The sequence below is a fragment of the Melanostigma gelatinosum genome (assembly GCF_949748355.1).
Source record: "Melanostigma gelatinosum genome assembly, chromosome: 4".
Classification (NCBI taxonomy): Eukaryota; Metazoa; Chordata; class Actinopteri; order Perciformes; family Zoarcidae; genus Melanostigma; species Melanostigma gelatinosum.
Window position 1 is genome coordinate 25,527,446 of NC_136637.1, and position 143,504 is coordinate 25,670,949.

A 143,504-nucleotide genomic window follows, 5' to 3' on the forward strand; every position below is an offset into this window, starting at 1 on the left:
TCTCCACCTTTGACCACGGTGGAACGCCATGACGCACACACACACACACACACACACACACACACGTACACACACACCATCTTGGTTTCTCACAGGAACGTACTCACTAAATCCCTGCTTTCCTAAAGGAAGTTGACATCTGCAAAACGCTACTTTAGTGTAACATACACTATATGTCCAAAAGCTACAGGTATCAATAACATGCTGCTGCTGGCTCAGTGATGGGGGTTCACAAAGTGATTCATCAGCTCGACAATGAATCAAATAATTACACAGCCTCGGGTTCTTCATGAACTCGACGGTGAATCGTTTTGAAGGATTACGTGCAGTGATTACACTCTGACATGTTTTATGTGTGGCTATTCTGCAGCAAACGATTCAAAAAAAAACTCAGGCCAGTGACAAAAAAAACTTGCACCGATATGTTTACTTCCCACCAAGTAAATGATAACAGCGATTTAGTGCCGATGTGTGTTCTTTATAAAGTGTGCACATTATCTACCCCGATGTTGACATTCGACTCGTATAACCTCAAGTTCACACAGGAGAAAGGATTTGCTGTGTTTCAATGTTTGGCAACCCTTAAATCAGCTCTGCATCGCTCTGTAAATGACACACCATGTGGCTTCTCATCTTGATTACGCGGCTCCAGTGGCCGAACCTTCGCCGTTTGACGCTTGTCTCAAGGAGATCTGAAGCGATATGCTCTTACAAACTACCGGTACTTGTTATCACGGCCATGGCCGCAGAGAAGAACACCGCCTTCTTCTCCAGCGGACTTACTTCAAACATTTTAGCCTGTTGCACATGTCACACAAATGTAAAAGCTGTCTATGGGCTGCTTTTTTTCTTTTCTTACAACAGTCAGTGAGAAAGGAGGTGATAATCAACGCTAAATATATCCTTTAGCTTCCTGTCCCCCAGATCCGCTTACCCAGTAAAGACGATATTAGACAGCCGATGCTTCTGTCTGGCGAGGGCACGGGGGGGGGGGGGGGGGGGAATAACCCAATGCTCGACGTTCATGAATGCTCTTCTCATGCAAAGCCAGTGCAAAATGCCTTCTGGTCAACACTTGTGTTAACTAAACCTGATCTCAGTGTAGCATAGCTGCTTTCAAAGGTTTGCAAAATGCTCTGGTGCAAAAAAAAAAGAAGCTTAATATTCAGTATTAAGTGACTCTGAAGCGCATAGAAGCATCCAGAACCAAGAACCAGACCTGCCTCGGTTATGTTTATGCTGGCAAATTAGTTGTCACAGCTGGGAAAATCAGTCCCTGCCGCTACTAATTATAGAAAGGCATCGTATACACACTTCATGCTGCTGCTCCTGCCTGCCATCTCAGAACGTAAAGGCCGGGTGACTTCTCCTTGAATTACAGGCCCTGATTTGGTTTCCCATGGCTATCAAGTTGGGGGAAGATGGCGTGTTTATGGTTAAGGAGAGTGCACAAGCACACACACATACACACACACACACACACACACACACACTCATGCCCTCTCTAGTGTAATCAGTCATTACTATCTGCCCTTTACATCCACGCCGTGAACGCTATGTTCTGCAGTATAAATCTGCAGGCTTGACAGCTGGAGTCACCCTGACTGATGAACTCCGAATCAGTGTGAAGAGCTCCAACGTGGATGAAAGCAGCTCTCTAACCGGCGCGGCGGAGGCCGGCGGCTCAGATCCAGGCCAAGTTTTAACACTTCTCTGTGAAGCAAAGCCTGAAATAACAAGAAAAGAAACAAACAACTAATGCTCATGAAGCGGATGCAAAATGTGCTGTGTTAAAAGCTGAAGTTCTGATAACGCACCCTTTGATTCCTGACAGTATTCACTGCGAACACATTTTGAATGTGTTTTGTAAATGTTTTCAATACAAACAAAACTGTAATTCTGTAATCTGCTTTTTTTCTCTAACAAGAGATTGAAGTTGAGGCTGTTGATGTATTTATTACAAAGGTGGTTCAAAGGGATTTAAAGCACCAGTGAGTCTGAGACTTCCCAACACTTTGTTTGTTTTTTCCTCTTTGAAACGGTGTCAGGCCTCTGTGGTGGACGCCTTTTATCAGCGCAATGGCAAGGAGGAACTAATCAGCGTTTTCTGCTCACGAGGTAGATCCACACCCTTCCTCACCCCGTCTTCCCCCAAACTATAGAGGCCCACATCTGGAGTGACATCATTCGGAAAACAGTGCTGCAGACACAAAAAAGTGATCCTCTGATGTGATTTATATGACGTTATCAGAGGGCTCACATGACCGACGGCTTTACCGTGAAATAAGAGAAGTATCAAAGTGTATTATTCTGAATTTAATTCAGGACGAAAAACACGACTCAGAAGGCGACGCTTTTGTGGCAGTGGATTTAAATGTTTTAGTGAAAGATAAGAAGAATAAGCAAGCGCGACACGTGGTTTAGCCACAGAAAACAGCATCTGACCAAATGCCTGAACAACGTTTGTTGTGGTGCCAGCACCTGACACCCAACCACGCATTGGAGAGCAAGAGCTTGACATTGGCCACAGCAACAAAAGCATTGTCAGTCCGGACCCCTGAGGAGATCAATTTGCTCCCCTCCGGTTCCTGGCCTTTCAGCAGGGTTGAATAGGGGACAGAGGGCCGGTCTCAGCGGCAGGAGGCTCTGCAATGTTTCTCTAACGGGGTGTAAAGACAAACAAATCACTGGGATGAGACGTGGCCTTGTTATTGTGATGAGCCAGTGATTTACACCTGGATCATTCAGGCTGATAAGGGATAATTAGTTTGGGATTACCGTGGTCACTAACAGTTTAGAAAGCCAGTGTGAGTGTGTGTCTTTTGCATGAGTGAGGGAGTTTAAAGGGCAGCGCTGAGCTTCACTCGTGTTTTAGATTTTGGTACTAAAGTCGAACCTTGCTCTCCAGAAATCATGTGATTAAAAAACTTCTGCTCCTGGTGAACAAGGACAATGTTTCATTGTCGGCAACTGAAAACCTAACCTGTATGAACCAACTGTTTTCATTAATCAGATGATTATTCTCCCTGCTAATCAAGATAATGTAATATCTAGAGTTATGGTAAAGTTTTTATTTTTGAAAAAAGAATCGATATAGATTATTGTTGTTTTGTCTATTTAAATTTTATGATTTAACATTCTTCTTACACATTATATATAATGTTATTATATGAAAGATCTCCCCACCAAAATAGTCCGACAACAACATTTAACTTGAGGACTGGAACTATATCTGCACCTGAGTAAATGCTGACTAACAAACCTGCAGGTAAACGGCAAAGATGATCATTCCTTTGATGTCATGAGTCACAGTACCAAAATCACGGTGTATGGAGCCTCAAGCACATCTCGTGGAATTAATCGGAGTTCACTGGAAGTCGTTGTTTACCCACCTTTTGTTTCTGTTTCTGCAAAGTCTGTCACAGTCCAGATTCTCATAACCTGTTTTAGGTGAAAACGCTGCAGAACTGAACCCTGGCACTAACAGTTGTGATAACGAAAAAAAGTAAATGAAGAGTGGGTGTTCAAAGACATATCGCGGAAAAAACGTGCAGTTCATGGGAGGAAAAAATAAGAAGAAGAAAAAAAAATCATTGAATGGGTTAATTTTGAGTCATACCAGGCTCCGAGAAGTAGAGAAATTAGAAGAAAAACAAATTCCTCCGCCGCGGCGACACAGTGAAAGCATACTTCAACTTCTGTTGTGTTTTTTTTATGTTGTGTCCATGATAACAATGAAGGATAATATCGAGTAATGGGAATTTGCTAAAGCGGTGACAAAACTCTCTTATTTAGACACAAGCGTGTACGTTTTCACCATCTTTTAAGCCGTCGATAGATCCCCCTCTGACTTCAGCGGAAGGATATGTGTTTTCGTGTCTTCACTCTCAGTGATTCCAGTGACTGGTGAGCGCAGAGAGGTGGAAGACTTTTTTTTTGGGTGCCGTGTGTGACTACTACGAGTTTAATTTGTGTATTTTAAACGTTTTTTCTTTCCGTAACGACTCGTAGAATACATGTGATGAATACTAACATGTTGTAATTTTGGCGCTACGAGTCGTTTTTTGCCTCATCTTAATTGTGTGAGAGCTCGTTTCCAACGAGACTTTTTTGGAGAACTATAACCGTCCCGCGGGAGACAGCTCAACTTTGGGCTCGCGACCTTATGTGGATTTTAAAGACAATATGGAGCAGATCCCCGGTTTCTCCTCGGGCAAATCACTAGTCTTCGTCTTCTGCTTCATTCGCCTCTCTTTGGGTAAGTTGTTGATGATGATAAAAGCTGCGATAATACTTCACAACTTGTCATGATCACGTTTTTTGTTGCCTCTTCATCTCTACGCACACACACACTGCGCCCACACTGGTGTCTGATTTAGCTACTTTGTTGCTCTTACTTTGAAAAATAAAGTTACTTTTGGGAAAAGCAAAACAAAGCTGCTCCTGAAAGTAACTACGTATAGAAAGTATTTTACCGGTATTTTGTTGTGAGTGTTTTCACATAACGTTAGTTCATAAGGCGGTAATTGGCAGTACATCTCCATACGTCGCCCTGTGTCACACTTCAAAGGGTTAAAGTCTGGTTATAATACTCGCGACTAACTGAGTGTTCAGTCTGAGTCGCACCGCTGCCCAGATGTTGAACAGCGAAGAGAGAAATCATTCAAAATGGACACTTAACCATGTTTAGACTGCCCTGCTGAATTAAGAGAGCTTGACAGTGATGAAGGAGAGGACACGAGCTGATTTTTTTAGGGCAAATATCCGCTGTTGTCATTATGTTTGAGTCGGTGTGGTTAGGTCACGAGGCGAGGAAGGGATGTGTGTGGAGAAGTTGGGACACGAGATGCACTTGGAAATGATATTAATCTCTCAATGCCAGCAATGTCTCTATGTATTTAACACAGCATATTCAGGGTTACTGTCGTTCTAGTGCAGTCTTTAATTAAGCACTCATTAGTTTCCATTGATAGCAGGTCCTCAAGTACTCAGGCCTTGGGTCAGTTCACTGTGGATGAGGAATGACTCAAATGAATGAAAGTTTATTCTGCATTGACATTGCAAAAAACAAATATATGGTAAAATATATGAAAGCACTCATAAAAAGAAAACACAGTGACTCACAGTGTGCATGTTTGTTTTCTCCATAACTCGCAGTGAAATGCATTTTATTCTGAGATCATTGTAAAGCTGTGCTTCTAATACAAAGGTGCATAAACATTGTAAGATGTTTCTGATTAAGATAAAATAACACATGCTTTATTTGGAGTGTGCCTTACTAATTTAGATATTTTTTATGACTTTATTTTTCTCATCATTCCCAATAATATACAGTGATGCTTTTTACAACCGGTGTGAAGTTCTGTTTGCTCTGAGAAATGTGCAAGAAGACTTTAGCCTTTTAAGCCTTTATGTAAGGGTGCCGAGGCAGGGAAACTGATTTCATCTCCCGTGTTTTTCTTTTTTAGCTCAGAGTTGATACAGCCTTGCTATTCTTTCTCACGTTTTTATTTTTTTTTTCACGGACTATAAGTGACTTGTGAACAAAGTTACACAAAAGAAGAAAATACAATGAAAAAGTGCTGCAGGCAGTGCAAGGAGAGGCAGTGGAATGTTGTTGGTGTTTGACATTCCTCCCTCCCATACTGTTCAGCCTCTCACACACACACACGCACGCACGCTCGCACGCACACACACACACACACACACACACACACACACACTTTGTGCACCATGATTTTCTTTCCCATTCCCTCTCCATCTTCATTAATCCTTTGTTCCACTCATGCTTGGTTTATGGATGCCGTTGTGACGCCGGCGTAAGGTGAGCGCACCAGAAAATGACGTTATAACGACTTTCGTGTTGAGCGCGAAGGCTAACCGAGTTGTTGCGTCGCTTTGAAGTGCACCTCTTCATTTTTGTCACTAGGTGCCCGCTGCAGGCACAGGGCCTTTCAGAAATAGTTTAATGATTAAAGCATTGCTAACATGTTGACTAATTGTTTTTTAAACGCTTTAGATACAGGAAGTCTTCAAAATCTATGTTTGAGTAAATATTTTGCAAGCCAAATCAATTTTGTTACAGAACATTCGACCTTCCAACCTTTGTTCCATTTTAATTCTTGACTTCTTTCTAGAAAGGGATTATGTATATGAGTCAACAGTTATTGGCAACGCCCTCCTTGTTTAGTTTATGGCGTTTTGCCGGTAGCCTTAGTTGACTGCTTGCTTCTTCACAGTGTATTGTCTTTGCACAGCCTCTGGCGTCGTGGAGAATACTGCGACGACCAGCGCATGAGCGTAAACGCCATTTTTTTGCGCGTCACCTGACGAGGCCCGCGCCATCTGTGGAGGCCCGGCGCCACGTGCCTCGCGTGACTGTAAACAGATCTTGAAGCTGAACAAATAGTTGTCCAAATAGTTGGAACACTGCGCCGTATGAGCGGCTGTGATCACAGCTTGTGGTGCGTGTCAGGCGCGAGTGGTTTATTATGACAGGATGGCATGGAATAAGGTGCTGTTTACCTTGATGGCATGAAGGTGGTTTGAGGTTTACCCATTCTGCAATAAGCGCCTGTAGCCTGCAGCGTTTTATTCTACCAGTTCACTGTTTTTTTGTTTTACCATTTCTGGTTTTCAATATTGAAAATGATTCGCCAACAAAACCATTGTGTCAAGAGTTCGCCGTCCGTTGCTAACCGCTGTGACAAATACAGCTGCACTTCCTCTCGTTTTTTCACAATAAAAGCCGACCAGTTGTTACACTGCTCAGGATCAGCTAAAGCATGTTGTTCAAAAAAGAATAGATGCTCATTTGCTGTTCAATCATAATTCTGGGCCTGTAGAGGCCAACGGAGCCCCTCTGTGGTGATGCAGAGAGAAGGTTGATAGTACCGTGCTAGTGTTGTAGCGGACCGTACATCTGATCTTGAGGAAGCATAGGTGCCATCTTGGTGGCACACGACATAGCGTTGCCTCTGTGATGTGGGCATGCGGGATCATTGCACATATTTGCCCGGTGCAAACAGCAGACAGCTGACACGAGTGTGCGTATCTATTCGCGTGTGTGTGCTGCATTGTGGATATGAACCAACAAAGGCCATCAATTGTGCCGCCCCTGGTTTACTTGCATCGGTCCCGAGCTGGAGCCTGGTGTGAAATGCGATTTATCTTTGCCATGCTTCGCCCTCTGCTTCGCCGTGTGCTACGAAGACAAAGATATTTATTGCGTGGCCCACAGTGCAGCGTTATTTACTGACCACCAGCTCTTCCCACTGCCTGGTGGCTGTTTTATTAATGTGGTTTCGAACGTCTTCTCCTTGACACCCTAGCTTTCCCGGTGGCTTCGTTCTCATCCCTCAGCAACTACGAGCATTTTTGCTGTAAGCTTCTGTGCTCACGTTTCAGGTTATAGTCAGTGCCGTCTTCTCCACCCTTTTGATTAGTAGTGTAGTTAAAAAAGCCAGGCCTCCACATGTGTTTCGGTCCCGTACTTGTTGGTTGCGTAGTGGGAGTAAGTAGTAAATAATGAGTCGAACTGAATGAGTCAGTGCATGAACGTCTGTGGTGCTGTGCTCCAGATGCATGCGTGTCTGTATTTCTATACATGGCTCAGAATAGACTTCAACTTGAAGACCGACTGCTTACGGCAGGGCTGTCAAACTCATTTCCACTCTGGGCCACATCAGCATCACGGTCGCCCTCAAAGGGCCGGTTGTAAATGTAAGACTGTAAAACTAACTTCTCCCTAACATATTGTTAAATAACTCCCTCTGCATTTGATTATTGTTTATTCAAGTGTAAACATATTGTACATGCAGTTATATAAATGTAAAATGATATTTAAACACATTTCTGTTATTATAACATAAATCATTTTAATTGAGGGTTAAGAAACCCACATGACTCTATCAAAGATCAAACACAAGTTATTACATTCACTTTGTTCAAAGCTGTTTGTGTCACCTCTCTGCATCACTAATGTTCCTCCCTGTCGTCGTCCTGCATGGCAGCTACATCCAAGAGCTGCTCACTGAGAGTCAGGTCTGATGAACATGGATATATGATGTATCCGTGTTGTCTGTGCTTTCATCAACAGTTAATTAAAAACACGAGTACCTGCTCGTCTCTTAGCTAGCTGTGTTGTTAGATTGCTGCTAGTTCATGAACTCGGTCTGCGATGGTGTTTCTTCACAAACTGACATTTGTAAAAGTCTGTATCTGGTCGGAGCTCTGCTCACACACCTTCAGCATGCACTGGGCTGTAGCTGTGTAAATATATTCTGCTGTGATTGCAGTCTGCCTTTTAATTCTTGGACAGTTTGATGTTTTTCTCGGAGGCTAAATTTAGCTCCGTGTTTGGTGTCAAAATGCCGACGTGAATTGTATCCTTCATCACCGACACGCCTCATAACACAGAAGACAGACCCGTTTCTCTCCTTGAAGCACAAACATGTACTCGCTTTCCCATCTTTCATTACATTTGCTTCCCTCTGCATCAATTTTTATCTTCGTGGACATTTTGGGATTATTTGTCGATCTTTTTCAATCGTTGGAAAACCTCTTTTCGGGCTGTTGCCTCTCCTGTCCACCTGTTGTGATGGTTTTAATGTCGGTACACAGACAACATGCTGTCACATAATTTCAACTTTCTATCTCATAATTTCGACCATGGGGATACTTTTATTTTCAAGTCTAACTTTTAATTATTTTTCAAAAAAAATATATATATATTTAAAAAAAAATTTTGCTGGCGGATTCGCGGGCCACATAAAATGACGTGGCGGGCCGGATTCGGCCCGCGGGCCTTGAGTTTGACACATGTGGCTTACGGTCTTGAAGTTGAAATGCATGTCGGTCAAGTTGGAAGTCACAGTCAGTGGCCTGTCACCATTTTGGTTCGCAGTGCTAATACGGCGGCAGCGCCTGCTTGACCAGTTTTGCTCTTAGTGGCTTTGATCCTCCCGCATTAAATAAGTACCGCTCAAAATGTGAATGAAGTTAGGTGCGCGAACCACCGGCACTGTTTCTACAGGAGGTGGTGTTTGTGACTGCGAAGGTCGAGGGGATTACAGAGCATTGTGTCTGCACTGTTGAACAGGTTAGCAAATCAACAGGGAATTACTGCGGCCCGCATTCCTCGGCCAACGCAGCCCCGTAATCCTGGAGACAGGCAGGCAGGGCGAGCCGAGCAGGGCACATCAGCTCGGAGACGGAAATACTTCGTAAAGGCTCGCAGTATTAGTTTAGTCCCCTGTAGGAACCAGTTCATACAGTAAGTCAGAAGTCAGAAGAAAGAAACGCGAGGGGAGAGGTGAGAGAGAAGACTTCATGTTATGTAAACCAATAGTTGACCAACCATGTATCTGGGAAAATAATCCTCATATTGAGATATAGTTTGTCACCGCTGACATTATACTGTCATGGATACTGGTGGTTCAATTCTGATTCCTAAATGAATTATAACAAATAATATTTTACCGGAATCTGTCACAGCCTGAGATCTGAAATACACGTTGACTTCACAGCATGAAGGGGAGTTTGACTTTGTACTATGTGCTTCTGAATTCATAATAACACAACAATGTAAAAAAAGTGATGAAACTGAACACGTCCGCACAATAAGTATTTTCGTTATTATCAAAAAAGTTTTTGACTGAGCAAAGGGAAAGTCCCGACATTGGCCTTGTCTGGTCTGCTCTCCCTGTTTCTGTCTGTCTGTCTCTTTCGACACACACGCACGCACGCACACACACACACACACACACACACACACACACACACACACACACACACACACACACACACACACACACACACACACACACACACACACACACACTGAGCCAGCAGGCCCGCACTTTTAGATGAGACTCTCCCAACTTTTCCCAGTGATTACAACAGCAAGGCGACCGTCTCGTCTCATTTGAGAGGTTGGGAGGGTAATTACTGGGGCTGTCCCAGTGAGGATGTTTTGCCCCCCCAACTTAATTTCACTTTCAGACTGTACCGGCTCAGCTTTGTATCTATTCAGCTTTGCCTGTGGTTCACGTTTGAATTTCTGTTTCTAAAAGGAGAATAGCTGGTCCAACTTAAAGGTCAGTCCACCTAAAGTGAGCCTGGGCTGAATTTCTTTGCTGACTTTCGGGGCTAACCCGCTTCAGCAGGTGGCAAGCAAGGCATGCAAATGTGGCTTGAGTCTTGAGGAGTTGTAGCATTTAAACCCAGACAAAAAGCCTAAACCGGTCATGGTATTTTCTTCTATCTAAGCATGTTTGCTGAGATTTCTGGCAGACAGGGCTCTCTGGAAACCGTCTCCCATGTTCCACACACAACCTGCGCACTGAGTAGTTATTCCCTAAGGGAGTTTTCTACTTGTAACACCTTTTAGTTTAAAAACCACCCTACCCTAAAATTACCCTGCTTTTGACAGCCGATTTACCCAGATTGCAGTGGGTTACATTGAACAAAGGATCGGAAATGGATCAGGTTTAATGCGGATACTGTTCCATTTAATAAGTGTCTTGATTTGCCCTGATAAAGATCTCGGGGATTTACTTGAGACAGTCTTTGTAATCGCACACCTTTGCTGTGTGTGTCGACACGTATCTGTTTCTTACAGTACTTACAGTATGCTACCGTCTTCTTCTTCTAAACCGAAGCTGATCCACTAGACTAAAAGCCTTGGTTGGTTGGTTGGTTGGTCTGCTGTTTGTGTGGGCCAGTAAAGCTCCCCTCGGGGTAACAGTGTTTAGTTTGAGCATCATCTCCCTCCCTCCACGCTGAGCTACGGGGTATTTTATTGCAAGTTGCCACAACTACTGCTTGGCCTACTGGATATAGAGGCCTGTGCAGCAATTCCAGGAAATGGGGTTACTTCCTCACTCGGCGCGAACAACTTCCTGCCCTCCGCTGTGTGGATGTGTGCCAGGGCTCAGGAACACCCATTCGTGTGTAGTCTTTGTCTGCGCGCTCGTAATTACTTCCCCGTCTCAATCCTCAGCTATTAGCTCTAAAGCCCGTCTATTCCTCTCCTTCCATCACGCCTCCTCTATCGACCACAGTCTTTTTTTTCTTCTCATGACATGGCCCGACCCCTCCAGGGACACGCTGTGGTGTCGGTGACAAAGCAGTGGCGAGTGCTGAGGGAGGATCCGGCGTGATGCCAGCTGAGCACAACAACCTGACTCTCGCTCTCTCTCTCTCGCTGCCTTTTTCTTCTATCTAGGCCGTTAAGGGCTGTGATTTCTGCCTTCTCTTTATTCAGACTTTATTCGGCATTTTCAGTTTGAAGAGATTCTCACAGAAAAATACAGTGTTTAAAAAAGAAAAGAGGAGAATGGTTTAAACTTATTTTTTACTTAGAATTTATTTCACCATGTGTCCAAAAGTAGTTGTGGTTGCTGCCGGTCACTGCAGTTTATAGAAACCGCAGCTCAATAAATGCTTCTCGAAATAGAAAGTGAAAAGTTAAATGAAGAGGAAAACAATGATTATCCGCACTAGATTAGGCTTAAGAGTCTACAGCCTCGCTAACGGCTCTGTGAGGAACAACAGTGCTTTGAGCAAGATGCTACCTTCAGCATGCTAACATGGTCACAATAATAATGTTAGCATGTTGATGTTTAGCAGGTAAAATGTTACCGTCTTAGTTTGTCGTGTTAGAATCTAGGCTGTCAAAATTGGCCAAAAATGACGGTTGGGCAATCAGAAATTTTGCCCTAATAATAGTTATAGTTGATAGATCCAAGTTTCGCCATTGACCGCAAATGTCTGTTCCAAATTTCACATAACTTTGATCATCCAGAGTGCCAAGACGAACGAGCCACTGTTGTCTTTCTGTGTCACATTTTCACTTTGTTTGTAACGGGGCTCATCATGGCCAAGTTCACACTACACGACTTTCAAAGTGGTCAGATCGCTGTACTGTTCACACTCCACAACCTGCTGTGTTGTAATCGGGACTCTTTCAGTCCTTGTGGTTTTCACACTGCATGATGGGGGGGGGGGGGGGGGGCACACAAAGGTCTTTCCCTGGCACGAGTCCACGGTGAATCCTCCAAACTGAGTCACCAAAACGTGCGAGAAGTGTCACCGGTGTTGTCATGCTTGTTGATGATGTCGCACACATGATACCCTGTTTCCCTGTAGATCGGTCACTGCGCTACCTGTCTGTTTTATTCATGCCAACGCTTTAGGCACAACAACAACTTTGGACCGTGTTGCAACTGCAACGAGTGGGGCAACGGATCATAAATGTCAGCGTAAAGGATCGTAGTTGCCGATCATTGTTGATCCATATTGTTGTTTGATTATAACAGCTGGCCGACAAGGCTCCAGACTATTTTCTTTTATAGTCACCTATAGTTTTTTTTCCTCATAAAAACACACAATTCAAATGATAAGGAACTAAAAGATTGTATTTTTATTGATTAAAACAAATCTTGTCATCAGTAGTTTTACCGATGTATTATGAACTGCTTAGTAGTATTTTAAACAGGTCATAATTCATCTGTAATATCTATTTATGTTGTGAAAACGTCTCCTTCAAACAAATGGATTTATTCAAGTTTCTCACCAAACCTGACATCGGCATAAGATGGCATCTTTCCATTCTTGAAGAAGTCTCCTCTGATCCTGGTGTCGCCTGCGGGGGCCATTGTCTGCCAGTGTGATGATAGCGAGTGGGCTGACGTACAACGAGGGCCCCCTCGTCATCTGGAATCAAAACTGGGGACTTTGTGGTTACGCACCTGCTATTTTGTGCTCTGGGGCTTTCTGCTTTTGTTAAGCTGTTGACTGAGAAATGTTCCTAAAAACGGGTGAATGGAAACATATCGCTACACACGATCCCCGACATCCCCTCTAATCACGCTTCACCCTCCTCTCCATCACGCCACAGACACAGACAACTACTCAGCAAAAAAAAGTAACCTCAGCCATCACTGCCTTTAACAGCCTGGCCACACTGTAGTGTAATAGAAAGTGTCCTCTATAGAAGGCCATACAACAGGATCACTTTGTAGCTATCTTTGAAAAAGAGCAAAATGAATAATGTTAATGTTATAATGTTGAGGTCATTGAGGAAAGTTTGAGAAAAGCACTTGGACATCTGTGTTTAAATTGTTCACACTGTGCACAATGGCATCTTTACAGATACAGCTTCCACCAGCAGGAAACTCACGCACACGCACACACACACACACACACACACCCACCCACCCAAATCTTGTCATCAGTAGTTTTACCGATGCATTATAAACTGCTTAGTAGTATTTTAAACAGGTCATAATTCATCTGTAATATTCATCTGTAAAACACACACACACACACACACACACACACACACACACACACACACACACACACACACACACACACACACACACACACACACACACACACACACAGCTCTCCTCCCAGTCCCACCAGACTGCAGACATTGTAAATCTCCTGCTTTTGTTCCCCCCCCCCCCCTATCGCCTTGACACACACATAAACAAATGCAACAAGCAGGAAGATGCGGTGGTGGTAAGTGAGAAAAGCAAAGTGGGCATTTGATCAGGAATGATCTAAAGAATAGTTATCTTTGGGTCAGGTATCCGTGTGTTTCTCAGCTCGCACCATCTGCCTGCAGTTTCACTGTTGACTTTGTCGATTGGGCTTTATCAAGGCTCTCATTCCTGGGAAATGCTCTTGTCCGCGATTTGTTGACAGTGAAGTGTGAGAACAGCCAGGGAGAGAGGACACAATGCGGTTGATATGAGCCGAATGTGTCAGGGAATGTGTGTGAATCATTTCGCTTGTTTGACTTTAGAGAGCGAGACGGATGGCTGAAACCGTTTCCAAAAGTTTCAGTCGGAGAATTTGTGACCCGTATATACACAGTGTGTGTGTGTGTTACAATTGCACAATAGCAGACAGTCCCAAATCTGGTAGGATCATTGTGTCCGGCGTGACGACAGCGTGCAAGGGAAGCTCGTCAAACCAGTCGGGGGATGAGAGTATCTTTTTCCGGTCTGTGCCGTCTTCCATTATTTCTCTTCTCAGCACTTCCTCCTCCCCCTCACCATCACTCCTTTCTTTTCTTTTTTTGCTGATTTTGCTGTTGCCTGTTTTTTTTTTTTTTGAGTTGGTTATTTATTTTGCACAATTCAAACAACAAAATTTTAAATCATCAAACATAACAGAAATAAATGAATATCACAGTGCAGGAAGAGACAGAAAGCCAACTTGGCTTATTTGAAGCCTCCACCTATATAATGTTAAAATTTTACAAAATTACAAAGAAAAAATAAAATATGCATAAGACATGACATTACAACAAAACAAAGAAAGAAAGAAAAGAAAAAGAAAAAAAATAATGTAATTGTGTCGAGTGTGAGTGAGCGTGTGTGTGTGCATGTGTAATATAACAGATAAAACAAGAAAGACATGAAAACTAATACATAAACAAACTGTTATAAAACAGCAATCAGATTTTCTTTTAGGCATCTTTTAAAACATTTTACAGAGGGACATTCTTTTGTCAGGTGGGAAAAGTCATTCCAGCGTTTGGTTCCCCTAAATCTTATTGAAAATTGACCTCTGCTAGTCAGTAACGTAGGAGGATGAAGATTGACGAGTTGAGTAAGAGTGAACCTGTGAATTGAATTTATAGTAGGTCTTGAAATGATCAGGAATATTCCCTTCACCTGAAAGTATCTTATAAATGAAAACACAAGTTTGTGAAATATTTATGTCATAAATGTGTCTTGCCAGAATGCTGGTATCATGCCACACCCTATGGCATGTTGCCCAGATTTACTGCAATAATATTATATGGCCTTTTTTGTGATTTATTCAAAAGCAGAGTAAACATGATCTTGAATATGATTTTTGGCTTAAACGTGACCAAAAGTGAAAGTTCCACTGTGTCACAAGTCTTAACCGCATCTGAGTGGATCTTCTGCTCTCTGCGTTTTCATATTATGTGTGCATGATTTTTTTTGGTGTGTTGACTCGTAGCAAGCGTGCACGCAGCATGTCTGCTCAGTACAGAAATAGTCCCGAAATAGCACCGTGTTTTCTTTGGTATCGTGTGCTGCAGCAGTAGCCTGATATCAACTCATACTTTATTACAGTGGATGACTGTGCAGTTCTGCACATAGAGTGCACGAGCCTGTGTGCGTGCTTGTTGGAATAATGAATTTCACAGTGGTTTATGTACGGTATCCCCGTGTCTAATGGACTATGCCTGTCAGCCTGACTCCAGGGCAATAGTCTGCCCTCGCTCTCTTACTGTACCAGCTCAGTCTGTACTATGAATGTGCAGCACTTAAAAACAAACTATGTGGCGCTAAAAACACCACAAACACGGGTTAAGTGTCAGTGTCTTCACAAAGGCTCGAGTTTGAGTGACACTGTGATTAATCCAGGCGCAGGAAGTAACACCATCGCTCTGTGCACTTCCTGTAATGCAATGACTGTTTTGTGAACATTGTTGGCGTTTCTTTGAAATCAGCTGACCTACCCTCGCACACAGAGTCCCGTTCAGCAGAGTGGGGATTCTTCGACATGCGAGGCTATAAATGAAACAAAAATGATCATATTGCAACATTTTTACAATCCGTGCTCAAGATTTATAGTTGTTCCTAATTAATCGCACACAGACAAACAAACACTTAACACAACAGTGGCTTCCTTCATTTGGGACTGAGAACACCACACTTGACGTTGGGACCGGCATGGTGTGCCCGAAGACTACCGAGCCATGTGTTTCTGGTGGGCCACACAATAGCTGATGTGTCTGGCTGTAAGTGTTGCTCTGGCGAGGAGATAGTCGGGCTTTGTTGTCGCCGGTCAAGGCTGATTTCTGTCGGCCTGCCCATCTGGCCGCCCTCTGACCACAGGCTGATTTCAGGCAGGCTCTGCATAGTTTGTTAGATAGGTGGCGAATCTTCTGCATGATCTCTGTAAGAAGGAGGGGAAACGTGTGGCCTATGTGGAGGGGGGGACACTTACCAATATTCTGGGGGGGAAAACCCTCAATTGGTTTTGAGCAGTGGCAGCAGGACTGAATCACTGCAAGCAAGGCCAGAGATACCCAGCAGGGTTTTTATTAGATACACATGAATCATATTTGTTTCTTTTAACACAGGATACAAGAGGGCATCATCATAGTGGTTTCTCTGTATGCCTGTCTAGACACAATAAGACAAGAACGAGACATGATGAAAAGTGCATTAAACATTGTGGATAACTGAAACGCACTTCTTACTGTTTGAAGGGTGAAGATGATTTTAACACAGCCCCATGTGGTACAGCATTCCACAACACTGAAATAACAACATAAACCTGTGTTAATGAATGATTTGATTAATAATTGACGTATGTATCAAATTAAAATGTTGCCAATATTGGAAGTGTTGAGCAGATGAAGGGCCCCTCTCGATCGTCCTCTCTCTAACTCGTGCTCTCGTCTCTCTTGCAGCTCTGCAATGTATGGACGACAAGGCGCCGTGCGTCAACAATGCCACGTGTCTCACCTTCAACAATGGCACTGAGTACTGCAGGTGAGATCCACGCGCTGGTACAACACTGTGACAGCAATGTGAACACAGCGGTAGAAGCGACCTCATGAGGGGATTGGATGTGACAGAAATAGGATTTTTAGATCAACCCCCCCCCCCCCCCCCCCCCCAGGCCGTCCACAGGACCATGAGGCTTCGCTCAGGCACGGAAGGGGGAATAGAAGACGGATCTGTCTCTGACTAAGTACACCAGCACTGGGAACAATACCAATACACACATTTCCACCTCCAAGATGTTATTTAGGACATTTCGGAAAGTTCTGTTACTTACTCTCCTGTTGCTATAGAATTGAAGCCAACACATTTTACTGCCCACTGATTTGTTGTTCCTGGGAGACGTCGAGACGATGACGAGACGTTTCTATTACATGAGAAAGTCTATTCAGTCCAACAGATGAGAACAAAACCAATCTGAAACTTGGTCAGTCGATTCAAAATGACACGTAGGCTAACCGTTGCTACCACACAAGTAAGTCTCTTCTGCTACCGGTGGTGCAATCGGATCATTGAGGGGAAAGTGCTGCAGCGTGAAGGAGGGCAGTGGCCTGTTAGATCTATGCCTTCCACTCTCTTGACAGCTTAGCCTGGTTTGTAATTAAGACTCTGCTATCTTTATAATTGCGTTGCCACTCCCGAGCCAAACTCCCAACGAAAACACACCAAAGCTGGTTCATGAACCTGCTCATATTTCATCAAATGTGATGTGAATCGCGCTGTGTGTCTGTTCCCAGCGCTTTTGGAATTTCAACACTCTGCTTCTTCTGTAAAAAAGGAAAGCGACATTCCTCAATCAGTGTTTGACATTCCTCCGTCAGGTCAGATAGGCGTTGTTCTGCAGGTGTTTTTGTGCATTTGGCTGATATTGCAATTTTCGATATTAGATGGGATGATAGCTTTCACATTATCCTCATTTTCATTGTAAAACACTTTTAAATGAGTTGTAACCGCCGTGTATAAGAGCAGTGCAGAGCGGTGGCCGTGAGCTAATCAGTGGAGCGCGCTCGCATGCACTAACATGCACTAACATGCACTGAAAGCACGCAAGGTCGGCCCGGCTGTGTCAACAAAAAGCGGAGAAGCTCTGATAACAACACGCACAGAGGGAGAGTGACTTCATTCTCTGCTCACGTAGACATTACCGTACTTTTCGGACTATAAGCCGCTACTTTTTACCTCACGCTTTGAGGCGTCGGCTTATAGTCCGGTGCGCTTTATATACGGATTTTTCCGTAGCTTTTCTCCGCCACAACAACTAACACAACATTTACTAGCTCCCGACACAGAACAGTTGCTACCAGCAACCCCTCTGCTACTGACAGGGTCGCTACAATATGGATGAAGCACCTTTGACCTACCTCTCACTAGGACTGTTAACAAAAAAGGTTGAACGGCAAGATGCTTTTAACAGTACATGTCCGACTCGCTAGCTTCTAAGCTAATTTTAACATTTCGGCCAATGGGGGAATGCTAACCGCGATTAGCATTAGCGAATATATAATATATCTTTGTACATCTTTTCATGCAGACATGCTTGCATTACAGACTGAGGTTTCTCACGGCTACCAAACGAAAAGCAATGAGGCAATAACTGTTGTTGCTCATAGCTCTGAATAGCTGTTGTGCTAGCAGCAACTGGCCAAGCCAGTTAGCCGTAAATGCTATTCAGAGCTATGAGCAGAGAAGATCAGCTTTTTCTGAAGTCTGCCAGTGGATCCTAACAGCGCGGAACAGTGTGAAAGAATCCATTTATCTTTATATGAATGAAATGATGATAATGCTGATTAAAAACAGGCAGAGAGGCCTTTTTCCCCTGAAGACACACAGAGAGGGGTCTCTCAGTTCCAGTCAGCTGACAGAGCGCAGGCCCACTGTTAGACCGATTAACTAGTCAGTTCACAAGTAAACATGAACTACACACACACACACACACACACACACACACACTTGTGGACTCCAATGCACGCACTTGCCTCTGTCTGGCCCCGTCTGCACTGTGCTGCTGATGAAAAGACTCATTGTGTGGAAATTAAATGTTGTGTTTATTAGTCTCCTCAGTGTGTTAAAGGCAGCCGGTTGTAAGTCAACAGTTACTTTGGCCCTTTTGGCTCGGACCAGCCTAATTATCACACCTGGTGTCACACTGGGAGTAACTGTATAGTGAAACAGTTCATGAGTTTCAACTGATGGACAGTTCAATTCCTTTTGCGAGACATTTTACGACATTCCGAGTGTAAAAGCGCTTTTGATGCCGAGAGTAAAATAGTGTTGTTCCATTAATCCAGTTGTTATTGTTTGATAAATGTAATGAAAACCGCTGCAGAATGAGCTTCTGTGCAACTTCTGCAGAGTTCCCATACATTCTGGAAACTCTGGAAAACATAGAACCACTCTATACGTGTGTGTGTGTGTCTTTTTTTCCATTTAAGACAGATAAGGAGAAGGGAAAAGAGACGATAAGGAAGATCCTCCTCCTCAAGCCAATGACTATAATGACAATGACATTGGAAAATGTTACGTTTGCAAGTGAAGCTCAGGTGTCTCATTTTGGACGTGAAGAATACTGTGAGGGAGTATTAGTGCATGGGAGAGGTCGACTAGCTGACTAGCAGGATGCAGGGAAGCCGTCTAACCGGTGGCACTGAGAAAAAAAGGTGTGTGAGTGTGTGTCTCGGTGTAGATCTGTGCATGTTACAAGTTTGATTGCTCAGCATTTGTAACCAGAGGGATACATAACTCTTTTCTGACGAGGTATTGACGAAGTGCACAGAAACAGTGGTCCGGTTTGTTGGCCAAGGATTCCTGACACTAACGCTGCGTTCACATGAAATCATGTTGGTGGCGGACGACAGCAGGAAAATATAACCCAAAAACATTGGGTGAGGCCGGGAGAGAATACCGGTAACGGCAGACGGCATTGACGTCCAAATGTTATGGTTATTGTTGGAATGCTGATTCAGCATTCCGAGTATTGTTCTTTTAATTTAACTTTTTGTCGTCCTGTTACGTAGCTCCCTCGCACCAGAGAAAGTCGTTACATTTTGCAATAGAATATGAAGAGAAAGCTGCATTTCATAGCCACGTATATTACTAATAATTACATAATTCCTGTTTAATTTAGAGTGAATGCAGCCCAACATGGAGTCTGACTCATTGACTTAATACCTGAGCAGTACGAGTACGGGTGAGGCGACACACATTACGTTGTCGAAAGCCTATTTTCCTCCAGAACAAGATCTCTTTGTCTGCCGTTGGGCCACGGTGCAAACTGATTAACTCTCCCTCCCTCGCAATGCCACCCCCCCCCCCCCCCCCCCCCCCTTCTTCCTCACTCTCTCACTCTCCGGCAGTCACTGTCATGCCTTTATGTTTGTTAAAAAAAGGTTTTCTTGAAAGAGGGTTGAGAGTTACTGTGTTGTGTAGACCTGCTGCCTGTTTGATCTGACAGGTAGAATCTGCCTGCCGGGCAGACAGAGGAAGAGAAAGGGGCCAAAAGAAAAGAGGATGTCTTTTTTCAGGTAATTTGAGGAGGAATGCCTCGGAGCACAACTCCTTACTAATGATGAGAGAGCAGCCAAGGGTGGGGGGGGGGGGGGGAGAAGCGGAGCAGAGAGAGGAGTGTAATCTCCCTCTTGCTACGCCTCCTTCATCAAACTGTCACTCATCCGTCCATGCTTCTGTCCCTCCCTTTGCTTCAGGGATTTAGATGCCTCTGGACACGACTCACCGGGCTTCTTAGTCCTTCTCCCACTACCCCCCCACGTTACTGTTTAGACCTTCACCCTCTCGCCCTTATTACATCCGTACCTGCTTTATCTCTCATTCACATCTGTGTGTCTTCAGAGCTTTGTTGAGGATCTTTTTCCCCTCCGGCTGTTGTTGACCCAGTCATTTTGTGTCACCTCGTTACCTCACAGAAAGAATGCAAAGCAGAGAAGATAGTTGGCAGGAAATGGTTTTTGAACAGTCACTTCTCCTCTCTGCTCCACACCTCCACAGCACTCACTCTCCCAGGCACACACACTCACACACACACACACCCACACACACACACACACCCACACACTCAGATTTTAAGTGGGTAAGGCATATGAACCGAACTAAAGTCAACAAAAGCCAGAGTAGGAGACTGGAACCCACGGCAGTGATTTCCCGCTCTTACTCTCCAAAGACGTATCTCCTTCCCACAGTTCTGCTCACAGCGCTGCAGATGTGGTTTAGGCTGGAACCACAATGATAAGAGTTTCTTTGTGCGTATGTTTTCGTATGTGGCATGTCTGTCTGTCTGTGTGTGTGTGTGTGTGTGTGTGTGTGTGTGTGTGTGTGTGTCTCCGGGGCACCTTGAGCCTAGGGCAAGTTCACGTGATGGCACAGAGAGGTCTGAAGTTCAGTTAAAGGGATAGATTATTAGTTAGTTAGTAGTTAGTTTTTGATGTTGGGTTGTTTGAGGTTCTCATCCATAGTCGTGCATGAACCACTTTCTTCAGTTCGCCATCTAAATACCTGGCAATACATTTTGCTGCTGCCCTCGTCCACAGCAGTACATTACTACCTCATGCAACCCGACCTAACAAAGATCTATTACCCCTTCAATCACACCAGGTTCAGTGTTTGGATGGTGGACATGTAGTAGTTCTCTTGAGTGCATGTTTCAATCAATTGTTTAATTTGTGAAAAATGGTGCGCACAATTTCTCAGAGCCCGAGGTGACCGACAGCCCCAAAACCCCCCCAAAAACAAACAAAGAGCCCCGTAAAAACCTACAAACATGCGGATGAGCACGAGGCTGCTCGGAGTTCTAGAGATGCAAACCCTGCTCTCAGAAAGAGGAAGCCTTACAAACCAGTGGGGAATGTAGCAACCAGACCATAAACCCACACACAGTGAGGTGACAAGTGGCTCTCTGTCACACAGCGACGATGACACCGTGGGGTCAAAAGCACCTGAGTTTTGTCATACGGTCACACGTTCTCCATACCTGCACCGTGATGTAAAGGCTGTGTGAGCTTCAGTGCACCATCACTCAGTTAATTACAAAAAAGCAGCTGTTACTACTTATATTTAATTACATTTGAGCCAACTTTTAGCATCTGAAGAATCTCTTGAGTAAGCTGCAGAAATAGCCATTCAGTTACTAACAATGAGCTAAAGTAGAGAGGACAAACACTTCCTTCTACATTTTTAATGAAAGAAAAAAGACTTTACAGGCCGACAGACCTATTATTGGAGGTTCCACATTAAACAACCGCAGAAACGGGATAATGACAGAACAACGTAGAGCGGCAGGCTTAGAGAGAAAATGGTTCCCGTGCTGCGTACCACAGCCACTCAGATGAGTCTTTTTGATCACAGCCTGAGATTTGACCACATGTCCCTCGTCTGGACTCCACCCTGCTCTGCACTCCTTTATTCTGTCTGCTCTGATGCTTCTCAGTGCGACTGCCCGCCCGGCTTCCTTTGCTCTCCGTATGTCTCGCTCTCTCATTGCTTTTATGGTCACTTCATTGCGCCCTCTTCACTTCATCCACCTTCCTCTTCCTCTTCCTCTCTCTTGTGTCTTTCTCTTCTCCACAACTTGGACATCATTCTCAGACCAGTCCCGCCCGCCCCCGATGTGATTTCTACTGCCTCTGCTGTATGAAAAGTGGAGTGTGCCAACAATACAAACCACTAAAACGACATAGCTACTAACGATTGTCGAAGTAGTAGATTCATAGTTTCCATCCCCCTAAAAAGAACCCATACATCTAAGTGTTTTTGTTATTTACCCACAGACTGTGGCACTGGCTGATATTACACTGCTCCCATTCCAGACCGATATTATCCACACACTGCATTTACACTGAGACAGATCTGTGATCGGACAAATAATGTCTGAATTTCAGGTGCTCTTCCTCAACTGAAGCTGCCATCTGTCCAGTGTACAGTAGCAGCAGCAGCAATTGACTGTGAAGAAATGGTGTCAAAGCATTCTTTGCTGAGTGGAGGTAGAGCAGATAAGGTCACATGCTGGTGCACCTCCCTTTTGAGATATACTCCACCACACGGGAGCTCCCGGGTCAGGCCGCCCCGTTCACCTTTGAGGTCAAGAAAGTGCATCGGTGTTTGTGTCACTTCCGGCTCTGATATGACTGTGAACGTTCATCTCAATCGTCCAGCTGATTAACGCATACAGGAGGAGTCTGCTCTCATGTCATGACTAACACGGCCCATTGCTTTGAACATCACTTTGATTATTTATAGCAATATCTGAGATAATAATCATGATTTCACCCGGCCCTAGGCTGCAGTTTAAAAACTTCAATCCTGTGATCTGGATTAACATTTCTGCAGACTCTCTGGGTCTGATAGAGCGGCAGCATCTGAATATAAGTGAACTACTCGTGAGCTTTTTTCTTTCCAAACTATAATCTACCAGGCATCTTGCAGCATAGCCATGCATTGAAGCAACAGCAAAGCCAGCAGTAACGTGTTCACACACACACACACACACACACACAGGACGACAGTACAGTGAATAGACCACCTATGCTCTAGCCAAGCCAGGGAGTGATCCAGGGATTGAAATGTGAGCTGGCTTATGCTCTCCCACAACTCTCACACTGTGTCTCTGGGATGGCCGCAGGGGGAGAGCATGATGAAGTTATTAAGCGTTGCTGTGGAGGAGGTGGTGGGATCGTAGTTGAGGAGAGGAAGGTGGAGAGATTTAGCACAAAAGAAAAGGGGAATTAGAGATTTGAGATGAGGAGAGTCAGAGAGGAGCTTGAGACATAGGAATTAGAAATGAAAGACGTGGGAGACATTACACGAGTGAGTGAGATTCAAGTCACTCAATTCTGCTCATTGAAACCCCCCCCCCCCCCCCCCCCCCCCCCACGGCCGGCCAGCCAGGACAGGCAGAGGTCAGCATGAGGTAGAGGAGGAGGAGGCGGGAGAGAGGACGAAGGAGAGAAGGGGTGCATAGAGAGAGAGGGAGGGAGGGAGGGAGGGAGGGAGGGGTGTGCGTGAGATGGGGGCGCTAATGTGAACCAGCTGTAGAAACCTGACACCTCCAGAGTGGGTTAGAAATGAGAGGTGGAGGAGTGAGAAAGGGAGGGAAAAGAAGGGCTGCAGGAAATTGCACGGGGTAAGAGAAGGATGGGGAAAAGAGGAAAAAAAAGCTCTCATGGAGCAAAACAAAGAATCCCATAGATGACTTTGGCTGCAGAAAACCCTCTCCGCTCCCTTTTCTTTTCATGAAAGTAGAGCGGCGCATTTATCCGTGTGCAACTTCTTGCCCTTGTTCTGTTGAAAAGCGTGTCTGAAGAATCACACTTACACCCCCGTGTTGCGTTCAGCGACAGACTAGTGGGCCAGCAGTGAGACACCACCACTCCCTGACAATAATGTGAATCGTGCTCAGCCTTGTCTGCTGGCCTCCGGCTCTATAGCGATACAGCCGGAGGCTTAGAATGAGTGCACTATCTGGGAGTGAAACCTGAAGGCCGGGGTGGTATCACTTCCTGACGCCATGGCATTTGGTTCTGTCAGCGATTGAATTTAATAGAGATTGCTGCGCATCTTTCCTGTCAGCGCTTTGGAATTTTCTCAAAAAATTCTCAAAGCTGCAAATGATTCTTGTAGGGTGGTGTAGAGTTGCATGACCACCAATCTCTCTCTCTCTCTCTCTCTCTCTCTCTCTCTCTCTCTCTCTCTCTCTCTCTCTCTGTCTCTGTCTCTCTCTCTCTCTCTCTCTCTCTCTCTCTCTCTCTCTCTCTCCCCCCCCCCTTGACTTTGTTGAAAATACCTCTCGTATTCCCCATAGTTTTAAACAGTGAAAAATGTGTGAAATGATCCCAGTGAAACGTAAACCTGGTATTAACCTGGACACGGTGTTCATCGCATGACAGTGTGCTAATGTGATGTATGTCCCAGGGCAGAAGGCCATGTCATTCCTCCCTGAGAGGGGGCGGAGGAGAAGAAAGCAGTCCTAATTCCCACGACGGCCGTCTTGTTGTGATATCATGACCAAGCTGTGTTTGCCTTCGGAGTGGGGAGGGACGTCTCTGTGTTTGTGTGTTTATGTGCGCGCGTGTGTGTGTGTGTGTGTGTGTATTGGCATGTGTGTCGGGGGTTGCACTGCAGACGTGCTGATACAGGGACGGAGACAGGAAAGAGGGAGGGTGGCCATGTCTAATCTGACCGAGTGGAAGTGAAGAGGCATGAAGTCCGTCTCTTCTTTGAAGATCCTGCGTCACTAACCTGCCAACTTGTTTATTTGTTTACCAGCACCATGAGGACATGCACATGGCAGAGTTATAGAGAATATGTTCGGGAGACAAAATATATATTTAGAATGTTATTCTATGTTGTGTTGCTGTCAAAAATTCCACGAAATCAGACAAAAACCAACAATGAGTTAGGGCCTTGTCAGAGTTTTTCTGTCATCATTTTTGATCTATGGAATAAGAACGAAACTAAACTTGAAAATAGTAAAAGAGTTGTCTGTCATATCTAGTTTAAACAAATAGAAAACTCTCAAAACATATTGCTCAACATGATGGTGTTGATTCCATTCGTTTTGGGGTTGGTTTGTGTACACGTCAGTGCGTTTGATATACTGTAGCCTGATGTGTGTTTGGTGTCAGCTTGTTGTTTGTCGTGTTTGAGGAGACATTGGCTGACTCGCACATCATATACCGAGAAGTATCCTCACAGATGTGATTGATCACTGAGTCGACTTCCCCCCTCTTTCCCATGCGCTCATCACCTAATATCTTCAGGCTGCTTCGGGGCGGAGTGGCCCATAATAAATAAAAGTTAATAAGCGTGAGACTGGATTTCAGATAATTCCCACCTCCAATGTTTCGTCTCTGTTTTATATGGCTCATAACACCGATCTCTGATACTTCTGATACCCTTTATATTTACATCCTAGAGGTGCGGTTATTTGTGAAAAAAAGCATATGTATCCATTTGGAAAGGTTATGAAAGAAGGTATTCATTTCTCTGTGCCTGCGTATGTGTGTGGTAGTTACTCTGTGGTGCATCTCCGCTGTTATGTTACCTGAGCCCCTCTAGGGAGGCCGGTTTAGAGGCCCGTGTAAGAGGCAGCCGGCCGCTCCGTCGCCCACGGTCCCTAGACAGCGTGTCAGCCATGTGCCGCACAATGCAACAGACGGCTGATCAAAAATAGCATTACACAGGAAATTACCTGACTAATAACGTATTTTTTGCTCAAAATAACACCCCTGACCAAATGGCGTCGCACGCACACACAGAGGAGAAGTGGTGCGTGAAAGTGGGAGGGACTGAGAACAAACAGAGGAATAGAAAGTGACGAAAGGAATCTCTGTTTTTGATGATGTCCTCGTGGACATTGTGTAATATTGTAATATCCTCCCCGCTGCTCGACGTGTCGCTGAATCACAGAGAAGAAGAAAGAGAAATGGAAAGAAAGGGGCTGATGAATAAGCCGAGGAAAAAACAGACCAAATGTGGTCACAACACGATAGAGTGCTGCTTTTCTTTTCGTCGTACACCATACAGCTTGTTGTGAACAACTTGCAAATGCCTTTACCTTCACTGTGGACACATTTCTGTGGACATTATGACATTACTTATCTGTTGCCATGGACATGGTTCATCTTCTACATTGCCCTCAGACGTGCTGGTGCTTTCCACTAGCTTTAGTTTGCTGCCAGTCAACAACTTCCAGATAACTCCACCTCACATCCTTCTACTTTCTGACTTCTTCTTTTCCGTCACTGACCCCGGTTTAACCCTTTTCAGCGACCGGGGTCGGTGGGGCAACAGCTCAGGGTTCTGAGTATCTCATATCAGTAATCATAATCATAGGGTTAGCGATTCACATCTTAACAGCATTTCAAAATGGCCTTCAGCAAGACACAATGCTCCAACTTCTTCTGTCAAGCAGCTCATGGCCACATGAACTCTGTGTGTGTGTGTGTACCTTGCACTGTAAATACTTCATATTTCTTTTAAAAGCTCATAAACGCAGTTCATGAACCCTTTATTAGTAACTGAACAATGCACAACCACACATTCTGCTTGTACTCCTGCTCAGGGATGTGGGTCCCCGCATGCTGTTGTTTACGTCAAAGTATAGACAGTGCGTTAGACACCAGTGTTTACCTGTGCTGAGTTCATTTCTTTCCTTTGATCTGTGTGTGCTGCAGGACTCCAGTGCAGACGCTACGCTCTGGTATCAATGCTGCTGTCTGATGTGGTGCACCTGACTGAAACTCACGCTTTTGTTTTGTTTCTTTACGTCTCTGTCAAACACACGCAATTGTTTAATTCATCTTTCAACTGTAGTGTCTGTATTGAGGGGTGATTAGGTTTAAACCCTTGTGTGTGCCTCTGCGTGCTCCATCATTGATTTCTGTGTGTGTGTCTGTGTGTGTGTGTGTGTGTGTTTAGGTGTGCACCAGGCTTCCTGGGTGAGTACTGCCACCACAAGGACCCTTGTGACCCGGGCTTCTGCCTGAACGGAGGGAACTGCTCTGTGTCCATGTTAGCGGGCGTACCCGTGCCAGGCAGCGCCGCCTGCACCTGCCCTCTCGGCTACACCGGACAGCACTGCCAAACTCCCCAGAACTCCACGTGTTACCCCAACAACCCCTGTGCCAACAAGGGTGTCTGCGCCCTGCTGTCCCTCGACAAATACAAGTGCGAGTGCGCCAGAGGATGGACAGGTGAGATGCTGTTTAATCGCCTCTCAGGAGTTTGCCAGTAGGGCAGTGATATCTGACTTTTGTTCACACTTGCTAGCTGTAAAGACTGCTATACCTTATATCCTCATAACATGTACAGCAAAAGTAAAAATGAAGCCCTGAAGCAAGGAACAAGTCGCTTCTTGGTGTGAATCCAGATGTGGGGCCCAGCAGCTAGCAACAATACAGGACACGTGTTGCAACATTGCTGCTAGATTTTGGCGACATTTAATTATAATTCTAAAAAACGACTTGCGGCAAGCTTATAGGGAACCTGTTTAAACACAGATGCTGCCATTATTCTATAGCCATTACATTGTGCAGTCAACATTAACTTCTTAATGATGCTGAAAAATCTTTAAGCAATTTTCTCTCACTGCACTGATGAAGTGAAAACAAATCTGGCATCCCATGATTGTCTCTTGATGCATTAATGGATCCAGAAGGTGATTAAAAAGTATTTTACTTGTAAGTGTCATTGGATAAAATACAACATGCGATATATCAAGTCTTTCAGATAACCACAAAAATATATCCGTCATTGCATATCGCTGTCCTCTATTATCTGAGCCGTCGTTTTCCAGAGGTGGAGGACACATTGACAGCTGAAGCACGAACGCTCTGCTCTTCTCCTTCCTCTTCACTCCCAGGACCGCAGTGTGAGCATGAGGACAGCTGTCTTTCTAGCCCCTGTGCCAACGGTGGGACGTGCAGCTCTCCGTCTGCCGGCAGCTACACGTGCTCCTGTCCTCCTGGCTACACAGGTCCTCGCTGCCTGAATGACACGAATGAATGCGCTGCCACGCCCGCTATATGCCAGAACGAAGGCCTATGCGTCAACACCCCTGGCTCCTACAAGTGAGAATCTAGTTTGTAATAATCAAATGTGAAATATGCCACCCTCTGGAAATACGACTGAGTTAAATGAAATGTGCTCTGTCCTTACAGGTGTACCTGTGACCCAGGGTTTACGGGCAGACACTGTGAAAGCGTGTACATCCCTTGCTCACCCTCACCATGCCTTAATGGAGGCACCTGCCACCAGAACTCTGAAATCAGCTACTCTTGCCACTGCCTCCCAGGTAGGGGGATTCAGATTGTGAAATACTTTTGTTCCAGCTGAATGTGAACTAAAAATACCACCTTTAAAAAGTTGAACCACCGCACACCAACAGAGCTATTAACAACTTTGTTGCCTGGTGAGAGAGAGAGAGAGCGTTTAAGAGAACACAATAACTGGTATTTATCCATCTATGAATGCAGCTTTGAGTTTCTGTATTGTTGCATTATGTTGTCTGAGGTGCAAACAGTCTGATCCTGTTTGCTGTGTTGTGTTGGAAACACTGTGCTGTCAGTCTGCTACAGTTAGCAAGTAGACACAACAAACACACACACAAGTGATGTTTATACACTACCAGGACATGTGATAACACTAATGCACACTAGAGAATATCATATACAAGTTAGGTGTTTGAGTTCATGTCTTCCCCGATCATGTGTGCCAGGTTTCAACGGGACTAACTGTGAGAGCAACATTGACGACTGCCCCGGTCATCAGTGTGCCAATGGAGGAACCTGTATGGACGGAGTCAACACCTACAACTGCCAGTGCCCACCAGAGTGGACTGGTAAGGGATTTGTGTGTTCAATTGTTTGTTTATATGTTCTTGCGACGACTTGCGACGTCAAGTCTTTAATATTTTCGAAATGAAATCGACGGCACATTGTTTGTGTCCTTACCGCTTCATTTTCTAGATATTCTAGCCACATCATTTTGAAATATCTTTTCGAATATATTGGATCCTTTCATGTTGTCTGCTTTGATATCTCACTTCCTACCAGTCTTCTGTATTTTTCTTCTTCATGCTACAGAGCCTCGTACTTCACACAAGGTGTGTCTGTGCTAACACGCTTGTACTGCATACGCAAGCTTTCCGTTGACAAAGCAAACATGAAAAACATCAGCTTCCTTGGGCCTGTCTGAGTTTATGTCGCACTAATCCAGCCAGAGAAAGCAAAGCCAATGTGAGCAGGGTATTCAAGAACGGCCACTGTGGATGAATAGTATTCTCATACTGTATATTTTTCATCTCTGCAAAAAATAGAGCTTTCTAAATAAGGCGGTGAGCATCTGAAATATCTTAAAAAATGGGTCAATATTTACCATGCGGTTACACCTTAAGTGATGTTGTAGTACAACATGGAGTATTGACTCAACGATTTAACTAAATATGTTTACATTTCCTACAGGTCAGCACTGTACCGAAGATGTGGACGAGTGTCGTCTGCAGCCAAACACTTGCCAGAATGGCGGTACCTGCAGCAACCTGTTCGGCAGCTACGTCTGCGTGTGCGTTAACGGCTGGAGTGGACCCGACTGCTCTATAAACATCGACGACTGTGCGACAGCTGCGTGCAGCCCAGGCTCCACATGCATCGACCGCGTGGCGTCTTTCGTCTGCCTCTGCCCCTACGGAAAGACAGGTAGGCCAGCAGTGCAACCTTTGTTCAATTACTCCAAACCACTACTGCAGTTTGGACATTTCCTGCATTTGGATCTGTTATTCAAATAGCTGAACGCATGTCTGTGCCCGACTGAGCGAGTGATGAAGTTACACCGTCGGTCGCTTGAGTGTTGGATTTTTCGAATTCTCAAAACTAGTTTCAGCAAAGTGCATTAGTTGACATGTTGGGGATTAACTGTGGAACTCAATACCGTGTCTAGTTTAGTCATTCCTTGTCAACACAATGTTCCTTTCAGGCCTGCTCTGCCATAGAGATGACGCCTGTATCAGTAACCCCTGCAGAGAGGGTTCTCAGTGTGACACCAACCCCATCAGTGGCATGTTTAACTGTAACTGTGCACCTGGGTATGTAGGCAGCACCTGCAACATCGACAGAGACGAATGCAGCATTGGTGAGAAAGAGAAAGTTCGAACCACACACAACACGTACCTCTGCCAGTCTGTTCTGCTTTCAAGCGTGCCTATTTCCCCTTCATCATCAGGTACCAACCCTTGCGAGCACGGCGGTCAGTGTGTGAACACCGACGGCTCCTTCACGTGTAACTGTGTGAGGGGTTACGCTGGGCCGCGCTGTGAACAAGACGTCAACGAGTGCGCTTCGAACCCCTGCCAGAACGACGGCACATGTCTGGATCGCATCGGGGACTACACCTGCATCTGCATGCCTGGTACATTCCTTGAGAAATGATGAATTGCCTTACATTTTAAGCAGTTTTATCAGACAATCTGTTCCAAATGAGCTTCAAAGAAGTGCAACATTTGAAAGGGTTACATTTTATCATCTAAATCTGAAAGATCCAGAGTGATAAACACTATTATGATACATGTGCCACATTGTATAATCCGAACAAGTGCTGGGAATTCAGAAGAAAATTATTATAAAATGTTGAAAAATATGTCTTACCTTTTTTAATCTCATTCAGATCTGTTACCATTTTTTATCAAACAGACAATGTTGAGCAAAAACGTGACTTCCTTGGTGGAGTTGACACCACAAGGTTCAAATGAAATTATTTAAACACATAAAGTCCGGAGCGAAATCATAAAAACGTGTTTCTCGTCCATGCAGGATTTGAGGGGACTCATTGTGAGGTGGAGATAAACGAGTGCATCAGCTCGCCCTGTCTGAACCAGGGGAAATGTCTGGACCAGGTCAGCCGCTTCGTCTGCGAATGCCCAGCGGGTTAGTACACACGTAGCTATATTTTTCAGGTTTCTGCACAATCAGAGCGAAAATGAGTTGGCTTATGAAGTCCGTCCTGTCTTTTAACGCGTGCGTTTGTTATCATGCTCATCGTGTTGTTCTGTTTTCAGGCTTCAGCGGTGAAATGTGCCAGATCGACATCGATGAGTGTTCCAGCACGCCCTGTTTAAACGGGGCCAAGTGTATCGACCGACCCAACGGATATGATTGTGAATGCGCTGAAGGTAAAAGGGAATAAACACACGTTGAACCCTTGTTCTAATGTGTCGGGCCTGCTCTGCTATTGTGCTATAAAGTAGTAAATGGTAGACTGCATCACTTCATCTGAAATAGTCACTTGATCCGTGACGCAATAGCCTAAGAGAAAATGTCCTTCCGCAGGCTTCACCGGTCTACTTTGTGAGGACAACATCAACGACTGCGTACCAGAGCCGTGCCACCACGGTGTGTGTAAAGACGGCATCGCCACCTTCTCCTGCGAGTGCCAGCCTGGATACACGGGCTCCATCTGTAATATCCAGGTCCAGGAGTGCCACAGCAACCCGTGTCAGAACCGAGGACGCTGCATTGACCTGGTCAATGCCTACCAGTGTAACTGCCCACCAGGAACCACAGGTAGAAACTTGGTGTGCTACAAAAAAATCATTGCCTGTATAGTGAGACAAGTTCATTCGAATTCATTCTTCAAAGAAAGAAAGTGTCATTCGACATAATGGTACGTAAGTGATGCAGCTGTACGACTCTCTCACCTGACAAGCCAGTAGCCTCCTTGTATCTTCCATGGCACTAGTGCGAGAGGAGTTTCAGACACTTTCTCCTCAACAATACTGCCACTGGGTTTTAAACACAGCTCTTTGTGACATCTGGTTGCTACAGTAACCATACAGACTGAACTATAAACGCAAAACATTGTTTGAGTTCTAGATCATCCGGCACTTTAGACCGAAGGATAAATTAACTCCGAATCTTATTTGAAAGAGCCTGAGCCAGATCACTTGAAGGTGCTCCTGAATGTAAAGACCCCCATCCCCCACGCCGAGAGCTTCCTGTGTAACCTTCGATGTATAAACTGGAGAGCGCTTGTGTGTACAGCAGTCACAAGTCGGGGTCCAGTGGTGCTACCCACGTTGCTCTGTGGATTAATAGGCTCAGTTCAGTACGCTGTACCACCCTGAGACCTGGTACTGAAGTCTGCACTGTCCTCACTTAACCAAAACGGCCTCAGCTCAGCCTGTCAGCTCTCATTTTCTGGTTTCATGCCCTCACTTCCCCTCTTTAAATGTTCCTTTTTCCCTCTCTCTGTCTAGTTTTCTCTTCCGTCTTTCTGTCACTCATCCTTTTCCTCTCTCTTCTTCTCTCCCACTTTCCTCTAATGTTATCCTTGATAGATGTGTAACTATGCCATACTCTCGTTGTAGTAGGCCATTAAAGCTTTTTGTGAACATTTCTCACTTCTTGCGGAACTACATTCTTATGGAGTCTCACTCCCCCCGGTGGTAAGTGACTTAACAGTCACATTTTGTAACAGCCGCTCGATCTGCTTCTCCTCTCATGCAACTGCTCACTCTGTGTTTTTGGTGTGCTACTTTTAAACGCACGGTCAATTAAAAATGATTAAGCACATAACCTGGCTATTGTTGCCCTTTATGAATTTATGTTTTTTTCTACTCAGGGGTGAACTGCGAGATCAATGAAGATGACTGTGCCAGCAACCCCTGTGAGAAGGGAGAGTGCCACGATGGCATTAACGAGTACAAATGTGTGTGCGCCGCAGGATATACAGGTACGTTTTGCTACATCCAGTAAAGTCAATGTGATAACAGTCTAAAACGTTTCAGAATTGAGGCAGGATAAAAAAACAACAACAATATACTTGTAGCACTGCCGGATGATATTTGGATGCTGTTACTGAAATCAACAGGATAATCAAGGATGAATTCCCTCTGAATTGCTCTCTGACAGGACTTAAATGTGAAGTGGAGATCGACGAGTGTAACTCCAACCCGTGTATGAGTGGAGGAAGCTGCTACGACAAGGTCAACGGGTTCTACTGCCTGTGCCCGCCCAGCACCCACGGCCCTCTGTGCCTCTCTGGGACCGACCACTGTGCTCCTAAGCCTTGTGTGCACGGAGACTGTATTGAACAGCAACACGGGTACGTCGACCTCGTACTGCCACTCTGAAACGTTATGTTCTGAGATCCAACTGTCCTTACATTAAGGTTTGTGTGTTTGACGCATCAAACACACCAACAGTGGAGCCCCGGTAGCAAAACCCGGCAATAGGTTTGGCCCAAAAAGCAGCTGCTGTTATTATTATTATTATTTTGTGGCTAATTTCTCCTCTTTAAACTCGTGCTGGCCTTTCTTTTGGGTAAAGGTATCATTGTGAGTGTGAAGCTGGCTGGGTGGGACAAAAGTGTGAGCAGGAAAAGGACGAGTGCCAGCCCAGTCCGTGCCAAAATGGCGGCACCTGTGTGGACCGACACAATGGCTACACCTGTCAGTGTCAACCTGGATTCAGAGGTAACGATGTCAATTCACATATTTTAGCACTGCATTTTTTTAAGACTTGGCAATCAACAGAGTAAACGGCACTGAATTTTAAATGAAACATATTTCAATCACCCCTCCTCTCGTTGTAGGTGTGAACTGTGAGAAGAACACAGATGAATGTGCATCCGGGCCCTGTCTGAACCAAGGCATTTGTATAGACGGAGTCAACACTTACTCCTGCCAATGCAGTCCGCCATTCACAGGTTAGTGACATCACACTTCCACCACATCAACATCCACTTGTAAGCATGCAACCGCATGTCTTTGCAGCAGCCAACTGAGTCAATTTCTTGCTCGTTTTATCATTCATAAAATGTGTTCCTGTGTTGAAATAGGTAAATTCTGTGAGGTGGAACAGGTTCCCTGTGCCTCTCATCCGTGTGAGAGGGGAGGAGTGTGCCGTCCGTCTTCAGACTACACCTCCTACACCTGCCGATGTCCTGCTGGTTGGCAAGGTATGTGCGTGTCTGTGAGATACGTGTCCGTCTGACTGAGTTTGTGTGGCTGTGAGTCGAGATAGAGGGAAACTATGAGACAGTGTGCCTGAGAGCAAAGTCATACCTAATAGTAGGTATTTCTGCTAGATTGATGCCGTGCTAATGCGTTGTTGTTTGGTCACGCTCGTGTAGGTCCACGCTGCAGCGAGGATGTCGACGAATGCAGGAAGAGCCCTTGCAAAAATGCTGGTCGCTGCATGAACAGCCCGGGCAGCTACACGTGTAAATGTCAACCTGGATACAGCGGACACAACTGTCAGACAGACATTGACGACTGCTCGCCAAGTGAGTTTCACTTTCAACTAATTCACCTCACTCGTGCCTGGATGCACCCAGTGGTAGCCTCACCTCTGCATTCATGGACTATGGCGACGAGTCAACTGCTGGTGGATTGTTCGTTGATAACCTGGAGGATTTGTTCAATCAGTAAATCAAGTTTTTGTTCTTTCCCCCTCTCTCTCCTCCCCTCTGTAGGCCCATGCCTGAACGGAGGCTCTTGTGTGGACGACGTCTGGAGTTTCTCCTGTGACTGCCGCCCCGGTTTTGAAGGGGAGCGCTGTGAGGCCGAGGTCGACGAGTGTGCCAGCCAGCCCTGCAGGAACGGCGCCGTCTGCCGGGACTACGTCAACAGCTTTGTGTGCGAGTGCCGACCAGGCTTTGATGGAATCAAGTGTGAACGCAACATCCTCGAATGTACCGAGAGGTGAGTCGTCCGTTCGAAGCAGGAACCATAAACGCTCAATGGTTCTGTTCTTCTGCAATGGATTCCTCCTGGATGATTTCTACTGCATCTCCTGCAATTATCTGACGGACTATTTGCCTGATATGAGGGTGAATCAGCCATTGGTGCTGGCAGATTGTGTATCTCATTAAGATGTATGCCATTAATAGGTTTTTTTGTTTCCTATATTCAGTTTTTCCTTTTATTAAAGTGAACTCAGCACCCTGGACAGCCTGTCGTCACCACTTTGTTTTCCCTCCTTCCTTCCAGCTCCTGTCTGAATAATGGGACTTGCATTGACGACATCAACACCTTCTCTTGCCGTTGCCGTCCCGGTTTCTACGGGACATTCTGCGAGTACGAGCAGAATGAGTGCGACTCTCAGCCCTGTAAGAATGGAGGCACCTGCACCGATGGCCTGGGCACCTACCGCTGCACCTGCCCTGTGGGATACAATGGACAGAACTGCCAGGTATAGTGTTTGTGCGTCACTGCAAGTGAACGGTGTGGGTCTGCAGGTAGTGTGCCTGTGCTGGGTCCTGCAGTATGCGTTCTTAGCCATTTCATATTTATACATCTAATATAATAATCTAGAACATAATATGGAGGGTACGCTTTTGATATAATCTTTCCAAATCATTAATTTGCTCGGTTTGCCTTTAAGTTATAAATATGATGTCTACATATTTTGTCTGTCAATGTTCACTGATTACTGTTAATGATTCCTCACAATCATTATTCGTGTTTTTAACACGTGATCATAGGAAAACAGAGAAATCATTAAACTTATATATATTTAAACATGCACGATTTTTCTGTTCCTCAAACAATGTCACATCTGTCACATTTTTTGCACAAAATTGTATGTCCACCACAGCATTTTTCCCAGCTTAAAAAACGCACACAAAAAACACAGCTCGGAGCGCTTGAGAAGCTTTGTTTGCGCCTGATATTCCCACTATTATTGGGAATATTGAATAAGAAAGTTGGTTAGGTTAGATGCACCAAGCTGAAAGTATGTAACTCAAGAAAGGTGGCTGGATGTGGTGCAGCTCCTTCTGTCTGTGTAACATTTACAACCAACTGCAACTCTCTCTCCTTTTGTTTCTTTTTTTTGCAGAATTTCGTGAACCTCTGCAGCCAGGTGCGCTGTCACAACGGCGGCTCCTGCTCTCAGACGTCGACCTTCTGGACCTGCCACTGTCAAATAGGATGGACGGGACATTACTGTGACGTCCCTAACATGTCCTGCCAGGACTTTGCCGCCAGGAAGGGTGAGGCCCTACAACACAATATTTAGTATTTACAATGAAAATGTAGTTTCCTGCCTACGGTTTTATCAGACAAACTCTTACCGTATGCACCTATCTTTGCATTCTTCATTCACTTTATGTGCCTCCTTTACCAAATGACTGTAGGTCTGGAGGTTGAAAACGTGTGCAAGAACGCCGGGCGGTGCGTGAATGTGGGCAATTCCCACCGGTGTCAGTGCCAGCCAGGATACACGGGCAGCTACTGTGACGAGATGGTGGATGAGTGCCAGTCAAACCCTTGTCGCAACGGAGCTACATGCAAAGACTATCAGGGCACATACGAGTGCATAGTAAGTACATTCTCAGCGGTTTGTGTATGTGTGTGTGTGTTGGTGGTTTGTAGGTTTTGAAGCTTTTACGTTAATACGAAGCCCCCAAGGCACGCGATGAGCTGACCTCTGTCTCTCGCTCCAGTGTAAACCAGGCTACCAGGGGGTGAACTGTGAGTATGATGTTGATGAATGCCACTCGAGGCCCTGCCTCCATGGAGGAACCTGTATCAACCTCATCAACCGCTTCACCTGCGCCTGCCCACCTGGAGCCCACGGTACGTCTGCATGTCACACACGTACACACACACACACACAGGTTGATGAAGTATTCAGAGAGCAGATTATACGCTTTATGCGATACCTCGAGTGACATCCGTCTGTCCACTGCTCTGCAGGGCTCCAGTGTGAAGTCAACGAGGATGACTGTGCCCCCAAGCACGGCTCCTTTGAACCTCGCTGCCTGAATGGAGGACAGTGTGTGGACGGCGTGGGCCGTTACACATGCTCCTGCCCGCCAGGATTCGTTGGGGAACACTGTGAGGGGGATCTCAATGAGTGCCTGTCTGGGCCCTGCCACGCCCCCGGCAGCCTCGACTGTGTGCAGCTGGTCAACGACTACCAGTGCCGCTGTCGCCTCGGATACACCGGTATGTTCGTGTTACCCGCTCCAAGGGGCATAACAGCACCATATTTAGTCGTTTTGTATGTTCGAAAAACAGCAAGGCATCCGTGCTTTTGTGTTAATTGTTTCAATAATAAAAGATGTTTTGGATAATCCTGCAAAGGATTTGAGTTGTTAATTGTTATTTCTTTCACAGGTCGTCATTGTGAGTCCATGGTGGATCTGTGTCTGTCTAAGCCGTGCCACAAAGGTGGCATCTGCTCTATGAACATGAGCTCAGTCCATGGCTACACCTGCTCCTGTGTTCCTGTAAGTTGATTCAACGTCACTCTATCATAAGATAAAGTGGTTTCAATCGATTTTTCCTTTTTTTTTTTATGCTTGCTTGCTTTCTGAATACCACCTTTTCTATTCTTTTCTCTTTGCAAACAGGCCTCACGGTCGTTGTTTTCCCGTGCACTCTAATTTATTCATAATCAGCGTGATGCTATACTTTTAAATGAAGGTCTTGATTGACAGTCCTGTGCTTGTGAATCTTCAAATAACTATTTAAAGAGACAAATAACACATGCATCATTTTGCCTTTTGTTCTGTGTTTGGATTTTGGCGCGTATGCCACAAAGTTCACAATGTAGAAGAAGCGCCATAGATGGCTGTGGTGCGAGGAAAAAAACACTTCTCTTGTAGGACGATCAGAGATTGTGTTTCAATTTCTCTGCACAAAAAAAAACAATCAATACCAGTTGCTCCATTTTCTTGATATGTTCACATTGGTGACTACTGCACATCCCTCCAGACTTGATTATCAAACAGCGAATGTTGAAAGTGAAACAATCCCCCAAATTCCATATAGTATTCAGCAGAACACATCTTTAGTGTGTTTTTGATGCTTAATCACTTCAGTCTCAGAGGGTATTGGATCTCTTTCATGAATCTGTCTGCTTATAGTGAAGATTAATTGTTAATAGATGTACTGATCTACTTCAGACGATTATAGAAGTGGACAGGTGGCTGACGTTACTCCCGAGGTGTTTTCTTACTAGAACATGAATCTCTTCACACTAAATTCTTGTTTTTCTCTCCACTAACTTCTTGCTCCCTCTCTTATTCTCACGCTTGCTTCAGAGGGCCACACCATGGCTCAGGTATAGTAGACGAGCAGTAGACCCCAGATGTATATTAGTTATAGCAGTTTGTTTCTTTAAAAGTCAGCTGCAACGTTGTATTGGCCTATTACAAATGTGTAGCCATGCCTTACTTTTTGACTATATTACTGTCCCACTCAAACGAGGTGTTGTGTTTTATAGGGCTTTACTGGGTTCAACTGTGGCGAAATAGAGGGCTACAGTTGTGCAAAGCTACGTTGCCAGAATGGCGGTCGCTGCGTGGAGTCACCTGGCCACCTGTACTGCCAGTGCCAGTCAGGCTTCAGCGGCCCACACTGTGAGAATGAACAGAGATGTCCATGGAACTGCCAAAATGGAGGAACCTGCATCAAAGACCCATCCAACCCGTACCAGTACAGCTGCCGCTGCCCGATGCGCTTCTCGGGACCATACTGCGACAACAAACTAATCACGCCACGCACTCCTACGTGCCCCTATCTGCAGTGTGAGCAGCATTCGGGGGACAAGGTGTGCGACGATCAGTGTAACAACCACGAATGTCAGTGGGATGGAGGCGACTGCTCGCTCAACTGGCAGCAGCCCTGGGTTAACTGCGACGCCAGTGTTCCCTGCTGGGACCTCTTTAAGAATGGCCAATGTAATAAGGAGTGTGACAACCCTGGGTGCCTCTTTGACAGCTTTGAGTGCCAGGAGACCACATCATCCTGCAAGTACGTGACCCTTTTCTGTATTTTGTCATTGCTGTTGCAGTTGCGTTTACAGTCCAAAACATTTTGAAGCCAAAGGACGAAACACCCACCCTCATTGTACTGTGTATTTTCAGGTATGACAGGTACTGCGCAGACCACTTTGGGAACGACATCTGTGACCAGAGCTGCCACACGGAGGCTTGTGGCTGGGACGGCCTGGACTGCTCCACTGACACTCCAGCCATGGTGGTAGGTGGCACGCTGATCATCGTGGTCCGGCTGCAGCCTAAGGAGCTGCTTGGAGACATGAGGGGTTTCTTGCGCTCGCTGGGAGCCCTGCTGCACACCAACCTGCAAGTTAAGCTAGATGCAAATAAGAAGGCGATGGTTTACCCTTACTATGGGGAGGAGCATGGACGACATATACAGACGAGCAGAAGCAAGCGGGAGCTGGAAGTTATTGGGTAAGAATAGTTCATGATAGGGTAAAGGCTCTTCCTTTAAGCTCTCTTATAATACTCGCTTAAAAAATGAACAATCTGCAGGTCATTTACAGTGTTTGAATTTTCCCATCTGCGCAGATCTGAGGTGCACCTGGAACTCGATAACCGCGAATGTTCCCAGAGCTCTGCCCACTGTTTCTCCAACATTAATGAGGCCGCGTCATTCATTGCAGCAGCACACATGAAGGCTGAACTGCCGTACCCTCTGGTGTCTGTTACAGGTACGTAGGCCTGTCATCCAACAGTTAAACATAAATCAAATGAAGACAAAACAACTGGTATTAGACTTGTCTTTCTATCCTCCAGCTGGGCCTCCAGCAGATGACTCACCAGTTCCAACGCCTCTGATGTACCTGGTTGGAGTGGCCGTGGTTATTATTCTGCTGATCCTTGTGCTGGGGATGCTAGCAGCCAAGAGGAAGCACAAACATGGCGCCCTGTGGCTTCCTGACGGATTCTTGGCCAATAAGAATGACAAAAGGCGAGAGCCTGTCGGACAGGATGACTTTGACATGAAGTGAGTGGATATGCAGACCAAAAGCTTGTGTTAGAGAATATTGAAGACAAGATATATTATAACAGCTACTCTTATGTGTGTGGGCATTCATACCAGAGTAAAATGTAGATCTTGGGGAGATGCGGCCATGCAAAGTGAACAAGTATCGCTGCTACTGTTAAGAAACGTTTGTGTACGATACTTTACGTTAAATAGCTGGAGGAGCTCAAGTGCATCAGCAGAAGACTGTGGTCGTGCTGTGCAGCTCCCAGTGATCGATACTACTGTTTGATTGAGTGTTAAGCAGAACCAAATGGAAATGTTGCTGTTGCTTAAACCTTTGTCTTTTTTTTCGTATCAGGAATTTCAAGACCCAGGATACCATGATGGATGGAGTTCAGAGTCAGAGGTGGCTGGAAGATGAGGTCCCACCCAAGAAACAAAGAGTAAGTGAATTGAGAGGGAAAAAACAATGGTTCAAAAGGAAAGCTGATGGATTGGAGTAGTTTCAATTCAATTGGGTAAGGACCATGAGGAAAGGATTTTTTTTTGTGAATGTTGTTTCAAGTTTTGTTGCTTTTTATAGACTGAAGACAAACCCTTGCTGCCCATCGCTATGGATGGAGGTGTTGACCGAAGGGAGTGGACCCTGCAGCATCGCAAGGCTGCTGACATCTCGCTCACTCCCCCACAGGCCGACCTGGATGCTGCCTGTCTGGATGTTAACGTCAAGGGACCTGGTGAGAAGAACAAAATACTCATAAACTTCTAAATCTGATCAACTTCAAGAACTTCCTTATGTATTCCTTTTCTTTTCTTCTCAGATGGCTTCACCCCGCTGATGTTGGCATCGCTGCGTAATGGTGGAGGCCCGGACTGCAGCCTGCATGGAGCAGAAGAAGAGGAGGAGAGCGGAGGAGATGAACCAGGGCCGAGTGTCATTTCAGACCTGATCGCTCAGGGTGCTTCTTTGATGGCTCAGACGGACCGTACGGGAGAAACGGCGCTCCACCTGGCTGCCCGCTACGCCAGGGCTGATGCTGCTAAGAGACTGCTGGACGCTGGCGCTGATCCCAACGCCCATGACAACATGGGCAGAACTCCTCTGCATGCCGCCGTGGCGGCTGACGCCCAGGGAGTCTTCCAGGTGAGAAAAAACGGTTTGATCAGAATCGGTTATAAACTTTGAATTTGATATTGGTCAGCCAAAACAATGTTGTCACTGTGAAACGATAACTACTTGTGAAATCTGCATCACTTCTATTTTATTTCGTGTACTTTTTCCATCGTATCTCAAGTGTCTGTATATCTTTTGTCTTCTCAGATACTGATCCGTAATCGTGCAACAGAACTGGATGCCCGGATGAACGACGGCACTTCTCCACTGGTCCTGGCAGCCCGGCTAGCTGTGGACGGGATGGTGGAAGAGCTGATCCACTGCCATGCTGACATCAATGCTGTAGACGACCACGGTGAGCAAACTTTTCATAGATCTAGTCTTCCTGGGGAGTGCTGTATTTTTGCACTGTAAAGTCTGGTATATGAATTACAGCATATCATGGACACTTATTCGGATTACGATATTGCTCGTATTGACGCTGCAGTATTAGTATGAAGTAATTATGCTGGTAGGTAAGCAGGACAAGATAATTAGACCCGTCCATGCAAATTGCACGTGTTCACGGTAGTAAACCTTTAAGACACTGCTATGCTGGCTTCAGTCCTTGACTTGAAGAGCTCTGATTATCAACAAAAATATACTTATGAATGGAATGTAACAGAAAAACAAGCTAGTAGTTATTTCATTCTGTTTAACACGGATGTTCGTCTCTGTCTTTTCTCCCCGTCCAAACATTATAGGCAAATCTTCTCTTCACTGGGCAGCTGCAGTTAATAATGTGGAGGCCACACTCGTGCTTTTGAAGAACGGAGCCAACCGTGACATGCAAGACAATAAGGTTGGTTCTTTGTTTTCATTCATGATATTTCAAACCATAGTTCCTTAGATTGTGTGCTGATGAAAATTTTTTTCAGAGATATATGTTAAATTGAGACTTTGCTCAAAACAGATCTTTTGTGTGTTAAAACCCGCTGCCTGCTGTGTTTCCTTCAGGAGGAGACCCCTCTGTTTCTTGCAGCCAGAGAAGGCAGCTTTGAGGCGGCTCAGGTTCTCCTTGACCACTACTCCAACCGCGACATCACCGATCACCTGGATCGGCTGCCCCGCGACACCGCTCAAGAACGCATGCATCACGACATCGTGCGCCTGCTGGACCAGTACAATTTGGTTCACAGTCCACACAATGGCCCGAACCACATGGGCGGAGGAGGCAACGCTATGTGCGGGGCCAACGGAGTGGGCTTCATCGGCATGCGCCCCGGGCCGCAGGGGAAGAAGAGCAGGAGGGGTGGAGGTGGAGCGAAGGTGGGAGGCGTTGGAGGGGGAGCGAAGGAGCTAAAAGACATGAAGGCAAAGAGAAGAAAGAAGCCCGCTGGAGGAGAGGGGCCGGGTGTAGGTGCTGGAGTGGGAGGAGGAGGAGCAGGAGGGAACGCGAATGGCGTCAAGGCAGCAGCAGGACTTCCAGAGAGCTCTGTCACCATGTCACCCGTTGACTCCCTGGAATCACCGCACTCGTACACCGGCGACGTGTCCGGCGCCGTCTCCACCACGGCAAACTCCCCTCCCCTCCTGAGCAGCCCGACCTCCAGACCAATGCTGCCGCCCGTCAGCCACATGCTGGGACAGCAGCCGGGCTGGGTGGGCATGACCAAGCACGGCTACGGCGGCCACATGTTCGGCCTCGTGTCGCACCAGATGGGGGGATCTCACCCGGGCATGGGCCAACACCACGGCCAGGGCCCGATGCTGACTCCCATGAACGTCACCATGAGCAGAGAGCAGCTGCCGCCCATTGTCACGTTCCAGATGATGGCCCCTGGAGGAGGCCAGGCCATGCTGAAGCAGCCTCAGCCGGGGCAGGTACAGGTCACACAGTCCCAGGGCCAGAACCAGAATCAGGGTCACTCCCAGCAGGGGCCAGGCCACCTCCGATGCCCCCAGGGTATGATGTACCAGATGCCTGAGCAGATGAGCATGGCGCACGGGCTCTCCCACGCCCTGCAGCACCCCCACACCGTCAGCCACGGGGGCCACGGCGGGATTGAGGGCCAGTCTCGGCCGCTGCCCTCCTATCCGCCCATGCAGAGCCCTGTGGATAAGTACCCCACTCCCCCCTCCCAGCACAGTTACACCACCACTGGCTCAGAGGGCGCCACCCCGGGCCACTCTGCCCACCCACCCAGCGAGCACCCGTATCTCACCCCCTCTCCCGAGTCCCCGGACCCTTGGTCGTCCTCTTCGCCACACTCCAACTCGGACTGGTCTGACGTCACCACCAGCCCCACCCCTCTGGGGAACCCCCACCACGCACTGCCGTCTTCGCACCACACACACATTCCAGAGCAGGTGCAGCTGCAGCCGCAGTCGCAGCAGATGCAGCAGGCCTCTCAGCAGCCTCAGCTCGGCAACATGCAGGTTTTTGCGTAGGCCGCCCGGAGGGAAGCATAAACAGACTGACTTTGGGGTTCTGTGTAGTTGCATAACAACACGTGAACTCGTACGATGCTCTTTCTCGTGTCTCGTTGATCCTCTTTCTGTTCTTCATTATAGTAATCGGTCACTTCCCCTTTCATGTTCTCTTCTCCTCTTTGCACTTACGAAAACTGTTTGCATAGTTTCTAAAAACGTCATAGAGTATTATCGTCGACATCAAAAGTTCTCACTTCCAGAAAAGAACGCAGTTAGCTGTCCGTCACGAGATAACATCAGTTTCCATGTAGATCCTGGGATCCCAGCCGAGCATCCTCTGCTCTCCGTTGCCCAAGTCAAGACTTTTCTTTTTTGGCCTTCGGCACACAAACTGTTTTATTGAGGGATCAACGAGGAAGTGCCAACCAGATGGCGGCCGGCTGGTGTTGCATCAGACAAACGGACCGTTCAGATGGACACTGAGACGGGGCGGAGGACGTTCTGCACTGATATTGTCAAACAGTGTCACTTCTTTCTGCTATACGCCACCCTTACGTGTAGTTTAATGTGATTAGCCTGCCAATACTAACCCGTCGTCGCAACCGTTCACTCTACTTTTTTAGTACGATGGGTCACATTCAATTGATGCTTTAATTCAGCAAAACTACCTAGTTGTTGCCTCATTGTTTTTTTTATTCATGCATTGTTTTTTAATGTGCTAAAGGGGGAATTTTATAAAATGCTGTCGCACGACTAGAAAGACAAACATCGAGTAAATTACAGATTAAATAGAAATGCACACACACACGTGCATGTTGTTACTAAATGGCTCTACACTTGTGCTAACAACGTAAATGTATTTACTGCATCGGTTACAGTTGCAAGATATTAGTGTTTCCCGTCAAAACGTCTGAACACACAGAAGGTTTAATAAATGTGTTTTTTTGACTTGCATGCAGTCGGAGCAGTGAGAGCAGAGTATGTGTCGAAGAAAGTCACTGTTACAGAAAAAACAAGAGAAAGTTACTGTGTTATGCAGTTACACCGTGTCTTGCCACAGACGGTACCACTATATCTCACGTGTTGTTGAGGGATTAATTAAGCTTGACAAACTTTATGCAAAAACATACGTTAGTTTTAGTATGTTGTATGATGAAATGTACATAGACTTACAGCACATTCTGCTTGTTATTACTGAGCTCGATTCGGCAAAGACATGTTGACTTTAAAACGTCTGTTTCTGTTGGTTTTTTTAATATGAATTCTGTTCGCACTTCTCGAATGATCCTGAATGTTACAGAGGTGCATGTTTTTACTGTTAAACGGCATCCTTGCTAAATGTTTTCTCTTTTCAAAAATCATTTATAACCAGTTTTGCCTTTTTGCTTAACTACAATCAGTGTATCGCTGCACCTTTTTAATTGTAATGATTCATAAACCAAGTCTGGAGGCGAGTACGGTTTGATAAAAGTATTTGTTTTTTTTGTCTTCCTTCTTAAAGTTGACGTTGATCATAGCTTTGTGTGACTGCTCTGTGAACGCAGACAATCATTCACTGTTTTGTTTTTGAAACTTCAAAAAAGAACATCAGTGTCTCTTTAGACCAAATTATTACCGGTACTTTTTTTTTCTGCCAAAAATGTACATCATGTCCAAATGTATCAGTTGTTGCCCTTGTTTTGATAGACTCATGACACGCATCCGATAACAAGAAATGTTTGGGTTTGAATTACTACTGCAGTTGTCTCTGTGAACAAACCACAGGATTCACCGGGGCGTGTCTCTGTCCTAATGATGTCCTAGTTTACCAATTCATGTGTGCTGTTGAAGTGTCAGTCAGCCTTCTTATTTACAATTGAGCAAGTCAGTTCCCATTCATATGCAAGGCCATGTGTCTATTTTCTGTATATAAAATGTTTTTTGTATTGTACTTTCCAGTAACCAAATAGCCTATAATATACATGCCATATGAAGTAGTTGTCACCATGTTTGTAAAAGGTAGATGAACTAAAACTGATGAAAGTTGTCAAGAAAACCCAAATGATCAACCAAAATGTGCTTCTTGAAATAAAGCCCAGATCTTCGTAGACTTTTGCTTTTGTCTTTTTTTGTGTACAGTGCATTTTTACACAAGTTCAGGGACCTAGTTTTAACATACAAATTTAAATATGACACAGATAGAATTAAAACGGATGAAAATATGATACCGGTACTTTTTGAAAGTATAGAAAAAAGATTCAGGACAGCAACTTCATTCCATCAATGAATGTTCCTGCTTCAGCTGGGTACAAAATACAGGTTTGATGGGTAATCGGATAATTTGATGGATAGCAGGTTGTATTTTGTATTTTACTAAAAAACTAATTCTGTCATCTATTTTGTTCTTATTATACAGTAAATGCTTTAATTGTTTATGTTTTTACCAAGTGTCTTTGAGTGCCTTTTAAAGCACTATATAAATAAAATGTATTATTATTATTATTACCTTTTAAAGCCTTGGATTCAATATTATACAGAAAAACGACTTGGCTTTGCACCATTGTTTTACTAATTGCAACTGGATGTTCAATTAAGATAAGATAAGATAATCCTTTATTAGTCAATTAACTGTTTACATTAAAATATACTAATGTGGTGTGACTTTGGTCATATATGTTTAGTTGTTATTCATGGGGCTTTGTTATCCCACATGTTAGTTCATTCTCCAGCGTATGATAAATACGAGTGTTGCAGTTCTGCTGCCGGTCCAGCAGGAGGCGCTGTGTCGCACAGGAAGCTTTGGCAAAAAAAAAAAAAAAAAAAAAAAGACGAGGAAGAAAGCTGTGCACGGAAGTCATTCAGGATTGTGCATGCCTGAGATTGTTTTTCCTCTCTTCTGCAGACTTTCGCGGTATCATTTACTCTTTCCTTCGGCCGTTAGTTCAAACTGAATTGCTCTTAACGATGCGGCAGTCGACGTGTAGACCCCGGTAAGAGAGCGTGGAGTTAAGCGCAGACGGTTGGATCTCCAGTCCGGGTCAATGGACGAAGTGCTGCTGTTTTGACAGCTGGGTTGAGACTCCGGTACCTGGTCCGTCTGCCCGAGAGAGAGCTGCTGAGAACAGACACGAGCCCAAGTTCACACCAGTTATTTTACAAATATCTACGCCCGTGGAGCAGCTTCTACAGCGAGTGTAAATGTGAGTAAAAACCTCTTTCTGTCTCAAAGTCTTTTTTTCCACTTCTCACTACGGTTCTGTATTTACCTCCTTACATTTGAACCGTGTCTTTATATCCTCCTTTTTTATTTTTTATTTCCCTGTGTCCAGCCTTTCACCGACCAGGGGTCATGGCCTCTTCCCGGCTGAAGTACCTCTCTCTGGGCGTGCTGGTGTTCCAGACCACCTCCCTGGTGCTCACCATGCGGTACTCCCGCACCCTGCAGGCCGAGGGCCCGCGGTACCTGGCCTCCTCGGCTGTGGTGGTGGCCGAGGTGCTGAAGATCCTCACCTGTGTGCTGCTCGTCTTCAAGGAGCACAGTGAGTGCAACCTGAACACACTGATGTCATGTCACCACAATCACCAGCACCACTGTACAGTATTAGAGGCTGGAACCAGCTCGTGTTTGTCCTTTTTGCTCAAATTAATGAAGGAAATCTTCATTGAAATATCAACATTGTTTTTGATTCTGTCATTTTCACTTTCAGCCCAAATTATGACATGATTTTAATATCTGCTAATAGCCATAAAACCGTGTTAAACCAAATAAGTAAATAAAGACACCAATATGACATGAAAAAAATAGTTCTAAACTATATTTTTTTAAACAATTAATCTAAAGTAGTCGCGTGTTTAATGTAGTCGGAACAGAAACAGCCGCTAAAATACAATATGGTCTAAAAAGGGTGAAATTATGATATAAATCCGACTTGTTCTGATCACAGAATACAGTAACAATAACTTCAATACTCATTGAGCAGGAATGTTAAAGTGGTTTGATCTCTTTGAATTACACTTGTTCTACTTCGAGTAACCAGATCAAATCAGATAAACCTTCTTGAAACGGTGCCAGAACTGCTGGCGAACTACGAGAGCACCACTTCAGAAAATAATGGTGTCTCTACTACCAACCACTTTTACGACAAGCATATCGAAAATAACAAAGTGAAAACCCTGCGCTGCTCTGTCATGTTTGCTTTAGTATTATCACAACCCAGATGAAAGGCTGCAACATGAATGGGAGACCGGACGAGTTAAAGGTGATTAAATAAGCACATTTATTTACCTAAACTAAACAAAGGTGGAGCGTCAGCAATGTCAGGATGTGTGAAAATGTCTGAAACAAAACAGCTGCCGTGTCGGCTAAGGAAGAGCCGCCTTCCGTGTTCAGGTGCTCAGTCTTTATAGCTGGCACTCCCACCAGGATCAGGTGTGGCTTATCAGCTGACGGGCAACAACCTGAACCACAGTAAGAAACGGCAAACAGGACACAGACCCCCAGTGGAAGGGCGGCGTGGTCACAGTATGAACATGCAGACCCATGCAGATCTCATACAAAGACCTCAGTACCCAGTTAAAAAGACAAACTTACTCCACAGCTAATTTTAGATTCTCTACATCCTGTCAAAGCTGACTGGTTTCATATTCGTCCAGCAGTCTAACCAACTCACTAACTGTCGTCATTCTTCAGATTACAGCATGCGGGCCCTGAACAGCATTCTGCGTCAGGAAATCACCCAAAAGCCCATCGAAACGCTGAAGCTGGCGATCCCCTCTGGGATCTACACGCTGCAGAACAACCTGCTCTACGTCGCCTTGTCCAACCTGGACGCAGCCACCTACCAGGTACGGCCGACTCGCGGCACGCACAGACACCATAATGTGTCGTTATGAGCCCCTTCAGCAATCGGCACGCCCTTTGTTCATGCGAAATGTAAGGTTTGTGTCCCTTTGTCTCCACCAGGTGACGTACCAGCTGAAGATCTTGACCACGGCTCTGTTCTCTGTGTCCATGCTGGGCCGCCGGCTGGGCGTCTACCAGTGGCTCTCGTTGCTGATTCTTATGGCCGGAGTAGCTCTCGTGCAGGTCCGGTACAGCTTCTCGTCTGTTCACTGCTAAATGGAAAACACATTATTTCTCCATTGTCTAGAAATAGGCCACAAAACATCCTCTCTGTGGTTCCGCTTGATATAAAAATAACTGTGAGCACATGACGTTTAAATCGAGCCTTTTATTCCCTAATAATCAGGTTAAATGTTTTGGTATGTTGAAAATGTTTACAAAAAAAGCTAGAAAAATAATAATAGATTATATGTTGCATATGGGCCATATGTCTATTATTAATTTATTATTACCAATATATATTATTTGCCCAAAAGAAAGAAAAGTCTTCCTCAGCGGGATGAATTTGCTTTCAGTAGATTGCTTCTGGGATGATTTTTTATTCCGTGACGACAACTAAGCTATCTTCATCTGCTGAAGAAAACCTCTTGACGCAGTTGATCTATCTGGAAAAAGCCACTAAATTAACCTTTTTTTTTTTTTCTTTTTTTGGCCAAACTCCTGTTTCCACTTTCTAGCTCGAGGTTTATTACAATCCAAGTGTTTCTCTTGTGTTTGCAGTGGCCCTCTGAATCTCCAGCGGCCCCGGAGAAGGATGCCGTCTCTACGGGCTCCCAGTTTGTCGGTGTGACGGCGGTTCTGGTGGCGTGCTTCTCCAGCGGGTTCGCCGGCGTCTACTTTGAGAAGATCCTAAAGGAGAGCAAACAGAGCGTCTGGGTCCGCAACATTCAGCTGGGTCAGTATTCCTCCGTCGGCCGAATCAGTTATTCTTCACATGAAATGTAAGTTCATGACTTTTAATCAATGCATGTCCATCAACAGAAGAACAATGTTGTGAGATGTTGTCGAAAAACCAATTGAAAAAGGCGCTAGCTCCATGTTCTGGAGTGAGCTCTAAGTTTCCTTTCTTTCCTGTGCAGAGAGCCAGCTGGGCTCTTTATCTCCGATATGTTTCTGTTAAGATTAATGTTCCTGTCCAGTTTATTTTTACCCCGGAGCGTGTGAGGCATGTGTTAAGTCTCCTGCGACTCCTGGCGTGAGCTCGGAGCTTTTGCACCTGCATTAAATGTCGGAGCCGAGATCTGCAACGGGAGCAGAGTCGAAAATGCTGTGCATGTTTTTGTTGTTGTTGTAAAAGTGATACAAGAAAATGTAAAAAAAAAAAGAAAAAAAAGAAGGATAAAGGAATTGGTGTTAGTTCCAGCCTTGTTTGGAAAGTACAGGAGATAAGAAATGTAGTTGGAGTACATGAATATTAAAGGGGTAGTTTGATATTTTCAGAAAATGCTGATTTGCCTTTCTTGCCGAGAGTTTGATTGATATCTCACTCGCACTGAATATGAAGCTCGAGCAAGGAAAGGGTTAATGCTAGCGTTGTTTACTTTAGCGTTGGGACTGGAAACAAAGAACAAGGCTCGCTCTGACCGAGGATTCAATGCAATCATTTTATACAGTGCCATTAAAATGACGTGTGTGTGTTACACAGTAACTAATAATAATATAAAAAATAATAACAGTGTAATACTGTGAAACTGATATTTTCTGAGATGGTTATCGTGCTAAAGATCTGTCTTAACAGCAGTCTTGGTAGTATTTCTGTCTTTATTTTGATGCGACTTCAGGATGAAATCTATAGAAGTATCTTGTGTGTGTGTGTGTGTGTTTCCAGGGCTGTTTGGGCTGGTGTTTGGCCTCTTTGGGATGATGGCCTTCGACGGGGAGAAGGTGAAGGAATCGGGAATGTTCCAGGGATACAACACCGTCACCTGGACTGTCGTAGCGCTGCAGGTAAACGCTCACATCAAGCCGCTACAACAGATTTCTACAGATTTAATGACCCCAACAGCTTTGCAATTATGCACGACGCAGTCACAAGACTAGTCGAGTTCGAAGATGTGGTCTGAGCGAGGGCGCCGTAAGTAAGAGGGTAGGAAATGAGAAAGAGGGCCACTTTAGGCCCCTGGCCGGATTTGCCGTGATAAGAAGGCCAGTTCAATATGTTTTCCCACCTAACTGTCAGACATATTATCAAGCCTCTGGGGTAACAGACTCTTTATTTCATGAATCAGACTCCCTCTCTGACCGTTCAGGTCATGCCTTTGTCCATCTGTGTCCGTGTGTTTGTTGTTTCTCCAGGCGCTGGGTGGTCTGGTCATAGCAGCGGTCATCAAGTATGCAGACAACATCCTCAAGGGCTTCGCTACATCGCTCTCCATCATCCTGTCAACTCTCATATCGTACTTCTGGCTGCAGGACTTCGACCCCACTGGGTAGAGGAAACAGTCACTACCTCTCCCTCTGTCTCTCTTCTGGGTTGTTTTTTGTTTGTTATGTCTTTGCTTTCCTTTCTCATAACCACTATTTCTCGAGCTGACGCTGTTGTCTGCTGTCGTCCGCAGCGTGTTCTTCCTGGGGGCCATTCTGGTCATCGCAGCCACTTTCCTCTACGGCTACGAAGGCAGGCCAGCCCCCAACCCCAGCAGGGCGTAGGACACTCGGGGCTGTGACTCTACAGCAGCAGTAGGAGGTCCTGTTGAAAGGAGGACAGCGAGCTGGAGAAAAAGAAGGGGAAACGTCTTTATCATATATAATAAGAGGAGGGTAAGTAGGTTGGGAACGGAGGACGGGAAGAGCGGAAAAAAGACAGTAATAAACAAAGAGCGAGCACAACGCTGTGATGGGTCTCACACACCAAAAGTGCCTCAGCTGAGAAGGGTAACCAATGAGAACAGAACCGTGGCGGAACAGGGTTGTATATTTTTCTTTGTTCCTGTATTTACGGATGTAGATCTGGAGAGCGATTCTCGGTAGGACCGACTGATTGTGTTCATTCGAGCCCGTTTGGCTGCTTGTCACATCAGTCGCACCTACACAACGATAAAGGATTAAAGGGGCAGACGGGCCGAAGTTTAAGATGTACTGCGATTTTTTTCCAACATTGTCCAACTCAGAGGTGCAGTGTTTAAGACTCTTGAAAGGTCTTTTTTTTTTGTCCCACTTTGAGCTTTCAAAGCACATTTTTGACCATTTTCCCCTAAAATAAGCATTCCCAGTCATTGTTTGCTGTAAGGTTGAGGTCACGCGTGCAAAATTTGCAGCTTTACTTGATGTTCAACTTTGGTGACCTGCAAAGCCGAAGCCTCAAAGTAGGTGTGTGTGGTTGACCCCTCTTGGCACCGCCCACATTCAGCAGGAATATTGCCTGCATTTGCTCATGTGTGCACTACAGCTATGTACAATACCACAGGCTCTAACCAAGCCCTCAAAGCAGCCAATTACAACTTTCGGGGCCATTGGGCCCAAAATCACCTTTTCCCATAGACTTCCATTGGGAAAGTCTATCAAACATTCCCAGTGCAAACACTTAAATAGCTCTTATTTGAATCATTAGGTCCTAAAATTCACTGATGGCTGAATCCAGAGTTATTTTCCTTCCTCTGTTCATGTGAATGAGCCTGAGAACGAGGCTGGAAGGCGGGGCTAACAGAAACACTTGTGCTCTTGGAGGAGTTCATGTTTTACACTCATCTGGGAGTGAGAATCAAAAACTTCAGGAATAAAAACCAATTAGAAAACCAGTTGAAGGGTGTAACGTCAGCTGTTTGATTTTTGAAGTGATTATTTTGTACAATTTGAAATTATATTAACCTGGAGCGTAAATAATCACCATTTAAATTGTAATCTAAATGAATTATTTGTTTAACTTATTCATTAATTAATTAGGCTTTCACGTGACTTTTCATAGCCACTGATTATAAACTGTCCTGTGCTCGTGTTACAATATACGCCGTTGATTTTGTGGCGAAGTTAATCAAAAGTGAACTGCCTGACTTGTGATTGCGTCAGACATCTGTGGAGCATTATTCACATCTTGGAATGTACATTTTGACCGGTGTTTTTCTCCTGAGATGATTTATTTATTTTTTTTCCTTGGGATAAAGCGGGTGTAATTAATAACTATTTTTTGATTACCAATATGTCAACGTTTCATAAAAGAAAAATGTTTCCTAGAACTATTCTGAATGTGTCATTGCGTTGTGTCTTTTCTACACTAAAACGAGCACAATGATATCATGAAGAGCTTAATCAAAAGTAATCTGGGCAAAATATTCTTTACAAGTCATCATGTAACCGTCTGAGCAGTCGTTTAAATATTGTCTGATTCCAGATTATCTTTTGCACAACAACAAGTCCTACCGTGTATAACTTTGCTCGTCGCCTTTTGAACTGCAAGCTACGTGACATGAATAAATTCACACTTTTTGATATTTTTGGCATTTGTTTTAATGAGTTTAAAAACACTGCATGCAAAAGCCAGACAGTCTGAGAGAACGGACTGTAAACGTTTCATGTCCTTCACATTGTAACACTGTAAAACACCACTACCCAGCCATTTGAAACCAATAACGGCATTAAGACTCCAGCAGAACAAGTTCCATCAGATGAGTCGAGCTCCTCGTGAGGGGGCGTGTACCGCTCTACCTCCGGTCCTCAGGCACATCTGTTACTGTAAAAGACACTTAAGACCCTCGACCTCGTGGTCAAGTATAAACGTATTTCCGCCAACATTGTAGAATTTAATTGGGGCAACATGTGGAAAAAGAGTTTCTGCTTTCTTTCCCCCCTACAAAAGCCTCAATCCTCTGCTAATCACGGACCAGTAAAGATCACCTACTTTTGATTCTCCAGTTAAAAGTGCTGCTCCAGATGTTACCCTTGATTGTCATCATGGGCGCTCGGATGCCTCACAAACTGCTCCTGTGTCATGGCTACAATAGGCATGTCCAAATATCCAGCGTCCGTGCCTCTCTGTGTGATGAGTGTGTTGCAGGGCGTGCGACACACCGGCAGAGACACTCCCAGGGTCGTTCCAGATGAGGTGTGTGTGTGTGTGAAGGCTCGTTCGGTTTGCACCAGGAGTAATGAGCAGCAGCAGCATGGGTAAGATAACGTGGTTACGTCCTCGGTCTCTCTTCATCTCTGTCTCATCTGGAACCAGCTCAGCACTTCAGCATGACCCGTTTCTGTGGCCCATTGAGTGCTGAGTGTGTATGAACAGAAATACAACGTATAGACCGGCCCGGGGAACAATAAGCAACATTTTCAGAGTCAACACAATATTCCATAGTCGTGAATCTTCATAAAAACACATTTTATAAAAGATCTGTGTAGACCAAATACTGTACTCCACACAAACGACAAAAAGCACATTTTCTTATACTCTCAGTATCTAGCCATGTTGAAAGCTTCAGTTTTATGTTTGCAGGTTTTCAGATATCTGCCTCCCACCCAATACAATGGAGTGCCACATGGTGTCCAAAGCTTTGACAACTTCCTTTAAACATCTATACGTGTCTCTCCAGAACCAGCGTTCATTGTAAATACTTTCTACTTAAAACTGTTCCTATAAAAACCAACTTTTTAGTCAACTATTTTACTAGAACGGTGGTGAGATATTCATGATGCCCAGAGGACTGAAGGACTTTACTGGCATCATTGTTCACATTTGTATTTGTCCATCAGTTTGTTTTATGACCAAATAAAAAGAGGAGATTCCCATCAGCTAATAAGCAAATGCTACTAGCTAACATGCTAAACTAAGATGATGAGCACACTTTCTACAGCATGTAAGCATCGTCGTTATTATTAGCATCACAGAGCTGCTAGCATAGCTGTCTTTCTTAATTGCAGTTTGTTAAAATCTTTGATCGCCAGAGAAATTCCATTCACCTCCATTGTGTTGGTTGGAAGGCACAAATCTCACTGAACAACATTTCCAAACTTGGACAAATAAAATCCCCCCAAATCATCATGGCCAGATACTTCTCTTTGTAATTTAGGTGAACCTATTCTAATCTTTGCTCTTAAACGACAAATACTGACTGGATAAGGATGTGTTTGAGCTCCGTTTGTCACTGAAGGCCGACTCACTTCATCAGAATGAAATAACCTTGCTTCTTCACCTGACAAATCTGATTAGATGGGACATGGGAAAGACTATGTTGTGTTTTTACTGTGGAAGTCTGTCGCCAACAACAGGCATCACTGGCTTTCAAAAGGCAGGTAGAGAGAGCCGCTCTGCAGCTTTGATGAACTGGCCATTTGTGATTGGGGGAAAAAACAAAAATCCCGCTGCAGGGCTTCATTCAAGATTCTTCTCAATGCACAAATCGTGTGCATATCATGAAATCCAAAAGCTGTGATTTCTGCATTTTTCTGTGATATGTAACAAGCAAAGTTGTTCTGAGGATGCATGAATGTTGGCAAGCTATGTTTTTAAATCATCTGGAAAGATATTCCTCCCTGTAACATAATCACAAAAGAGGCCCCATAATGTGTGTGTGTGTGTGTGTGTGAGAGAGAGAGAGAGAGAGAGAGAGAGGCAGTCTGGTGTGACAAAGCAGCAAACCTGGACCCAACCCTGGGTCTCCATTATAGAAAACACACAACCACACTCACGCCATCTCTAAAAGCACGTCATCCCGTAACATTCCAGTTGATATTATCGTTGTCTTTGTCCGTGATGAATACACCCCGCAGCAGTGTTGTATGACACCTAAACACAATCACCTTTCCTTGGGTACACTCTTACACTGCACTTCACTTCACAGCACAGAGCAGGCCAGCAGTATGTCATCATTAAGGCTGAAAAACCTTTTTCTTTTTTTTTCAAACAGGGTCTGTGTTTGAGCTTGATCGTTTTCTTTCTGGGCCTGAGTAAGTTACAGGTTAGCGTTACATTCCTGCACTGCTGGCGGATTTTCAAAGTCCGCTGTGCTCAGCGGCGCCGGGCTGGAGTGAAGGCCTGCAAACCCAACAGCGGCAGAAGTGGAGACCAACACGCTTTCTGGATCGTCAAAGGCAGCGGTGGGGAATTAAGGCAGTTGTCCCCTCGAGATTTTACACGCACAAGACTGCAACTCTGACTTGTGCCATTGTCATAAGTCTCAGCCTGCTTATAGAGCTTCATTTTTGCTGTTTTTTTTGTCGTCGCATCTGATTATGCTTTGAGCCGTTTCACTGCTTGATGGCCCACTGTGATGACATATAACAAGCGGCCAATCGGATGCTCTCAACCCTCTACTTGGACGGTATGACAACGAGCGGAGGCCCCCTCCTCGGCCTCCACATCAGAACCTGGGCGTCGTTGGCGTTGGGCCTCCCCATGGCGTTGGGAGGGATGGGCTCCATGCGGCTCAGCACCCGCGGCTGGTCCTGGTGCACCCGGCCCACCAGCTGGGCCCTGGTGCCCAGAGGCAGGGACGGTTCCACCGCGACGTCGACCCTCATCCGCCACTTGATGGTGTGGAGCAGGATCTTTTCCCTGGACGTGGTGTTGAGCGCCACCAGCCAGGTGGTGAAGCTCTGGTCTCTTTTGATGTTAGTCAGTAAGGGCGTGTTGGATTCGCTGACCGGCACGGCCCAGGTGACGCTGGGGTAGAAATTGTCATTCATGCTGACGATGAAGCGCGATGGCTTGGAGGTGGGGCCGACTATGGTGACGGTCTCTGTGGTGTTTCCGTACCAGGGGTAGCTCACACCGTCTGAGTCGCTGATGGCCCTCACCAGGCCTTCTCGTAGCTGAGGCAGCTCCCAACTTGACCTGAAAGCAGACGGACACCATCACTTGAGGTCCTGATTGAATACGTGTTCCTTTTAGCACGTACAGCAGCTGCCCTTACAAAGCACGGTTACAAGCAGGATGCATTCAATGGGGACTGCGTCATAACATTGCACCTTGAACCTTCTTGCTCATTTCTCTGCTGTGCAGAGGATTGTGGGTGAGAATAGCAAGACAAGCATGCTGGCTTGCATACTGTCAAATCTGACCAGGTGCAGTACATCCTGGTATTTTTGGCATTCTATTGGGACCTCTCAAATCTTTCTCTGGCGTGTTAGGTCGTATGATAGTCCGGGTATTGGAAGGCAGAGTGAGACTGGAAACAAAGACATTTTTGGGCAGTCTAACTTTGTGCCATTCATTTAAAGGATCTGGTGATATTCTATGTTTTTGAACAAATCCCATGAAAAGACCGAAACCAAAAATTAATTGATCCTTCTAACAATTATTGTCTGTGTAGCCAAAGCTGGATATAGCTTACAGCACTGCAGCAAGGTGAGTATTTAAACTACTGGAGGTCAGCAGACAGAAGATATGTCACTGCTGTTAAGTTTAAGCTGCAGGCACATTCTCCGACATCATTCAAAGGTCTGACCTACAGATGAACAATACACATTTTGTGAGTTTCTCATCCGATAATAGAAAATAATTAATCCTGACGTTAAAGAAAATCCCTTTCACCAGTGCTTGTTGATTAGTCAATCATAAGAAAATAATACAACTATTTTGTTAATTCATTTTGAATTACATTATTATTCATGTAGGTTATTTATCAGTAACAGTCTGAGGCTCTCAAATGTGTTTTTCTTGGGTTTCTCTGTGAATTGGTACTTTTTGAGACTATTTTGCCAAATCAAGCAATTCAAAGATGTCATTCGTGTCAGCCTTCCTTTCACAGCGAGAAACATTAATACATGAGCTGCCAGTTCATTTGCACCCGATGGTACCTCCACTTTTTACAATTTTGGAGGTGAGGTGACTCTTTAATTCACATGTGTATAAGGGATTGCTGGTATACTCGTGTTTCTGAGGTGTGAAAAGTTGTACGTTTTTTTTGCAGAAACAAGATAATTTAAGAAAGCCTTTACAATTCTTATCCAGACACCAGCTGGCAATAAGACTACAACAACCGCCAAATGATATCTCGTGGTTCAGTATGTCAGTGGATTATCATCATCTCTTTGTTGTGCCAAACTGTTTTTGTCATCTGGTGTCCCCCTTTCATCTATGTGTTGTGCTTTCATGTCCAATCCTAAAAGCCCAATCTCTCACCCCTAAAACCACCCACTCCCTAAACCCAGCAGGATTAAACACCACCTTACATATGCCCTCCAGATAGCGCGCGCGCGCGTGTGTGTGTGTGTGTGTGTGTCGTCGGGGTGTGGGGGTGGACATGTCTCTGTGGGCACAATTTGAATGTGAGAGCATCAACTGTTGTTTAGCTCCTCTAATAGCAGCTTTTCTAACTGGGTGCCAGAGTCACAGGAACAGAATCTGTCGGTGGGCGTTTGAATGAAGGAGGCTGACAAGAACAGTTAACCTGCTGCGTGCACAAATGCTCCTCTGTGCGACTCAGTGTGATGCACAAGCGCGAACGCGGGATTACACGGAGCGTGCAAGCCAGCCGTATAGCGCACGCGCGGCACACTCGCACTTTATTCTATACAGTATATCCGCAAAAACACGTCACGAGAGTGCGGGATGGGGGACACAGGTGACAGAGGCGTGAACTCACATGCCGACGTCTCCATAGGTGTTGTAAAACTCCATCTGGGTGCACGCCTGGATCCAGCCCACCACCCATGTCTCATTGCGAGGAAGGGGGGGCATCACAATCCGCGCCGAGGCTTTGAAATAGGGCGTCTTGTACCGAAGCACTATGGGCGAGTTCTCCTCGATGACAGTCGGGCAGTGGTCTATGGTGGCGGACAGGTCGTACACCACGATGTTCTCCCGTTTGATGCGCGACTTGTTACAGGCGATGCTCTGGATGCAGCCCATGGCTGTGCAGGTGAAGGTGACGGTCAGGAGCAGCCAAGTGAGCCTGCCAGGCCTGGGGAACCGCGCTGCTAACTGGGACTCGACCAGTATCAACACTATGAGGCTGTGCATCAGACGAAACTGTAAGGCAAAGGTGGGTGCTACCACGCTGTAGGCCCAAATCAGAATCACAATAAGGCTTCAGTGAGACCACATGAGGGAGGGGGGCAGCTGGGTCCAGTGAGACCAGGACCCAGGTTCAATCCCCCTGGACCCGCCTCGCTAATGTATGGGGACGTCAACCGGCTCCAGGGGCGCTGCTCCGCGGCTAACCCCGTGCTCTGAACCCCCCTGGAGAGAAACACCCTGCAGGGATTAACAGCGTGTCACATGAATTTTTGACACGGGTCTGGTTGTATCCGCTCCACTCAAACGGTGCACACCGTCCGTCTCCGCGTGCCCCTTCCTCGAGGATCCGACCCGCCCGCGCTCCTGCTCGAACCCCTGTCCGTAACCTTTGATCCTCTTCTTCCTTCCCCGAGCTGTCATGTCACAACAGGCGTCGGGGGACCGGGGGACACCGGGGCGCCGGTAGGGGGACCCGGTGGTCGGGCGTCGAGGCTTGTTGATGCGGCACTGTGCATGAGATGCTGCTGCTGCTGCTGCTGCCTATACCCTGAGCGGCGGCGGCGTTACCGTCCGTCATGCCTGTCGACTCGACGGGAGGGAAACCCGGTGAAACGAACAGAACATGCTTGTCCGAGCATCTGTGACGGGAGTATACAGCTTCCTCTCGCGGAGTTAAGACGACACAGGCGGGTCGTTCCCGGTCAACACGAAGGAGAAAACGAGCTACAAATAAACCGACTGTCAACATACGTTATACATCGACGACACAATGACATTATGGCTCAATAATATTGTTTAAAACAGCGTCATAGTAACCGTGCAGGGCAGCGTATCCGCCGTGCGGGCGTCCTCGTCTGATGAAAGCTGCCCGGCTGTGTGTCGCTGTTCAGCCTGCGTGGTGCTGAAGATGCTGAATGGACCAATGAGCGGCAGAGGGAGACTGGGGGACGTAGGAGTGCCCGCGCGTCTGCACATAGTAGCCTCGCGACCTCTTTCCTCCAAACTGGAATAACGTGTTCTAATCGCATGAACGTAAAGCAGATAAGCCCCCCCATCACTGGATTGGCTGTAATTATATGCATGATGGGGGTAAAGATATAAAGCAACAGGTATAGTGTTTGCTGCATCTCAGGAGGGATGTTTGTGATTATTTAGCCACAAATGTTGTGCTTATAAAACACCACTTCATGTCTTATTGTTCATCCTTTTTTTTAACAATACAGCCTCTGTAATGAAATATAAAAATACATTGTGTAGAGAAACACTTGATTGGTTAGTGGCAGTCTCCTTTCAAAATAAAACCGTCACAGTCTTGTCGAATCCAACTCACAAAAAGGTACAAGCTGTCTCCGTGCATGCATTGTCATGAGGTTGTAAATGTTCAAATAAAAACAAAATCTGGGCAATTGAAGGAGTTCTCATCCATGCTGGCATAAAAAAAACGAGATGAAAAAGAAAGCTCTTGAAACAGTTGTCTTGTGGGGACATTGTTGTTCATTCTGTTGCATAAATACAAGATCCCTCCATTTACAGGCAGGAGTTACACTGATGACCGAAACAGGCCAAATTACAGCGCTTATCTGTCACTCAATGGCGTGAGTCAGGAAAATAAATGAAGTGCAAACAATCTACTTTACTAAATGTTGACTGTCTTTTAATGGCAGATAGAATGAACAGGTTGCTGAACACTTTACAACCAACCACCACCTAACGCGCATAAACACACACACACACACACACACACACACACAAACCTCACATCATTGTCTTATATTAATGCATGTATTTATCCTTTAATGTTTTCATTCTCATATGTGCATTTTATTAAACACACTCCTATTTTATTGCATATAGGTTTTTAATGCAGGATTTACAGAATATAATTTATTCATGCTTTGTTCTTGATGCTTTTATGTTTTGTCAGACATTTTGTCAGTTTTAATACTCTGGTCCAAAACGAAATCATTTGTCATTTCAACTTTTTTATGGATGGAACGATAAACACATTGTCTATAGTTTTTGAACTTCCAATTGCGTATATTTATTAAAATATGCATACCAGATAAGTCAATACTTTTAAACATACAATGTATTTACTGTTATTTCACTGAATGAAAGAAATATACCAACTTGTTCAGACCGTTACCTCCTCCTTATAATTTGAGAGCCTCGACTATAGATGCAAAAATAACATTTTCAGGAGCTACAATCATACACATTAATTAATAAAATAATGAGCTTTGAATCTATAAACCCATTGCTGTATGTTGTAGATTTGTTTCATTAAGACCCTACACTCTTATCTTGTGAATACTGTTCATATTACCACTTATATTATGCTTTTTAACTCTCAAGCTGCTGTAGCTTAATGGACGAAAAGCTGCGGGAAGAGCTTAAGGCTCAGCATCACTTCACAGAGGAAGGGTTTGTTACAAATGAATGACTAAATCCGACAGTGGAAATGTAATTCAAACAAAGAGTAACAATGTTTCAACGAACCTTTTTTTAAAAAACAAGACAGTTTTACTCTTGTCGATTGCCGCTACAGAAGAAACTGTGCAAGTCTGTTGTCGGTCAAGAACTTTTATTTTGAAAACAAACGCTCTACACTGCGCAGCATCGTCACTTCCGGGTGGCAGGGCAGACAGGCTGCTGATTCACACCCAGAAGTGAAACAACATCCAGTATTTATACAATATAAACATGTCGCTGTGATAAACCGTGGGAACGTAGCGACAGTGCTGTCTGGCAGGTTAACATGGTGAGTAGCTGCCATTTTATACTACTGTTAGATGTCTGAGAGCCTCGAAACTAATACTTCCACATGTGCTAAGCTAATCAAAGCTAATGGTAACTTGGCTAGTGGAGGTGAAGTTGCAGCACCAGTGCCAGGGTTAGTGAGCTAGAGCACTTTTTACTTCATTGTAGCTAAATCAGACGAGTCATGTGTAACAAGCCTTCATTTTATTTCCTCTTTATGAACACGAATTACAACCAGTCAAGTCTAGTATCTTACATTGTTCAAAATTATGTAAATAATCGAGTATTTTCTTTGAGAATTTAAATAACATTTCAAAAGAATATCGCAGATTGTGAGAGCTCTAACTGCAAAGGGGCTTTGTTAGTCTTTTCAAAGGCCAAAACATAATTAGTTCATAATAATATGGATACACATTTTTACAAATATTTAGCTCAGTGTTTTATAGTTGAAGTATATTCGTCATACATGTTTCAGTTTGATTAAAGTAAAGACGACAGTAATAATAATAATAGTAATAATAATAATAATATCTTGGATGGATTCATATTCTGTTCATTTTGAGGTGGGACCAGTTTATTGTTTTGCAACTCACAATTAGGCTAAATGTCAAGTCTTTGCACTCAAGTCCCAAACTTTGAGTTTCGAGTCCTAAACAAGTGACATGAGCTCTTCACTAAAGGTAATCCCATTTTAACAACAGAGTAATAATGTATAAAATGTTATTGTATTCAGTTGGAGTAGTTAAGACTAAATGGATTTGGGGAATTGAGTGTTTACTTGAATAGCGTTAATTTGAGTTTCTTCAGGAATAAAATTGATTCGTTGCACACTTTTTAAATTACATACTTTTTAACAAGTAACAAGTATTTTCATGTCAAAAGGCTCAAGGAGACATGAAGTCACATGTCTCATGATTTTGTCAAGTATGAAGTCGTCCCCTGTGACTCAAGTCTGACTTGAGAGCAAGTCACGTGACTCGAGGCCACACCTCTGCTGTTCATTCTCTCTGCGTGTTGTGTTAACTCTCCTTATTTCCTCCCTGTAGGTCCCCACAGACTTTACAACCCTGATCCAGAGGTTCTATCACCTTCAGTCTGAGCGGGTGGAGACGTATCAGCTCTTTGATGAGTACGTTTGTATCTAGTATGACCCACCACACTGTAGTTAAGTCTCTGCATATGTCTCCGGAGGATCATGGTCCTTCATTTCAGGCACATAAACATCTAAATTGTACGCCTCTTTCATCTCTGCTTGTGTTGTTTACTGCCTTCCAGAGGACATGAGGCCTACTTGAGGACAGGGCCCCATTATGACTTTGACCACTACAGGCAGCTGGTCAATGAGATAACGCAGGCCTTCTGCGGCATCTCCAAGGAAATGCTGGAGATCAAAGGGAAGCTGCACCACGAGTTCGACAGGCCGCCCCTTTCTGAGCACATCGAAAAGCTGCAGAGCAAAGAGAAGCAGAAACTTGAACTGGTACGTCAACACAAAGGCTTTTATGTTGAATCCAGAAAACGGCAGAAAATCCCACTCCGTGACTTCTAAAGTACTGATAGCAGAGCCGTTAACTTTGATTGTCTCTAGATGCAGACTAATGAAAATACACACAAACATCTTTGCAATTATTTAAATGAATCTATAATTAAGAGACAAAATGATTAAAGAGGGTTCATCAACAAGTAAAATCCAACTCGCAGCGTTTAAAAGAAGCATTTACTTACAAGTTCACACTTTTTGTTAAATGTGTGATACAGTCCCACAGTTTCACCACAAGGAGGCAGACTTCCTATGCAAAACATTTCATAAGCTCCCTCTTGCTCCAAGTCCTGGTTTCACCATCGTCATGTTAAGAATTCAGATTCTTATTATTACGCTGGCAGCTCAAGTCATAAATGTTTAAAGTACGCGGAGGACAACTACACGATGCTTCTGATTTTTAAGTCCGTGACACGAGAGCTGCTGTCTGCCTGTGACGCTCATCACGATTGGGCAGACCGTTTGAGATGTGTGTTACAACAGTACGCCTCGGTGGTTCCCGCCTTCTTTAACGGTCCACATCTCATACATCTGGAGTTCAGAGGTTGTATGAAGTTTTATCAACTCAACCGCCTTCCTGCCAGTAATGTCATAAAGCTCCTATTATCGTAGGAGTTCGTCCTCAGTCTCCCCTCCGTCCTCCGCTGATGAATGGTTTGCATAAATCTTATCTGATGTGCCTTCTCAACAGACAGCCAAGCTGCAGCTGGCCAGGCAGCGGGCCCAGGATCACCCGGAGGACGAGGACTGTCAAGAACAGATTCAGGAGATCAAGCACGAGTAAGAGCAGCTATTGCCTCCATTCACTGCGTTAGCTCCCCGCTGACCCAGCCACTCACTCGCCATCAGACTGCTGTCAGCTCTGCAGGACTTCCTATTTCCTCCCACTTTCGCGGACTACCCTTCGGTTGTAAAATAAACTGTCAAAGATGCTCGCAGATGTTTGTAACATAACAACTAATGTGTTTTCCAGGATCATCAAGAACAAAGAGGCCCTGAGTGAAATCATGCAGGACTTTAAGTATGACTCTGAGGAGTTTGATTGACAGGTGGCTCCCAGGAGGCGGAGACGACGGATCGGCTCTGCTGCAAACTTCCATCTTTGAGTCCTGAGCTGCACTTATCGATCCCTCTCTGGCGCCGCCCTGCTCGCTGCAGCAGTCCTACTCCACCCAGGGGACTTTTCACATTGTGGCTCCGTGTGTTTGTACTTGTAGTCATGTGTTTTTGTTAATGCACACCTCAGCAAAAAAGAGAAAGAAATGTAAATACTCTAGAGGTTCAATAATTCCTGGTGGTTCGTTCCGGCTTCTTTGTTTACTTGAGTTGTATTTTTAAAAAATAAAAAAGAGAAGTTTGACTTTTTACTGTTTTTTATACATCACAGAGTATTTCTCAGAAGCACTTTTGGTGCAGGAAAAGAATATAATTTAAACAAAAAAACATTAAAATATGCAGTCAAAAAAATATAAACAGTATGAAAACATCTTAAAAAATGGTTTACTCACACAGTGCAGTGTCTGCATTTCACAGATTAAACACACTTGCTACATATAATATCTGAATTTAACAATATAATTGGTGTGCATACGCAACATTTTAGATCGCTCGCCACTTGATGTCTGATTGCTTCTTGCAGGAGTCGTGTTTGTTTTCTTTAAGAACTACAAGGTGTCGCAGTTTGAGTTTAAAGTGATGCAATCAGCGGCCGTCACCAGAAACAGACACAGGTGTGTGACATGAGGGTGCAGAGTGTTCTGTTTTTACCACTCGCAAGCGACCGATATATGAAAGGATTAAGTTTATTTTGGGTTTTTTATTTTATGTTTGACTAAAGCCAAAGTTTACTTTGAATACTAGTTTGTTTATTTTGTGACAAGCTTAACGCACAGTCACTCCACTCATTAATTCCCTCGTTCGCCTGCTGCAACCCCAAACTTAAACCTACAATGAAGCCAAACTCAGCAAGTAAGTGATGCATACATATTGTGGATATTATGGAAGCCAGTTGGAATCATGTCTGTCCCTTTATGCGTCAATTGAGCTTAACGATATGACTGAGAGCCATGACTGTGGTCAAACGGATCTTCAGTGATTTTACAAATTAGTTTTTCACTGAACTTCATCTGAAACGATCGATCGACAGAAAGTGATTTATTTTGCAGAAAAATGCCAAATAGTCACAGTTCCAGTTAAATTGAATATATTTTTATTTTGGGCTGTTTATCAGACAATATATTATAATATTGGCCTTTAGATTATTGTATAGATCAAACTATTTGAGATTTATCAGCAACTTATTTGATAAAGAAAATAATCATCAATGGCAGCTTTACTCTGAAGAAATATTTCCATCAGTCATAGCTGTAGAGACAAACTATCCTACCGGCCACACCAATCAATCAGCCGGGAGCTCGACCGAAATACTTGAAGTGAAAAGTAGAGTTCGGCTTGTTTTGAACATTTTGTTCCCAGTTCCCCCATTGTGTTTAGATACTTGCTGTACTTACTACAGCAATGCTTCAGTATCACCTGACATACAAGTGTCATTAATAAGTTGCTTATCATACATAAAATGAGTAAACTGACGATAACCTTTTTTCGGAGTAGAAGTGCAGTTACTGAGGGCCTTAACATTCGATTGTGCGCACAGATCCAACGGACAGATTCGGCCAGCGGAAAGTGCAGAAAAAGGCTGCATTGTCTCACTTCAGTTATCTTCCGCTCGGGCCCTTTAAACTCAAGTTAAGGCTGTGTGAGCAAACACTGCAGTATCCCTCAGGCGGGCCTTTGGACCTCTCACACAGCTGGGACCCTCGGGGCCAGTTATCTGTCAACGTTTGAATGCTGCGCTTGAATTAAACACCGCAGTGGTGCTGAGCGGCGCTGCTATGAATTATCGCCTTGTAGAATCTGAAAAGACAAAAAGCAGATGGTTCACACTGGGATAACTCAACGGGGAAAAGCATGTCATTTACAATCATCACGATAATCGCTCCGTCTGGCTGCCACTTCTCTCTCGTCTCCTCTTTTTTTCTCTACTTTCTTTGCATCATTTCTTACTTATTCTCTGCGTATCGCCCCCGGCTCCCTTTCTCTCAAGGTAATCAATGGGAACCCGTCACGGTGCGTGAACAGAGACATTATTCAGCACAAAAACACTGGAGACCCCCGAGCTAATTGAGTGAGGTAGAGTGAGGGCTTCTGTGAGTTCAAGGACCGTGCGGCAGAGGATGTGGCTGAAGCATCCGAACTCCTCGCAAAGTCACGTAAACACAGAGAAGATGCCGAGGCTCTGCGTGCCATTTGGCCCGAGTTATTTTTGTGAAAGGGGCTCCTCGCGCCAAGAGAAAACAAAGGGAACACATTGCAGTGGGCCGTTAATTGCGTTTACATTCTCATCGCTCTTTGTTGTGGTCCTCCGCTTAGGATCAAGTCTACATCGTTACGATATGTCATAAAAATCAGAGAGACTTCTGGGCCGGTTCAGTCAAAAACCGCACGTTTTACCTGATCAGCAAAGTACGGGCTGAAACTTCACAGAGGCAGCCAGTTCAAGAGAAATCAGTCCTCTTTGTGTTTGTGAACAATGCTGACCACATGGCAAAACAAAGGCAGGGTCAGAAATTCAGTTCAGGACCTCAATGCAGCAATGGCTGTTAGTGTGTGTGTGTGTGTGTGTGTGTGTGTGTGTGTGCGTGTAGCTCAGCAGAGGTAATGAAAAGAAAGAGAGAGATTCTGCTTACCGACCTGGTTGCGCGTTCTGTGCGATTTCTGCAGCCACACCCTCCACTGATCGTACAGTTTGATCGACATGCCGCTGCAGCCGGACGCGTGCTTGCGGACCCAGCCGAAGAACTGCTTGAGTTCCCGTCGCAGGGTGGAGTTCTGCTCACCGGGCTTGGGATCGCAGGAGCCGCTCGGCAGCCTCTCTGGGAGAGGGGGGGGGGGGGGGGGGGGTAGTGAGGAAGAGGTAGTGAGGAAGGGAGGATGAGAGAACAGCGTCAAGGTTACAGTTAGGACGCAAGAGCAAGGTGGTGTACAGATTATGCACCAGCTGCTTAATGTGCCAGCACGGATGTGACTGACATGGTCACATGTTCTAGTCAATGTTTTTTTTAGGTGTAAACGCCAAAAGTACGATAGAAATCAAGTTAAAACCACCAACAAATTATGAAAAATACAATTCACTCTCAATAAATATCTGTTGTGGAGCTGCTAGTGATCCTTTTCCCTTCTGATTCATCTATCAAATTGACTTATTCATGGTTTGCAATGTTTTAATTGTTCTATATGTACCCAGACGTCTCTGGAAAACAGTTCAGATATCGAGTAGACGCATTCATATCCCCCACAGGATGAATAGTGAGAGCTTACTATCGAACTGACTTACCCAAGTTCAAAGGTATTTGGTAGGATAGAAATTACACTTTTCTAATATCCGTCTCAAACCCTAAGACAATGCTCTGGCATAGTACTAAAAACACATCCAACAAAGAAGCATTTACAGAAGCTCACCGCTCTTAAAAACAGTTGCTCAGTGAACATTTATGATGATTCATGATGCTTAATTTCACAAAGCGAGACGTAAGCAGTTTCATACAACGAGCATTATTTGTGTAATAATGCTCTGAACTGTGGACGTGCTGTACCAGACTTCTATGTCGGGGGAGGAAAGGCTCCTGAAAGTCGTAGGTCTGCTACAATCAATTCTTTGTGGCAAACAACAGAGCCCGATAACGACTTCCTCCCTTTTGGGAGTAAATACCGCATAACCTATGTAACTCATTATCTGCTCCTCCTGCCCCCAAAGCTGCTTCCACTCAAGCTTTATAGGCCCTGTGTGTGCCGCGGACAGACAACCGGCTTTTTAACTTGATCAATCTTTGAAGCCGACGACAAAAATCTATCAAAATGTCCCCTGGCTTTTTGCAGTCCCTTCTAATCCTCTGCTGGGAGATCTCTATCGAGGTATCCAGCCTATTGATGTTTGCTTTCCCCTGAGCCACATGCGGTTCGGATCTGCTTATCCAGGATGTTGAAACGGGGATAAGGACATTGTTTTTTCTGGCAATGAAAGGTTGATTATTAGAAAGGAGCGAATGGTCAAGATTTATGGGCATCACAGACGTTTGGGAAGCATTTAAAAGCCATTTAAAGACACGAGACGGACTATGAAAGGAAAGACTTCACTTATACATTTAAACATTTGGTGTTGATTGTAGAGAGTACACAGGATCTCTTTTGTTCATTCAATCTTGTTTAAAAAAAAGAAAGAATTCTCCGCAATGTGCTCACCATTGCTGGGTGTGGAGGCGGCAGCCGGGTGGCTCCAGTCACTCCAGATGCCGGGCTTCCTGGAGCCGTAGATGCCCACTGGATTGCACCTCACCTGGACGAAATAGACGGTACCGGACCGGAGGCCCGCCAGCCGACAAGACGTCTGGTTACCAACATCATCCACCACCTGTAGAAGAGTCGAAATCCTTCTTAATTCAAAATATACAGACATTTTCTGCATCTTTTCTCAGTGTTTCAGTTGAACAGGATATTTTACGAACCCTTTATCTGACGTTTGCATTTTAAATGTTGTCTATACATTTAAAGACATTGTAGCTTGAGCTTCTCATTCAATACTGAATCCGTAACTCAAAGAACACTGCAAGTACCAACACAGCAGAGACAAAATATTGAAGGAGCTGTGGACAAAAAAAATATCAAAAGACGCAATTTGAAAGAATACAAGTTTCCTAAAGCTTCACCACGGCACTGCTGGATGAAAGCTAGTGTTCAAAATGTACCAGCAAAGAATCAAGCAGCAGTCAAGGTTTTTTGTTTTTTTACAGAAGTGTTATTTGCTTTGTAATGAAAGCCACATGCAGGAGCCTGAGCGGTGCAGCAGGAGCAACTTTAACGTTCATCATTTGATGGATCAGGCAACGCTGCACCTCAAATATTTCCACAGCTGCCTCAGAGGTGTCATAGCGACAGACAAAGTGTGCGTAGGCTGCAGGTCCGTGTGTGTGTGGACCACCTTCCATTCAGTGCTGTCCTCCAGTCTGTAGCGTATCTGGTATTTGGCCTGAAACAGGATGTCCTTGAGCTCGGGGGGGCTGGCCCAGCGGACCGTCAGCTGGTCCTCAAGATCGCCGACACGACTCACCTGCACGTTGGCAGGAGGGTCAGTGGTCACTGCACGGATGAGGAGGAGTGTAAAAGTTAGTATACAGCAGATGTACAGTCATCAGGGCAAGGATACAGGATACAGGAGGTTTAAATATCCTCTTCAGAGAGATGAAACAGTGGACATTTTACTACAACACTGAGGGCAGACAAACATCATACCTCATCATTCTTTATGAAGAGGATTATCAGTTCTCAGCCAGCAAATTGCCGTCTGTCTCAAATACTAGTTTAATGTCTTTATTTCCTGACGAATACAAAGTTTTTCTGAGTATTTTGAACCGGAATGCAAAGCTCTTGATTTATCAGGCCATCTACGTATGTTCCGACTCTCACCTCTGGGAATGAGATCGTGGATACAAGCGGCCCAAATGACCTCCTTGTTGGGTGGCCGGACTCAGACATTCGGACCAACCAAAGGTGGTTTGGGCATCTGATCAGGATATCTCCCAGATTTCCTCCCTTTAGAAGTTTTTCTGGGCCAAGTGGTAAGAGGCCCCGGGGTAGACGCAGAACACGCTGGCAGTATTATATACCTCGCCTGGCCTGGGAACGGGCCTGGGAACGGGCCTGGGAACGGGCCTGGGAACGGGCCTGGGGTTCCCAAGGTAGAACTGGGAAGCGTAGCTGGGGACAGGGACATCTGGAATATCCTGATAAGACTGCTGCTCACGCAACCCAGCCCAGGATAAGCAAAGAAAAAAAAAATGGAGGCATGGAACTTAAAAGTGCTGTCACCAAAAACAGTTCTAGGGATGACGTACCCAATTTGTCCGCATGATGTTATAGTTTTGGGCAACAGACAAGGAAGTAGTTTGTGTAACGTTGCCTTATACAAGAGAATGTACCAACGTTCCATTCTTCACTTGTTTAAGGAGTGCAAACCAACAGTCTCATACAAACTGCAATGTCCAAAATGTGTCGTAACAATGAATGCAAACATAAACACATCGAGTGAATAATTGCCAGCTGGGAGCAAAGGAAATACAAATACATGAATCTGTTTTACACAGATTTACGCAAGAGAATCATTATTAAATTAAAGGTTCCACTTTGGAAGGCAAGGGAATGAATGTTCTATCGAGAAGAGCACAGAGTGTGTTGTTCCTCTCAGTCAAACATTTTCCCGACTGCAATAAAAAGGTTGCAAACAAATCAAGGGCTTTGAAAAAGAGAAACACGGAGGGAAAGATAAAAGGGACGGCAGGACAGGAGATAAAGAGAGGAAGTTATTAAAGAACTTGTAAAAGTGTTTCCTGGTTGTGACCTGCTGCCTCAGATATCCTTCACTGCTGCGCGCGGGACGCTGTTTTTCAGCTTGATTTGTTCTTTTGCAGTCAGCTCAAGGGAGAGAGGGAAACCAAGCCAGAACAAATATACTCCCAGCTTATTGTTTCTGTTATTGGGGCAGTGCAATGCATCATACATATGGCAACGCTCCTCCTTCTCCTCCAACCCACTCGCAGCTCCAGCGTATCTGTTCCTCAGTGTGCAGTGAGGATGAAAGGTCGGAGAGGATGCCCAGTCACGGACAATAAACACAGCTTTCACAATGTGGCACTCGGCTTGCTGGAGGCATCAACACCACGCTTTCACACCAAGCACTGGAGAAATTGTACGATATACCCGTCCGTCGCTCGTACATCGTAACCTCAAATTTCTCGCTAAGAAACCTGCGAAGCCTTTACCAGAGATGCATCGGAAGTGAGGTTTAACTTGTACAACACAACGGTTTCTTTGAGAGAAGCAGCCTGAACCCATAATGGGTTTACAGAGGCGGGTTGGAGAGAGCGAACCATAAAAATAAATCCCCCTCTCCCCTAACGAAGTGTGTTAGCCATATGCAGGAGGCCTGCAGACAAATGGAAGAGAAGACGGGACAAGAAAGCAAAAGGGAGGAAAGGATCGGGAAAAAGGCAACATCCTCGAAAACCTTTGCTTACCCACCTACATCGAGGATGTCCAGGCTGGTGATGTCAGAGGTGGCAGAGCCCAGCTGATTGGCTGCCTCCACCCAGATCTCATACGGGGTGAAGAGGGCGAGGTTGCGGGGGATGTAGCAGGAGTAACGCTGCTTCCCTGTGCTGTAAATTTCACACTCCTTCTCTCTCCCATACCACCTGGACGGAAACAAACACCAAAATGAACTCTGACGTTTGTTTCTGACTATTTTGCACAGTGAAGTGTACGTGAGTGAAACAGCAACGCCTCTGAGCGTAGTGGGTTTGTTGCAGATGGTGAACTATACGCGGCACGAATGCATTTATTGCCAGTCTACCTGAATGGTGTCGGACGAGGTGAGCACCTGTGAGCTGCAGCAGGTCTGGGGCGCTCACCTCAATTTGTACTTGAGGGTGTATTTGGTTCGGACGTGGGTCTCACCCCGCCCCCCCGGGCTCCACTTGCAGCTCAAGTCCTTTGTGTTGTGGGACCAACATGTTAAATTGACTGGCTTTTCTGGAGGCCCTGGAGGGGGGGGGGGGGGGGGGGGGAATAAAGTTAAGACATATTTAAAAAAAGACAAGAAGCGAAAAAAAGTTTTTGTCAGATCAATCAAGTAACAAAGTGGCGTTGACGAGAGAGTAAAAACAATGACGACTTAGCGTGAATCTTATTTTATGCTGAAATTTACGAGCGAGCAAACAGCATATGGCTAATTTCCTCTCAACTCACCAGAAGCCTTCACTCCATCAAGCAAAAAGCTCAATCAACAGACTTTAAAGCAAAGACGCTGTCATCAAGTACGCTTTAAAAATAGAAAGAGTTCACATCAAACTGTTTTTATATCGGTTCCCCAAATAGATAAACAACCGATCAACAATTTTGTTATTTTAAGGTTGTGTGACACCAGTTGAGAGCGAAACAATCTTTTTAGATTTCTGCATTTGAACTCATCCAGCATGCTTGTTTGGATTGATTAACAAACTACGACTTCATTAGACCGAGCTCACACATGTGTTTTTCTTTTTCATTAAATCATACACACACTATCGCCTCCTAAAAGCCTGACAGCCAGCCTCCCGAGCCCAACTGCATCTCAATGAGACGTTTCCATATGACCGCACGGTCAGAGAATCCTCCACTTACGGCCAACATAGAGACACGAACCAGCCAGGACGTGTCCATCTGCTCCGTGACACACGAGGTTGTCTCCAGACTGCTGCCGGGAGCCGTTGAGGTTATGAAGTGTGACGCTCAGGGTGTTGGGGCTCACCACGCTGTAGGTGCTGCTGGACAGACGCATCCCGTTCAGGGCCCAGTACAACGTGCTGGCGTGGAGGCCCAGCTCGGGGCTCAGCGTGCACGTGGCTGTCAGGCTGGAGCCAATCGGCAGGACGGGATCCTGAGGGGAGATGACCGCTACTTCTGGGTGGTGGAAACACGCGTGGTTAGTGTCAGAAACGCCTTTCTTTCTCTTCTAATGCACATTTACTTGTCTTCACGTCATGTAGTGCAAAATGTCCTTCACATGTTACCAGAGCTGAAGGTGATGACTTCAAATTGCTTGTTTTGCCCGATCAAAGGTCCAAAATCCAGAGATATTAATTTGACAAAAATATAAAACGAAGAAAATCTGCCAATCTCCACATTTAAGAGACTGGAACCTACAAATGTGTTCAACGTTTTTTTTTGTTGATAAATGACAAATTATCAATCATAAAAAATTATAATTTATCTGTCTTACAATAGACTACACATTTAATCAACTCATTACTTTAGAGCTAGTTATCCTAATTGTTGAATGCAAATATATTTTTAGTTCCTGTGATTTCACATTTGTTTCCTCCCTTTTTTGCATGATTTGATACTTAATATGCACCAGATGTTAATTCATTTCTATCTTTTTTTTAAGGCTAGAAAAAAATATTAAAGGTCACCAAAGCGTAAAGATGCAGTAAACATGCTCATGTTGATTTTCCAGACTTTTAATTTTCATAGATGTGCCACTCCTTATAATAAGATGCATTGGGTGGTCCGGTGCAGCCTGATTTTTTTTTTCCTGTGTTGAACACAGTCAGTCCAAATCTCTTTCCAGCCGTAAGAAATCTCAGTGTTTGTGTGAGGAGTGCGGCAGCACTGCACCACAACAGAGCAGCAGCTCGGCGGCACATATTTATGACCCATAATGAAGACGATTTATGGAGCCTCAGTAGGATCCGTCAGAAAAGGTCACCCTGGTTGTGTCGGTAAAATCCTTGAACGCTTTTCCATACCACGACCCCTCTTCGACTTAAAGTTTGCCTTTGTGATTGATGCCCATGAGCAGTGTTACCACTGGGCTCCTTCTCTTCTCAGAGATACGAGGGTAGAGTTGTATTAACCCTGCTCTGGACAAGCTTTCCAACATACGAGCCACTGCGCTGTTTCCAGCAGCATCTAATATATGAAGACGAATGTAAACGGATGAACACTGTGTCTACATGCAGGAAGTGTGAGGATTGACCTTTGGGCCGCCGTGATATTCAATTTAAAACAGTGAAATCTAAATGAGAAAGATGACAAACATGCACGTGTTTTACATGTTTTTTATAAAAGTTTTATGCTTATAAATCTGCATGGAAATAACTTTTTTAACAACTATTATTGTCTCTTCTGCAGTTGCTTCATGCAGCAGCGCTGATGAACACCGTTGATTTAAATGCGTCTCATCATCACCACCACGTCTAAAAGGTCTTGCTCTGTCTGAAGCACCATACAATCGCATCTCATTACTCTCATGAGGATTCATTTTAGTGGACAATGATATCACCATATGATTAGACGATGTATACCTAGAATTTGTCCACCAGAAAGCACCGATAACTTTATTTTTGACTGTGAAATGTTCCGCTCAGTACTCACACAACTTCAGAACGAAAGAATCTTTGTTCATGTTAAATAGAGATATTGGCTGATATATAGTTACCAGGTTTTTTTTTAAGTGGCTGATATCAATAGTAATATTGGCTCAATTTCTTCTATACTTTTTACATTCATTTTATGAAGTTTCTTGACTTGACAGGTATTTAATTCATATATTTTTCAAGAGCTAATATTCCTGTTTGGTTATTTTAACCATAAACTCCTTCTCTGTCGATTTTCCTGAATCAAAATCCTGTACAAAACGTACTCTATCAATCTCGCAGTATATACAATACATATACTGTCATAATATGCATCTGACTTTCTAGAAAAGCCACTCTCTGGTTATCTATTATAATTATTATATGGGATTATAGGTGATTGTAGCACCTGGGCAGGTTCAACTTGTGACAAAAAGTCCCCCTTCATGATGATATTAATGAAGTTGATTTAAAAAATGGTTTTATTAGTTTGAAGGCTCCATACAGCAACTCAGTATGAGAACTCTGTCTTAAAGCTGACTGCGCTGCTTTAAGATGACGCACCTATCCGGTGTGCACCGACAAAATCGCGGTAACGTGCAGTGGGTCGAGTCGGTCTGTGAGTCGACTAAAGTTTGGTACTCACGTTTAGAGGACACCAGCACATGTGGAAGCAGGAGGAGGAGAAACATGAAGGGAAACATGGTGCTCTCAGCTGCGCGTCCTTCCCTCTCGCTCCTGTCCGAGCTCCCGGGACGGGGAGAGGTGGAGGAGGTGAAGTTGGCGGAGGAACCGAGCAGCGGCTGCTCTCAGACCAAATGTTGGCTCCTCAGTGGAAGTCTGGAGACCGAACTGAGTGCTTTACTTCCTTTTAACTCCACGACGACTCTGCTGCTGTAACACAGTTCATACTGTTTGCTCCTCCCTTGTTTTCCTAGTAACTTACAAGTCATTAGTGCTGCTCAGTGTGTCCCCTCCCTGAGGCACACACACACACACACACACACACACACACACACACACGCACGCACACGCACACAGAAACTTTTAAGTTCAACATTACACATTCAATGTATTTATATTGCCAACTCAAGGTGAGGTCATGACAACTGAAATAAAACCTTCAGGTTTGTAGCCTATAAGTATTACAACTATACTGTGTGCAAGAAACATCAGTGTATATTGCTCCCATAACACTGATATATTTTTATGTGGAATAAGACTAATATTCGCCATATGAAAATAACACCCTTTTCTGGAAATATCATGTCATAAAGAGATGGAGTTGGCTAAATGTATGTACTCAAGTACTGCACTTATTACAGTCGAGCAATTTTAAGGTACCTGCACTTTACTTGAGTATCACCATTGTATACTTGTACATTTACCCCACTACATCACTACTTCTCCTCTATTTCACAAATACATGATGCTACATAGATTATGTGTACAAAAGATCTGATAACTATTTTAAGGTACACGCTGTATAATATTCATACAATCTTAACAACATTCATAATCATCATCAAGTTACATTTGTATTCATATCGAAACACTTATACAAGGACAACATTTGTTTTTTTTATCAGTTGTTGATTTTCCAGGGAATCAGTCCTCAGCTGAAATGTGTTGTAGCTCTCACGTGTTCCAGCAGGATATTAACATTTAACCGATAATTGTGACATTGATTATGTATGAACTGTCAATACTTCAACAGACAGTCCATCTGTCCGCCCTGCAGGACATCTGCCACCCGCAGCTTGGTGCTTTTCTACTGTCAGACACGTTTTCTATGAATGTCAACCTCGCCACATTGTGCACTGCAGTGAAGGCAGCTCTGCAGGTTGTGTGTGTGTGTGTGTGTGTGTGTGTTTGGGGGGGGGGGGGGCAGCTTGTGCGTGGTGATGATGATGATGCGCGTGACGCCACGAGCAGGAGCGGATCAGCGGAGCAGCAGACAGGACCCGGGCTGAGGTAGCAGCAGCAGCAGCATCCGCAGCAGCAGCGCCGCCACAAAGGGAGCTCAGTGCTGCTTGAAGCTCGACTCTCCGCTCCTCCTCCTCCAGGGTTTGAGATGCTGCGGCTCTGCGGCACGATGTGCGGCTTCTCGGCCATGATCTCGGTGCTTCTCGCCGGACTCGCGGTGGCGGCGGCGTCTTCGGATCTGTTCGACAACCAACTGGGCGACATCAATTACTGCAAAAGGCAATGCCAGCTCACCATCAAAAACAAAAGCCCCGCTAAAGTAAGTCATTCCTGTGTGCCGTAGCCTATAGGCTGCCTCTGCAGAACGCGCATTATCAGCAACGAGCAACGAAACCTCCTGCTGTCCGACATTTCAGCGCCTGCACCGACATACAGACGAACACAATGTGCTCGGCATCGAAAAAAAACCTCCGTATTCATATGAAATATCTAAAGGGAATGTGTTTATGTCCGTGCGTAATGACACGCTCGCTCCGATTTTTCGCTGCATCTTCTCGGATGCTACGGCGCACAATTAGGCCGAAAGATGGATGCAGCTCATTTTCATCTGCACCGACTCGTCGGAGAAGTGACCTGCGTCCAGTCAGCTCATCTCGAGATGCGCTTGCATTGAATAGCGACAATAATTGATCATTCTTTAATCCGCAATTAAAGATTATTCAGGGAATGTGTAGCGCGCGGGCTGTGGAGGATCAGTGAGACTATTGTGAGCCATGAAACAATGATCCTTTATTGACAGATCCCACAGCATCGTCTGCTTACGAGGCCGGACTGGACAGGGTGGGAGATGATGGCTGTGAATCTCACCAAGAGTTTCTGTGGTTTAGATCCTTTAGAGATTTCCAGTGTCGGATGTCCTCCCCCCCCCCCCCCCCCCCTCCTCCCTTCTCTGCTGCCTTCAGGTGTGGTTCAGGCATCCTGCAGGGCAGCAGGAGCAGAGCTGCAAAGCGCTTCACAGTCGCCTGCTTTGAAGGTTGTGATTCAAGATTCAAAACGAGCCACTTGAGCGTGCGTATTTGTGGCAGTATGTCGAGTTGAATGCCAACAGACCTGCAGTAACTACAGAGATGTCGAATAAGCCGTCGCCTCCAAACTAGGAGGCAACGAACGTTTCATGGTTTAAGATAAACACCCCTCTGAGAATAAACAGGGACACGCAGTGAAGATGATGTCAAGCTCAAGGCTGTAAAAAAATAAAATGGTCCTCGGTCAGAGACTCTCTTTGTTCACAGAGAGGTCACCAGAGGGCGCTGTTCCCCTCTGTCAACCCGAGAATGAATGCATTATGACAAGGGGGAACATCTTCCTTTCTCACAACCTTTCCCTCTTATCAACTGTTTGTGACATGCTATAATTCCACAGCTGCACTGTCATCTGGAGCTGCCACAACCCATCAACCCGTCATGTTTTCTGACAAGCGTATCTTAGAGTTTATCCAAGAGTGGCGGGAGACATCTATCATTTTGCGTCTCCCTCTCTTCTCTCCGTCTGGCTGGTAGGACTCCATAATGAACGCCTGTCACCGCGGCTGTCGCCTCTACTCCATCTGCCAGTTCGTCAATGGCAACGCCGGCTTCAATGCCAGCAGGGAGGAGTGTCAGGGAGGTGAGTCAGTGTGTCAGTCTGCCTGTTGGACTGTCTGTTTGAATGACTCCGCGTGGTCTTACAGAGCAGGCCGAGGCCAGAGTTGAAGTGTGGAAGTGAGTGGGATCATTCTTTAAAAGGCACCATATCATTCTTAAATATAATTAAAGGTCCACCAGCAACAAATTCACTTTTTTAATGCAGCAACAAATTGGTCAAAACTTGAACAGGATACAATGTAATGTGTATAGAATTGAATTGAATCGATCGGCCCCATTGTCACCGATACCCAATCCAACTATTTGAGTCAGTATTGGACCGATATCCAATATTGGTATCGGTATCGGTACATCATTAATGCTTATTCCAGCAATTTCTTGAATTGTGACCAATCTTTTTGTTGACCAACACAGCAGCTCTGCTAAATATTTGCTCTGTTTCCGGAAAGCTGGCCAAATCTGTGGTTATTTCCTGGCTGTTTGAGGCTAAACACCACTGCAGTTACATCTCCCTTGCATCTTTCTCTTTCTTCCCACATAAACAGCCTGTACCTATCTTCCACCCAGCTGACTGCAGTGCTCCATGTGCCCACTCGCTTTTATGCTTCTGTCGTTCTCTTTTTGCACTCTCGACCACCTTTTCATCATGCTTCTTCTTCTTCTTCTTCTTCTTCTCTCTCTCTCTATCTCTCTCTCTCTCTCTCTCTCTCTCTCTCTCCAGCCTGCCAGGAGGCATATATTAAGCTGCTGGAGCAGGAGGCCTGCTGCACCGGCTGTGCCAGTCAACCCTCTGAACCTGAGCTCAAGAGGAGGAAGGTGAGGAAAAATGCTAATGCAGTTATAAGAGCCAAAGTGACTTAGGATGCCTGAATGTTAATATCAGTACGAAGTGTGCACATACAGTATACCGGTATAAATCTCCTTGTATGAGAGTACCTTGCTCTCTCTTCTGCAGCTCAGGGCCATGACTCTCCGCCCTAAACCCGCCTCTGTGATGGAGGCCGTTTCCAGTTGGTGCAACGACATCGTCAGCTCTGCCCAGAGCTTCATCTCCTCCACCTGGACCTTCTACCTGCAGGCTGATGATGGCAAGGTTGTGGTTTTTCAGGTAAAACCCAGTCAAGTGTTTGTCCAGGACAGGCAGGTTACACTGGCAATTTACACTGTGAATGTGTGAATATGTGTGTTTCTTTGTCTGTGTTGCATTAATCTGAATTAAATTAAGAGTCACACGTTGCAGCAACATTTCTAAAATGAAGCTGCAGAACGGCAAAATAAATTCTGAATATCTGCACTTTCAACAGATTTAGATCTTTAAGTGCTTCGCTGCAAAAGACACAGACAAATGAATTCTAAAATCTCCATAAATCAACTGTCCTCATGCACTATATTATGGCTCACTGAGTCAAGATGGTGGAAAATCACAAGATTAATGTCGACAAAGCTTTTTCCTGTCGCATGTTTTTAGCTGGAGGTTAAAAGCAAGCCAGTAGACCTTTATACATTATTAGTTGAGCTAACCTCTGCTTCCTGTTAAGATAAAGAAATATATCCTCTCGGCTATGCGGTGCCGTAGAGCTTGGGTCACTGCCAAAACAACTCACAGCCCATTTTTGAGTCAGTAAGGTTGAGTGAGCAAGGGCACACAGCGGGGTGGGGATAAGGTGGCTGAATCCAGACAGCTGCAGACATTTTTTCAGCGCTTTTAATTGTTTGTAAATGTCCTTTGATATGATGTCACTTCCCTCAGCACCATGCATCTTTGAGCTGTGGTGAGCTCGCCTCAGGACCGGAAAGTCAACCGCTGCATTTGGAAGAGAGTGGACTGCACTAAAGAGTAAAGTTCTGTTTGTGACAAGATAAATATTCTGGAGTTGTTTCTGGAATTTGAAAAAGATGAAGTGAATTGAGCGGACAGGCCCGCTGTTCATGAGCACCCCCCACCAAAGGAGGTTATATTTAGGCCCCGTGGGTTTGTCTGTTTGTCGATTAAGAAATTGAGAAAGTGGTTGAAAGTTTGGCCCGTAATCATTTTTTGGTCTGGATCAAGGATTTGAGCTGCGGGGCTCTTTCGCTACTTATTTGAGTCATTTCATGTTTACTTTCATGCAGAGCTTGATCCAGATCCAGATCTCACATTTATTTACATTTTCTATTCTTGAAATGGCAAATCTGGATGTTTTTGCAGCCATTGCAGAATAACGCTTGTTGAACTTGAACATATTGCTGAGGTGGATGCAGTAAACCACCTCTACATTCAAGCTGTAATAAGAGTTGGTCTGTCGAACCACCAGACTATCCAACCATGTCCTCCAAAAACCGGTCAGAAACCTGCGTCTCTGTCGGGGGTTTTCCCGTTTGATGGCAATTTTAGCTCCGTAATGAAAGGGCTCAGTAGGAAATGAGAGTATTTATGCACCGTAACCAACACAGACGAGCTACTGTATAACAGAGGAGTCCTTTATAGAATGAGATTCACTGTTAGGTATTAAGAAGCTTTCTGCCTACTGGGCTCTCTGAGGCACCATCTCATATAGAGATGCGGCAGCCACAGAATATGAAATCACCAACATTTCTTTGGGACGCAGTGATGGATGTTTGCTCTTTATATAAGTGACATGCAGGCTGAAGCGGCGAGGGGAAGCCGGGCTCCACGGGGTTGTGAGAAGACTACCAGGCCTGTGTTCAGTAGGCAGCTGGCAAACCGCTACAGAGTTGACAGATTGACTTTCCGAGCGTTGAAACAACAGAAAAAGTCCAGCGAAATTGAGCGACAGGATATCCATAAAGGAGCTGACTGGCTTCATACATCCAACTTTGTGTGACCTCACGTTGTGAGAATGACTAGTTGTGTGCATCATAAACAAACAGTAGTGGCAGCAGTTAGTTCAGATTGTATGGGTGGAGTAAGTCATTTTTAGGTCACCACTGGGGTTTGTCCCCCCCCCCCCCCCGAGGGAAGGAAAAAGATTAAAGACTTCCTCCAACTGAGCTGTGGTTCCGTTAGCAGGCTGGCACTGCCGAACTAATTGAACTCGGCGTACGGCTGAATACAAAGAGAGAAGTCCTTACCCCATGTCTTCTTGGCAATTGCATTAGTCATTCTGCCCGAGTGAATAAAATAAACCCTGTTCGGGATGGAGAGACCCGGTGAAATAACAGTGTTTGAAGGAAGCGTGACTTTGATTTATGATGCGACACTGAAAAAGGAAGTCAGTGTTCTTTCTCATCTACGCTTAATCATCCAGGCACAGGAGACTTGAAGCGACTTAAGCACGAACATTACAAACGGTGTGTGAGGCGCAGTCGTGATTGATGGTATTATGGTCTATTTATTATGGTCTATGTTTGATCGACCTACCGTGTCTATTGCCCTCAGCCCACATTAGTTCCGACTGAAGACACACTTTTACAATTGGAGGAAGATGTCATTTGGTTTGGACAACAATGGAGGAAGAAGCTATATCAGGATTTTGATACTTGCTACTTTGATACTAGTAGGACACATGTATTGTGGGTTTTGGTATTTTCACGAGATGTTTTAACAAAAAGAGAAACACAGAATATCACCAGACTTGCCTTGTAATCCTGAAGTACTTGTCTTTCATGCTAAACCCTTTAATCCTTTGTTATTGTTTGTGTTATTTCTATACACTTTTTATCTAATATGATACGACACGCCAAATGGAAGTATAAAAAGTCTAAATTGACCACATGGGGGCGCTGTAATAAAAGAGATTAAGATTTAAGGCCTCCAAATTAAAGGGGACATTTCATGATGAACTCACTTTTTCAGTGCTTGTGCACATTTGGGATGCAGGCTCATCAGAGTACACCGCCCCATCTGAGTATCTCCACTCAAGGTGCACCATATTTTTCTCGCAAGCCAATCAGAGCAGCCTGAGATTTATTTTGGGGGGGTGGGGGGGGGGGGGGGGGGGCTTACAAAAGCAGGCGCCAAAACAGATTGTTTCAGACAGAGTACAGAGTCCATAGTACAGTGCTTTTTGAACATTGAAGCATGCAAACATGTTCGAATAGAAAAGCAAAACACAAGCATGAACCTGAAAATGTGCGATCTATGTCCCCTTTAAAGGCCATCATTTTGACACTATGAGCCCAATTTAAGGTTAAATTTACACTGAATATTTCCTCAAAGTGTCTGATGATTAATGTGCTTGCTTAATGCACAAGCCAGACGCACGTCAGATACCTTTAGGAACCATTTCCCCCTTCTTTTACATGATGTTTTGATTTATTTGTGGAAGCCCAAAACCCCCTCTTTCTTCCTTTCTTTCTTTCCTCCTTTCTTTCTTTCAGTCTTTCTTTCTGTCTTTCAGTCTTTCTTTCTTTCTGTCTTTCTGTCTTTCTTTCTTTCTTTCTTTCTTTCTTTCTTTCTTTCTTCCTTCCTTTATTCCTTCCTTTCTTCCTTCCTTCCTTCCTTCCTTCCTTTCTTTCTTTCTTTCTTTCTTTCTTTCTTTCTTTCTTCCTTTCTTTCTGTCTTTCTTCCTTTCTTTCTTTCTGTCTTTCTTCCTTCCTTTCTTTCTTTCTTTCTTTCTTTCTTTCTTCCTTTCTTCCTTCCTTCCTTTCTTCCTTTCTTTGTCTTCCCTCACTCTTTCTGTAAGCCAGAGCACCTTCTTGCATTCCCTCTCTCATAATGCGTGACAGATGCAGATCAGGCTCCGCTCATTCTGATGGTTGGGGTTCTTCAGTCTGCAGCCAATGAGAGTCATTCCCCTCAAGTCTCCCCAAACCTTCACACTGCCGCTGCATCTGGTTTCAATGCACCCTGTCAGAAAGCATTGCTCGCTAGGGGTAATAAAGCCGGTTGTGAAATAACTTTTTCAACAGAAGAGGTTTGAAGGATTGTTCGGGCTTTGGGAAGCAAACTAACCAGCCACGTCTCCACGGCCGACTGCAGTATGATGCTTTGTTATTCTGGACAAGTGATTGGAATCATTCCGGAGAAAGCAGATAAATCATTTCCGAAGTAAAGTAATGAGAATGAATGAAACTGTGAATGATTTTTAGCTGGTTTGACATTGTAGTGCATGACACAGCAAGAGATTTCAGAGTTCATTGATCCACTTAATGTCAGGATCGATAAATACTGGGAGGTTGACGCTACTGCAGTGGGATATACTGTAATCCTTAAAATACGTGTGTGTGTGTGTGTGTGTGTGTGTGTGTTTTGTTCCTGCTGAGGCCAGCAGTAGTATTGTTACAAGCGCAGGGAGGGTCAACAGTGGGGATCCAAAATCCTCTTTTAATGAGTTCTCCAGGGGAAACCAGAAACACTGAGAACATAATGAAACCCACAACAGCGCAAACACTGACAGCAGGCTGCGTGTAGCAGTTCTTTTAACAGACATTTCCTTTCGAGAGTTTTACTAAACTGGTTTGGGGGAGTGAGAAAGATACTGTGAGAGACCGTCCAACGCATACGAAGGATGTTAGTTAAGTTACGCAACATACTAAATGCTCATATTATTATGAATCATCTTGCTTGTGCTTAGATTGACGAGAGAGACAAGTGGGGCGTTTACAAACTGCAGCCGCCGACCTTTTAATTCCCTTCAGCTGATGTTTATAGCTGTCAACATACTTTTATTTTCTTTGTTTTAACTTGGCCACCTCACCGTGATCTGTGAGGCTTCAGGCTGAGAACAAGCCTAACACTGTTCCAGCACAAGGGCTGGAGACGTTTGGCCAATCCTGACCTCTGACCCTTCTGGGGAACAGAGCCAACAAAAACAGCATTTTGGGTTTCACGTTATTTGACGTGTCCACGTTCAATATCCAACTAATTATCAAGTAATGCTTTCCATGAAGTCAACTTGTCTGGGTTTGATATTGTTCTTCCTGTAACATGAGATGACTATCAGCTGGGTGTTGCATTTAAATCTACTGTATATATATATATGTTAGAACTTAATGTTAATAAATGTCAATCTTTCAATCAAATGTGTGGTTTTTTTCAACAATAATGTTAAAGGAACAGCTTGACTTCTTGAGAATCAAGGTTTGACCCCAACTATGTCTGAAGGCTACATATTAGCCTAGCTTAGCGTGAATGCCGAAAACAAGGAGAAACAGCGAGCCTGACTCCATCCAAAGGTTGCTTATGATTTTGCTTTTTTTCTCCTCAGAGCCAACCAGATATGGAGTACTCTCTGCCTGAGCTGCAGGCTCCTCGATCCAACGTGGCGGACAAACCCTGGCCTCAGGTCCACTCTCACACCCAGAGACCCCATGGTGAGAACACACACACACACACACACACACACACACACACACACACATTGATCTATGCATAGCAGCACATGCATATATTGCTGCAAAATTCCCTCATGAGCATCGAACTGGATTTGTTTTGTTTGGCAGGTGTGCGGGGACATGGTGAGAGGGGAGCATCCAAAGCAGGAGGCAAAGGGAAGCACCCCGCCCAGCACACAGACGACCCCACAGCTGAGCACGACTTCCTCGGCTGCATGTCAAGGTGAGTTGCCCTGCTGACGACTTAACGACTTAAAATGAGACAGCTAATGTTCTTTCCCCCCCCCCCCCCCCCATGAAATATACTTCATATCACTGACAATCATTTCTTAAGCAAATAGCAGGCTTCTTTGTCGGATTTCAAGTTTACTGTCAGCATGAAAATCAACTTGCAGACTTAAATTGAGCGAATCCATCAGACGCATCTGATTGTATTATTCTCACACTTGTGATTATTTAATATTGTGCAATGCAAGCTGTACAAATCAATCCACACATTCAACTGCATTACCTTGCGATGATCTTGTCAACTTCAACAAAAATAAAGGTTGAAACGATGGATTGAGGTGGAGCCACTGATAATCGAACTCAATGTTTCCCTCACTGACATTAAGTACACAAACTAGCTCCATGTCTGGTGGGAAAAACACAGTAAAACAATCTAAAACATGCACGCACACACACACACACACACACACATATATGCTTGGAGAAGGGATTTAAAGTAGTTGGGGATTACAACATTTATAACATGCATATTCAAGCTAGTTATATTTGTTGGCGCCTTCATGTTAAGTTTCTCAGTATTTCTATCCATCTTCAGTTTCATCCCATAACTCTCGTTCTGCAGACGTTCAGGCCTTCCGCGGTGGATTTTAGCGGCGTGTCTCTTCCTGTCCATCATGGTCATGTTGTGGCTCAGCTGTGCCAGCCTCGTCACCGCACCAGAGCAGCACATCAAGACGCAGGTACGCACCCCGAAAAGCATCCACAACCAATGTATACACATGCACGAGTGAGGGAAGCAATGACTTCACACGCTTAAAGGGGACATGTCACGAAAACTCACCTTTTCAGTGCTTGTGTGCATGCATTTCTTCAATTAGAGTGTTTACCAAACCACAAGGTTTTAATTAACATCCCTGTCAGCTGCCTCGATCAGAAAACTCCCCTTCCTGTGTGTCACCTTAGGCTCATTAGAATATACCGGCTTCCATCTGAGTATCTTTACCCACGGATTGAGAACTACCGTTGCAAAGGTGCACCGCATTGTTCTCGCAAGCCGATCAGAGCACACAGGGCTTTTTCGAGAGGGGGCCTTAAAGAGACAGGCACTAAAACGGAGCGTTTATGACAGAGGGTGAATACAGGTATTTTCAGTCAGACAGTACAAGAAAAAGTACGTGTTTTTGAACATCAAAGCATGTAAACATGTTCTAGTAAAAAAGTATGAACCTGAAAATGATTACATGTCCCCTTTAAGTTCCACACATATATTAATTGGTGACTCAGCACATTTTGCAGAGCACTCTAAGTACAAATAATGATTGGGGAAGTGTTGCAGGTGAACTTGCTCACTATTATCACTTGTTTTCTTTCAGCTGAGTATCAACGGAGATAAAGAGTTTCTGGATAATGTGCACAAAGTCAACCCGTACCACCTGAGTCCTGTGATCGCTGTGACCATGAAGGAATCGGAGGAGAGCCAGGAGGCGGGGCCGCTGCCGGTGAAAGTTGACCTCAACAAAACCTGCGTTTAGAAAAAGGACCAGTGGGAGAGCTGCTGTCTTGTTTCCCAGGATAAACCATGTCTGAAATCCGTGGCCCGTCGGTGCAAGGGGTAAAACAAACACATCACGGGACTCAAACCAGTCACCAGAATATTTTTAAACATATTTTTAAGAGCATGGCACACCCCTGTCATTTTCAAATTATGATGCTGAAACATCTAGCTAGGTCTTGTTGGTCTGAAGGCATTTCATTTCCTTGTCCATCCTCAGATTATACTTAATGATCAGCCTGCTCATTGCTTATTGATAAGTCAGTGCTCTTGTCTCAGAGCCACGCTGGTGACAAGCAGAAAAGGATGGATTACAGCAGAGAGCTTTCACATTATTGTTCATGTCCAGCGTGGACGAGAGAAGACAAACGCTGAGAATCATTCCAGATTTAGTTTTTGCCTCGTTCTCACAAGAGAGTTTGGATTAATTGATGTTGTCGCTGAGAGTGAGTATAACGGAGTGAGAGAGAGAGAGGAAAGGAAGATGGATGGAAGGTTGGGCTAAATACTTTGACGGCACTCTTGTGAGCGCTGCGGGAATCATTAACAATTGAAAACCATGTTTTCTCCTTCACAGCGTAAAATAAAATCTCAGGCGAGCTACACATTCTCACTGAGTTCAGAGAAACAAAGGCATACTCACTCCAAGAACTAACACAGTGTCCTTTGTCAACGTATTCCTCTGTTTGTTAGTGTGTATCTGGACGTGTCTGTGTGTGAACATCTACAACAGCACGCTAATACTTCAAACTGGTAGATTCTAAACTGGAAGTGGATTGAAAAGCGGACGCTCTGTCTGAGAATGAGCAAAATGAACAATCGACTTATTTTCTACTCTATTTATTCAGACTCATTCAACATTATCTGTTAAATAGTGCTATTGAAATGCCATGTACAGTTAATTCCTCATTCAAATGTAATTGTATGTTAAAATATCGTTGTAACACAGATTGGAAAGAGACTCATCGATTCTATTACTGTATTATTATTATTATTATGACTATTATTGCTCTTATATCACTTCAAGAGTTCTTAGCTGTTATATGTGCCACGTGCTTTCTAATAGCTGCCTATTTTGTATGTCCTAGGAGCACACACTGGAGGATAACCTCAGTAACAATGTGCAATGCAAAGCTTTTAACATAGACCGTTGTTATTGAACAGAGTTGCAGTCTTTTGAGAAGAGTTTTCTGTTTTCCTCTCAGTGCTTTTGATGTCCTGTAACGCTCTTTTCACCCAGGCTATGTAGACAATAAACCGTGCATGCAAGTGACGCTTCGATAGTTCAGCTTAAACCGCCCGCCATGCCAGTATGGCAAGACTCTACTGTAGACTTGTGTGATTTTTTGTGTTACTATTTACTGTAAACATTGAATAGAACGTGTAATAACGGATGACGATCACCTCGTGATTTACGGGAAGGACTCTTGATTTAAAAAAGCCATTCAATAATTATCTGCGCTGGTTCAAACTGAAGGTGTATCACAAGGAGTATGAGATGAATTTCAAAACTGTATTGTTTCCGTTTTACTGGTCTGTTTATTTTCAATCAAATGATACTTACAACATGAAATAAAGTGTTTTCATTGTAAATAAATGAGAGTTCAGTGGCTTGTTTTCTTTTTACATTGAAAGGAAGGATAAATAAAAACAGAATAATGCCAAATAGACGTTCGGCGTTATACACTGTAGCTAGAGTGTGCATTTGTGTGAAACGGAAATATAAAGAAGTTAAAAAAGAAAGCGCTGTAGCCAACATAATAGCAGGATGGATAGCTAAATTAATATTTCCAAAAGTATGTGGACACGAGAACATTACACCTTACACCAAAGCCATTGGCTCACCAGTGTCCACTCTTCTCTGTAGGCTTTTCTCGTACACCTGTATGTACACATGTATTCCAACACGAAAACAATCAGTAAGTAACACTTATATAATATAATATAACATGTTCATTTATTGAGATGCCCCTATGGACCTTGTTATAGGAGGTAAAGATCAGGAGAAGTAAACACGAAGTGTAATTATGAATACTGATGTTAAATTAAGCTATGATGAGTTTTCACTGTTAATTTAACATCTATTACATGTTGATGCCTCCATGACCAAGTTAAGCAGATGAGACTGAGGACAGCTATGTAGAAGAAAAGATGTTCACTTTGTCTGATATGTAGCTTGACAGAGTTCTCATGTGTGTCCTGGTGTTCTCATGTTTCCTTACCTCCTCATCCCTCACTCCCTACCCTGGTGTTCTCATGTTTCCTTACCTCCTCATCCCTCACTCCCTACCCTGGTGTTCTCATGTTTCCTTACCTCCTCATCCCTCACTCCCTACCCTGGTGTTCTCATGTTTCCTTACCTCCTCATCCCTCACTCCCTACCCTGGTGTTCTCATGTTTCCTTACCTCCTCATCCCTCACTCCCTACCCTGGTGTTCTCATGTTTCCTTACCTCCTCATCCCTCACTCCCGTAACTGTCGGTGCTGGATCTGTCCCCGTTGTTTTAAAAAGCTAAATACGTTATTAGCATGACGTCATGCAGCTAGCCAAACCTGTCTGGTGTACAGCTGGTACAGAAGCTCCGCATGTACTGCTTCCCTTTCCCGCGAGTCTGCTGTCTGATTGTGAGGTCAGGCTGATCTGATATCAGCTCTTTGGCTGCATTATCTGCAAAGTTCTCCTCTCAAATGGGTCATGGAGGAGGAGTGCTCGCCTGTAGAGACTTCTCCTGACGAGAACGCGCAGCGAGGGGCCTGATCGTTCTGGCCCACGCTGAATCTATTTGAGGGCGCTGATTGGCCAAATTGTGTGTCACTCATTTATATCTTGAATCAGCAATTGGCTAAACTGTTTCATAGACCCGTCTCTTTTGGGCCAAAACGATCAGGCCCCCCAAGCTGCCTGTTCTCAGAGTGTCGTGCACACAGACAGAGAGCACGAGCAGAGAGCACACAGGGGGAGAGCACACAGGGGGAGAGGACGAGCAGGAAAGGCATATATTTTGCGCAGATATCATATTTTACACACATTACTGGGTACATTCCATAGTTCAAAAACACAAATATTGATATGTGTTTTTTTGTTTTGTTTTTTTGTGTGGCTCATGGTGGGGCCATGCCCCATGGCCCTCTCTTGACCAGCCGCCACTGGATCAGACTCTATGCAGGCCAGTCAAAAATCACATCAGTCCTTTTAGCACTGATGATTTTATATTTTGAAATCTTTTCCCACCAACAGTGACTTTCTCCCCCACTCTCTGACGATTAAATCCTCAACATGTAATAAGCGCTGCTGTCCACGTGGTGGCAGCATAGCTTCAGTATTTCTTAAACCACCTTGTTGTGAGCTCACCTGAACTTAATTGATACATTTAATAATTGTACTTCGGATAAAGTGTTTTTATTATATTGCTAACACTGTAGAATGTCAGGGAGACAAGTTCTTTCTCTGGCTGTAGATGACAGATGTTTGCTGTTCATGTTGTTGTAAGTGTCATCTCACTACAGAGCTGCACAAGAAGCTGAGGTGGGCATAACAGTCAAGACAAATAATGCGTGACATTTACTCTACACAACACATTGAGTTTGTGTCTGAATGGATGAAAAATGGTCACAGAAAACGTAACAGATGAGAGCCGCCGCTGCATCTTCAAGTGAAGGCAATTTTTGCAGCTGGGACAACTGCTGAGAGAATAAATGAAGCACCTGCCAGCCTTTACCTGCAGGAGACAAAAACACGTGATGGTGTTCTTATGCTTCGAGGAATCTGAGAGTTGGCACTTGCATTTGGGATAAAATCATTGAAGTTTGTCATTCAGAATCTCTGATAGATAGTAACTGATAGAGTTAAGCCCTTCAGGTTCATTTTAATAAGCTTCCTCCAAAAACAAGATTCACTCAAGAAACGAAAAAAAACCTGAAATCTGCATCGGCTTCTCTGTCATCGCGTCAATAACAGACCAGATACAGTGAATACATAATCAAACACAAACCTAGGGGCAACACAACAGAGCTTCCAGTGCATGTGTCCAATTAGCATACCATGCTGGCTGGCTGTGTGAAAGACAGGCAGACGGAAGGAAATATCAAAAGATGCCTCCTCGTTGTCAGCTGTGACACATAATCAAAGGAAAAGAAGCTTCTCTACAAGAGGGTGTTACATTACATTACGAAAAAAAAGTGCAGCGTGGAAAGTGTGGTGCTGCTGGTCACCAAACGTACCGTAGGTCTGTGAAGGCAGCACCGACACTCCCCATTAACCACAGGTGATGCCTATTAGAACAAACCTTTGGTGAAGCAGAAGGAATCAGAGGATTTGTGATCTCCGGACAGCCAGGATTGAGAACAACTGGCCTAAACGATGTTTTCAGAGCAGGAACATCCTGAGACTCTGTTGTTTTCTCATGTCAGGTCAATTCCTCCAGCTGTTGTTTGGGCAGAGGATGAAAAACGGATGCTTTTGACCTCCTTTTCAGCCAACACACAGAAAATGCCGGCTGGATCAGAGCTCAGACTTGTCTGCCATACATTCAGACACTTTGGGTAAAGAGAGAGAAATTGACTGCTGTAGTGCCACTTCAGTAACTTGACCGTGCCCGGCCTTCGCTCTGTGCTCAGTGAATGAGTTTGGCAGCAGCTGGGCTCCCATTGATGATGAACTGGAGAGAGAATGAGAGAGAAAGGTAGGGGGTCTCGTGTGTGTGTGTGTGTGTGTGTGTGTGTGTGTGTGTGTGTGTGTGTGTGTGTGTGTGTGTGTGAGTGCGTGTGTGTGTGCGTGTGTGTGTCTATAACCCATCTGGCTAAAAATAGATCCCACGTTCGTGTGTGGAGGTGGCGGAGGAGGAAAAAACAAAAAGGATTAGGAACGAATTGTACTTTTCACACATGTTGACTCATTAAATGCAAATAGGGCCCTGTTGTCTCACTTTCTCTGTCAGTGTTTATCTGTTGACACACACACACACACACACACATTATTTGCACTTTAAACAGTGTGTGGACCACCGGCAAGCAAGCCTTACGTTCAAACAGGGCCTCCGCCATAATTTCATATATCAATACTGAGGTGATGAGTCTAAATACTCCCAGCACAACCCCGCTCCCACTTAGAAATATTTGATGAGACACAACGCTTTCAGGAATACAATTCTGGCACGTGCTGAAGTAGCAACGTAATCATACCTCGGCATAGCTGCTGTGTGATCCCATTACAAGATGGTCTATTGTTGGTCTATTGTTCTCTTTAACTTGCCCTCTCCCCCCCCCCTCTCTCCTTATTATATCTCCTTTCCCTGACTCATCTTCACAAAGGAAAATAGTTGTTGCATCTTGAGTGCCCTGCACAAACGCAAGAGCTCGACCAGCAACAAGGACCCCTGTCACTTGGGGTGTTGCTCCACCAATCACCCACAGGGGGCGCTATGGATCCAGGTTTGAGAGCTGGCGGCCCCATTATTACAATTTAATGGTTTATGTGAGGAAGAGGCAATGTTCCCTCCTCTCTCTCTCTCTCTCTTACCCCCCTCCCTCCCAGTAGAAAACTGTGTGCTGCTCTTATCTGGCCAGACCTGCTGCAGGAGCCAACCTGCAGTGCATTAAACAAGCCACACACACACACACACACATATGTATTTATATATATGTGTATATATATGCACACAGGAGCAGCGTGTGCGTGTGTGTGTGTGTGTTTGTGACTGGCTGTGGAAATGAACAGAGTAATGAGAGAGGAGTGACAGTCAGAGACGGTTAAAGGGAGGAGAAGGAGAGTTCATCAGGGGGATTGATTGGACAGTCTATTGTAGTGTATATTTGTGAATAATTCATCTCAGCGATTACACTCAGAGAAAACCATGAACATGGAATCTTGCTCTGTATATCCTGTGCAAGAAAGTGACCTGAGATGAGAGTAATGGGAGTGTGTAAAGTGTCATTTAAGATAGATTCAACACTGAAGTATATTTAGGTTGTTAACTGATTCCCTAATTTGACAGATCTTGCAATTTAAATTGCTGGAATTGCCCATGTTTCTTTGTGAGCATGGACACATAACAGAGGTAGCTGTGCATGAAACCTGTCAACTTTGCAGCCAACTGAGTCATGCCAACGGTGTGTGACAAGTGTCAAAAGGGGTGTGCTTCTGTGTCAGATCTGAGTTGCCACGGTGAAAAGTTTGGTGTTTTTTGGGAGGTAAAAACACACGCCGAGAGAGAGAGAGAGAGAGAGAGAGAGAGAGAGAGAGAGAGAGAGAGAGAGAGAGAGAGAGAGAGAGAGAGAGAGAGAGAGAGAGAGAGAGAGAGAGAGAGAGAGAGAGAGAGAGAGAGAGAGAGAGAGAGAGAGAGAGAGAGCAGAGCGGATTTGGTTGGAGCACTAACTTCATAAACCTCCGTTGCGCCTAAAACAAAGATTCAGTCAGATCTTTGTCAAATCAAAATTCCGAGCACATGATTTTTGTCTTCTCTCTGTCCTTTTTTTTCTTCTTTTTTTTTACAGCCGTAACAGCCATGCACGTACACATAGGGAGACAGACATGTACATACAGCACGGATGCTACCCGGACTATTAAACTCCGAGCTGCCCGACACGCCACTCTCTCCAAACTAGGCGCACAGGCACGAGCGGCCGGTTTCAAGCTGCCCTCTCTGTGAATTGATTCTACTATGAGCCGACACGAAGCGCTGCTCTCAGAGGCGGGGGTGACCGACCCAGAACAGCGTGTCCGTTATGGCTCAAAACCTCAACCGAATGTCACACAAGTCAAATTAAGTACCTTTAAACGGCATCTGTGATTGTGTTTATTTCGCTATAACGGAAACACAGCTCGTTTTGTGACGGATTTGCGGTATCTCCCGTGTGCCGCCACCCCTGCGCCGCGAAATGGAACATTCCACAATTTATTCCAGGGAAAGACTGACAGTTTTTTGGGTCATGAAGCAGCTGTTCAAGTCAGCGGCCGGTCCCCCCTCCGCTGGAATAAGAAATTAGTCCATTTTAAAGTAAATAACGAAAGCCTCCGGCCGATAAGAAGGAATTATAGAATGGAGTGCAGGCTCAATTTGACGGAGAGAGAGACCCCAAAACAGTTAAAGCCACGAAATATGATTCGCCCCCTCCTCCAGCAAATTATTCAATACATTGGTGCTAGAGTTAGGCCAAGTTATTATCAACACAACGGAAGATTGGAGGCTGGATATACCAGAAGCAACTTACACCCATTATTGAAGAATTACATTTGCAAGGCTGTCCAATGGTGGCAAACCGCCTGCAAATGCACACACAACGATGGGGAAATAATTGTTGGTGCTTGAATGAAACTTTAGGCCTCTTGAAGGTCATGCAGAACATTATCTGTGTGAGGTTTGATTCCGAATTGTTGAAACTGATTGCTCGTGTTGCTGATGAAGATACGGCTTTGCTTATATTGCTGTCGTCACAGGCTCCATTTGTGTCAGTTATCACTCCACTTAGTTGGAGTTTGACAATAATTTGATGCTTGGAGAGAGTGAATCACAAGCGACCTTTTGTATATTCCTTAAGTCGTTTTTTCTGCGCTCTGACTTCTTCCATAAATGTGTTGAGCAAAAGCGCCGTTTGCCATTGTGAAGTAACTTGTGCTTCTGACCTTTCACAGCACGTACTATGTAAGACTTTCCGAGTAATTAATTCTCCTGGCTTCAAATAAATGCCGTTGAACACCTTGACTGTATTTGCTAGAACATATTCCAGATTTAAAGGGCTGTATTAGTTAAGTAGGCCATTCGTTAAGTAACAGTCAGGTATTGTGCCAACATATAATTAAGTTTCATGAAGCATAATGCTGTATGTGATTAACAATTTGCGGGTTGTATTCATTTCCTTTCTGTAGATAATGAAATACATCCTCCTTATTTTCAGTACAGTGGAACTAATGCTGAAAGTGGTTCATAAAGTTGACTGTGAGACACGTGATATCATTAAGTATGACTTCATCTCTGAGATACACCAGATACAATTGATAAAAATGATCAAATGTAAAGTCTGTGTGCTGCTTAAGGAGCTGTGTGGTGGAGTATTGATAATAAAAAGACGAGTCATTCTTAATCTCTTGACTGAAAACTCAAATTTATTCTCATTAAGCGAAACTGCTCGCATATGTAACTGCTGTAATAGACGCTATGTTTACATCTTGACATTTATGGGCTAAATGACTTTATTAAACAGGGAAAAATCAAACAAGTTGGAGTAGAGTGATACTGCATCCGTTTAAATTCTTGAAAGACATAAAGTAAAAATAACACCAACGCCATTAATAGCGATGGCATTTGTGTAATAAATGAACAGGCAGTGTCCATGTGGGAAAAGTTGTAATCTGCATTTCTAAAACAAAACACACATTTCCTTTGTGTGTTGTAAGACTCATGGGTCTGCAACGAGAGACGACCCTTTTTTTTATCCTGTTTGAATTGTGCCATGAATTACACGTTTGTCAATTTAAAAAATATATTTTCAAGTCAAGAAAGTCGCAGTTTGTCGTAAAACTGCTGAAATATAAGACTGTTGAAATACGTGATTAGAAAGAGAACACACCCAAAAGTAAGTGATGTCGTAACTTTCTGCCTCGCTTAAGCTATGATGCCAAATGTGTTTCGTGCAGTTAAAATTAGGCAAGGTAACACAATACGGAAAACGTCCCCCAAACGTCAACGCTGGAACACCAACAGCGGTCTCCTGGGTGAAAGTCCCCTCCCACCGCCCGCATGTACTCTCTCAATTGTTATGGACGTCACTTGCACTGAGCGTAGCATATTCACACGTATGCGTTTCCATTTTTACTCAGTGCAGACGACGCGGTGTTACCGTAATTGACATACAAAAAGCAAGAATGGCATTGTTATCAAACGCCAACATTACTTAAAAATTTGTCGCGTCATTCATGCGCCGTTTGGTGAGACCGAGTTGGTGAAACACATCAGATAAGATAACATTTGTGAGCGGAACAAAGCGAAGCTACCTGGCTAGCTAGTGTTGATGACGTTCACCGAACGGTTTCACACAAAACGTAATAATCCTCCTACAAACCTACAACGAACTGCAGCTTGCAAAATTATGTTTTTAATTGACCATCGGATGAGTATTTCATGGCGCAATCCAAACAGGATAAAAAAAAGAGTTGTCTCTCACAGTTGTCTACCGTACAGATTGTTTTACGAAATAAAGTCCCACTGGGGACACCGGAAGGGGAAAGACATTTGTCTCTCTACACAGAGATATATATGACGGAGTCGGAGCCTGGATTGAATTTACATCAATCTCCATTCACTTTTCTCAGTTATTCCTTCACATCTGTCAGTTTTTAATTGAATCCATTTCATCCTTCTCTTCCTGTCTCGTCCACCTGATCCATTTGTCTCTCTACTTCTACGTCTCTCCCTCCCTCTACGCCACTCTCCATCTGTTGGCCCACCTCTGTCTCCCTCCCCCCCCCCCCCCCCCCCCCCCCCCCTACCCTCCTGTCTGCCCAGAGTCACCAGTCATCCGCCAGCATGCGTTCCTCCTCTGGTCATAATGGAGATCATATGTTGAAGCCAGCTCTGAAACCCAACACGGGACGTCCACATCAAATAAAACCTGCTGTCAGCAGCGGGGCCTGGCTCTGCCAAGGGGAGTGAAACCGTATCTGAGTCGGCCTCACCAACACGCCGTAAAATGGAAGCCCGAAAGACCAACAGACAGACGGACAGACAGACAGACCACACCTCTCTGGGAGACATTCCATTCTCCCCCTGCACAACTACAGTTTTTGTTGGTGGAGGTGTGCTCAAACCTCCTGAGGTGAAGTCTGCAGCCTTTTTTTAGTTTTTCTTGCAAGGACTTGCAGCTGCCAATCATTCGGAAAAGATGTCTGATTGGCAAGCGCATTTGTGGAACCGCATGAAGATTCAACGCGTGTCTTCTTAAAGATCCCAACACTGTCTTTGCAGTTCCGTCATCACTGTGGCATGCTCACCACGTCATCGGATACTCTTGTTAATTGCATTACCTTGCCTGAATACATGGGTTTTCTGTACACAGTAAAACTGACAGTCCTTCTGCGCTAAGTTGTCTTGTGAAATGTGCTCGTCTTCTGCCTACAAAACAGTGCCGATTTCTAGTTTGATGCCAAACATGGATACCTCAAACTTAGAGCATCGCTGGACTATCACACTGCATTACACAGTGAAAAGAATGTGACTGCAGAAGCTGATTATAACTTTGATTTGGCCATCGTGAATGATTTTCAACTTCATGGAGAATCTGCACTGATCTGCAGAAAACAGGGCAGGTCGCCCTGGACGGTTACCATCAAGTATCTCACCTCCCGACTGAGCCTCAGACCAGTCGGAACGGTCAGGAATATATGAAAGATGTTTGATATAATAACTGGAAAACAGCCTGTTTAAAATAAATATATAAATAGTTTTGTGATGAGACCAGGATCCAAAAGGGTCCAAGAACAGAGACCGTCTTTTTCATGCTTGTTCCCAAAAAAGGGGAGCTTACGTTGAACTGGTGCGTATCAGATCACCATAAATCTCAACCAGTGTACATTTATATGATTGCTATCTGTATCGTGGCTTCCTGTGTTGTGTTCCACACGTGTAGCCTGTGGCCCGCCACCCACCGTATGAGGCGGCAGGGCAGCATCACCATTTCTCAGCAGATATGACTGAGATTGAATTGCCCTTCCAGTCCCCATGTCTGAGCAGTGTAGATATAGATCCAGAGTAAGAGCTGGAAGATGGATGGAGCATCGACGGTGATGGTACTGCTGCCGGGGGGGTGGGGTGGAAGCCGAAGTGTCCTGTTGTTCGTCAAGTAGCTGAGAGATCAGATGCTATCGGGCCAGGAGGTGTCTGCTCTGCTCCGCTCCACAGCCCGAGCACTGCACACAGCAGTTAGTTTACGTAAAGGATAAACAGTGACCCGGGGGTTGTAATCCACTAGCGGGCCGAGCAGGAGCTGTGTGGATTACTGGAGGCTAACTGTAGCCTCTCCACTTGTTTTACACCTCAAGAGGATCCTAATTGAGCTAAATCTCATTATTTATGGCTGGCTATGGAGACGGTAATCAGAGTGGCTGGTGTGTCTTTAAACAGATCAGTCAGGAGCTGCGCCTGCTAATGCTAGCATTTGCGCATGTGCCCAACACACACACACACACACACACACACACACACACACACACACACACACAGGTTCAGTATCCAGGTTTCTCTCATGAGAAGACTTAGCAGAGGGAGGGGAAATATTCTGTGGTCATTAGAGGCTCCAGCACACTCATCATCACTGTGCTGCACATGTGAGAGTGTGTGTTTGTGTGTGCAAGTGAGAAATCAGATGAAGGCTTTTTCTTTTGCAGTGTACAAAACATACCAGGAGAAATGAACATCGCTGTCACTTGTAAATGACTGATTTCATATTTCCATAAAACAACAGTCAACGAGACATTTTCCCCCTCATTTATTTCTTCTGATTTAATGAATCCAGCCGATGCAGATCCACAATATTCATTGCAAGCAGCTACCTAGACCAGCAATTTCCCGTGTTATTAAAAGGCGGGGATCGTTGATATGAAGATAAGAAGTTTCATTGCTGGCTTATATGAGAATTATGAATGGCGACAGGGGGCAAGAGCTGACCCTGTGTGGAGCCATGGCGCTGCTGAGGTCTGCAGCCTCACGGAGACAATGGGGAAGAGAAACTCCAAGAGCAGTTCACATAAATGTCACGCTTTCTAGACTGCTAATAAAAAAAAAGAAAAGAACAAGGCTCACAATAAAAGCTGCAATGGTGGAGCAAATGAAAGAGAAATTAAGAGAGCAAGAACGATGAGGAGGAGAAGAGGAGTATGTTAATATAATTCAGACAAAAGGGGAGAGAAATATATCAGACAAAATGGCGGAGGAGAGATTTTGCAAAGATTTTTGAGATGGTTGGGATGAGGTGATGTGGAGCAGAGTGAAAGAGAGAGAAAGAAAGACGAGAGATGCTGGTTTGGGAGTTTAGAAATCTCTCAACCATATGCATTTCTATGTCTGCAATATACATGCAAATGGCGGCATGCATGAGCGATAGGAAAGCAAGGAGCAGAGATCTTTTCTTCTTTTTTTTTTCAGAGCCACATTACGATGCCATAGCTCCAGCCCACCTCCACCCATCAACACAAACCACACAGAGCTGCAGACGACACTGGACATTTAACTCTTTCATTTAGCATTTTCCTCTCTCAATCTTCCATCACTGCAAATCCCAATCTGTATTCATGACTGTAGGTGAAGTCACGGCTTGTGTTCAAAGAGTTATTCTTACAGACAATTAGAATTTTTTTTTTTTAGCAACTCACAGAATGGGGAAAAAAAGAGAGAAATAAAAGACGATTTAGAGCCGGGGAGAGACAGTAAAACAAAGAGACAAAAAGACATATCAATAGTGCCTGCAGGAAGGGGGACCTGACTCTGATTTTGGCAGCTCGCACAGCTACAAAGCAGCCCCAACGCAGACATGGAGAACCCAGGGAGACATAAAGCTGCAGAAGAAGGAGCTCTGTTTTCGGGATGAAGGGAGAACCTGTCTGGAACAGATGTTTTATTGGGGACACGTGAATGCTTGAGAGGACATTTTACTGTCCATTTTACATCAAAGAACTTGGCCAGCAACAGGACAAATAAAATATGTCTCGATGTGTATGTGTGTGTGATCTTGTATTTCCATCTCTATGGGGACCAATTTGAATGTCAGACAGAGAGAGAGGACATTTTTGCTAAAGTGAGGCATTTTGGCCGCTTTACACTTCTTCAAAAGGTTTTTTGCAGATTAAAACGTGGTTTTAGGATAAAACTAGGATTAGATTATGGTTAAGGCTGGTGATAGGGTTGTGGCTAGCTAATGCATTGTGCCATGACAAGTATAGAACTACAAACGTGTGTGTGTGTGTGTGTGTGTGCGCACTTTAGCACCTGTTGTTTTGCCAGTACAATGGACAGAAACCATTCGGTGATCACTGAGCCAATGTTTTGACACAACCTGATATATCGAAGACATTAATCTTCACACACAATGTACTACATGTGGAGTGGGTCTTTTGTGTGGTTGTGTACTCGGGATATTTAGCTCCAGTAGCGGCATGGCTCTGATTATGGCAATGTGGGGCCGGTCAGACGACCACTTTGGTCCAGACTGAAATATCTCAACAACTATTGGATGGATGGCCATAACATTTTGGGGACATTCATGGTTTCCAGAAGATAAATCCCCTCCCACGTTGGCGATATAGTGCCACCGTGAGGATGACATTTTCAGTTATTCGTGAGATGTCTCAACTTTTGAATTGCATTGCCATGAAATCTGAAACAGTGTACATCCCCTCACTTTTGATCTCGTGCTATCATCAGGTCATACATTTGAATTTGTCAATACCTACGTTTATGACGATTACTTGCAGAAGTAGTGACATTCCAATCAGTCTCAGCTGATGTATATTGTGATCGTTAACGAACAACATGACAAACTAAGCTGGAGAACATGGTAGACGTCATAGGCTACCCGCTAAACATCAGCATGTAGGCATTGCCATTGTAAGCATGTTAGCATGGTGGTGTTAGCATTTAACTCAACGTATTAGTTTGACTCAGGACGGTATAACAGAGACTACAGTGTGGTTGTAGACTCTTAAAGATCTAATGTGTAGGACCTGGTGGCATCAAGCGGTGAGGCTGCAACCAACTGAAACTTCTCTTGTGTGCCAAGTAGGAGAATACAGCGAAAGCACAAAAGGTCCTGTCTAGAGCCGGCGTTGGGTTTGTCTGTTCTGGGCTACTGTGGTAAGACGGTGGCCATCTCACACCCGCTCCATAAGTAGATTCACTATAGCTTCGGCCCCCACCTCGGCCGGAGCGAGCCTTCGTCGGTTGTTTGGAGTGTGAGGAATGGTTGATGGAGATTTGGCCTGATGCGGTTTGGGAGAGGCTTAGCTGAGGATCCACTGCTGCTCCCGGGCCTTGCAGAACCCCCAAAATAAACCTGTGCGCTGGTCGGCAAGATCGAGTGAGGATTTGTGGGTCTAAAGACGGCGTTGGATATGGCCAAGCCGATGTTGGACGGGTGTCTGCAGGAGGGCTGAACTCCTGGAATGGGAAACGAGAAAGCCATGGCATTGCGGTGGCCCAGACGTGAGCTGCATCGAGTATGCGCCCTTGGTGGACGAGTGTCGCAGCGTCATTTGATGATTGGGTAACCGACTGCTAGGTTGTCAGGAGTTTAAGGGATGGACTGGTGGGCCATCCGCGGCCCCACGTAATGCTGTGGCTGCTATTGGTCCGATTTCATAGCATGGGGGGGGGGGGGGGGAACGACTTGGCATCTGCTTGCAAGATCCGAGGCTGGTCCACGGCAACGTCAGCCGTCGTGGAAAACCCCCAAAAGACGGCAGAGGGAGCGGCATCGTTGTTGGCCAATTGTGTGGGTCCATCGCTGGAAGGCTCTGCTTTTAGCAGGCGAACTGTGGTCGAGTTGGAGATCAGCTGGCGCGTCTTCAATCAGCTGGTGAGTCTTCGATGTGGGACCTGGCTGGAGCGCGGGGGGGGGGGGGCGCCGTCTTTGAGCGCTGCGTGCCGGGCAGCCAGGTCGTCGGAGGCTCGTTCCCGAGCTGGGTCTGGAGCTAGTGAAGAAGGAGAGAGCTGGATTTACGTTTCCGTTGTCTACGTCAGGAGGTAGCGGGTCTCCCTCTGCCGCCGAGATGTGAGTAACAGGAGGACGGCCGTGAGTCCGACGCTTCGTATTGTCAGATCTCTTCGTATTGTCAGATCCTGGCGGGTGGATGCAGCTGGTCGGTGAGGTGGAGATCGCGGGTTTGGCTGCCCGGACCCTCTCGATGGCGGTTGGCGGCGTCCTTTGCGTGGTGTTCCGGTTGCCGTGGTGTTCCGGTTGCCGTGGTGTTCCGGTTGCCGTGGTGTTCCGGTTGCAAGTGCAGAAAACACGAGTGTGCCGAGGCTTAGAGTGGGTAGGTATTTATAGGAGTGTGGCCGGAAGTGGACGAGTGGCTGAGGTGTGGTCCTGCTCCTGAAATTCAGCTAAGTTTTATCTCCAATATGAAAGGCTCATTCTATAGTAACAAAAACACAACAATTCTTATGTTCAGGTGATTATACACTTTAGAAAACATACGTATTAATATTATATTGCTTTTCTGCCAATAAACACACTGAACCTTTAAGGCACACCAAGTTCGTATTTCTTCGTCTGACATTGTCACACTTTTAAAAATATATATATTCTCTAAACCTTCGTCCATCATTAAAGTTTTGGAAACAAACAATTTAAAGAATACGGAGATGCGCAATTTAAAGATGGATTGTGGCAGTTGATTGCAGAACTGCTTGGTAACGAGATTGTCGCAAAACATACGATAAGACGAAAACGATAGCTTCATGCTAATGTCATTCATTATTGTTGTTTGGGACGAGCGCTACACATTGCACTCGCGTAATTAATTCAGTTTTGTCAGCTTATTTGACAGGGTGTAGATGGAAATCCTACCAATAAAGGAGATTTAGGGATTCAGAATGAGAAGAAAGAGAATTTGAGAATTTTAAAGTTCCGAGACAATTGAATCGTACATTGTTACTGAGTTGAGGTGAGGGGATTGTAATACTTTCATTATTTTAGTTTTTTACATATGTTCAAAATAAAGATCTAACAGGCTAAATATATGAGAGTACGTGAACAGATTTTAGTTTCAGATTTCTGACCTCAAACAGCTGCCATGCTACCTTTTGAAGTGTCATTTTTATTTAATTAAATGAAGGAAAAAAAGCTACATCTTTTCTGTCTCCAATATAACTTGATAACGCTTTATTTTGTCAACTTCAGCTACACACACACACACACACACACACACACACGCACACACAAAGAAATGTCGATTGTGGAAAAGCAGCATTTGTTGGCATGGCAACATGTGAGGGTGTACACTGTGGTGTGGCGGTGTGCGACAGAGCTTGTACAGTATGTGGAAGGTCTGAGTGTTACGCATGTGAGTGTGTGAGCGTGGCTCCATAAACACAGGAGTGTCAGAACAGGAGCTTAAGAGGCTGGAGAGGTGTGGAGGAAGGGGAGCCACTGTAAATGTTTGTCCCAGAGTGGGGGCTGCAAAAGCATTAATGTATGTCGCACTGTGCGTTTTAAGGCCGAAAGACGCACGTATGTGTGTGTGTGTGTGTTTGCGTGTGTGTGTGATCTGAAAGGGCGTTCCACTGATTGTATCTCTGTGAATGAGCATCTGATCTTTTTTAATGTGTGGTAAAGTGCATGTACTGTTGTCTGCATTTGTACATACAGTAGCGTTGCAGCCAGCAGAGAGATTTACTGTTTCTCTTTGTGTGTGTGTGTGTGTGTGTGTGTGTGTGTGTGTGTGTGTGTGTGTGTGTGTGTGTGTGTGTGTGTGTGTGTGTGTGTGTGTGTGTGTGTGTGTGTGTGTGTGTGTGTGTGTGTGTGTGTGTGTGTGTGTGTGTGTGTGTGCAGGACATTGTGAGAGGAGCAGCAGCCTCTCCTCTCCTCTTCTCTCCTGCAGTAATCAGTAAGAGTGGAGGCCTGGCCTTCTCTACCTCTCCCTGCCTGTGGTTTGTTCACATACCGTCCCAGCCGAGCGGGTAGGAATGTGTGTGTGTGTGTGTGAGAGCATTTCTGCGTGTTCTCATGTGTCATACCAATTGTGTGCACAGTAATGCGTGCATCTTGGTGTGTGTGCACATCCGCATGTCTGTGTGTGTGTGTGTGTGTGTTTGTGTGTGTGTGTGTGAGAGAGAGAGATTTAGTGCGTTTGTGTGTAAGAATAGAGGGTGGGGGTTGAAGAGGCCCTGTAAGGGAGCAGACAGAAAACCTGAAGGTAGTTAGTTGGCCTTTTCCCTGCAGGAAACGGCACATGAGACACATGAATTCAAACCAGCCTGTTGTGAAGTGTATGCACGTCATATGAAAATGATAAACATTTCATCAAACTGTACTGAAGGTAGCTGGCTGAATGTCAGCCCAGGGAAGGTTAATATTATAATTGGGGGAATAAATAAAAAGAATTACAGATTCCATTCTTCCATCCGGGTGCAGGCTTCCTGTGCAGTATATGCTGGTCTGTTGTATTAGAAGCAATGCAGCTGGAGAAGTGTTGTCTGTTTTTGGCTTTGTTCGCTAGAAAGAGAAGCAGACCCACAAGCCCGCGAGCAGAGCTGTTTTGCAGTCAGATGCAGGCAGAAGGGGACAGAGGAAAGCATTGAAACACCAATGTTTATGCTTTTTCCCAGACAGTCTGCGAACTTGGTAAGCCTCTCCGCTGGTTCCCAGAAACTGCGACGTGCACACACTGGAAACACGCAAACATGAAACTCTCGCCCTCTCTCCCTCTTTCTGTCACACACACACACACACACACACACACACACACACACACACACACGCTCCCTCTATCAAGTTCATTAATGAATTAATGCGGCTCCCGAACAAGGCACAACGCGGGGCTCATATTACACCGGCTTGGCATGATCCCTCAGCTGATATAATCACGACGTGATGAGAGGTTGTGATGACGCGTGGAACAGGGAACATTTGGTGCCTCTCCAAAATATGTCACTGTTACGATAACCCACTTACCACGACGTTATGATGACTTTGCAGACGAGGCAAAAATGCCTCGCGTGTTTGAGTAGCCTGTATTCTATTCTGTTGTACAGCTTTATCAAACCGTGACGTCATACTGAAAATATTTGGCTCATCTTGTGACTTTAAAGTGTTTGGGTTAAAAATGGTTATTCTACTTTATTGTAAATCAAGTCGTTCACACTGAGAACAGGACAGTCTGTGCTGCAGTTTGTGATGTTAAGGAACACACGTCCTTGAGCTGGTTCATCACCGGCAACCCAGTCGCCACGGAAAAAATGTTGGTATCGTTCAATTCTGCAAACCACGGATATGTAGAATAGCAATGTTTTTGCATTCGGTGAGAGCAAGTGAATTCGTTTATTGAGCGCCCGTTATTAAAAGTTACGACCGAGAAAGTCCATTGAGGGCAGATGGAAAGTGTGGTGGATGAGTCAAACAAACACATGACTAGAACCCAGAAGACCACTGTCCCTGCCTATGTGAAACCAAATGTGAGTTTCACAGAACAGTAAAAGGTTTCAGTTTTTAGAAACATGTTACACTTGTTACGTAACATTACGTAAGAAAGTCCACGAAGGGCTGTTGTTTACTGTGTTTACGCGAGTTGCATTGCTGCATTTCGTTGTTACGTTTACACTATTTTCACACACACCACGATTGTTCTACTGCCGAAACCGAACCACTTGTTTCATAACATCAACGACGTGGCGTCGTACGTTTCTGCAAGTGTAATACGAGGCTGACATGAAACGTTTCACTTTGGTTTTACAGAAATCTACAATGCCAGCATGTTGTATCTGGGGACTGGTCTGAGACTGGACGCTGTGCGATGATCAGGACCTGTTGAACAGCTATGAAGAGAGAGAGAGAAGCAAAGTTTGGGTGTTATCGAAGTGAAAACTCCTTTTGGTGCCAAACATGGCAAAGGAAATACAACCCCTAAAACCATTCAACGACTAAGAAAAGCAGGTTTTTATACAACCAAATCTCCGCCTTAACCCCAAGATTAAACCTTCAGGAGCCCTAACGCCGAACTGTACACAGAGATGATTTCCTCCTTGTTCTGCTTGTTCTGCGATCTGACTGCTGATGAATTCCATTTTATTTCTGGCAAATTCATGACTTGAAAATCTCAGAGAATATTCAAGATTTGTCTCGTAAATTTGTTTTTGCTGTTAATTTACTACTTTATTCATCTCAGGGAATATCCACGTCTGTTCCTGTTAATTCTGAGCTTTTTCTTCCTTCCACCAGCTCAGCAATATATATATTTTTTATTTTTTACACATACAATGTCCCTAATATGCCGTTGTAGGTGAAGTAATGCCTTCCTATAAGTTGCACAGCAGCTACCATTGGTTGTGGATAGTTTTGTTCGTACCAAAGCCGATTCAAAGAAGAAGTTCTTCGGGTGTTGCTTCTCTTCTGCTGATCTCTCTTGAGTCTGTTCCTCATTTACGTTCATACATACCAAGCACATGCAATCAACATACCTTATTAGCGTACCCTATAATTACAAACAAATCTGCACGCTGTCTCTGTAATGGAAAACATTCACAGTAGATTTCACAGGCTGTTATTAAACTGTCAGTGGACAAACTCCTGAGATGTTTAACATCACAGATTTGCATATTTTTCCGCCACATTCTAGTCGCTTTGAGAAAGAGTTGTTCATAGTCACTCGTGTTTAGGTTGGATTCAAAGATTAGCATGTTGAATGAGCATTAGTGTCACATTGTCTGTGGTTTAGTTCGGATGAGAAGATCACTGACTCTCTTGAACAATCCATATGCAACGACGATGCAGCAGAAAAGCAGCACTTCTCAGCAGCCAAGTGGGGTGGCAGCAGGTCAACAGGAATCTATAATTCAGTGTGAAGCATGGCTGCAGTGTTAGACCAAAGCAAACAAAGAAAAGACAAAGTAAGACACAGAAAGAAGGCCAGAGTGATGACAGGAGAGTGAAATCATTACAATAATTTAGAATGAAGTCAAGTTCATTTATCTCGCCCCCAAAATCACAAGGGCTTTACATTTGTTTTGTTTTTTTATTGACTGGTTCACAGGTGCAACATATGACACCCTCTGCTTAGAAGGCTGTCAGCCGTTTAACCAGCGGTGTCTCCTAAAAATGACATTCCTGTACAACGAAACTGTATTGTGAATTAAAGTTTGACAGAAATGTATTTTGTCATAGATTATATTTATTTTTGTAGTATCACAAATGCAGTGGTTGGGTCAGAACAAACAAAGCGTTTACCTTCAGTTCGTGTCCCATGTGAACAAAGTGACTTTGTTGCCTAAACCGAACCAAGTGCTCTCACTGCGTTTTTGTTAAGTTTCAATTTCGTAGTCATTTTAAGCCAAATCATCGTATTTATTAGTAAACCTGACCTAGTAGATGAATTGCAGACCCTCTTCTGTTAGGTTGCCAATGATCTGCCCAGTCTGTGGACTGCTTTTGGAGCCTCCAGAACCAGAAGTGACACGAGAGGGTGGAGCTTATTACAACCGAGTGCTGAAGAGGAAAATGAAGAGGTTATACTTAAGTTTCATGAACTGAAAGCGCACTGGTTTGTTGACTAGGGTTTTGAAGTCTCAAATTCGTCTTTTTGGCCGTCGCCATCTTTGTTTTTGGCCTGACAACGCAGTGGCAGCAACCTTTCAATTACAAGGTAGCCCCGCCCTGAAGCATACCCGACTTATCATTTTACTCTATATGTGACCATCATTTTACAAAATGAACATATCATTTACCAACTCAGAGAAGTGGATTTTTAGTTACAATAATTCACGCTCTAAAAAAGAAAGCCTCTCGTTCACATCTGGACACATGTAATGGAAACTTACCTGACACCTTTCTGTTGTTTGTACTGCATTCACGACTGGTTAATGATTACAGGACTAGGAGCTGCTGGGTGCATCTGTTGGTGACCCACCCTGACCTCCCTACCTCCGCCCTCTCACAGCATAGAGCTGTACCTCTCAGTCAAAGGGACGGTACAATATGCTCCCGCGTCTCTTCTCTCTTTGAGCTCATCCTAAGCCACCGCCCAGTCTAATTCCAGCCTGCATCTCAGTGCCTGGAAAAAAAGGAAAACACGGAGTCATACACACATCAGATTAGGTCAGAGTTGGTTTCATAACCACTCCATGACCTCTTTACTCTCCCCCTCTTTTTCTTTCCCTTTCTGTCTCTCACTCTTTTTATCTCCTCTGCACTTTTCTGTCGTCTCTCTCTTTCCCTCCTTCTCCTTCTCATCTCTCTGCTCTCCACTTTCTGCAGACCAATCTGTCCTCTATTTGGCTTCAGTCTCTTTTCCAATCTTCCCGATCCCCCGCTTCCCTTTCATGTGCTCTATCTTCACACTCTTTCGCCCACTTTATAAGGTCCCGCTGTACCTCTAAACTTCACAAGTCCCGTGCTCCTTGTATTTGCCTTTCCCTTTTTCCTTTTCTGTCTTTTCTTTTCCTTTTTTTCTCACCACGCTCGCACAGAATTAATTGGCGACGGCCATCTTAGTCACCAACTCTCCGCAGCAACTCTCAGCAGCCTGGTGTCTCAACACGGCAAGAGGACCTTTCATAACAGCAACTATAGTCAAGTCAATGTATAGATGATGTCCAGCAACCATAAAAAAGACTGAGATTTATGTAAATAGCATTGAGGTGCCAAGTGAAAAATTGTACACGCAGAGTACACCTGTTTTCATTTCCCCAATCATATATCACAGACATACCAGCCCAGTTATTTATTCTTTGTCAGTTCGTCTTCGTTGTTTCGTTGCTGTGTGGACTTTTGGTTCGCCTGTCATCTACTAGCTGGACACTAAAGCCACTGTCTGTAGAGTGCTGCAGGGATGACCTCTTGTTGTTGTCCAACAGGAAAGGATGTTAGCATCTTACTGGTTCCCCCGACCAAAAAACCAATGGGATTTTTAAATTGGATTTTGGATAATTGCAGAAAATAAGTGCTGTGGCAAACAAACGTTTGTGCTACTTACACGTGTTGTTCAGTGAAGATAATCTTCACACACGAAAACCACTTTGATGACTTTTGAAGCGTGAATGCAAACGGCAGAAGTAAAAAGCTAATAGTAGACTATAATCAAACTACAACACATGTCTCCACGAGCAGCAAAAGAGTAGTGCAGTTCTACTGTGATATATCTACGTATTCCTGATCTACTTTTCCATCAACACTGATGCTGATTCATTCATCATTTTAAAACTGAACCTGACGGCAAAGAATGCTATTTTCATAATTGAACTTACATTACATTGTAAATAAAACAGAGAACAAGGAAAAACATAGTTTTAAGATTAAGAAAAGTTGCTCCTCTCATAATGCAGCTTTAAACATTTTGAAAATGTTCATATCAGTATTTTCTTTCCCGATCATTCATTTTTGTACATACTTAAACCCATTCGAAGTAATGAACGTCCGGATCCAATCTATAATAGGGACATTTCACCAGTTCATCACAGAGCAATCTAACACAAATGAATGAGACTGGCCAACATTACATAAATACTCCATACTAATACCAAAAACTACTCAAAATACATGTGTAATTCCAGGCTCACATGTTGTTTAGAATGAAGCAGACCAACTTTTATTCCCGCTGAGTTTCTCTGTGAGGGAATGAGAGATGAAGCCAGAGGAATAAAACCATACAGTGCAGCCTGAGCTTGGATAAGACAGGTCAGCTAATCTCTATCTATGTCAAAGGACAGCACTCTTAAAAGATCATTTTTGATGTCTTTATTTGATCACAACATCTGAACTTTGTATCTCTACAGCACTAGATTAGAGATGAGAACAATGTTCGCATTATTTAGTGGACTTATTATGTAAAATCATGAGCATATGTGGAGTATCCTAATCTAAACCATCTGCACAAAAACATATTGCGTCACACATATTGACTAGCTGCTACGCTGGCATATCGTTCACACTGAAGCAAATACATGCATTGTGGAATTGTCATGTGTATGTTTTGTAAAGCACAAACTCTGCTTTCGGAATGGATTTTGACTGATTTATTAGCCATAAAATTCATTGATCACATCTTTTCAGAAACACAAAATGTAACTCAGTGTTGAACACTAACAGCATGGCTGCCGGGCACGCTTGTGGCCAAATATTCTGTAATCTGTTGTGGTAATTAAATTAGTCTAGAAAGAATGTGATTCATCAAATCAATTAGATTGCACTATGAAACATAAATCATGTTTCCCCAGTCTCATTATCAACCTCGGGGTGGACGTGTGAAAGAGAGTGTGTGCGTGTATGTGTGCATCCAAACGTGTGTGCATTTCTCAATGTGGCAATGTGTCCAATTGTGGCAGTGAGAAAATGTGGGTCTGTCCTTTAGCAGCAACCATTTTATCTACAGAGGGTATCCGCATCTGTGTGTGTGTGTGTGTGTGTGTGTGTTGACGTGTGCAGCTAGTGTACACTGGAGAGTAGCTAGAGAGGAAAAAGAGAGGGATAAGCATTTGCAGGCTGCAATTATGGGTAATTTTCCAACAGCAGCTAAATTAAAGCCCCCCAAAACAAAACAAAGAGGGCAAATTTACTCCCTGGACGAGTCTGTCACTGATGAGAGAGAGAGAGAGAGAGAGAGAGAGAGAGAGAGAGAGAGGTTGACTGTTAGACATACAAAGCTTCAGGCAGCATCTATAACACAAATACTATACCAATATTGACAAGTGAAGTTTGTCATGTGTTGAGTCTGTTTGGTTCACGCTGGGACTCGGGCAGCATCTCTTCCTTTGGGCCCTGATCAGGAGGAGCCTTACTTGGTTGCTATGGCGTCACATTAATCCGACCACACGCATCCGTTTCGCCTCCTGGTTGTATGTTGGGTGCATCTTCAGATTAGACCTATAGTGTGTATCCAGCTTGGAAGGGGCGAATACTTCATAAAGTGTAAGCTGCAGGTATATATTCGCAAGATTGTTTTTTGTTTTTTTTCTCAAAATTTCGCCTTTGCTATAGATGCATTTCTGACACGTACATTTAAAGCTTGTCTTGTTGTTTTGGCCACTTGGAGGCTACGGGAAAAAATTAAGCCGCTTATTACCTCTAGTGGCCTGAGGAATTATGAGGAGAGCAAAGGAGGAAGTCAGGTGTAGCATTATAAAGAGCGACAAACACACGACTTTCACCCAGGAGACAGGTGTCGTGTCCCATGTGATACCAGAAGTCCAAGTCAAAACGTCATTCCAAGTTATGGACGTAACTACGTCAATTATATCTTCAACATATCCTCATACAACGGTTCATATATCTACAAAATATTTAATAGATTGAGGCAACAAAACTCCGTTTGATCTTTGTTTGGGTTTGTTTGGGTTCAACAAACAGCGGTCTCCTGGGTAAAAGCAGAATTTGCGTGCGATAAAACCAAAGCAAAAAGGTGAAACAGGCAAAAAATCCAACTGCAGTGTCGGAGAATAATTCTCTCTGGGTTTGTCACAACCATCAACGGTAACATTTGTTTTGATCCACTGTTAATATAGATATTATTGATTATTGGAGCCTCATCTGGTTTATGAGGTTTTCATCTGTGAAAGTATCTGTCAATGAAGAGAGTGAAACACGATCAAATCTGAGTTAGGTTTGCAAAAAATCCACAAAGTAAATATTTTGTCTCCCAAATGCAGATAAATTCAATCGTCAAGTTCTCACAATCCAGCTCTGAGAACGAGAAGCAATGGAGAGTGAAGTTGGGTAGGTGTGACTCATCCTGTTCTGAGAATCACCAGAGGTGAAATTATAAGCTGGTATGCATATCAATGAGAACTGAGCTACCATGACAACTCCCAATGGTCTGAATGTTTCTCACAACATGTATACCTTTTTGCTCATTTAGTTTTCACACGTAATGGAAGGGGGACTCGCATCATAATTTTACACAAGCTCTGGATATGTAGCAGTGTGACATGTTAGTCTTCCTGCAGCAGTATTTTCAGTGAAACATCCCTTTAATGCACTCTGCGTCTCCCACAGCGAGGTGATAGCAGAGAGCAGCCACGATGCAGAATTGGGGTTAATTAACTAAACCTCACAGTGTCACTGCACTCCTCTCCTCTCCTTTTTTCTCTCCTCTCCTCTCCTGCCCAGGGCCACTTTTATAGTTGATGTTGTTTCCAATGACACCAGAACGACCATCATTAAAAGCCAACCCGCATATAGCCCATAGTGCAGTAATCCCATCAAAAGGAAACAGGGTAACAACCTCTGTCTAATCCCTCATTAGCCTAGCTCCTCCCCTCACATCCTAACCAGCCCCCCCCCCCCCTCCTCCTCCACCAAACACCAGTAATTAGTTTAGCACTAACGAGTCGCCAGAGGTAGTAATAGTTCATTTCAGCTACAACTCATGTTAAAGTTCAAAAACGCTGCTGGAACAATGGCATACATCTATGTCTTTTACTCAGTATCACATACTCCCCAACCATTCCCAATCATGACAACTGTCACAGATGACCATTTCCATTTCAGAAATAATTTTAGCAATCAAAAAGGAATCCTCTCTGTTTTGAATCCATCGTGGATTGCTGTAAAATTTGTACTAGACATTCATGGTGCCCAGAGGATGAATCCTGGCGGCGTTGGTGCTCCCCTGACTTCTCCTCTAAGCCATCCTCAGGCCAAAATCTATATTCATCTAATACTTTGGTTTATGACAAAACACCCCATCGGCCTCTGCTGGACTTTTGTATTTCGTAGTAATAAGAAAATATTAGCATGCTAATACACTTAACTATAATTGTGATCATGGTGAACATTATACCTGCTAAACATCCAAATGTTAGCATGTTGATAATTAAGCTCAAAGAACCAGGCGACAACCTCCAGTTCTGAAAAGTTAAGCCAATGTGGAAGTAACTTAAATTTGCATTCTTTATAATGACCAGCAGGGGGCGACTCCTCTCGTTGCAAAATAAGTCCAATTGTATGGAAGTGTATGAGAAAATGTTTATTTGCTGAAGTGAGCACTTACTCTAACCACACCCATCCTCAGCCTTCAGGTTTCTCACAATTGATCTTTTTCTCAGCCAGAAATGTCCACTTCAGAAGCACTTACATACACCAAACTTTCCAGTTTCATTCTTATCTATTTCCTCTCTGTAACCTATTCTGTTTGCAGAGGAGTTTGTTCATATATCATTCATCGCCTGATTTATAAAACATTTTATTCCTAAAAACATGGAGAAAAAGGATTTATTTGACAATATTGTCTGATTTATGGAGTGAAAAAGGTGTAAAAACCTTCAAAGTCTAATATGTCAACAAAATATAACAAGACTTTTTAACCTGGCTTCGTCCAGTGTTCAACTTTCTGTTCTGGGAATTTATGCACATTTGCATATTGTATACTTAATAAGAGAATGCTTCATTCACATATTTAAACACATTTTCAGAAAACTTGTAATACAAAAACTAATTGTCTTTAAGTATTGCATATGGTAAGTTTCATGTTTATCTAGTTATTATCGTGTGAATGCATCCACAGCTGGACTGAAGAACTACATATTCAGCTTTGAAGTACAGTGTGCATATAGATGGCATCGCTTCAAAACAGCATAATCCAGACATTTTATTATTCAATTGGAAATACCAAATAGCCAATGCAGTCTGATGATTTTTTTTTCTGTTTTTGCAGCATTTAGTGTTCCCACAGATACAATCACATGTGAGCAGGGAAGCAAACTCTCCTCAGAATTGAGACACATATGAGATGCACTCTGAAATGGATCTGGACACAATCTAGATACATCTGGATACAAGCTATTAGCTCTGAACAGGGCCTCTGTTGAGTCATGGTGGTTATCACTGTTCATGCTGATTACAGCGTTCCTCTGTTGTTGTTGCCAGAAACAAACATAACTTCTGTTTGCCACGTCTTCCCCGACAGACCTCCCTGATTCTACATGAAAAGAGTACATTTTAAAAGCTTCCATGACGTGGCTACTGTGTCACATCAACTACTGGAAGAACATACAAAACACACTTTCAAAAAGATTATGAAAATTTCAATCAAACTGAAAACTGTTTTTCTATGCTGCATGAATAGTGTAGTTTATGTTCTTTAGCTTTCTGTCATTTGAAAAAGAAAAGCATGCACAGACACTCCTATGTTTATTTGCTGACGTTAACACATCTGTTACGCAACCGCCGCTTCAACTAGTTGATTCTGTTTTGGTTTGTGAGAGATTTTTCTGTAACTTTTGTGACGTTTTGAATTTGTTGACAGTTTGAAAAGCTGTAGAGTGCTAACAGGCAAACTGTGTCTGCTGCCAGTGTCTTGTTTGCAACCAATGACATCCCGGCCGGTTTCCAAACTGTTGTGGATGTCATTATAACACATGAAGAGTTTGACAGCCAATCGGCTGATAGGTGAGCCAGGATTCGCCGACAAAGAAACCCTGATAAGTAAGATGAAGAGCTCCATATTTTCTCCGACTCTCAGTTAACCAAATTGAGATCTTGATTTGGACAAAAATAAATTGAAAAACGCTGTCTTCGTCCAAAACAATATCGTAAACAATTACCCTATGTTCCCTATTGTTTCAGCCACTGACCCGTAAAGGCTGAGAAGTGACTGATGTCTGATTGTATTGTGCTGGAGCCCCTCATCTCCATTCGGTGTGGCCAGGAAATGTAGGGGAACTGGGCAATTATTTCTGATTTATCTACTTGGACAAATCCTGGCATATAATTGAGCAGGGCTCCGGAGTGTAGTTGAGGTTTTGTGTCCTCATTATCGATACTCTCCATACTGTTGGATTACTTCAAGCTCTGCCAAGACGGCCAGTTTGTTCTTGGGGTCCTTGGTGCATGACTGATTTTAAGAAGCATGCTTTTCAGTCATGTAAATGAGTTCATGGGTGAGTGAGTCGTTAAAGGAAGAAAGTTGGCCTGATTTAATCTCAGAATTACACATAATATTCTGTCGTAGATATCGGATATGATGATGAAATCAATCTTTGTTGGTGTACAGGATGACGAAGGGAGCGTAAAAGCCTCGGTTTTGTCAGAATATATGATTTGGTATGAATTTTATCCAAAATTTGAAAGATAGGCTGTACCAGGTCAGGGATAGGCCTCTCAACTGGCTTTGCCCAGGGACCACGATTTGTTTTTTTATTAAAGCTTTTTTTCTGCCCTGGCACTTTTTTTTAAACACAATTTATATATATATATATATATATATATATATATATATATATATATATATATATATATATAGATATATATATATATAGATATATATCTATATATCTATATATATATATAGATATATAGATATATAAACAAGCTATTTTAGTATATTTGATGCTTTTTATTGCCCTCTGACACTTTTATTTACATTAAAAGTACAAAAGAAATCCCATTGTGAATTCATTTATTCTCATAGGGAATTGGAAAATGGTAGGAGGGTCAAGTTGATCACTGTAAACCGCGTCTCTTACAGAAAACACAACTAAACTGCACTAAGTTATGGCCGCAGTTTAAAAAAGTTTAGTAGGTGTAGGCAACAAAACTACTTTGTTAACAACACGTTTTGGCTTAAAATTACTCCAAAATTGAAATGAAACTAAACAAAAACACAACAAAAGTTCTTGATTCAAATGGGACACAACGAGGAGAAAACTTGTGATTTTTAACTCATCCATCATCCCATCTTTCTCCCATTCACTCATTTGAAAAATGTTGTGATACAGCAAAAGCAAATCCATGACAAAATACTTTCACAATGCAGTTACATGCATTAAAATCACCTTTAGGAGACAGGGGAAATGTTTTTAGCTGGCTGCTTGAATACTAACATCTACTGTTTGAAACTAACTTTACATAAATACATAAAGATCATAAAAATAAACAAAAACACAGCGAAACATAATACTTACTTCCCCCAACATTAGCCACTTTGGAGCACAGGTGCCTGTTTAACACAGGGACACACCAGGAGAGCTCATTCAGCCTCACACACCTAAGAGGGTGTTGCTGTGTTCTGACTTTGGTAAATGTGATGCTTTACCAAATTGTACAGTTGCAAAACTTGATCAGATGCCATACAACGCGATGCTTGACTGCCAGTTTAAAAATGAAGACATCCAGTTCCTTGTGTTGCATCCTCCTTGTTCCTTTCACTGTGCTCTGAAACTGTGGCCGTTGGCGTGCCTTCAGGCTACTTTTTACCAGAGCTTCAGTACGGTTACATGTACAACAAGCCTACTGCATATGCATGTACAGTAAAACTACTAATGCTATAAAATTGTGTGTGAGAATGTTGATATCCAGAAGATGATGCATCAATGCATCAATCAAACACTCTGGCAGACTACAGACAGTTTACAAGAGACTTTACAAGAGTAGACAAACTGCTCTTCCAGGAGCTCAGTTCTTTTATTTTGTGAGCTGCTACCACAGCTAGGGCACTATTGTACACAGTCTTGTTATTTATTGCCTGATGTAGCTCTTTAGTAATTGTTGTGTAAGTGTACTGGCATTTTTATGTATACTTTATGTGGTTATTTTCTAGTGTTTGCATGTACTTTATACTTAAACCATGGTAAGACTCAAGCAACAGCATCTGTTCGTAAAAAGTGTGATGCACCAGTCACCAATTCAAATTCCTTGTATGTGTAACGCACTTGGCAATAAACGCGTCTGATTCTGATTCGGGTGTAGAGAATGCGGAAGTGCCTAAAAGTTGCATTCTTTCTAATAGCCAGCAGGGGGCAACTCCATGGTTGTATCAAGAAGATTTTATAGAAAAGAAAGTGACCTTACTTCTTTCTTGATTTATTACTTCAGTAAACATTGCAAACATGAGTTTATGGTCTAAATTGCGAGATAAAGTCTTCTTTAATACGGCTTGACATTCATTTAGTAAATGAGGGTCCCATTTAGATTAAAACAGACGATAAAGCAAGGGAATGCTTCAGGGCTTGGCTACCTTGTGGTTGACGGGTCACTACCACGGTGTTTATTACCTCAGTAGATATTGTTTATGTCCTCAACTGCTAGTTTCAGCATGGTGTTGATACAGCAAAGTATTGCCCCATTTAGAGTACAATATGCTACCATGTGATTGACAGGTTGCTACCATTGTCCATGTTTTTGTCTTACAACTTTAACCCTTTCACAGAGCGTTTTCAGTGCATGAAAGTTCATGCAAGCATTTTGGTCGCCTAAAAGTATCTTATTCAGCATTTGGTTATACTTAACTCCCGCCTCTTGTGTCGCTCGTGGTTGCAAAAATACAAAATGGCGACGGCCAAATGCAAAACGTCACGGTGGCTATGCCTCACTTCTCATATACAGTCTATGGTGATAGCTAGTACTGATACATACTGTACTAACATGCAGCGAAATCAAATTGCACAAATCATAGTGTGAGTTCAAATTGAGGATTTTAAGGCATCGTGTCAAAATCAGATTTAATTGTTGGTGTTTTTTTTACAGGTACACTCAATAAAAGAACCATGACATTATGCACCTGGGCACATTATGCACGTGGGCACAATTCCCTGAGCTTCACTTTCAGTCTATTATAAACCATCATATTCCCTCCATCATGCTACTCCCCTGCTCCACCCATCCCCCCCCCCCAACAGTAAATTGACACGGCTCGACACATAGAGCATGTGTCATATTCTTGCACATGGAGAGGCCCCTTCAATTAATTCCCAGGCGGGCAGCTCGTCATCCAGCCAGCCAGGTTGGCAGGCAGCCAGGGAGGAAGCATTCTTCAGGAGTGGGCCATGTTGTCTCGACCAATCACTGGCGTACGTATCTTGTAGCTACGACTGCGCCTCCCTCATAGCCGGGCACTGTGGCTCGGATACGCCTCTGTGTTCCAACTAAATCCTCATTTGTCATGCCAAACTGACACACACAAACACGGATCCAAACCCCTCCATCGTCCAACCCACTGGCCAGAAAGAAATGTTGACATTGTACGTTTGTGCGAACCACGAATATGAATATTGACTTCTCTGAACCACTGTTAGAGTGTTTTAACTGCTCGTGGCGCTTTGGTGTTTCGAATATGAATTCTGAATTACATTTCGGTTGAGGCAACAAACCTACTTTGGGAACAAATCGAATTGGTTATGTTTAGGAAAAGGTCATGGTTTGGGTTAAACTAAGTAAGTTGCTTTTGATTTCACACGGGACACCACCTCGGTGATAGTTAAGTCTTTGACCCCTCCATCCATCTGTCCACGAACCCACCCGCCCTGACCTCAGCCCTACACCAACTTACGCAGACGTTTAGTGCATGTCTATGTATGTCAGCTTGCCCAACTAGTCAGCTCATGGCTGCCACTCTGCTCCATTTAATCAAACTCTGCGTAAGTTTGTGTTGAGTGTGAAACCAAAAGTTATGTACTTGGTTGAACCCAAACCATCATCTTTTATGAAACCTAACCAAGTAGCTCTGTTGTTGAAACCTAAACATAATTGAGAATGCAGTTTTAAAATGACAAAAGCACCAAAAGCCGTTAAAACACTTTAACATTGATGTCAAAATAACGTGAATCTGAAATGTATTTTTGCTTTAGAAACACACACATCTAGAAATCTTGATATGAAACGTACTTCAATGTCAGAAATCTTGATATTAAATGAGTTGGTTTTCAACAATTGGTTTGTTGAGTTGTTGTTTTTTTAGAAATGTACAATGCAACATTGTATTCAGGCGACTGGATTGGAAACAGGATACAAACAAACGTCTCCTGTGTTGAAATCACACGCTTTATTGACCCATCCAACCACTCCGACCACCTCCTGAACAGGTTTTTGCTATAACAGCATCCCGATCTCATATCTTGCACTTTAAAGGGGTCAGTATGCTTCAACAGATCTCCACGTCAGATGGTCCAACAACCCCATATTTATCGGGTCCTCCCCCCCCCGTGACCTCCTCGGCCGGCTTTTCACCCCACTTTCCAGTGTGGCTGTTCAGCAACACTTCTGACATGTCGTGTGAACGGGTTCTTTGTAAGCAATGGGGCTATGTGCACATGCCTGCCTTGGTGGCATAATAAGCTGTCTTTATGTGACAAGTCTATAAAAATAGGTTTTAAGAGGTGATTTAAAAGGTGAGACTGTTTGTGCCAGCAAGTTCTTCTGGCAGGTCACACCAAAGTCTGGTCACCTTGAACTTTTGGGGGCCCTGCCTGATGATCTGAGGCTGTGCACAGGCTCATTGCACGGTGGAAGGTCTGCGGTATAGCTCGGATCCTGCAGCTTCAGAAGTTACTGGTAAAATCTTTAGAAATTACAATTTTTCCTCCATCTCTTCGATAAGCTAAACACATGTCTGGTTGATGTCAGAGAGATGAGAATAGCTCAAGTGAGTGGAGCAAAGCAATAATTGGTGCTACATTTCTGGTAGGCGGCATCCTTTTTGGGTGTCTGATGAACGTCTGGTTCACTATGAAAGTAAAAATGAGTCCATTTGCATGATGCTTCCGACAGTGAATGATTCACATCGACGGGTTCAACCCTTGCGGAGCGCACTATTTATAAACAAGTGTTACGGTCCTCTGACTCACAAGTGCCCCGAGTTGAAGTCTTTTTCGGAGATCCTACGCCAACAATGACCACAGCGTAGATTGTGCTGCTTCATCATCAGTGCGCTGAAGGAGCTGCAAGGTGCCATGACACACAATAATATCCAGACAGTGAAACACACACAAGCAGAGGCAAAAAAAAAACATAAGAAATGCTGAGCGCTGAATCTGTTATATTTAAGTCTGTGTTCTGCGTCACGGTGGCGGGGGCTGTTTACGGAGGATGTGTTTGTGTGTGCGTGTATGCATTTGTAAATGTGCAAATATGTGTGTTCTTTTGAGCCACAGTTTTTGTTTTTTTCCTGAAATAAATATGCACAGCACATCCACTGTTTGTACTTGGGCAAAATAGATGGCATTGCTGGTGAGCAAAACATCTATCATTTCTGCCTCTGATTAATAGTTGTCCTCGGGATGGCTGCTCTGCAGAGAGAGAGAGAGAGAGAGAGAAAGAGAGAGAGGAGAGAGGAAGAGATGAAGTGTTGGATGAGAGGGAGAGGGAAGAGAGAAAAGCAGAAAACAGCAGAGGAGAACGAATGAGAGAAAAGGTGGAGAGAGAGACTCATCCCGCTCAGGGGTCTGAAACAGTTAAACGGAAAACTGAGCTCAGAGATTTCTGAATGTGTCCTGTTGTGTTGCAATTGTGTTAAAAAGGGGTTTATGAATAAAGCCTGTCAAGAGGATGCTGTCATTATTGGTGAATCAGAAACCGCAGTGAATGATGTTGTTTGGAAGTTTAGCTTTTTCCAATTCTGCCTATCAGAAAATTGTTGGCCACAGGGTTTCCTCACACCATTATCAATACGTTTTCCAAACTAAACAGCACAAATGTTTTGTCATTACCTTCCAAAAACAGCAAATATGAGCATGTTGGCAGGACCGCATCGTTTCAAAGATGGTTCATATGGCCGTTGTGCGACCAGCAAGAACAAAAGTGAAAAAACACTTTGTGAAGGTTGGGTTAGAACCATGCTGGTGTTAAGGGGCGATGCTGGTCAAGATGAAAAGAAGAAGTTGGGAAAGAAGATAAGTGTCAGCAGGAATCCTGCAGCCTGATCTCCTAAAAAAATGACATTCCCATACAATGAAACTGCATCGTCAAGTTTCGACGGGAACATATTTTGTCTCGGCTTCCGTTTGTTTTTGATGTATCTAGAAATTGTTTCTTCAAAGTCCACGTATGTTTGTGTCCTGTGTGAAACAAAAAGTTAACTTATTTTAAGCCCAAACCATGATCCTTTACTAAACCTAACCGAGTAGCTTCGTTGCTGAAATCAAAACTTAAGTAAGAATGCAGTTTTGAGACGGCGAAAAAATACTACATACGTGTATATAAAACTTATTTTTGGTTCATAAACATACTCACAAACCCAATCTAGAAATGTTGCTGTGAAATGTATTTTTGGTCCAGAAACGTTGTCATTCAATGTATCTGTGGTTTGCAGAAACGTACAATGCCAACATTTTATTCTGGTGACCAGGTTGGAAACAAGATGCAAACTAACGTCTCCTGTATACAGCAACATTGCCCTATTTCACCGAGAAACAACATTTATTGTTCGCATGGCCTCCAGCAAATACAGAAAGTGAAACTGTTTACGACAAACGTATATGATTTGATTTGCTTGTGGCACCAAAAGGAGGATTGGTGTTTTTATGGTTATGTTCGGGCAGCTCAAAGATCATAGTCTTGATTAAATATTGAAAAAGTCAACGCTGACTTGTTTACTTTATCAATATTTTACCAAAACCACAACCGTTTCCTCGGCTTAACCAAGTGTCTCTGTAGCCTCAACTTCATTTGTAGCACTTCCTAGAATAGAAAAAAAACAAAGTCAGTCAGGCAGGAATTATTTTTCATTCAAAACAAGGTTGCTTGAAGAGGTTCTTGTCAGACAAACATAAATAGGTCAATTTAGAACATGAACCAAATGCCGATTGTCGTTTTTGTTTTTACATCACAACTGATTAGTTTAACCTCAAATGTACCTCCTACCCTCTGCGGTGTCGTTCATTCATCAGTTTTGATGTGTCAGTCACATATGATCATGTCCACTGGAGTGGAAGCTTCATCTTGTAAATATGTTTGTCATGCAATCCTAAAGATAGAAATGGTTGGTCATGGGGTTGTGCACACATTCATTCATGATGTCCCTCACACTTGTGTGTGTGTGTGTCAGAGTGCCATCTGCTCTGGTGTTGAGACGGTTAAAGGCAAACAAAGGATACTATGCAAATAATGTAAATAGCCTTCTTCTTGACTGTCTTTATGACACAAGTCTCCATTATCTGCTTTGTGTGTGGCGTGTGTGTGTGTGTGTGTGTGCGCGTGTGCGCCCGTGTACAAGTGTGTGTCTATCTGAAATATGGGTGTATGCTAATAAGAAGCCACATGGATATGTAGGTCACGTCAACCTATTTTCTGCAAGGCTTACACCCCCTTCCATGAAACATAAACACATGTACGGAAGCACGCAAGCACACATGCCAAACACGCACGCAGTACAGTCGCTGCAAAACTCCAAATCCCTCCTTACTTCTTAAAACACCCGTTTTTAGTTTGAGCGACTTTGAGTGAAGCTGAGGTAGAGGGGGGGGGGGGGGGGAAGAGAGAGAGTGAGCAATGCTACATTCCTGACACACACACACACACACACACACAAACATGCACACACCTACCATGATACTTTTCTCATACAAGCCAAAAAGCCCCGGTGAGCATCTTGCCGAGCCTCCGCCTCAGTGTGAAGCCTGCGGTGGTATTCCCCAGGCGTCCCATGGCGTTGGCTCGGTTTTGATTGTACTCTTCACAGTGGTGCACGTTGAGACAAAAGCTTCAGCGTGCCGTCCCCGCTGCCTTCTTGTAGACTTCAAGATTTCTTTATTTTTTTACACTGCAATTTAAAGCAGGAGCAGGGTTCATGCAGGAGACGAGCTCCCGTGGGTCTATCTATCGAGATGTTTAGGTGCAAGGAGAAGGGGGAGGAGGGAGGAGAAGACAACCAAACAATACCTCCATCCTACTCTCCTGACAACACAAGCAGCTCTAAATCCATCATCCCACTGTGGCTATTTTGGGAGCTTAAAAAATTAAGCAAACTTCATACAGAAGTGTCTCCTGATCGTCCTCTCTGGGTTTGTTTCTGTCTCTCCCCCTCCCTCCCATCTCTGCCTGCCAGTCAGCTGGTGTAGGTGTTAGGAGCGTTAAGAATGGCTGTTTACTTTCTGTGTGGTATTATTCATATCATTGAGCCCTCCGCCGCCCCCCCACCCTCTTCCGTGACACTGACAGGATCACAATCCAGTGTGCCCTGCCCACCGCTACACGCATCATCCCGCCTGACACACCCCTCCAGCTATCGTGTCCCCTCGCTGACCTCGTCTTTGCATCACACGCAGTTTAGCCAAAGTTAGTCAGATGTACAAGCAGCTGACAAGTCCGCCGGAACAAAACGCAGCTGACAACACATTAGTCTCACTCCATTGTCTCCATCAACCCGTCACTGCTTTTAAAAAAAAAATATATATAAATACTTGCTATAATTGATTTGTGATGTTTTATTTTCAGGCGTTCAGACTGAAAAAGATCACACGTTGGGGAAGAAATCTGACTTGTAAGCAGGAGACGGCGTTGACTCATAGTGATGACTCTGAAATGAAGGTGAAATACTTAATGGCTGTAAAAGTTGCAGGTTTCGTTTTCTTCCCTGTGTGGTTGGTAGTTTCATCACTGAAGGCTTCTGTTGTGAAGCTCGTGGAGTGAATGACGTTCAAAATGGCACCAGTTCTCGCTTGTAGGGCACAGAGGAGCAGACGACCGTCTATCCCTGTCTCCCTGGCGTGACAACCCCCATTACCCGTCTGCTTAAACCCCATCCCCCCCCCCCCCCTGCAACACACACACACACACACAGAGGCACACAACCATGCATACACGTAGGCCCTCGAGGCAGTGGGAGGTCACAGTGCTCCATGCCGCCTGGCAGTGGTGTACGAGGATGTGTGGGAGACTTGCAGCAGAGAGAAACTGTGATGCAGAATGTATGCATGTGCTAGTGTGGGCACGCACGCTGGCAAGCGTGCTCATGTGCATGTTTTGGTACGGAGAATTAAAAACTGTGGGGGGGATGAGAGCTTGCTAAATGTAGAGTGGGGATGGTGGAAGAGGAGGAGTGACTTGGCACGTCGTGTTTTTGCGGGTTCCACCGAGGCGTGTTTTTGGCGTGGTGGCTGCCTTCACGCTGATGATGCAATTTCACCGCCTGCCTGACAGTCGCAGGCGGCACATGTTCTGCTGCCACCGCCGGCCAGGTCCTTATCTGAGTGTGTCTTGCGGTTCGCCATGGACCTCAGGGTCCAACTTAAGAGATCGGGGTACCACAAAGCCTGTTACAGAAAACAGCTAGCTGCCACTCTCACTTCTCACTCACTCCGGGGCCAACTGTAGCCCGTCGCCTTCCTCGGCGCTGCCATGGTAATTTCATTCTATAGGTCTGACGACGGCAAAGCCAATATATTGTGGTGGGGTGAAAGTAGAGGATGGTGGGGTGGTGCATGGTGGGTAATGGATAACGGAAGCAGGGAGTGAGCAGGCATAGGATGTAACCACATGTTTTCAGTGTGGCTCTCTATCGGGTTGGGCCTAGCTGTTTGTGGTTCCCATCTAAAACTAAGCAGGAAGCCGCATTGGAAAAACACAGAGCAATTCCTCCTCACAGTTATCACCCAAAAATAAAGAGGATCTACTGGAGACATTACAGCCATGTTTGTCTCTGTATTCTATCAGCTGTGATGTGAAGTCACAAAGGAAATTCCTCTGGTGAGAGCAATACCAATACTTTCACTGCTCATCTGGGGTCTTTCTCTCTCTCAAATACAAAACTTTGACTCAAAGAATCCTCCTGTTCTTTCCCCCTCTCCAGCACGCAAGTAACCGCAAGTAACCCCTCCTCCTCCCTCTCCACGCCGTCCCTTCCTCTTCCATGTCTGCAGAGCACGATGTGATCACAGCTGTGGAATATGGTCGTCAACATGGCTCTCTTCCCCGACTGTGTGAGGATAGGGACCCTCACTCACACGTAGAAAAATGTGTTGCCTTCCTGTGTGCGCGTGTGTGATACGTGTGTGTGTGTGTGTGTGTGTGTGTGTGTGTGGGCAGGCGTGTGTTCATGCATGTGTGTGTTTATGCTGCGGTGGGGCTGTGCCACTTCCCACAGAAAGAAAACACATGAGAACATCACCACCGCCTCTCTCTCTCTCTCTCTCTCTCTCTCTCTCTCTCTCTCTCTCTCTCTCTCTCTCTCTCTGCCACTGCACTTCTCTCCATTCTCTCTCACCCCCTTCCCTCTCGTCTTCTCGTTCTTAAAGGTGCAGGGACAATGTGATCGTGGAGAGAATATAATCACATGCTGCTCTCTGACCGCACCTCATCAGACCAAGTTTTTTTCCCCAAACATTTCAAGATGCACCACCACAATTCAGTCTTCAGTACGAGTTCTTTATGTACTGTATGTCAAGGTCGATCCGTTTTTTGAGGCGTGTCAGATTTTGCAAACAGAGACACACCATCTACTCGTGTAATCCCTCATGTTTTGGTTTTTACTTCAATCCACCACGTCATGGCGCTTACACTGACACGTTGCTCAGTGTGTTCTGCAACACTTTGTGTCATTTTGTGTCAAGTTTGTTTTTGCAGTTGGGAGAATTTGATTGTCTTTGCCGTGTCTTCTCCCGCCAAAGCTCTAAATTGTCGGCCGGTGGCCTCACAGTGCGATCTAGCAGCACCGCTTCGGAATGACGACCAAAGATTTGACCATGTTTCTCTTCAACGTCAACTCGCACGGTGGATGAAGAGCCGCGAGGCCGCGTTCATACAGACACAAGCAGCTTGTGATTAAACCAACTCCTTGTCGCTGCCAACTCGGCAAATAACGACACTTGGTCTGTAGCCCTCGGCTTCTAACAGCTGGGCAACAAAATTGCATTCCGAGGGAAATGTATCGTCACCCAGATTACGTTTGTTTTTGGGGTGTCATGAATTGGTTTTGAAAACACGTATTCCTCGAAACATGAGAATGCAGTATGCTGTATGGCAACATCATTTGCAGGAGCCAGGGTGGGAAACAACATCACCCCGCCAACGCAGCCAAATGCATGTTTTTGTTTTTAATGCAGCGGTGTTTTTAATCTGAACGCCTGGTTAATAAGGCCTCATCGCTCTTGGGTTCAAGGTTCGATTGATGGTGAGGTGGCTTCATCAGCTGATCAATCTGAAGTAACTGCACAAACAAGTTGAAAAGAAAAAGAGGAAAATGTCACACAGATCCCTTTTACCCATTAAGGCTTTTGTGTTGTGGAACGGTGTTTTTAAAGTTTGTTCGACTTTGAACATCTTTACGAGGCGGCCCAGAGTCAAAGATATAGGAGATGGATTTTTCTTATTATTGCTTTCATGTGTGGCTGCAACCTGTATCTGCAGAGGAGGCGCACAAAAGCAACGAGTGCCAAAGCTTTCTTTCTTTTCTTTGTCTCTAATTATGGCAGCGCTGAAGAGCACAGTCTTTCTTCATCACAGCAGAGGCCGGCAGTAGCCGCTGGGTGTCAGATGGATGAAGCAAAGCGAGGGGGGGGGGGGGTGCCGGGTGTTTGGGAATGGCACAGACAAACTTGGTGACCAAGTGGAATGATGCAAATCAAAACAGACAAACAGACAGGAAGGCAGATATAACAGCTGGTAGGTAGGCATGCAGACAGACAGCAGAGCAGACAGACAGGTTTGTTTTTGGGATAACAGAGCGCTTGAAGTTATGTAAGCAGGGCTGTTTCAGCCGGAGTAGATCTTTATCGAGGCTGTGTTGTGCAGATGGATTTTTTTATTTTATTTACTGCTGCATGCAATTTCCTACATGCTCAGTGTTTTGTTTGGTCTTTGCTGAGATATGTACTTTTTGCAATTACAATGTAAACACCTTAAGCTGAGCATTATTCAAACCAAGCAACCAAACAAGACCTGTTTGTTTGTGGAAGCATGATTTCAATTCAGTGACCGAAAGGCAGCCGAGGATGTTTCACGTTATGCGTATGCTTCCTGTGTGAATTTCACATGTGAGACAGGATTAGCATCAATGATTTTGCCACGTGAGCATTATCCCCTTTTGTCTCCCCTTCTCTGTTACACGCAAACAGATAAACTACCTATTGACCTGATCACTGACATAAAGAGAGATTCAAGAATTCTCCAGAATGCATTTTAAAGTGCCATTTCTCCTCTCTAAGTCAAGATGTCAAGGAGAAGGAGGAGGAGGAGGAGAGGAAGGATGGACTGCGAGTGAAGAAGAAGAGAAGAGGCGGATCAAGGGCCCACTGCGAGTCAAGGCTGACTCATAGGGATTGTAGGGCGGAGGTTTCATTGCTGTCTTGTGTTTGGTTGTTTCTGGGTTGTGTGTTTCTCTTTTTACTGGCCCTGGAAAAGCTCCTCCACCGCGCACACACACACACACACACACACACACACACACACACACACACACACACACACACACATAACCTACACGCACGTGCAGGCTCTGGGGACGCCTCCTGAGGCAGGTGCCGAGAAATGGGCTGAGAAAGTCATCCATTCGCTCCGCGCTGAATTATTCAACCTGTGATTAATTACAATTTGGCCTCACACAGGCAGGGGCTGGGGGAATTCCTCTGTTGGTCTGGACTGCAACTTATTGTGTTTTTCCTTCGCGTGCAGGCCGACGTCGGGGCGTAGCAGAGCAGAGACCTAACAGGGGTACTGGATGCCTGCACGTCTAAAGTGGACCCTCACTGCTGGAGCTATTGCGTAACGTGACAGTCTTTAATGGGGGAAGGACTGCACTCTGCGGACTGAAACAGGGCAACAAGAGTTTAGCACACAATTCAGTGTACAGACATGTGGCCAGGAATGGCTTCGTGGTTCCTGGTTTTGCAATAACTACATTGCTTGCCTGAGTGAAAGCAAGGCCACCCAAAAGAGAAAATGAAACGACAACACTCTTCTACCTCCGGGTTCCTCCCCAAATAGTTATGGGTTGCCAAAGTAAGGACACGTAATCATGGTTTTCTTTTCTATATCTCACATTAATCCCTTTGTTACCCTGATCCAGGGTAAATGATATCAGTGAAAGATGTACTGCTGCAAGGCGTGGTCTCTATTACTTCAAACTGTATTACGGTTATTACATATCATCACTATTGTTATTACCTTAAGCTTTTGACGTCAAACATGTATTTCATTTATCAGATGAATCAGCAGTTTTTATAGTTCACCTCAGCTATGTGGCATTAAGCCGGTCTGAAAAAGTGTAATTTTAAGTGTCTTTTGGATACTTCCGTTTGCACGTCCATGTGTACACTATATGTACTTACTTGCGCAGTGCGATCATTTCGACAGGACAGTGTTTTCTCAAATCAAGCACTCGCCAGACATTTTTTACCTTTCACTTCTTCTTCCTTTTAATTGTAAATTGCAACCAGACAGAGCATTGCCCGCCGACTTACATTTGTACAGCGCGGTGTTCACCGGAGCAACCGCTGCAGCTTCCTCGTCTGCCATTTGCTCAGGTTTGGTGTTCTCCTCCCTTCTGCTACGTAGCCAAGATGGCGACTACTGAGGGGGAGAAGTGACTTGGGTTCCACACGCAGTTTTTATGATGTTACGTTGAATGTTTGGAGTACACCATCCAGATACTCTTAGTGCACAACATTTTGCTGTACTTGTCAGTGTGAACGCACTTCTGCACTCAAAGTGCCGTCAAAATGTTAGCGGTGCAATAAAATAACTGAACCTTTTCAAAATATGTGACCGATTCGGATTCTATGTTAGCTCATAAAAAACCCATTATGCACGATATACATTACAAAAATTCATTTTTTCAATGTTTTTTCCATTACTTTTTGATATATACGGACCAATACAATGTCAAAATGACAACAAATTACAACAAGTTGAAGTAAATTAAACAATTTACACATGAAGTCCAGTTGACTTTTTTGTAAAAAGATGTCTTCTTTGGTTCAACAACAACCCCGATGATGTCTGCAGGGTCGTCTCGGCTTGGCCTGAAGGCTTTATTGTTTTGAGGGCCTAGATTTCAAACTGCAGCTGTTGGGATTGAAAGAGGGTATGAAGGGTCGAATGAAAGATGCTATTTAGTTGCATGATGGGAAATGTAGGATGTAGGTTTTTGGAACTTGGCCCACACAGTGGAATACATTTAGAATATCCCTGCTGTTTCAATTTTCATCATTCTTTTTTAAATCTGTCTCTTGTGAGCACCCCAACTTTATAGAATTGCAATACAAAATCGTCGCAGTACCCCTTTAATTACAAATATAGAACACTAAATAATTGATTGCATAAGTATTAACCACCTAAAACCCCCTTGCATTCTCCAGATCTGGTTCCTGTAGCCAGCACTGTATCATACACTGATCTCTGTGAGCAGTAAACTGGCCTGATAAGGGAGCATGCTATAGGATATTACAAGTTAAAGATCACAAGCACGTCCTGCCTTTAGGCCTGGTTGACAAACACCATAAACTTGTCTCACTTTAAGGATCTCGTAGCTAATCATAGATGCTATTATACAGCACACTGGGTGATATGGAACAACCAGTGTGCCACCGCTCTACAGCTGCTTTGTAATTGGAGTCGGAGGTGTAAGAGTGCCAGGGAAAGTGGGTTACCCTCGGGTCATTGGGGTGTCAGAGTTGGAATGAATAATAATAACCAATCCCCTTTTAGCTAACAATCAGCCAAAGATCTCATCAGGATGTGGCTTTGTGCGAGACGTGAAATGTACAGTATAGAAGCTGCGCCCCGGCTGTGGGGCGATCGCTCTCTTTGCAGAACAGTGAGTGTATGACTTGGCACTGGAGACTGCTGCTTGAGCCTCCTTCTTGTTAACCAAGAACGCCCTTGGTTAACTCATCGCTTCTGGATCCACATCAAAACCGTTCATTTTGTATTCTTTTTAAATAAAATAAATAACAAAAGATCATGTCCTTTGCAGCTCAGAAAGCAGATTGAGTGAAGTAAACCTCAGAGCTGCTTGTGTGTTTGCAGTCTGGTCAGAGTACAACCAATCGTGATTATCCGTCATTTTGAGTCAAATAATTGTGAGAAAAAAGGTGCAGGAACTTTGACCTCAGTCAGTGATTATCATCCAGCAGACACCCACTGATTGAGGCCCAATCCTCATACCATTTTCACAGCACTCACACCAGTGATGCATATTCGTTAGCATTTCTCCAGCTATTTCATTTGTATCTCCTTTTACTTTAAGCATTGGTCAAGAGTTGGTGAACACTTTCTTTGCCTGTGTGTGATGACCTGTATAGATGACCCACATCAAGATCAGGGTCTGAGCCAAGTGTGTAAACAGAGTAGCTTGATGAAGAGGTTTGAAGGGACCAGTGAGTAGAAAACGACCTGACTCACAGCCCCATATGTCCTGTGAAAGGAGCTTTTAGGTATAGGGATGCCATGGCTCCCAAACAGATTGTCTCTGTGTTGGGAAATGTGTGGTTGTCCTGGTATGAGAAAGTCATTTCTACCTGCTGTTCGATGCATGCCAATGTGGAACAGTGGTTAAATCAGAATCAGAAAGGTGCGTTCAGACTGTACGCAACCGGTTTTAGGGGCGCCGTGATTGGATTTAAAGTTCTAAATTCAAAAGCGTGGGTGCACACAAATAGATGCATATTATACTGGGCAACGCTCGTGAAGACACGCGCGCTCGCTTAATTGCTTTATCGCTACAATTCCTGAGGAGATGAGATGAAAAGGTCAGTTTTGAGATCAGTCTCAGGATGAGCCGTCAAACACATGACCACTCACAGCACACGGTCGTAGGTTCAGAGCTAGCCACAGCTAACGTCTGTTCAACTGTTTCAAGCAAATAAATTGCCAAGATGACCAACACATTTTACAATACATATAGACAAGGACATTGATATTTGACAATTCGGCAAAACCCCAGATTAATGCCAAATATAAATGTATTTTGACAATATCTTTGTTTCTTAATTCTTAGGTGTAATTAAGTTATATTGCCTTTGTTGGATTATTAGTCATTGGAATTAGGAATTATGATTTCTGGATTCACATCTTTCCCCCTTTCTTCTGTTGTCAGGTAAACCAGTTGAACGATGCAACATTAAAAGATTAAATTTGGAACTGCTGCCTTTGTTCATCTGTCTTTCCAGACAAGCAATTGAGTTGGTAATAATCCTTGAACCACACTATCCTAAGGAGGACTCATTATTCCTTCAAACTAAATATTCTTCAGACACCAGCTGAGGATGTCTTGGGGCCATAGGCTACTCTAATGCCGGAAACATACCAGGCAGCTCGCCACGCTTATTTAATTTTTTCTACGGCCAGGAGGCATGCGCATGCATTTCTGGCCGGTAGGAATTGTTTGTAACAGGTCAACCTGTCGCAGGAGTCGCAGGACTCTATTGTCTGATTGGCTGCAGGAACTCTCTGGTCGCAAATCGCCGCAGATTCTTATCGGCTGAACTTTGCCACTGCTCTGTGTTTTCATTATGTTACGACCAAATGTCTTTTTTTTTCTTTACATTCAACGCTTCTTACCAGGTTTGGAATGAAGCTTTGAAAGTCGATCTTCATCAGCATGAGTCAACCTCCTTTAATAAATGTCACTCGTCATTGCGTGCTTCCTTCTCGCTGCAGCAAGCAGGAGAGCAAACAAGATTGTTGACCGCAGTGAAAAGGTAGTTTTTAAAAGGCTAAACGCCAACAAATATGGTTTCAAACTTTATTTTATCTGCAACTGTGCAGAAACACCACAGTTGCGAATAATGATTCCGAATTTGAATGTCAGCATTATGAATGAAGCCTTGGACTATTCGGTACAGCCCTAACATCAAAAAATAGAATGTGTCCGTTGACTTAATACGTTTTCTTAAGCTCATATGGTGCAGCACTTATTTCGGGGTCATGACAAAACAATGGCCTACTTGTTACATCAAGACCAAATCACACATATGGGAAATAATGCCTTCCAAAAAGCATGTGTGCAAACATTTAAAAAATGACAGTAGCGTCCTCGTTGGTGTGAGTCAAAGTACAAAATCAAATTGGAGCCGAAAGTCCTGGAATGTCTTTTTAGGGGGGGAAAAACATGAGGACTATTGCCAGCCTCCCAAAATGAGCTGGCTGTAGTCCGTTTAGAGTAGAGCCCTTTACCCGGCATGCCTTTCCCCATTTCCCCCCTTCTCTCCTCATGTTTCTGAGGTCAGTAAACAAGAAGTGTGTGTTTCCCTTTAAGGAGCCCCCACCGTTTGCACAACGGAGGGAGGAGCAGCAGGTCTGCGGAACAGCGGCTGAGGAGGGGAAAAAAAAATCCAACAGGACGGTTTCAAGTCCCCCCAATAGAAACTGTGCCTGATTTGTGGCCAATGTTGGAGATGTAAAAAAAAAAAAAGAAAGAGAGGGAGGGAGAGGAGAGAGAAGGAGGAGGGAGGGGGAGGAGAAGGGGGGAGGATGAGGAGGAGGAGGGGGGGGGAGGAAAAACACTAAAGGGGTAGCTATGGAGATGGAGCGTTTTCCTGGCTGCTTTCTTTGACAGGTGTTGAGTGGGGCAAAAGTCTGAAAACAGAATCCAGCATGTACGCCAAAGGTAAAGGAGCTGTCGTCCCTTCCGATAGCCAAGCGAGAGAAAAGTAAGTGAATTACGCGCTTTACGGGAGGACTTTACCTGCTTATCGTAGAGGCGAGGGGGGCATTGGAGGGGAGTCCAACTTTCTAAACTAGGTAGTGTAATTTAAAAGCAGCGCACTGTACAGAAAGTGCGCTCCTCCGTGCGGGGTTTCCACCTTAGAGGTGCGTCTCTTCAACTTTAGTTTTCCTTCATTTTTACCTCCTGTTTGCACTTTTTGTTGCACGGGATATTTACTAATATCGTGCATTCGTGCAGCGCGCGCACACTTCTTGCAACATTTCGGGCTGCAACAATGTATTTAAATGTTGCGATACAAACACGCTTTCTGCAGCGTTGGGAGAAGGAGATGAAGCGCGGCTTTTTGTTGTTGTTGTTGGTTTGTTGCTGTTTAAATTCGTTTCTTTGTAGAAACACGTTTCTGTTTGAGGGTGGAGGTGCTGGTCCCTGCCCGCTCGTCCTCTCGTAAACTTTCAGAGGATATGAAGCTGCCGGCCGGTTGAATTATTTCGTGTTGTAGAAATAGAACCGGGCAGCTCGCTCGGGCTTATTTAGCCGTGTGCTCTCAGGCGCGAAGCCGGCGCGCTATCGAACCCGGCGGTGAAGGGAAAAGTTTTGTCCCATTCAGCAGCCAGACAGCGGTGGTAAACTTTTTTTCTTTTTTTTTTTTTAGCATCAGCTCACGCGAACGGTGGGAGACATGCTGCCACGAGCATCAAGCTGTTAATATTACAGACTTCTGTTACAAGACCAGCCGGTGATTGTGGTATCGCATGTTATTCTTCATGTGTGTGGACATAATGTCAGTAAATCTCTCTGTTGGCTGTTTTCAGATGCGGTGAAACTCCATAATTTTTGCTCGATTTCGTGTTAAATCTTCTTTTTTTTTCCCCACTTAAAAGCACATTCACCAGTGCACGGATTACTGCTTTTGTCTAAAAGATGAAAAAAAAAAAAAAAGAAGCCAATGCAACTTTTAAATGTCACTGTCCCTTGTAGACTGAAGCTGCTCTGCTCTTTATTTCGACGCATGCCTAGAATACTTCCTGCATGGGGCCATTCAAAGATTTGGACCTTTCCTTTGCATCCCTGCGCTTCAGATCGGTGTAGCCTTCCATCACCGTTTGCTATTTTTAAGCACTAAACAGTCTGAGGGTTAGAGGAGTGAGCAGGCATCCCTGCTGAGATGCAATTGTAATCCAGAAAACACTGTCAGGTCCTGAGAGGCTGTGCAGATCCACAGCACCTCATCCATCTGTAATAGAAACAAAATTTCTTCAGAGACTCTCTTGTATTTTTTGATGCATTGCCGTGTCACATTCAATTGATTAAGCTTTCTAGAGATGTGGCCTCGCTCATGTGCTTTGTGTAAGCTTCCTCGAATACGACTTTGCACACTTCTGGTGCCACGAGCGTTTAATTTCACTCTGAATTCACATCCGATTATTGGACAATTGAGCAGCTCGTGTGTGTGTGTGTGTGTGTGTTTGTCTCTGTGCGAGTGAATCCTAAATGAAAACAGTCCCATGTGGTTGGATGAACAGCAGGCAGAGTCACCTTTGAACCAATATGATGCTTTAATATTGCATATGAACCATACCTGTTTGTGTAGCGTTGCTTCCTTATTTATTTTATTTTTTTTACAACTCATTCAAATCAGTGGATCGTTTAAATGCCATGTGTATTTTTCTTTTTTTTTAAATAGACATCTTTTAGTTGCTTGTTCAGGGAGTGTGGATTATGTTCCATGTGGTAGTGGGAGTGAAATCAGTGCAGAGGCAGCATGTATTTCAAATGAAAGTGTAGGAGGAGGATTAATAATTTAACCTATACGAAGTACAAGTCTTTTGGGAGCTGGGGATGATGAATGAGTCTGTTTTAAGGCTGCGTGTGAATAACAAAACTCTTGTTTTGTTTGTGTGCATTCATTTCATACATCAGAAGCTCCACAGTAAATCTCCTGTTCTTTAAACCCATGTTCATATTTAGTTCAGCCTGCGTGTGGGTTTGCCCGCCTGCACGACACAGGCCTGTCGGTATTGTCCACACATAATGGACGTCGCTTGCCCTCTCCCCTCACCTGCCTTGTCACCCTAACCTGCCCCGCAGGGCCAACACATGTTCCCTTGTAAATGTGGAGCTCACAACAGCTGCCTCGATGCATCACTGAATTAGCGCATATTCATATTTACATATTCATATTATGCTCTTTACATATTCAGATACTAAAAAGAGGGCGCCCCGGCTTGACTCGCTCTTCAGGGATGACACAGAGTATCACAGCTGCAGCTCTTGCTAAGAGGATTGATTATCAAGTCATACACTTTATTAAATAAACTATGAGTTGATCATATATTATCTAACTTGGCTTTATAAAGTGAGGTTGGAATCATGTCTGGTCATGTTCAAAGTACAGAAGAAAATAGTTTTCCTTGTGTTCCACAGGATGTTTTTAACCCACAATGTATGAACGTGTGCCTGTTTAAGGTTATTATTCTCACCATATTGCAGTTAGAATATACACAAAAGTTTGAAAAGTAGAGACTGGAGGTACATGTAACGTGTCCAGAGCCGTGTGAAAGCAATCCAACAGCACAAAGGTGTGTGCAGGGCACGTGAGCTGCTTCAAGGAAGGAGTTGCAGACGGGGATTTTGTGTATTTCCTGCAATGACTTTTTTTTTCTTTCTAAAACTCCTCTGCAGTTCGACGCCTCAGTTATCAGCTTACAGTCGTTTTAAGAAAATGTTACAACCTCATTCGTGTGTGTGTGTGTTTTTTGTTTCTTTCCAAAGCCTTGACACCAAGGCTCGAATCCAAACCTGTTCAGAAATGCAACATAAAACGCTCACATGTACATTGCACAATTGATGTGATTTCCTCCACGCAGCCAAGGACTCGCCATACAATGGCTGCCTGGTTTCACCGTCTTAAGTTCACCGGCAGCCGGCCCGAGCGGGGAGTGAAGTGATGTCTTTGCACATCCTTGGGAAACGTTATTGTGATCGGACATTTTGTGAAAAGAAAACATTGACGATAATAATGATATTATTAATAAAAGCAGAGGAAGACCTGGCGCCCTTGCGACCAAAGAAATTAATTACGCTCCACACTTTATTTTCCCCAGCGTTCAATTAAATTAAATTTGAACAGGGGTACAGCAGCTTCACTATTGATGTCACCTTATTATTTAGTAACTGGAGCCTCTTTGAAACGTGCACTGATGAATCCAGCTTCCTAATTAAAGGTGCCATTCACAAAAACAAAAAAAAGATTTAATAGCTGGAGCAAACATCTCATTTTTTTTAAAAACCACGTTCTTAATTTTCCAAAAGAATTCTGCTCCCTGCGTTTGTTTTCTAATCTTCCGTGTTTGTGTACTGACAGTTTTGTGCGATTTCAAGTGTTGATGGATTTGTTTGGGAAAGGAACTTCAAGAACTTCAAGTTAATCAGTTTGTTTTAAACACGGGTTCTTTACATCCTCCACTCCTCCTCTGGCTCCTCCCACGTATTTACGTGCAGTTTAATGGGGATCTTCAGGTCTGAATGCATGGTTTTGATTCTACACAGATGGCTCTGCCATCTGCATTTTACCCCTTTTGAAAGGAGCATAAAGAGCCACGCGCTAACACAGGCAGAAACATCGCACTAAAAGTAAAGAAACCCTTGATTTACCCTCGGCACCCTTTGGCTGACTGCTTTCATTCAGACATGTCAACAGTCAATTAATGCTGCCTTTCGTCAGCTGCTTTGGGTGCATCCGCACAAATCTGTTCGTTTTCTCACTTGAAATAAAAGAGACAGTATAAATATTGAGGCTTCGTGCCTGAAGTTGTTAATCAGTTTGGCGACAGAGCACACAGAAGAGAAGTGTGTGTGTGTGTGTGTGTGTCTTTTTATTACAGAGAAAAGCTGCTGCCTCAACAGACAACAGGTACTTAAGAAAGACTTCATGTGTTCCGGAGGATGAACATAGAAAACAAAGGCTTAGATTGGATGATCGAGGTTAAAGTTACCTCATATTACCGTCCTCATTAACTGCTGCGGGAGAAGAGGTGATAACAAAACCATGTCAGCGATGTCAACATGATCTCTCATCGCACACCGTTAAGGATCCGTCTCCTCCGCCTCTTTTATTAAAAAGACTGAAAAGGAGCACGTTATCCGTCAAGTTAAACTGTGAGGTCAGAGGACGTTCACAGGTGAGCGTGTCGATAGGTAGCCGTCACGGAGTCGCGCTCGCTGCTGGTGGAAAGTGAGAGGACTAAATGTTTGTCAGTGTGGATTAACCCATGGCTAAAGCCAAGCGTGTTTACACGCGTACTGACACTGATTTGTTTTGACAAAAGGAAATGCCATAACAAAGCCAAGCAAATATAAACCGTGTGTGCAGTGGGAATAAGCTTTAGTGAAACAGCTTCACGGTATTACAGGTGTCTCTAACCGCCATCCAATCTCTCATTCGCCTTCAAGGGGAACATCACTGCAACCACACCCGTTCACCACGAACAGCGTCGGATCTATTCTGCTTTCATACCATGTTTATAAATATTTAGGAAATAATATTTTGTGTTTTTAAAATGTTTTGTTATCCAGCTATGCTTTGTGCTACATTCGGTGCCCCTCTGAACACATAAATGATGCATGCTATCCATGTTTATTCTTTTGTTAAAGATTGTATATGAAAGTGTGTGCCCCGCTGAACCCTCCTCCATCACTTCCCCCGCTCGTACCTTACCTCACCCTGCCCTCGCTGCTGAATTATTGAACCGACGACATGAAAGTTAATTTGCTAACTGTCCGTGCTTTAGCTGGCTAAACTAAGCCGAGATGCCCTTGTCTCTGGAGGCGAGCGAAGGCAAAAGGGAGGGCTGGATGGGGCAGCCTGGGGCTAAATGTCAGGTGTGTTTCCTGGGGACGAGGCAGTGGGGGAGATCTCCTTGATGTGTGGACATTGAGCAAAGCACTAGTTAGGCCGCACAAGGTTCGGGCCGGGAAGGGGAAGAAGATCGCAAAAAGGTGCATAAGAGTTGCTATGTGGTGGAAAAACAGTTTACGGTTTATTTCCATTTTAATGTAAAGTCACTCGGCAGCTTTACATCATGAGCCGCGACATTTCGTCAGCAGTCAAAGTGCAGGTTACATGTTCCTCCTCACACTCAGACAGATCTTCTTCTCGTCATGTAATTTGAATCAGAATACGTTATCGTTAAATTTCATCTGCGGACGACTTCAGCCGAGGAAGGAGGCGAGTGAAATGTGTTGCAGAGGAAACGCGAGCCGTGGAGTCGGCTGTGGGTTGTGGTTTGTCTTGTAAGCATCTCATCTTTTATTCCTGAGTGACATGTGTAACTAGTGCAGAGTTCACAGGGAAGGAATTCAGGTTTACAGTATCCAGGGAGGAAAGAGTTGAGGCCCTGACCTACAGTTTCCCTCTGACACAGCTCTCCCGTACAGTACAACACCCCCCAACATGATTCCTTTATCTACCCGGCCTTCCTCGGGCTTTGCTCCATCAGCTCGCAAAAAAAAAAGAGTCTCCTCCTTCACCGAGCTACACTTACTGCTTCTGACAGAGTAACAAAAGGTGTCCCCCGAAGCCTGGTTCGAATGAGTGTTTTTAAATGCTGCATTACAGCCGGGGTAGGTGCCCATCACTGAGGGATAGAGCCCCTGAGATCCCACCAGGGTCTGCCATGAAAATGTCAGTGCATTGCCGCAATGCTCATGGGAATGTCTGTTCGATCCTGTACAGTGCGGACGGGGTATATAGGAGCTGATGCCTGCTGCTGGGTATTTCACACTGCAAAGAGGACCTCATTTCTATATTTTACACCAACAGACGTCTCACTTCACCCAGTACCTGGGAAACGTAAACGCCACCTGATCTGCTCACGGTTACTTCAGTGAACGACCAAAAAACACAAAGCTGAACATTTGAAATCCTATTTTTGCCCTCTCATTGGCTGCGAGCAAACCATACAAAAAGATCGAATGCAAGTATCGTTTGACTGGAGAAGTTTCGACGCTACCCACAGCCACACACTTTTACAGGTTTTGAGTTTGTTTTACTCACTAAAATACATCCAAACAGTGTTTTCGCGTTCAAGGATGGCGCCCCCTTCATTCCGATAAAAGTTGCTCTCTGGGCGTATCCTCGTAAAAACAAAAAAGGCTTCCTCAAAGATCTGCGTGTTTGGGCCGATAGAGCGTGCACACGTGAGTCCTCCAACCGAGCCGGGTGAAAGCAGGGGAGTCATTGACTTCCGCGGGCCGAGCCGGAAATGTTCGTGGACCAAATGGATTCAATTCTGATCATAAAAAGATCTGTTTTGGGGGGTTGTGACACAAACAAAATGTCATACCCGCTACTTTCCCCCCAAAAAATGATTAGGGGTACATCCCATTATTATTCTAGAAGGTGCAATACCCCATGTGGCCACTACACCAAAATTGTGAGACAACTCCTCGATGTAAAATCTACAGTTAATATTCTCCCTAAAACACGCAAAAATGTAACATCAATCAAAGATATGGCAGAAAGAGATAGAGCTCTTTTTTATTTGATATTCATACTTTATTTTGAGTGTTGAATGTTTTTTATACAGCATTTACTGTGAAAAGCTCGATAAACTTTTTCATCATAAATATGTAATTTGCTGATTGGATGTAAATGTGTATGAAGGATGGACATCGCGTTCACTTTTCCAGACAGAAAATGTTCTTTTCACATTTTCAGACGACGCGTAATTAAACGTGACAGACACTGATCAGTTTCACTTAACGATACCAGGAGAGTCACTCCATTTGAGATCAAGATTAAAAATTTACAACAAGCAGTTTGCTCCTTCTTGTGACCTCTCACAATCTTTTTTCTGCACATCGGACCTTTAAGCAGTGACGCCTCTTTAAAGAAACGCTGACATACACGCTGTAATTAAAAACTCTGTCGAACTAGAAATCCTCTTATTTTTTCAGTGTGTTGACACTGCGTAACTGAAATGGGTGTTGATTCAGTTGTATCTGACGTAAGAAGGAGGCGATAGCATCTAGTGTCTAATGCGCGTTGAAACTGGTTTGGACCAGCTGGAGCAGATCGTTCTCTTTTAGCAGAGGGTTGTCAGGACATTGCAGTGAAATTCAGTGGTATCTTTGAGGAGATAATGAATCAGGTTGCTCAACTGTGGCTCATTGATTCATTCAGTATCAACTCAAACATCATACCTCTGCGTCTGCTCTGGCCTTGATGCATGTGATCAGCATTAAAACAGTCGCCCTCCGTACACGAAAAAGCACGTCCGCTTTGTGTCAGACACGGAGACGGTTGCATACAGATGATTTCGGGCTGTGGTGTCTGTCCGGACTGGTCCGAGTGAGAGGTCCGTGTGTGTCTTTCTGCAGCTTCACGTGTAGTCCGATGAGGACTCGGCAATATATACTGAATATCTGAGATGATCCTGATGGGTTTAGTTGCAGACACAGAAGAATAAGAGGTCAACATTGTCGTTATTAAGTTGTTCCCCGGTGGAGTCTTGAGTCGGGGCCCGGCTGCTGTAGACTTGATCACCTTCTTGTCTCACCAGGGATGAGCGGTAGCAGAGTTAAGGCAAAGATGGTGACAAGTAACAAGGATAAGTCAGCTGGTAAGAGAAAGAGAGAGCCGTGATCTGGTCCCCCCGCCAAAAAAACACTGAGAAATGTAAATGGTTCAATTTTAGCGGATCGTGTTCAGTGCAACTTTCTGCCCTTTTATGCTTCTTCAGTTGAGTCATGCCTTTGTTCAGCATTTGGGAAATACACGTATTTGCTGAGAATTAGATGAGAAGATTGATACCACCCTGATACCTTTACGTCAACAGGACACTGTTAGCTTAGCTCAGCATAAAGTCTCAAAACCGCTCTGTCTGAAGATCACACAATGCAACAACCAGCACCTCTTAAGCTCATTAATTAAGAATTTAACAAACGCTTGTTTAAGTCATTTTAAAGACAGAAGTGTAGAAACAGAGCCATTGTGCGTCTACGAGGGGTTTTGTGTTGGACCGTTTCTTAGCCGCGAGCAGTGACTTCATGGAGTCTGCTCATCTTGTTGCCAGGCAACCAGACTTTTACTTGCGATGTGAAAACATTACATTAACTCTTTGGATCAACAAATCACACAGAAAAATGTCAAAACTGGCACAACTTGTCAAATAACAGTCAATTGAAAATAAATGATTCGTTATAAATAATAATTATTTCTCTTTGCATGACTGAAGTGTTCAAGTGGCCAATAGAGTACAGTCGGCATTATTCTCCTTTCAATGACAGACCATTAATACATGCTGTGCAGTATTCAGCCATTTCAAGGAGAAAGCGCCACTTTTTAAAGCTTGATAAAGACGTTCTTTTTAGATATGACCCCACTGAGAGTCAGTGGTGTTGGTGTTTTAGCACGATGTTTGTTTGTTGCAGTGTCTCAATTCGGATACCTCCGTTACACTTCCATGTAGTACGCCGTGTACACTATATGTACTTCTTTGCGCGAGGCGGACAATCTCAGACCATCTCAGCCATTTTCACCAGTTTGGTGGTCCGTCCCCTTCAGCGTCGTAGCCGAGATGGCAACGATTGAGGGTGAGAAGTGTTCCGCCTTCCACACTCAAGCGGTTTGACCGTCGTGAGCACACCATCCGGGTACTCTCGGTGCACTGCATTTTGCCATACTTATACTTCTGCACTCAGAGTAGCAAGTGTAAGTCCGCAAGAAATTGAGATAGAGCTTTTGAATCAAATCTTGTCAGTATGTGAGATTTAATAACTCCAATGAGATGCTCATATTGCTCTACTGTATGTCTGCCGGTTGTCTGTTACAACTTGATAAGCCAATATATTTTTGTTTCTGTGATTTTGTTTCAGTAATATTTGTGATATAATGTATATCTGATGCATAAATAGGCATCATCATGTGCGTGAGACCTAAAAATAACAGGAATTCAACAAGCAGCCCGGTGAATCCGACTTCAGCCACGTCTGAGGATATCTTTCGTGTCCTCTGCCCGTGTTTCCCTCGGTGTCTACACTGTCTTGTTTTCAGCCTCTGTGCCTCAACAGCAGAGTTCCTAAAACCACAGGGATGTGGCCGAGTGCCACGGAGGCTCTTTAGCCCAGAGCTGCAGAGCTTTACATCACACATTTACAACCCCTCCACAGTGTATACGATCCCCAAACTGTGAAATCTTGTTTATCCGAGCGCCATCTAAAATGACACCGTGATGATTTTCTGCCGGCTGTGCACGTGTGTGGGACTTACGTTGACGGGCTACTTGGCAGGAAACGAGTGTGGCACATTTTAAGGATGAAGGATTTTGTAAACTGACACCTTTCTCTCTCTTTCTCTGTTTTCCAGGTTAGCTTTATATGTGTACGAGTATTTGCTGCATGTCGGCGCACAGAAATCAGCACAGACCTTCCTGTCAGAGGTAAGACGTTCTTTCAGTTTGACTTCCTGTTTCTAAAGCGTGAGTGTGGTTCCCCCTCTATTGTATGACCAGGAATGGAATTCACATTATAAGTTGCTCTGGGTTCAAGCAGCTGTTGAGCAATCTTACTGAAAATCTTAGACAACATTAATACATCATGAGCCAAGAATTGGTTTTTTTATTTACTGCTGCTGAGCAACAGCAATGTTCTCTTGAGTGTTTATTCATTTGGGACAATGTAAACATGGCATCGGTTGGGCTACTAAATATGATTACCCGCCCTTCATTATCAGCTCTAATTTGTCATCATAAACGTTACTTAATTCGAGCAGTTTGACATATTGTGAGCATGTGTTGCTCATTTGACAAGCAAAGCAAAGTAAAAATCAAGTTTACCTTTTTTAATATTTGAACCAAACACGACCATGTGTCGCAGGTCTGCTGTACGTATTCGTCTCATTGTAGGCCCCTGAACTGTTGAAGAGGTAATGTCTCTAATGCGTTGCATTCTCTTCCTTAATGGACATCCTTCCTGCTAATGGCCCCGTGTCCAGGCCGTCTCCTGTACAACACCTCTCCTGCCCCACTGGCTTTATTCAGCTCCACTTAATACACTCCCCAGCGCTGAGAGGGCTTTAGTAGCAAGCCAAGGCAGGTCCATATTATTCAACTTTAATACTGACAGTGTTTATCTCTCATTTCATCTGGTGAGCTCAGTGTAGAGTCGCATAGAGATACTGATCTGCATCTGCATAAACTCACACTGCACACACCCAGAAGTGAGAGTCTAGTGAGCAACAGGCGGTTGTGCTAGCGAGAGGCTTTGCTTCATTTTAAAGTTGAAATTAGTTTCTCTACCGGTTTCTTGTAAAAGGCAATGTTATATCTAGCATTAAAGGAATAGGTCAGCATTTTAGGAAATGTGCTCATTTGCATTTTTTATTATTCTATACCACTCTCATATCTTCTATATATATATATATATATATATATATATATATATATATATATATATACACATATATATATATATATATATATATATATATATATATATATATGTATATATACATATATGTATGTTTATATATATATATATATATATATGTATGTATATATACATATATGTATGTTTATATATATATATATATATATATATATATGTATGTTTATATATATATATGTATGTTTATATATATATATGTATGTTTATATATATATATATATATATATGTATGTTTATATATATATATATATACATATATGTATGTTTATATATATATAATATGAAGCTAAGGCTAGCCGACTTTAGCTGAGCTTAGCATAAAGACTGGAAACAGGGTGAACCATTTAGCACCGACCAAGTCAGTTAACATATTATATCCTGTTACTTTAATTCGTTTTTTCGGGTGTTTGTCCCGGACTTTATCTCGGTCGAGCACAGTTACTTCCTGGAGTTTTGTCGTCACCGTGAAGTAGCCAGGTAATTAGTGCTGACCCTTTTTTTTTTCCAGTCTGTATGCTAAGCTAAGCTAAGCAGCTACTAGCTCCATATTTACAGTGCAGACATGAGTGGTTTACATTTCCCCATCGGTCTCTCAGCAAGAAAGGGAATAAGAGTGTTTCCTAAAATGTCAAACTATTTATTGAATGGGTTGCACCTTTAGAGTTGATGGTGATCGAGCGTTTGTTAGGTTTGCCTGTAACTGCTTCCAACCACAACCATTTATTTGATGTCTTACTTGTCCTGGGCCACAAAACAAGCTGTAAAAGAACTGTCACTATCAATGTGATCATTTTAATCCCTAAAAAAAAAAAGAAAGTCATATCTCTTCCAGTTTAGTTGAACAGATTTTTTGCAAAAATAAGTGAAAACACATTAAAAAAAAAGGACATATCCCAAAATCACTCTTTCTGGGACGTGGATGTATCAATCAGACAGTAATTGGTTGCCTGAGTTTATAGCGTGCAGGCAGGCTGCCGGCAGGGCGGGCGGTGCTGCTGGAGGCCGTCCCAGCTGCCAACAACCACGGGCGGACGTCTACAATACGAAGCAAAGATGGGGGGGAAAGCAGCACAGGGAGATCAAGTGGTGGGGCTGCAGAGAGCCTCGCTCATTGCAGAGCCCTTGTGGGGGAATCTTCCCCCCCGGAGATTGAGCGTTATTGGTGAGCTGCTGGAAACGGGTGAAGTTCTGGGTCGCAGGCAACCGGAGGCACACACAGACACCCAAACACACACATTTAAACGGCCTCAAACAAGAATTTCAGCAACATCTCCACAGATGGGGATTAGAACAACATACACGCAAACACACACAAACAATCCGTGTCCACGAGGCAAGCATGCAAAGACTGCTCAGTCAATTTAACGCCAGTTGTCTCAAAATGTTGCGCCTGCAACCGTATATTGCGAAATGATTTTGTTCATTTCAACCGCAGCATCGTTTGTGTTTTGCTGTCTTATACGGTCGGAGTCGGTGTGTTTGGATCAGACTAACGGTAAACAAACACAGCAGCTTGACCGTTCACCTTTTCACCTTCATGCAGCAGTAGAATGTACTCTCACGAGTATTTGAAGAAAGGTTGCAAACGGAGATGATTTGTTGCACTCATCAACATGTTCGGTTCCCCTGTTCGCACTCAGTCAACGTTCTCTAAATCTTTCTTAAAGCACACAAAACCTGATCACCCTCTCTTGGCTTTGATTTCTTTCCTGTAATCCTTTCGTTTCGTCGATCGTCTGCCGTTTTATTTGCTTCTGTTCCTCTCTATTAACCTCCCGTTAAACCTCCTCACTGTTCATTCTCCTGCTTGTTTCTCCACGCTACAGTGGCCGAGTGCCCTCAATGAATGCAGCTGAAGAAAGCGCCTGCAAATGGAGACGAAAATCTTCGAAACAATTTAACGCAAATAAATATAACACACTAAATTCAGAGAGATACACATGCATGAGGATCATTAATGCACCGCAAATATAGACGCGCTGCAAATCAAATACAACACAATAGAAAATCGTTGAAAGCTTTGGTCTGGAAAAAGCAAGTAAGAGGACTATTGCTTACTGATTATCGATTAATCTGCCATTTAATCTTGATTAATCAATTAATCATTTTGTCTCTAAACTACCGCAAGGCAGTAAAAATATACATAATTTCCCATAACCCCAAGGCAATGCATTTAAATAGATTGTTTATTGTATTAGTCTAAAACCAAAAGAAATGCAGTTTATTAAATAAATGACGAAGAAAAGTATCAAATCCAGAGACTTTTACATTTGTTACTAGAATTCTTACTTAATAAAAATGACAAATAAAAATAGTAGTCTGTTGATAGAATAATAGATTCATGAAAAATAAACATTCAGTTCAGGATGTCCTGCTAAACGTGTTATTTGCAGTGCATAGAGATCTCTCAACCTCAGCACCTATGTACCTCGCAGTCTCTTTCTCTCTCTGTCGCACACACACACACACACACACACACACACACACACACACACACGCACAAAGAAAAACGCAGAAATGTTTCAATAGATAAGGGACTTCTATCCTCGCAGGTAAACTGAAGGCCCACACACTCACACCTGTTCATCTAATGAGAGCGCTGTCACCTGGACTCTCCTACCTCAATTAGCCTCTGTTCCTCTTCAGTGAGGAGCACACACACACACACACACACACACACACATATTTATAGTATACACACACTTCTGTCCCCGAGAGGACTTTGCCACTCTGTGCTTTCCTGCACAGTGCAGCACTCAGCTCTTTAGCAGCATTAAATCAACAAGCCCAGCCCACCTACGGCACAACGCATCACTATAAACTGCACTGGGGAAATCTATAGAATAGACACTTCAATAGAAATCTGAAGCGAGGATCTACTGTATAGAAAACAAAGACAAATCTTGCTGCTGTCATGCTGTCCTCACAGACTGGTGAATCACGTATGTATGACGAGTGAATGTGTGTGTGTCAGGTCAGTAGGACTGTGTGTGTGTGTGTGTGTGTGTGTGTGTGT

The 143,504-nt window shown here is 44.2% G+C and overlaps 7 protein-coding genes across 10 annotated transcripts in view; 5 read left to right on the plus strand and 2 right to left on the minus strand.

Moving 5' to 3' along the window:
• Positions 1–3,990: 3,990 nt before the first annotated feature.
• On the plus strand, positions 3,991–45,415 carry notch2 (notch receptor 2). The gene is made up of 35 exons (XM_079267755.1): positions 3,991–4,258; positions 16,472–16,553; positions 26,991–27,265; positions 27,934–28,141; positions 28,232–28,365; positions 28,789–28,911; positions 29,534–29,767; positions 30,045–30,200; positions 30,291–30,476; positions 30,878–30,991; positions 31,123–31,236; positions 31,394–31,627; positions 32,685–32,795; positions 32,975–33,167; positions 33,392–33,537; positions 33,657–33,770; positions 33,903–34,022; positions 34,197–34,349; positions 34,539–34,767; positions 35,056–35,257; positions 35,906–36,059; positions 36,204–36,388; positions 36,513–36,645; positions 36,766–37,017; positions 37,189–37,301; positions 38,300–38,829; positions 38,943–39,272; positions 39,390–39,532; positions 39,618–39,828; positions 40,169–40,253; positions 40,394–40,547; positions 40,632–40,954; positions 41,132–41,279; positions 41,668–41,765; positions 41,921–45,415. The coding sequence occupies exons 1-35, from the start codon at positions 4,186–4,188 to the stop codon at positions 43,352–43,354; spliced, it is 7,494 nt and encodes a 2,497-aa protein (XP_079123881.1). The 5' UTR covers positions 3,991–4,185; the 3' UTR covers positions 43,355–45,415.
• A 788-nt stretch (positions 45,416–46,203) lies between these two features.
• Positions 46,204–52,390, plus strand: slc35a3a (solute carrier family 35 member A3a). Its single transcript, XM_079266997.1, has 8 exons — positions 46,204–46,515; positions 46,645–46,854; positions 48,006–48,160; positions 48,279–48,401; positions 48,939–49,113; positions 50,047–50,165; positions 50,514–50,647; positions 50,777–52,390. Exons 2-8 carry the CDS (start codon positions 46,665–46,667, stop codon positions 50,865–50,867), a joined length of 987 nt encoding a protein of 328 aa, XP_079123123.1. The 5' UTR covers positions 46,204–46,515; positions 46,645–46,664; the 3' UTR covers positions 50,868–52,390.
• A 3,067-nt stretch (positions 52,391–55,457) lies between these two features.
• Positions 55,458–58,110, minus strand: fam78bb (family with sequence similarity 78 member Bb; the record flags this gene model as incomplete). The annotated part of the gene is made up of 2 exons (XM_079266546.1): positions 55,458–55,980; positions 57,734–58,110. The coding sequence occupies 2 exons, from the start codon at positions 58,108–58,110 to the stop codon at positions 55,458–55,460; spliced, it is 900 nt and encodes a 299-aa protein (XP_079122672.1).
• Positions 58,111–60,742: 2,632 nt separating this feature from the next.
• Positions 60,743–63,739, plus strand: rex1bd (required for excision 1-B domain containing). Its single transcript, XM_079267972.1, has 5 exons — positions 60,743–60,868; positions 61,914–61,996; positions 62,143–62,347; positions 63,099–63,187; positions 63,381–63,739. The coding sequence occupies exons 1-5, from the start codon at positions 60,866–60,868 to the stop codon at positions 63,451–63,453; spliced, it is 453 nt and encodes a 150-aa protein (XP_079124098.1). The 5' UTR covers positions 60,743–60,865; the 3' UTR covers positions 63,454–63,739.
• A 202-nt stretch (positions 63,740–63,941) lies between these two features.
• crlf1b (cytokine receptor-like factor 1b) lies at positions 63,942–74,226 on the minus strand. 2 transcript variants are annotated; one of them, XM_079267970.1, is made up of 8 exons: positions 74,060–74,226; positions 71,678–71,956; positions 70,927–71,056; positions 70,538–70,710; positions 68,442–68,599; positions 67,706–67,874; positions 66,158–66,339; positions 63,942–65,320 (listed from the first exon to the last, which is right to left on the minus strand). In XM_079267970.1, exons 1-8 carry the CDS (start codon positions 74,115–74,117, stop codon positions 65,297–65,299), a joined length of 1,173 nt encoding a protein of 390 aa, XP_079124096.1. In that variant the 5' UTR covers positions 74,118–74,226; the 3' UTR covers positions 63,942–65,296. The 2 variants fall into 2 exon arrangements, with proteins under 2 accessions (XP_079124096.1, XP_079124097.1); XM_079267971.1 differs by having other exon boundaries at positions 66,154–66,339.
• A 1,159-nt stretch (positions 74,227–75,385) lies between these two features.
• On the plus strand, positions 75,386–86,629 carry tmem59l (transmembrane protein 59-like). Its single transcript, XM_079267185.1, has 8 exons — positions 75,386–75,658; positions 76,899–77,004; positions 77,704–77,798; positions 77,938–78,090; positions 83,132–83,237; positions 83,367–83,481; positions 84,109–84,226; positions 84,860–86,629. Exons 1-8 carry the CDS (start codon positions 75,488–75,490, stop codon positions 85,016–85,018), a joined length of 1,023 nt encoding a protein of 340 aa, XP_079123311.1. The 5' UTR covers positions 75,386–75,487; the 3' UTR covers positions 85,019–86,629.
• Positions 86,630–129,897: 43,268 nt separating this feature from the next.
• Positions 129,898–143,504, plus strand: part of ssbp4 (single stranded DNA binding protein 4) — an 83,009-nt gene continuing 69,402 nt past the window's right edge. For all 3 annotated transcript variants that reach the window (XM_079267089.1, XM_079267090.1, XM_079267088.1), the window contains exons 1-2: positions 129,898–130,025; positions 139,410–139,482. In XM_079267089.1, coding sequence (XP_079123215.1) covers positions 129,970–130,025; positions 139,410–139,482 — 129 coding nt within the window. In that variant the 5' untranslated portion in view covers positions 129,898–129,969. The remainder of the gene's footprint in view (positions 130,026–139,409; positions 139,483–143,504) is intronic.

Coding starts and splice junctions, on each gene's coding strand:
- notch2 (XM_079267755.1), top strand. CDS start 4,186: ATGGAGCAGATCCCCGGTTTCTCCTCGGGCAAATCACTAGTCTTCGTC. Junction 33,168..33,391: donor TGTATTGAACAGCAACACGG/GTACGTCGACCT, acceptor TTTTGGGTAAAG/GTATCATTGTGAGTGTGAAG. Junction 34,350..34,538: donor CATTGACGACTGCTCGCCAA/GTGAGTTTCACT, acceptor TCCCCTCTGTAG/GCCCATGCCTGAACGGAGGC.
- slc35a3a (XM_079266997.1), top strand. CDS start 46,665: ATGGCCTCTTCCCGGCTGAAGTACCTCTCTCTGGGCGTGCTGGTGTTC. Junction 50,166..50,513: donor GGACTGTCGTAGCGCTGCAG/GTAAACGCTCAC, acceptor TTGTTTCTCCAG/GCGCTGGGTGGTCTGGTCAT. Junction 50,648..50,776: donor CAGGACTTCGACCCCACTGG/GTAGAGGAAACA, acceptor TGTCGTCCGCAG/CGTGTTCTTCCTGGGGGCCA.
- rex1bd (XM_079267972.1), top strand. Junction 61,997..62,142: donor ACGTATCAGCTCTTTGATGA/GTACGTTTGTAT, acceptor ACTGCCTTCCAG/AGGACATGAGGCCTACTTGA. Junction 62,348..63,098: donor AGAAGCAGAAACTTGAACTG/GTACGTCAACAC, acceptor CCTTCTCAACAG/ACAGCCAAGCTGCAGCTGGC.
- crlf1b (XM_079267970.1), bottom strand. CDS start 74,117: ATGTTTCCCTTCATGTTTCTCCTCCTCCTGCTTCCACATGTGCTGGTG. Junction 71,057..71,677: donor TTCGTGTCTCTATGTTGGCC/GTAAGTGGAGGA, acceptor CCCCCCCTCCAG/GGCCTCCAGAAAAGCCAGTC. Junction 66,340..67,705: donor CGCCTCCACACCCAGCAATG/GTGAGCACATTG, acceptor CCCCTCTCCCAG/AGAGGCTGCCGAGCGGCTCC.
- tmem59l (XM_079267185.1), top strand. CDS start 75,488: ATGCTGCGGCTCTGCGGCACGATGTGCGGCTTCTCGGCCATGATCTCG. Junction 75,659..76,898: donor AAAACAAAAGCCCCGCTAAA/GTAAGTCATTCC, acceptor TCTGGCTGGTAG/GACTCCATAATGAACGCCTG. Junction 83,482..84,108: donor TTCCTCGGCTGCATGTCAAG/GTGAGTTGCCCT, acceptor CTCGTTCTGCAG/ACGTTCAGGCCTTCCGCGGT.